This window comes from Marmota monax, unplaced genomic scaffold (genome assembly GCF_021218885.2).
Source record: "Marmota monax isolate L192 unplaced genomic scaffold, Marmota_monax_Labrador192_F-V1.1 WCK01_AAM20220418_F8-fsc00109, whole genome shotgun sequence".
Classification (NCBI taxonomy): Eukaryota; Metazoa; Chordata; class Mammalia; order Rodentia; family Sciuridae; genus Marmota; species Marmota monax.
This window is the reverse complement of record NW_026695229.1, coordinates 1,689,826-1,832,722: the sequence shown is the minus strand read 5'-3', so window position 1 is coordinate 1,832,722 and position 142,897 is coordinate 1,689,826. Positions and strand designations below refer to the sequence as shown.

The 142,897-nt window shown below is 43.6% G+C and overlaps 5 protein-coding genes and 2 non-coding genes across 19 annotated transcripts in view; 2 read left to right on the top strand and 5 right to left on the bottom strand.

Moving 5' to 3' along the window:
* The window catches only part of Ccm2 (CCM2 scaffold protein), a 60,499-nt gene extending 883 nt beyond the window's left edge, over window positions 1-59,616 (top strand). The window contains exons 1-11 of one of the 9 annotated variants that reach the window (XM_058576863.1): window positions 1,124-1,261; window positions 25,538-25,711; window positions 34,837-34,931; window positions 45,183-45,266; window positions 45,633-45,816; window positions 51,054-51,190; window positions 52,134-52,269; window positions 55,498-55,555; window positions 56,287-56,425; window positions 57,280-57,418; window positions 58,950-59,616. In XM_058576863.1, the coding sequence (XP_058432846.1) occupies window positions 34,878-34,931; window positions 45,183-45,266; window positions 45,633-45,816; window positions 51,054-51,190; window positions 52,134-52,269; window positions 55,498-55,555; window positions 56,287-56,425; window positions 57,280-57,418; window positions 58,950-59,230 (1,212 nt within the window). In that variant the 5' untranslated portion in view covers window positions 1,124-1,261; window positions 25,538-25,711; window positions 34,837-34,877 and the 3' untranslated portion in view covers window positions 59,231-59,616. Of the gene's footprint in view, window positions 1-1,123; window positions 1,262-17,261; window positions 17,537-25,537; window positions 25,712-34,836; window positions 34,932-45,182; window positions 45,267-45,632; window positions 45,817-51,053; window positions 51,191-52,133; window positions 52,270-55,497; window positions 55,556-56,286; window positions 56,426-57,279; window positions 57,419-58,949 lie in introns of those variants that run through there. The other 8 variants (XM_046437782.2, XM_058576861.1, XM_046437784.1 and 5 more) reach the window with 8 other exon arrangements.
* A 1,632-nt stretch (window positions 59,617-61,248) lies between these two features.
* Nacad (NAC alpha domain containing) lies at window positions 61,249-71,077 on the bottom strand. Its single transcript, XM_046437780.2, has 8 exons — window positions 70,874-71,077; window positions 62,904-68,201; window positions 62,596-62,708; window positions 62,442-62,513; window positions 61,944-62,090; window positions 61,686-61,835; window positions 61,445-61,567; window positions 61,249-61,335 (listed from the first exon to the last, which is right to left on the bottom strand). The coding sequence occupies exons 1-8, from the start codon at window positions 70,938-70,940 to the stop codon at window positions 61,321-61,323; spliced, it is 5,985 nt and encodes a 1,994-aa protein (XP_046293736.1). The 5' UTR covers window positions 70,941-71,077; the 3' UTR covers window positions 61,249-61,320.
* Window positions 71,078-83,460: 12,383 nt separating this feature from the next.
* Window positions 83,461-93,350, bottom strand: Tbrg4 (transforming growth factor beta regulator 4). Of its 5 annotated transcripts, none has more exons than XM_046437856.1 (11): window positions 93,284-93,350; window positions 91,036-91,500; window positions 88,290-88,613; window positions 87,437-87,608; window positions 87,026-87,183; window positions 86,345-86,455; window positions 85,607-85,751; window positions 85,067-85,312; window positions 84,747-84,858; window positions 84,509-84,623; window positions 83,461-83,747 (listed from the first exon to the last, which is right to left on the bottom strand). In XM_046437856.1, the coding sequence occupies exons 2-11, from the start codon at window positions 91,447-91,449 to the stop codon at window positions 83,646-83,648; spliced, it is 1,899 nt and encodes a 632-aa protein (XP_046293812.1). In that variant the 5' UTR covers window positions 91,450-91,500; window positions 93,284-93,350; the 3' UTR covers window positions 83,461-83,645. The 5 variants fall into 5 exon arrangements, 4 of the variants coding, with proteins under 4 accessions (XP_046293812.1, XP_046293814.1, XP_046293813.1 ...); XM_046437858.2 differs by having other exon boundaries at window positions 93,263-93,331; XM_046437857.2 differs by having other exon boundaries at window positions 93,193-93,309.
* LOC124088357 (small nucleolar RNA SNORA5) lies at window positions 87,269-87,402 on the bottom strand. The gene has a single exon (XR_006850341.1). It is a non-coding gene; the product is annotated as a small nucleolar RNA SNORA5 (small nucleolar RNA).
* Window positions 87,792-87,927, bottom strand: LOC124088352 (small nucleolar RNA SNORA5). The gene has a single exon (XR_006850338.1). It is a non-coding gene; the product is annotated as a small nucleolar RNA SNORA5 (small nucleolar RNA).
* Window positions 93,351-93,763: 413 nt separating the features above from the next.
* On the bottom strand, window positions 93,764-98,447 carry LOC124088304 (whey acidic protein-like). Its single transcript, XM_046437840.1, has 5 exons — window positions 98,366-98,447; window positions 97,689-97,826; window positions 97,134-97,289; window positions 95,320-95,347; window positions 93,764-93,821 (listed from the first exon to the last, which is right to left on the bottom strand). Exons 1-5 carry the CDS (start codon window positions 98,445-98,447, stop codon window positions 93,764-93,766), a joined length of 462 nt encoding a protein of 153 aa, XP_046293796.1.
* Window positions 98,448-113,003: 14,556 nt separating this feature from the next.
* LOC124088303 (thyroid receptor-interacting protein 11-like) lies at window positions 113,004-116,399 on the top strand. The gene is given in 1 exon segment (XM_046437839.1): window positions 113,004-116,399. A coding segment is annotated over 1 exon segment (3,396 nt).
* Window positions 116,400-142,897: the final 26,498 nt, after the last annotated feature.

The following is a 142,897-nucleotide window of genomic DNA, read 5'->3' as shown; positions in this document are numbered from 1 at the left end:
AACAGATCCTGATGTCCTATGTTACTACCTGCCATTCTGCAGTGTCCTTTAATTGACCGTATACTCATCACTTTGTTTTTAGAGGTGCCCCATTTTTAAAAAGTCTTTATTTGAAATGGATGTAGGCAGTGGCCTTTAGGGAGCCCTGTGGTGTTGCATCTTCACTTTCTCATTGTTTTGTGTTAGGGACGTGTGTGTGTCTAATTTAGATGCAATATCAATTACAGTTATCTGCAAAAGTTGTTTAAGGTTGGAAAATACCTTGAAATAGTGATTTGGCCTGCAAGTGTTAGACTACAGAAAAGCAGGAGCTATGATAAAAGGATTTAGCCAGAAAAGAGAGGTGTTAACCCAGTGACTGCCTAGATAGATACCAGGATGTCCAGTGTGGATGTTGCTCTTTGCTGGAACTGAACCAGCTATCCTGTGGAATGACAGCAGTTGGTTGAACATGCTGGGGGACCTGACTGTCAGTTACCTCTTTAATGTGCACCACTTACAGGGGCACCTGGCCCACCTACTGTGTCTGTGACAGGCAAGGATGGTTCTGTTTCCTTTGGAGCCTCTACCAGTTTGGGTGGAAACATTAAACCTTCAGCAAGATTGAGAGAGACAGAAGCAGTAAGGTATTCCTGAACTTTTGGAATGGGAATGGAAAACTATCAAGAATTTTACAGTTGAAAAACCTTAGGCATAGACAGGGTTAGTGATTAATTTTATTGCCTCTATTAGAGGGGATAATCATTTGTTAATGTTACCCAAGTCAGGAGTTGTATGTTTTCTCTCTGTTCTGACACTTTTTGTAGGCAGGTGAGACATTGAGGTTTGGGGCATTGATTCCTATCCAGGCCATGACTTAACACAGTTTACCAGATGTTCTCTACTAATCTCAAGCTGGCAGAACCTTCCTTTTCTACTGCTTCATTCAATGTGAGGTCATTACAACTTATGAACTTCAGAACTTAAATCAGAAATAAAACCTGTTTTAATTTGTTTTTCACAATTTAAATTTAATTAGTTTTACTTAATGTTTGGATGCTTTAAGTTCTTTTTTTAAGTTAGTTCATTCAAAAAAAATGCAGATTTAAACTTTTAAAAATGTGGATTGGCGGGCTTTTTCCAGGTCTCAGATACTTGTCTTGATGTCTTGTCAAGCAGTGATAGAGGCTTGCTCTACCATGCCCATTCTTCTTGGGACACAGGAATCAGTGAGCTGCCAGAGAACTGATGGACCAAGTGGATTTCATGGAAGTGGCCCCAGGTATAGCCCTGCCTTTCCTCAAGCTATTCCTGCACATGTGGTCATGGTAACTGTATACCACCAGCCAGTTATAGTTCATTCAATAAACATTTGTTGATCCCTGTTTTGTCCTATGAAGCCCCTGGGTGATGAGGATGTACAAGAGGAGACCTGGAGGAGCTTTTGGGGAGTTGGATCAGTTTTGGGTGCATATGGAAGAATGAGTGGATTGGCAGAGAAACACACTGGGTGCTAAAGTTGTAGGGGCCCTGAAGTTGAAGTGACCACTTGGAAGCTACTCTCCTATTTTGCTGTCTGCAGAGTGACTAGTACTTTTCATACTGAAATTTCCAATAATGGGGCTTGGAACATAAGGCCCGTATTTACACAATGAAGTCAAGTCTGCATTGTGGTACTGTACTATCAACATGTGATTCTTTTTTGCAAAAAAAACTTAGGTGTATACTTGAGTTGAGATGTGTGTGTTTCTATATTCAATTCAGATGAGGCTCACAGCCCCCCAAAATTGCCATTTGGCCTTAACCCTATTGCTAGTCCTAGCTTCTGCTGCCTCTGGCCTTAGGACTCACCACCCAATGGCCATGATTTCTAACTGAACAAAATTAGATATTTTTGTGTTGATTGAATTTATTTCTCTTGTTTAAATTTAAAAAGAGTTTCCTTAGAAATGCAAGACTGGGGGTCTGGGAATATAGCTCAGTTGGTAGAGTATTGCCTCGCATGCACAAGGCCTTGGGTTCAATCCTTGGCACCACCATTAAAAAAAAAAAAAAAAAAAAAAAAGTAGAATTGTAGGACTGGCTAGTAAATGATGATAGGGGATTATTGCTCATTTGGTTGGGTGTGATTTTTGCATTTTTTTATTAATATATTTTAATTAGGCATATATGACAACAGAATACATTTTGATTCATTGTACACAATTGCAGCACAACTTTTCTCTGGTTGTACAAGATGTGGGATGTGTTGTTGCACCATATGTGCACTCATACATGTACCTAGGATAATGATGGCCATCTCATTCCACCATCTTTCTTGCCCCCATACACCATCCCCTCATCTCTTCCCCTTTGCCCCAAGTTTGTATTATGCTTTATTAAGTTCTGATTTGACAGACATATTGAGGTGTTTTTTTTTTAAAAAAGAGAGAATTTTTTAATATTTATTTTTTAGTTTTTGGTGGACACAACATCTTTATTTTATTTTTTTATGTGGTGCTGAAGATTGAACCCAGCGCCCCGTGCATGCCAGGCAAGTGCACTACCGCTTGAGCCATATCCCCAGCCCGAGGTTTTTGTAGGTGAGGTAATAATTACTTTTTGAATTTGCTTCATTTAAACCAGAATTTAAAAAGAGGGAATAGCCACATGCTTTGTGTCTTAGTCTGTTTTGGGTTTCTATAACAATATTGGTACTGGGTAATTTCATAAAGAATAGATTTCTGGGGCTGGGGATGTGGCTCAAGCGGTAGCGCGCTCGCCTGTCATGCGTGCGGCCCGGGTTCGATCCTCAGCACCACATACAAACAAAGATGTTGTGTCCACCGAGAACTAAAAAAATAAATAAATATAAAAAAAATAAAATATCAGTTGTTTAAAAAAAAAAGAATAGATTTCTGACAGTTCTAGAGTCTGGGAGGTAGGTCCAAGAGCAAGGGGTTGGTATTTGGTGAGGACCTTCCTTTTGTTGTTTTGTTTGGTACCAGGGATTGAACCCAGGGGTGCTTAACCACTGAGTCACATCCCCAGTCCTTTTTAAATTTTTTTTGAGACAGGATCTCACTAAGTTGCTTAGGGCCTCGCTAAATTCAGTTACTGAGGCTACTTTGAATTTGAGATCTTCCTGCCTCATCCTCCCCAGTGCTGGGATTACAGGTGTATGCCAGCTGGTGAGGACTTTCTTGCTTCATTGTCCCTTGGTGGCAGGCAGAAGGCAAGAGGGTGAGAGCCCAAGAGGAGGAAAAACTCACTTTTTTTTTTTGTCTGGGGGATAGAACCCAGGACCTTGTTCATGCTAAGTAATTACTCTACTGCTTAGCTACTCCCCCAGCCTGAACTCACTCATCTTTTGATTTTGGTGCTGGAGATGGAACACAGGACCTCACACATGCTAAGTACATACTCTACTGCTGAGCTACTCCCTCAGCCTGAACTTGATGACCACTCCTGCTCCCACCCAGTGCTGGGCATTGAACCCTTCCATGTGCTAGACAAGTGCTATACTACTGAGCTACACAGTTAGCCCCTGAATTTACTTTTCAGCATCCCGAACTGCTGGGATTACAGGTGTGCGCCACTGCACCCAGCTTATGGTAACTGCATTTTTGTCAGCAGTGCCCCTTCTTTGTCACTTGATAGTATAATTAAACAGCTAAGATTAAATCTCATAAATCTGTCAGCATTTTACTCATCTTACTTGAGTGCCTATGGCACACTTAGTATTGTGAGAAGAAGGTTAGTAACATTGCACTTTGAAAGGCTAGCCACTTAGTCCTAAAATTAGAGATCATTAGAGAACAGATGCTACAGTGTTTTAGGAAAGACATGGAATAAGCATCAGCCAGTTCCAGGTGGGGACCAGGGAATGAAGTTCAGAAGCAAAGAAGGGGTGGAGACAGCCTTTAAGTACTGAGATTGGGGGAGTTTTGGTGTTGGGTCCATGTGCACTTGTTGCCACTGGAGGTGTCTGGCATCCACCTATTCACTCTTTTATCTATGAGATGAGTGTTGGTGCCAGGTAGAGACACTGGGGAAACCAACATGCATGGGACCAGCCTGCCGCCTCAGAGCATGAAGCTGAGCCAAGAATAGATGGAAGAAGCAGACTTTGATATAAGTGATCAGGAAAACTTTTTTGGTACCAGGGATTGAACCCCGGGATGCTTAACCACTGAGCCACATCCCATTTTTTATTTTTATTTAGAGACAGGATCTTGCTGAGGCTAGCTTTGAACTTGTGATGGTCCTACCTCAGCCTCCCGAGCCCCTGGGATTACAGGTGTGTGTCACCATGCCCAGCAAGGAAAACTTTTTTTTTTTTTTTTAATGAAACCTTCCAGTACAAATGAAGGACCCATGCCCAGCTAGTAACAGTGTGGATGTGTGTATAGTCTGTTTTATGTACACTTTCTCCTCATCCCTGCTCTCTGCCTGTATGGGCTAAAGCTTCAACCTCCAGGACCTCAGGAGATAACTGTATTTGGAGAGGGGGACTTATCTTTAAAGATGTGCTTACATTTAAATGAGGTCATGAGAATGGGCCCTGATCCAATCTGACTGGTATCATTTTAAGAAGTGGTGATCAATACATATACATACACAGAAGGACAGTCATGTGAGGACATAGAAGATGCCATCTGCAAGCCAAAGAGAGGCTTCAAGAGAAACCACCTCTGCCTATAGCTTGATCTTGGGATTCTAGTCTTTAGGCCTGTGAGAATAAGTTTCTGTGACTCTGTGACTGAAGTCCTGGGTTTGTGGTACTTCATCCTGACAGCTCTAGCAGGTTTTATTGTTTATTGTTGTTGTTTTTGGTACTGGGGATTGAACCCAGGGGCACTTTACCACTGAGCAACATTTTCCACATTTGCTTTTTATAAAAAGTTTTATTTTGAGGCAAGGTCTTGCTAAGTTGCTGAGGCTGGTCTTGAACTTTTGATCTTCCTGCCTCAGCCTCTTAAGTATCTGGGATTACAGGTGTGTACCACCACACCCAATCCTAGAAAGTTTTGAGGCAAACTTTTGAGATCACTTTGTAAATAGGAATGTCCTGGGCAGGTTTGGAGGACTAGGTCTGGGTTGTTGCCCTAGATAAGGCCATACCACATTCCATGTGGACCATAAATTGCAGCTTACTCTTTGTGGTCAGGAAAGCTCGTAGGGCATTTTGGGTCTAGGCACTGTGAAGGACAGGCTTTGTCTTCAGGGATCTATGGTGGAGGAGTGGGCCCAGCTGTGTCTTCTGCACAGACACCACATCATTGTCATGAAGGTGGATCTATGTCAGTGTACTTTCTACTGCTTGACTTTCTTATCCCTTAGATTGAGAGAAACAGCATTTCTTCAAATGATAATGCAAATGCAGGGAGTATGCATTTGGATTTGTCAGTTGAACCAATAGATATTTGGTTATACTGTTTTTTTTGGTGTTGAGGATTGAACCCAGGATCTCATGCATGCTAGGCAAATGCTCTACCACTGAGCTACACCCCCAGCACAGATTTTTCTTTTTAATTTAAATTTAAATTACTTTTTTTTTTTTTTGGTATAAGCAGGAAACTTTTTCCTAGCAGTGAGCCAAAAATGTGACACTTTTTCTTTTTTCCTCCCAAGTGTGCTTGGTTGGTAACAGTTTTCTGCTTGGATTGTACTAAGAATTAGGGCGTTTGATGGCAGGCATTAGATTTGTGCAATGAAAATAATCCTGTTTAATAAGCACAATAGGAAGTTGGAATTTGGCTTTGGTTTGCAGCTTAAGGTGGTATAATCTTGTAACCCAGGAAGGTGTAAATAATAGTTGAATTCTAAAAGTGAGCAAACTAGTCGGCCTAAGCCTGTGGTGTTACTGTTTTATTCTTTCTTTTCTCTCTCTCTCTCTCTCTTTTTGTGGTACTGGGGATTTAACTCAGTGACACTTTACCAGTTAGCTACACCCTCGGCCCTTTTTTATTTTGAGACAGTCTTGTTAAGTTGCCCTAGCTGGCTTTGAACTTACCATCCTCATGCCTCAGCCCTCAAAGTAGATAGAATAACATGTGCAACACTGTGACCAACATCGTTGGTATTGGCTTTTTAGGTGTGTCTCTTTTAGGGTTTAGAATATTCATGCATAAAATCATAGAATGCCATAAATTAAACGTTATGTCCTTTCTTTCTTATACAATGTAAGAACCTATAAGTAGTATCATTCTGTTTATACTCTCTTCTGTTCTTTATGAAATTTCTGACGTTTATTTTACTTCCGAAAACATTATAAATCCAACAGTACATTGTTATTTTTATTTAAATGATTGACTTTTGAAATATATATATTTGGTACTGGAGATTGAACCCAAGGACACTCAACCACTATCACCAGCCTTTTTTGTATTTTATTCAGAGACAGGGTTCTCACTGAGTTGAGTTCTCACTGAGTTGTTCTAGGCTGGCTTTGAACTTGTGATCCTCCTGCCTCAGCCTCCTGAGCCACTGGGATTACAGGCATGTACCACTGTGCCTGGCTGAAATATTTTATGGTACATTAAGTATTTTATGTAAATAAAAGTTCCATAGTACACCAAGCCTCCCAATATGGCTGGGGATGTGGCTTAGTGGTTGAGTCCCCTGAGTTCAATCCTCAGTACCAAAAAAAAAAAAAAAAATCTTTTTAAAAGTTTTTAAATTTTGAGAAAGAGTTTTGTTAAATTGTTTAGGGCTCAGCCTCCTGAGTTGCTGGGATTACAGGCATGTGCCACTGTGCTCAGCATGGTTCCACTTGTTATTGAAGCTCTGCTTGTTATTTAATGGGCTTTTTGTTTTTGTTTTTTTGGCAGTGCTAGGGATGGAATCCAGGGTCTTGCACCTGCTAGGCCAACTCTCACTGAGCTAAATCCCTCTGCAGGTTATTTAAGTGTTTTGTCAGTGTAATTCCATTTAGGTTATATGTATTGCTCTGTCTTCATGTTCTTTCTTTTCCTTTTTCGGGGGGGGGGGTGGTTGGGAGTCAGTGGGTATTAGGAATTTAACCAAGGGGCAGTTTACCACTGAGCTATATCTCCATCCCTTGTTTATTTATTTAATTTATTTTATTTTGAGACAGGATCTCACTAAGTTTCTTAGGGTCTTGCTAAATTGCTGAATTTAGCCTTGAACTTGTGATCCTCCTGCCTCAGCCTCCGAAGCTGCCGGGATTACAGGTGTGTTGCAATTGTGCCTGGCTCACTGGTTCTTTTTTATGTTATATGTAATTAGTCAATCTCAATTGTGAATTTAAAACTTGACAAATTTATTTATCATTCTTAGATTTATATTTAATTCTTCTTTTTGTGTTTTCTTGTGGTACTGAGGATTGAACCAGGAATGTTATACCTCTGAGCTAGACCTCTGTCCCTTTTTATTTTATTTTGAGACAGGGTCTTACTGTGTTGCCTGTGGTGGCCTTGAACTTGGGATCCTTCTGCCTCATCTTCCCAAGTTGCCAAGATTATAGGTGTGTACCGCCTGTTGTAATACCACACTTTCTGTGTGTATGTTTTTAAAGTTTCCACATCTCTCTTGAAATTCCTTGTGTCTTCTATCTTTTTTTATAGACCTTTTTCCCCCCCAGAGATGGAATCTTATTGTGTTGTCTAGGTTGCCCTCAAACTCCTGGCCTCAAGCAATCCTTTATTCAGTCTCACAAGTAGTTGGGACTATAGGTGAGTGCCCTCATGCTGACTTTCTATAGTTTCTTTAACAAATTTATCAAAATTATTTTTAAAGTTCTTGTCACATAATTTCAGCATCTGGGACATTTGTGAATCTCTTGCTGACTCATTTTTTTTTCTCTTGAATTTGGGCCAAATTTTTGTGTTTCTTCATATAACAGCTTTTTCGGGGGTGCGGGGAGCTGGCACAAGGGGTTGAACCCAAGGATGCTTGGTACTACTGAGCCACATCCCCAACCCTTATTTTTTATTTTTATTTTTTTTGTGGTGTTGGGGATCCAACCCAGGGCCTTATGCATGTAAGGCAAGCACTCTACCAACTGAGCTATATCCCCAGTCCTTATTTTTTGAGACAGGGTTTCGCTAATTTGCTTAGAGCTTTGCAAAGTTGCTGAGGCTGGCTGTGAATCTGTGATCCTTCTGCCTCGGCCTCCTGAGCCTCTGGGATTACAGACATGCACCACCATGCCCAGCTGTAGTGATTTTTTTTACTATGTGTTGGACATTGTGGATGATAGATTCTAAGGATTCTGACTTCTGAATAGTGTTGAATTAATTAAATTAGTGGTGGGCTGTTTTGTTGTTTGGAGGTACGGTTTTATAGTGCTTTGTTACATCAGCTTTTTTGTTGTTGTTGTTCTGGGGATTGAACCCAGGACCTGGAGTATAGTAGGCCAGTGCTTAACCACTGAGGTATATCCCCAGCATACTCCCTCCCCCTCCTATTTTTAGTGATGCTAGGGATGGAATCCAGCATGGAAACTCCTTGCTCCCCACTTTTTATTTTTATTTTTATTTTTGTGATAAGGTCTTACTGTGTTACTCAGGCTGGCCTGGAACTAGCAGTCCTCCCTTAGCCTCCCAAATAGCTGGAATGACAGGTGTGTACTACCATGCCTGGCTTAATACATCAGTTTTGATAGTTGATATATTTTTCTTAGGGTAAATCTCTTAGTCCTTGATGTACTTTTTTAGTTCAGTGACTCTTTTGGAGTTTCAGATGGACAGTTTGAGGTATTTATCAAGTCTGTCTGATTTGGCAGGATATGAACTCAACTCTGTCTACCCTGTTGGTGGGTGCAGCTAAAATCTCTGCTCAGCTTTATCAGCCTCCAAGCTCTTATGTTCTTTCTGGACTCTTTGGTATCCCACCCCTATTTGAACAGTTCGAAGTTTAGCCAAAGATTTGAGGGGAGCTTTATATTCAAACTGGGACCTCCTCTTTCTGTGGTTCTCTCCTTTCCTAGATTTCTTGCTTTTTGAGCAGTCTCCAATCCTCCCTTAATCCCTCAGGACAATAAAATTGCAGCTGTTTTGTTTGTTTGTTTAAAATTCCCTGAACCTCTTGACCAGGGAGCACCTTCATAGGTGAAACAGTGTAAAGGGTCTTGCTCAAGGATATTTTCTTCTTTCAAGGGTCAAGTTTTCTTTTTAATTTTATCTCCAGTGCTTTCAGAAGGTTGTTTCCATATTTCATCTAGGATCTGTAATATCACTCTGTAAGAAGGTTATTCTGATACAGCCTACTCCTCTATTATAGGAATAGGGACCTCTTTTGGTTATTTTTCTTGATGGTATATTTGGGAGAGCTTTCTTTTTTTTTTTTTTAATTATTTTTAGTTGTAAATGGACACAATACTTTTATTTATTTTTATGCGATGCTGAGGATCGAACCCAGTGCCTCACACATGCTAGGCAAGCACTCTGACACTGAGCTACAGCCCCAACCCCGTTTATCTGTGGATTACTATAATTTATTTAAATTGCAGCTGTTTTATGAACTTTTAGGTAGTCATTTTGCTCTAACAAATAATGAAGCAATTAACTTTCTACCAGACTTTTCTGTGTGTGTAGTGTATCTATAAGGCTAATTCCCCAAAATGCAATTGTTGGGAAAGCGTGTGTTTGCAATTTTAGAGATATTAACAAATTGTTGTCTGTTATAGGACTGATTTTTTTTTTTCAACACCTTTATTTTTATGTGGTGCTGAGACTAGAACCCAGTGCCTCACACATGCTAGGCAAGTGCTTTACCACTGATCACAACCCTGGCCCCTGATTTTTTTTAAAAGCAATTTATATTGAGTGTGTGTTTTTTTTCCTTCACATATCTTTGCCTGTGTAGCACATTACCAAACCTTTAAATGTTTCCCAACATGATGGGTGAAATGGTTTTTACTAAAATTTTTGAATATTTTCCAAAGTGGACTTAAAATTATTTTTTTGTACAAAAGAATACATCTATATCTCAGAAGAATAGCAAAATATATTCAATGAAAAAATCTTACCCACTAGAAACAAGTATTATTAAGAGCCTTTTAAGGCTGGGGATGTGGCTCAAGCGGTAGCGTGCTCGCCTGGCATGCGTGCGGCCCCGGTTCAATCCTCAGCACCACATATAAACAAAGATGTTGTGTCCGCCAAAAATTAAAAAATAAATATTAAAAATTCTCTCTCTCTCTTTCTCTCTCTGTCTCCTCTCTCTTTAAAAAAAAGAGCCTTTTAGATTGTGTTCATGTGTTTGCATATATGATCTTTTTGTGTGTATGTGTGCATAGTACTGAGAATTGAACCCAGGGGTTCTCTAAAACTGAGCTATATCCCCAACCCTTTTTTTTTTTTTATTTTGAGACAGGGTCTCACTAGGTTACCCAGGCTGGACTTGAACCCTCTGACCTTCCTGTGTCAACCTAGGGGTAGCTGGGATTTTATTAAGTGTGTGCCATTGCTCCTGGCTGCATATATGACCTCCTTACTTGGGTATCATTGGTTACAAAGGCTTGCTTAGTACCCACTGCTTGAAGAATTTTTTGGGGGAGCTGTTGCTGCCTTCTTGGATCTCCTCACTGTCTTGGGCTCTTAGTGCCCATGAGACTGAGAGCACTAAGTGCTGTGTCAGAGGGAAATGGGTTATGTAGGCTTATGCGGTGCACTTAGGCATCTTTTTTTTGTTCCATAGGTCTTTACAAGCTTGGGTTGCAGAATGGGTGAGCTGAGGGTTGAGGAGCAGGGGGAGGAAACTGAGGAGGAAGAGCAGTAGAGGAGGGAAAGGAAAGAAGGAAGGGTGGTTTCTCCTTTGGTCATCATGCATAGTGGTTATGCAGGTCACTGAAGATCACCAGCTGAAGCCACATCTTTGGGCAGTTTTTTAAACTGTAGGTCATGGCTCATTAGTAGGGCTGGAAATCAACCATGTAGGTAAAAAGATATGGGTAGAGGACTGGAGAGTGTTGGTCTGTGCTGTCTGGTGTTCAGAATTGGGCCACATTGTATGTTTCACATGGGGATTGTGATTTTTTTTTTTTTAAACAAATTTTTTCCCATAGAGTTTCTAATAAATTGCTTTTTTTTTTTTTTTCCCAAAAGAGATAAAAGAACTTGTGGGCTCTTAATCATGTAGTTTATATAATGGGATCTTCTTTAAGATTTTCTTTTATTGGCATGTTATACAACTGTCATTATCACTGGGATTTCTTTTCTCTGCCTCCTGGGTTGGAATAAGTACCCTTTTTTGTCTCTTATATCCTTTTTCTTTGGGAATATACCATCTAGTGAATTTTTCTCTCTTCCTTTTTTTTTTTTTTTTTTTGTTTTTTTTAGTAATGGGGATTGAATTCAGAGGCACTCAACCACTGAGCCACATCCCCAGCCCTATTTTGTATTTTATTTAGAGACAGGGTCTCACTGAGTTGTTAAGTGCCTCGCCATTGCTGAGGGTGGCTTTGAATTTGTGATCCTTCTGTCTCAACCTCCCAAGACTGGGATTACAGGTGTGCACCACAGCATCCGGCTTCTAGTGTATTTTTAAAAAAATTTTTTAGACATTGATGGACTTTTATTTTAGTCATATATTTGTATGTGGGTGCTGGGAATTGAACCCAGTGCCTCACACATACTAGGCAAGTGCTCTATCACTGAGCCACAACCCCAGCCCATAGTGTATCTTTTTTTAATCTTTATTTTTATTTATTTATTTATTTTATGTGGTGCTGAGGATTGAACCCAGGGACTCGCATTTAAGTTTTTAGGGTGTTAAGATCCCAAAGCAGGTGGGAAAATAACTATTTTGTATTCAACTTGGATGACACATTACCTTTACATTAAATTTCTATAGTTAGGGGTGTTGCTCAGTATTAAAGACTGCTTTTTATTTTTTGTAGTTTTTGATAGACCTTTATTTTATTTATTCATACATGGTGCTGAGAATCAAACCCAGTGCCTCACATAGGCCAGGCAAGTGTGCTATCGCTGACCCCCAGGCCCAGCCCCAAGGGTGCTTTTTTGACATGTGTGAGGCTCTGGATTCAATGCCCTGTACTGGAAAAAAAAAAAAAATTCTGAGTTTAAGTCATGCATCACTTAACAATGGGAATTATTCTGAGAAATGTGTTGTGAAGTGATTTTATTGTGTGACCATCATAGAGTGTTGTACTTACACAAACTAAGATGGCTAGATGTCACTAGGTTATATAATCTCCTGGGACCACTTTCCCATATATGGTCTGTCATTGATTGAAATAATTATATAGTATATAACTGTAATTTCCCCTCAGAATTTTAAGGGAATTACCACATTTCCTTCTACCGTGACCCATCTAATGCTGAAGTGTTCTTCCATTATAGGTAATCTTTTCATTTTTCTTACTGGAAACTTTGAGATCTCTTATTTTTATTTTTATTTTTTTTTAATACCAGGATTGAACCTAGGGCACTTAACCACTGAGCCACATCCCCAGCCCTTTTTTTGTATTTTATTTAGAGACAGGGTCTCACTGAGTTGTTTAAGGGCTCAGCCTCCCAAGCTGCTGGGATTATAGGCAAGCTCCACTGCGGCCACCAAGTTCTCTCTCTCTCTCTCTCTTTTTTTTAAAGAGAGAAAGAATTTTTTTATTATTTATTTTTTAGTTTTTGGTGGACACAAACAACATCCTTGTTTGTATGTGGTGCTGAGGATCGAACCCGGCCGCACGCATGCCAGGCGAGCGCGCTACCGCTTGAGCCACATCCCCAGCCCAACCACCAAGTTCTCTTAATTCTGTAGGCTTTTTTCTCCATTGGTGTGCTGGGGATTGAACCTAGGGCCTTGCAGATACCAGCTCTGTCACTGAGCTACATCTGCATCTTGATGTTCTATAATTTTCTGAGAACTAGTCTAAGTATCTAGGATTTGTCTTTTACATTAACCTACCTCTTATTGGGCTTTTTCTGTCCACAGAATGGTTCCTCATTGGTTTCTTCTGACATTTGTATTCTTGTTTTGTCTTTGCTCTTGTTTTCCCCCTGGATGAATGCTAGACTTACTCTTGACTCAACTCTTCTGTGTTCCTTACTTTTTCTCATACTTTCAATTTTTTTTATATTTTTGCTTTATGTTCTAGGATAGGATTGGTAAAACTTGTTTAAAAAGTCAGAGAGAAAATATTTTAGGCTTTTTGGGCCATGAGGCAAAATCAGTGTCATTAAGTTAGATACTTAGATTTAAGGCAACAAATTTCCACAAAGTTTTTATTGAATTTAGAATATAATAAAATTAAGTATAATTTGTTGTGATAAAGTTATAGTACAGGCCAGGCAAGTGTGCTACCGCTAAGCCCCAGCCCCAGGAATTCTTTTGGGGTCCTAACATTTTGCTTAATTAAGGTTCAAAGTTAGAACTCCTTCTCAAATTCATCACTAATGGGTTAGCCAATTAGTTACACCCATTTTATTATTCTAATTAACTTTTTATTTTGCCATTATATTTGTAATTTCTAAGATAACTTGTTCTTTCTTTTTTTAGCTGGCCTATTCTTGTTTTATGGATGGGGTTTCTTCTCAGATGTCTTTCCCTGCCCTGTCTCTCCCTATTCACTCTTTGGCCTTTCTCTTTTATGATGATCATGGAAATCATTTGTGTCTGTGAAGGATGGATGATGTCTATTAGTGAAGGAATGCTCTCAGCATGTATTTCCTTTTTAGTTGTATCTGTTTCTCCGGGAGGGGCCCCCTGTAGTAGCCACAGTGGGGTGGGATTACTGGGCCTAGTAGTGTCTGGGTTTCCTTTCTTGCCTGGGTTCAGGTCACCTGGTTCTACTCTGTAGAAGCAGCTTTTAGAAAGGAGGAACCTGATCCTGTGACTCTACTCTGGGTTTTAAAAAGATAAAAGTGATGGGGCTGGGGTTGTGGCTCAGTGGTAGAATGCTTGCCTAGCACGTACAAGGTGCTGGGTACGATTCTCAGCACCACGTAAAAATAAATAAATAAAATAAAGGTATTAAAAAAAAAAAAGGTAAAGTGACAGGGAGTTAATACCATGTATCTATTCTTACAAATCTCACTTTAGGACTATTTTTCCCATTTTACACTGCTTTCTACATTTGTGGCATATGTGATATGTGATAGTAACTGAAGAACAGAGTTATTCTGAGGCAACCAGTCTTTTTGGAACCAAGAAATAATAAACTTTATTGTTACATGTTAAAAAAGTTGAACCGGGCTGGGGATGTGGCTCAAGCGGTAGCGCACTCGCCTGGCATGTGTGCGGCCCGGGTTCGATCCTCAGCACCACATACAAACAAAGATGTTGTGTCTGCCGAGAACTAAAAAATAAATATTAAAAAAATTCTCTCTCTCTCTCTTTAAAAAAAAAAAAAAAAAAAAAACCAAGAACAACTTAGAGGAGAGAAAGTTTATAAAAAAAAAAAAAGTTGAACCATGTGAACTTGCTGTTTTTATAAGTAAAACACTGTTGAAAGCCAGCACTTTGATTTAGTATAATAAAATTGTACTGATGGTCCCTAACTACAGTGGTTTGACTCAATGAGTTTTTAACTTTATAATGGTGCACAGTTGTACCTGTATAACCATTCTGTTTTTTACTTTCAGTATAGTATTCAATAAATTACGTGAGAGGAAGGAAAGGAAGGGAAAAGGGAAGTGGGAGGGAAGGGAAGGTTGAGCCATTTGGGTTGGGGATGTAGCTCAGTGGTAGAGTGTTGCCTAGCTTGTGCAAAGCCCTGGGTTCAACTCCCAGCAGGGGGAGATTAAAAAAAAAAAAAGGTGGGGAAGGAAGGAATGGGGAAAAAAAAGGCAGACACGTGATAGCCTCTGAGGACATGACAACTGGTTTCTTTCTTTTTTTTTAAAATATTTTTTTAGTTGTAGCTGGGTACAATATCTTTATTTTATTTATTTATATGTTGTGCTGAGGATCAAACCCAGGGCCTCGCCTGTGCTAGGCGAGCGCTCTACCGCTGAGCCACAACCCCAGCCCAGACAACTGGTTTCTTAAGGCTTTTGGGTGTAGACTAAATTATACTACCAGCTTTCCTGGATCTCCAACTTGCAAATGGCAGGTGATGGGACTTTTCAACCTCCATAACCATGGAAACTGATTGAATTGTGTATTATGCAGATAGAAAAAGAATGAGGAAAATCTCTGTTGATATGGGTATGTTATTATTAGACTATGTTTTGCATAAAAAAGAAAACTTGAATGCATATATATGTAATATACATATTTACTTATAGGACCAAAAGGAAATGATGAAAAGATAAATAGATACTAATTAAAATGGTTAATATTGAGAGGGTATAGAAAAGGAATAGGGATGGAAGAGAAAATCTGTGAATGCATATTTTTTTAAAACATTCTTTTTTTAAAAAAAACCTTTATTTTATTTATTTTTATGTAGTGCTGAGGATCAAACCTAGTGCCTCATACATGCTAGGCAAGCGCTTTACCACTGAGCCACAACCCCAGCCCGAGTGCATATTTGTATGTACTTTTACTTTGAAACCTTGTGACGGTTTTATATAATTAGAAATTTAAAATTAAAAAGAAAAGGATAGTTATTAAAAATTAGATGAAGGGAGCTGGAGATGTAGGTCAGCGGTGGGACTATTTGCCTAGGATGAGATGTTCACCACTTTATTATAAAATAGGGTTTTTAAAAAATTCTAATTTGTTATATATGATAGCAGAATGCATTGCAATTCATATTACACATATAGAGCACAATTTTTCAAATCTTTGGTTGTATATAAAGTGTATTCACACCATTTGTGTCCTTATACATGTACTTAGGGTAATAATGTCCATCTCATTCCTCCATCTTTCCTACCCCTGTGCCCTCTCCCTTCTTCTCCCATTCCTTTTCCCTATCTAGAGTTCGTCTAACCCTCCCATGCTCCCCCTCCCAACCCCACTATGAATCAGCCTCCTTATATCAGAGAAAACATTCAGCATTTGGTTTTTTGGGATTGGCTAACTTCACTTAGCATTATATTCTCCAGCTACATCCATTTACTTGTGAATGCCATGATTTTATTCTCTTTTATTGCTGAGTAATATTCCATTGGGTATATATACCACATTTCTTTATCCATTCATCTACTGAAGGGTATATAGGTTGGTTCCACAGTTTAGCTGTTGTGAATTGTGCTGCTATAAACATTGATGTGGCTGTGTCCCTGTAGTATATAAAATAGGTTTTGTATTAGATAATTTTTCCTATTCTAGGCTGAGTTAAGTGTTCTGTTTTTTTTTAAAAAATTTTTTAGTTGATTTATTTATTTATATGCGGTGCTGAGAATTGAACCCAATGCTTCACACATGTGAGGCAAACACTCTGCCACTGAGTCACAACCCCAGCCCAAGTGTTCTGTTTTTTGATGTGTAAAGACTGAATCCAGGGCCTCACACATGTTAGGCTAATGATTTACTCCTGAGCTACATCCCCAGACTTTTTAAAATTTTATTTTTGAGACAGTGTCTATCTAAGTAGAGGAAATGGAGATCCTCCTGCTTCAGCCTCCTGTGTCGTTGGAATTTTAGGTGTGAGCCACTTTGCTTGGCTGATTTGAATGTTCTAAGCACGTTTAAGGTAGGCTAGGCTAAGCTAGGATGTTTATCAGGATAGGTGTATTAAATGCATTTTCAGCTTATGGTATTTTCAATTTGTGATGTGGGAGGAGCATCTGTATTTTAATTATTTGGTTTACATGTTGATCTGTGAGTTATCTGTAGTCACTCTAATTAACCAGAAGATTAATTAAGTAGTTTTTCTATTTGCAAGTCATTCTGAAATATTCCATAAGGAACCTCAGCACCAATAAGTCCAACTTCTCCTTTTCTATATTAGGAAATTTAAAGAACTGAAGGCAAAGTTGCTGGTGGACACACACTACTTAGTTTCAGATTGGTGACTCAACTTGCTAATACTGGAGGCAGGTAGAGGCATTTGCAGGCAGTCTTCTAGCCACATGTGCCTTGCCCAAGCCCCACTTGGAAATGCACCTTTCCCCAGAAAGGTCTTGCTTGCCTTAGAGCAAGTGGTGAAAAAAAGCATGTCTGAGACAGCCTTGTCCATGTCTCTACCCTTCCATGAGTTTAGGGCCCTGGGTTTTCACCAACAGCATGCAAGCCTAGCAGTGTTTTCTCTCTGAATTTTAACTTTAGCATTAGAACTTCTGAAAGGTCAGACGTCCAAAATAGCATCCCTTAGTTGACTGCATGGGATCCTACAGAAATGCAGGGGGTGCTGCTTGTGGGATTTGCGTGCTGTGAGTAGTGGGAAAATATTTATTTGTTCATTTTGTGTCTTTTTGTTCATGCAGCCCTCTTGAATTTTATCAACATTCTGGATGCTGCCCGCTTTTTAAGCTTTTTAAAAACTGTAAACAAGTGCAGTGGGCTTTGCAGAAGGAAGCTGTGGTTTCTGGTCTTCCTGCTTGCTCATGTTTTTTTTCAGAGGGAGGGCTAACATCTGACCATATTTTTCAACAAGTTCAAGAGAGAGTAGAGAATGCACCAGAAGGTGAGGAACCAGAATTCCTCCAAAGAAATTGCTCCTCAAACTGAGTCTCCAACGGGGTATTCCATGGAGAATGAGGTAGGTTCAAATCCAGTGTGGAAGGAGCCGCCTAGAACAATTGTGTGGGGCCCTTGTGGGTGGCATTTATGCCATTTCTCAGGGCTTGTTCAGGATGTCCTGTCCTCTGACCTCTACTGTGGGACATTGGGGTGGAGGGTTCATTTATCAGCTTCTTTGGTTGGAGGGCAGTCAACAGTGTGTGTGCCTGGAAATGAGGAGCCATCCCATCCAACTGGAGAGTAGAGGTTGTTACACTCATTCATTTTTACTCAGGAATGAGGCCATGGTTTTTCTGTCTTTGAGGGAAAAGTAATTTTCCTGTGGATTTGTAGTCAGTTGAGTCCCAAGATCTGAGTTGGACAATGGTAAAGGAAAAAGGTCAAGAAATTGATAGCATCCAAACCTGGAGAGACTCGTGCCTGGAATTTTGTCCATAGGCCCACAGTGGGACCATAGTTGTGTACTAGTGTGGATTTCAGTCCATTGGCTATGGCATCCTATGGGCATTAAGGTGCGTATGCATTTGCCACCAGAGCAAACTAGCAGCAGTGGGCAGAGATCTGATTCTCTAAACTTGGCCAAGTCCTGAGATGGGGACACATACAGGCAATGTTGTGCTCATTATTAGATATGTGTAGTACCAGGGAAAGGTCCTTTTTCCATCAGGCATCAGACTACTCAATTTTCTTAAAAGAAATTGAACCTATCTAGGGGCACTACAGTGAGTGCTGGGAGTTGTTTCCAGTTTAGATAGGCAGTTTTGCAGGGCAGGATTGGCAGAGGGAGCTCTCTGTTACAGAGTTTGCAAAAGAAAATTTGTCATAGCCTCCAATACACATAGGCCTAGGGCAGTGTATGATGTATGAGAAGTGCAGGCTTGGATGTATAAGGACATAGCCTCTCAATGTTCAGCCGGACATAATTGTGCTTCTGGTTTCTGTTGAAGCAGGGGTACCCTGAGCAGTTTTCTGACCCTACACACTGAGGTTGGTGCCTCTTCTAGTCACTCTCCCTCATCCTTTCCAGGCCTGGTCATTACTGGGTAGTTGGAATTTGTCTGCCTCTTAGACTGGGGGCATTCTGGGGAAAGGAATGATGGCTCCTTCACTGTTAATAGCAGTGTCTGGTGTGTGGCAAATCGTCGTGAGACTCTGCTTAAGGTTGGACTCTAGCAGATGCTGGGTCTTTTATTTTAATAATAAGTGTCTTTGTTCAGAGTCAGTCTTGTTTTATTAGCAAGGTAAGACCTATCTTATAGTTTATTGTGAGGATTAAATCAGATACACATGTGAAAATGTATGAGGTACCCCATGCATCTTGGTTTTCTTACTTTCTTCCTTCTTATATTTGTTAGCACTTTTCCCAGAATTACTTGCTGAGCTTACGTTTTGTACTGGGGATGCAAGTAGCATGTATGGCTGTACTGTTTACTTTGTTCCCAGAGCAGAGGCCACTGTCCCATAAGTCTAGGTATGCTAATTCTTTCGTTCATTCATTACAGGGGATTGAACCCAGGGGTGCTCTACGACTGAGCCACATCTCCAGCCCCTTTTATTTTTTATTTTGAGTCAGGGTCTTGCGGAGTTGCTTAGTGCCTTGCTAAATTGCTGAGGCTAGCCCAGAACTTGTAATTTTCTTGCCTCAGCCTGTGGAGTCACTGAGATTACTGATGTGTGACATCACACCTGGCTTTTGCTGGTTCTTTTACAGGATATATTTCTTATTGTACATGAATAAACAGATGCTCTGATTTAGAAGTTAATATCTGAGAAATTGTGTGGTAACCTCAGTCCTTCAGAATCTGTTCACCCAAGTGGACCATTAGATTGATCTTCCTACTTGATGAAACTCAAGACCCATAGTGGACACAGGCCGGCCTTGCTCAGAATCCAACCCTGGGCATCATGAGAGAGCATGTTCATTATGTAATGTTCTATACAGGCCAGAGGGAGTTTTAGTTTTGGTTTTTATTTTTATTATTTTTTAAAATTTTACTCATTTATTTTTATGTGGTGCTGAGGATAGAACCAAGGGCCTCGCATGTGCTAGGCGAGCGCTCTACCGCCGAGCCACAATCCCAGCCCTAGTTTGGAATCTGTAGAACATTTAAACTAAGAAATATACTTTGGGTTTCCAACTTTGTGTGTGTTGCTGGGGATCAAAAACAGGGTCTTGCACTTACCAGGAAAATACTCTACCACTGAGTAGTAGAGTATTCCCCAGCTCCAAGATTTCCAACTTTAAGAGCTGTTTTAAGTTTAACATGGCAAATAGTACAATATTGCAAGGATCTGGGGCCTTTTCAGAGTGAGCCTAGAAAGTTCCACATAGTTATCTGAGGTAGTGTATATTCCACATGGATGTCTATACGATGCTGCACAGAAACTCAGAGCTAGGTTCACTCCTCCCTGTTCTGTACCTTGGGCTCTGGCGGCCCTTTCAACCCTATAGCCTCCGTTTCTTCAGAAAAGACTTAGGCCAATAGTGTCATCCTGTGTTGGGACTCCACTCATGGAAGAGACACTCACTCAACCCCCTGCTCTTCTGGGGGCCCGTTGGGTCTTTTGATTTCTTGAGGTCAAAGATGATAGATCATTTTGGTGGTGATGAACATGCACACTCAATAAAACACTTGTTGAATGAAGGTTGATGGTTGCTAGACTTTTTAAACTTTGGATCTGTAGAACATTTCAGTGAGAAGGTGAATGTAATCCCAGTGACTTTGGAGGCTGAGGAAGGAAGATTGAAAGTTTGAGGCCAGCCTCAGAATTTAGCGAGGCCTTTAGCAACTTAGCAGGGCCCTGTCCCTGTCTCAAAATACAAAATTAAAAAAGGCCTGGGGGATGTGGCTCACTGGTAAAGTGCCCCTGGTTCAATCCCTTGTACCAAAAAAAAAAAAAAAGGGTGGGGGAACCCATAATAGGTTATTGGAATCTTGATTCTGTACATCAGAATATTCTAAATTATTTATCAGTTTAATTTTTAACCACAATTTTCATGTTCAAAAGCAGCTTTAGTTAAAAAATCTGAGAGGCCGTCTTGTTCTGTTTTGTTGCTGAAATAGCAGAGTACTCCCTTACAGTGCTTCTTGTTCCTCTTGCTGGTTCCCCATGGCTGAGAGAGAACTGGGCCAATGCAAAAGTGCTAATTCTCTTCCACCAGAGCAGCAGCTACCCTTCATTCTGTGCTAAAGACAGTGAAGTTGTGGCAGATGTGCTTGGTGTGTTTCATTACTAAATAGTTTCAACAGTCCACAATCTAGGAAGACTCATCTATCCAGTAAAACACAAAAACAGGGTGGTTTAGCATTATGGCACATATTTGGGGCCTGCTGTGTGTCTTCAGCATTTACTGGCTATTTTTGTCATGGATTTAAATTCTGTTACTCTGTTTTGGTAATATTTCTCCTGCCTAACTGTGATACCCTTGAGGGTAGGAACTATCCCTCTTCCATCTGTGGTGCCTCCCTGGTTGCCTAGCCTGGTATAAACACTAAATGAAGGGTCACCACCAGCATTTATTGTTCTCCAGTCCTGTGTAGGCTCTGGGGCAGAGATGAAAGTGCCAGGGGCAGTGGTGACAGAGCTGGGCTCAACTAGGGAAGAACAGACCCCTGGGCAGTAAGTCATTCATGGGGGCATCCATAGAGGGTATCTACAGGGGTTGTACATGGTTTTCTTGTCCTGCAGGGGTTCTGAAAGATGCTCCCAATGGTTGTATCACTGCCTAATTGCAGAGGGTCTTTCTTTAGTGTTGGGACTGCAGGACAGGGCCCTGGGGTCCTTCCTAGTGTAGATTAATTCTTTATGTAGATTCTAATTTTATGAACTGTATATTACTTTTATGATAACAGTATAAGTTGCCCGTGGTTTGAGAACCTGTAAGGTGTGGTGAGGGCTTCTTGGTTAGAGGGCTATCTTAGCAAGTCTTGATCTTAGAATGGGTTCCTCTTGTTCCCATGTGTGGATTAGTAATGAGTTTGATAGCAGGCAGCTTCTGGAGGACAGGCCCACCAAGCTGAACTGCTTGCCTGCTGGAGCCAGTGCTCAGCCGTGGTAAGCTACTGAGAGGAGGGAATTCTGTGGGGTCACAGGAGGAAATGTTTTAGGGATACCTATTTTCCACTGGCCAGTGTGAGACCATGAACTCTATATAGAGACACAGGTTTATGGGCCACAAGCCTTTGTATATCTGTAAACCTCAGGGCTAGGCTATGTACATCATAAGAACTAGAAGGAGAAACTAGTGATTAAGTGTAACACATGTGAAGAGTAATTCATGTGCCATCTGGTCACTGAGGATGGTGTCAGCAGTGAGGAAATCACAGTTGTTTTTGGTGGGGCTGATGAAACATGATTTTTGCATTGCTAAAATTACATCACCAAATGTGGGGGGTCATATCCAGCTTACAGTTTACCCTCAGTAAAAATCTGATTTGATAAATCACAGGTGACTGTTTCTCACCCTTCTCCCTTGAGAACCCCACATTGAGACTGCCTGGTCCAAATGCCACCTGCTCCCACTCACCACTTATCAAAACTCCTCCTGAGGCTCAAAGTACAAGCTTGTGAAGGGTCTGAAGAGAAAAGCCTGAAAGGTACCCCAGGGGCAGCTGTTGTAGAGTGTGAATATGGCAGCTCAGAACTAGCATCCTGCCAACTTTTCCAGAACCCTTTTCCATCTGTTCTGTTATTTGTCTTAGAGAGGGTTGTCTTCTAAGGATATTGGTTCTTTTAACTTTATATGCTTTTATATCTTGTTCCAGTTTACGTATAAACAGTGAGAGGCAGCAATCATATTCATCCTTTTCAAATATAAATATTTCAAAGGTGAAAACAGTACAGAGCAAAGAAAATGGAGCTCTGTACACACATCATCCAGCCCCAGCTGTTACCTGCTGTGGGGACCTTCTTTCTTTTTCTGGTACTAGGAATTGAATCCAGGGGTGCTTTACCACTGAGCTATATTCTGAGCCCTTTTAATTAAAAAATAAATAAATAAGTTTTGAGACAGGGTCTCACTAAGTTGCTTAGGGCCTCCCTGAGTTGCTAGGGCTGGTTTCAAAGTTGCAATCCTCCTGCCTCAGTAAGTCTCTGGGATTATAGGCATGTGCCACTGGTCTCGGCGCTGGGAACCTTCAGTTATCTTACTCTACCTTCTCCCCAATGCCAGCAAGAAATTTTAAGGGGCTACCTCTGGGGGAGCTACTGGTCAAGAAAGGGTGTCAAGGTCAACAATTGACTATTCCAGGTCAAGGAGGCAGATGCTGAGTGGGTCAAAATAGCTCACGCGAGAGGAAGTATTTTAGTGGATCAGAGGGCTCTGAACCTGCATCAGAGTCTTGTCCCATGGGGAGAGTGGATAAAGCACTCAGGTGGGTGCCAGGCCCAGTTTTATTTTCTAGTCTGGTCATGAGGTGTAGAAGACAGTCTGAGGCTTTGGCACTATTTTTATAATGATAGATGTTGAAGAAGAGATGAATTTATGTATGCATGAAGGTATATATTTGAATGGTACTGGGCATTGAATACAGCGATGCTTTTTCACCAAGCTACATACCAGCCCTTTTAATTTTTTAATTTTGAGATAGGGCTTCACTGAGTTGCTTAGGCTGGCCTCAAACTTGTGATCCTTCTGCCTTAGCCTCCCAAATCTCTGGGATAGGTGTGTACCACTGTACCTGTGAGATGAATTTATAATATATTGTCAAGAGTAAAAACAGTCATAAAATAACTTGACATATATTTTGCTTGTTCACAGTGTATCAGATGTGTGCTCAGTGGATTTTGTAAATTATTTCATAGTCTGCTCACAGACTGAGGATCATAAACTCATTTTAGAGATGGTGAAAGTTCACATAATCAGTTTGCTTAGGAAACTATGCAGCCAAGACCATCATGCCAGAGTGGAGGTCAAGCCTCCAGCCTGAGGAACTTGTCTATCTACTGGTAGCAAAGGGTCCTTGAGATGTAGGAAACCTTGGGGTGGGGGTGAGGATAGGCATGATAGCAGAGTGACTGGACAGCTCCAGCGCCAACTCTTCTCCCATCGTTTTATTTATTTATTTATTTTTAAATATTTATTTTTTAGTCTTAAGTGGACACAATATCTTTATTTTCTTAATTATTATTTTTTAGTTGTAGGTGGACACAGTACCTTTATTTTTATGTGGTGCTAAGGATAGAACTCAGTGCCTCAAGCATGCCAGGCAAGCACTCTACCACTGAGCCACAACCCCAGCCCCCATTGTTTTATTTTTGTTGAACAGGATTTCTGATTTCTGTTTCAATGAATGTAATAAAACCCAACATCAAAAGGCCGTGGATTTGAAGGGTCAGTAGTAAAGGTGAGGGACAGGAAAAGCTGTCTCCACTGTCAGAAGGTAGCAGAGTCAGGGAAGATTTTTGGGCCTATTATGTGAGGATGGGTGGACTTTGCTTGTTTATTGATTTTTTTTTTTCTTCTAATGCTAGAGAGCAGAGTGTGCTGGCAGGAGGTGGGAGGGTCCATGCCAGGTAGGGTCTGACCCCAGCCTGACTATGGGGGTAACTATGGGAAGCTGCTGGACCATAAAATTTTGCCTTTGTTGGAAGTGATCACAGAGTTCTACCCTCAGCTGTGATTGTCTATGAAATTGGTAGTTGACAAGGTGTTCTCTGGGACCACAGGTTCTGTGACACCACTCTGTGTTGGATTTTGTGTGTGGCTGGATTTCCCATATTGCAGGGGAGAGAAGTGAAAGCTTTTAAAGTATCTGATAACTCATATATTTTGTTTGTTACTGTATTTGGGAATAAGAGAAGGTCTAAGCTGGGCCTGCTGTGTGGACCCAGCTGCTGTCTGAGCACTGTCACCCCGTCTGGGTAGGCGAGCCGTAGAACCAGCTGAATCTCCTCGCTAAGATGTCCGTCAGAACACTGAGAAAAAGGCAGTGATGTCATTGTCTCTTGCAAAGGTCACTTGGTGTCTTGCCTGCATTTGTGACATTTTGCTGCTGAGGTAGCACTCAGTGTCTTATTTTCTCTGGGTTTATGTTCAGGGACTGCAGCGCCATCTCTTAACAGAACTTGGGATTGCTTCCTCATGGTGTCAATGATCAGGAGGTGCCAGGCCCTATCCTGGCGTTTCTTAGGCTAGGTTTGCTTTCATCCTCTTTCACTCTCTCTCTCTGAATTCACTTTGATTATAGGATTATTTTTCAGAACTTTCATGAGGTGCCTAACAGGGTGTGTGAGGTTGCTTAGTGAGGGACCAACCAGCATGATCAGGTGTCTAGTTGTCTGCACCTGAAGCCTGGAGGCCCTGCCAGAGGGAAGGGATTGCAGAAGCAGCACATGCTCCATTAAAAAATGAGCTTCAGCTGGGTGTGGTTGTGCATGCTTATAATCCCGGCAATTTGGGAAACTGAGATAGGAGGATCACAAGTTCAAGGCCAGTCTCAGCAATTTAGTGAGACCCTTAGCAACTTACTGAGATCCTATCTGGGAAAAAAAAAAGGGCTGGACATGTAATTCGGTGGTAGAGTGCTCCTGGGTTCAGTCCCAGCACCATGAAAGAAATGAACTTCTGTAGACTGCTCCACCTTGACTGCTGAGATGGTTCCTTGTTGCTCACACCTGGCCATCCTTCCTACTTGCCTACACAGAGTTCTCTGACATGAAGTTGCTCAGCAGAGTTTGGAGGAGTTGGAGCCATGTATGTTTTGTCTTCTGGGGAAACTCTTCCCTCTGTCTCTTCTTCTCAACATCCAAGGTTACTCGCCTTCTGTGTATTGTAGTGAACAGAGCCCTCCACGCAGCCCATGTGGCTTCTTGGCCCACCTGGGCCTGTGAGCTGGCCACGGAGCCCAATCCCTCAGGCTGTGTATTCTTTGTCCTTTCTCACTAGCCTGGCCATCATCAACCCCTGTTTGCATGGGGATAGTGGTAATGGTTTTGGCTACTTCTGTTTGTTAGCCACAGGTACAACACAAAGCATTTGTGAATAATGAACTCCAATCATTGCCATTTCTGCCTGCAGCCTGGAATTGTGTCGCCATTTAAACGAGTATTCCTAAAAGGTGAAAAGAGTAGAGATAAGAAAGCCCATGAGAAGGTGACAGAGAGGCGCCCTCTGCACACTGTGGTGCTGTCATTACCCGAGCGCGTCGAGCCAGACAGACTGCTGAGCGACTATATTGAGAAGGAGGTAAAGGTAAGTCGCCATGGGCCACAGGGCACACGGTGCCAAACACTGAGATGATGAGGCGTCTACCTCTACATAGTGCCTTAGCCCACACCCCACTCACTGCCCTTCCTGTGCTGATGTGTCTAATAAGAAAACCCAAAACCCAAATTCTTGTCCCTGACCAAAGTTTGTTTTTTTATGCAGTAGTATGATATGTCCTCTCTCTTGAAGGCCCAGCCATATGGGCAGCTTGACCTGCTCCACCAGAAGAGGGTTGAAGAGCTGGGAGAAATTCCACATCTCCTCTAGTTTGCAGATGACAAGAGTTATTTGATTGAGTGCTGGACATGATGGCATATACCTGTAATCCCAGCTACTCATGAGGCTGAGGCAGGAGGATTGCAAGTTTGAGGCCCAAATGGGCAATTTAGTGAGATCCTGCCTCAAAATTTAAAAAGAGGGGAAGGGGCTAGGGATAGTCTAGCATGCTGGAGGCCCGGGGGTTAATCCCCATTACTGCAAAAAAAGGTGGGTGGGGAAGGCACTCTAATCATGTGCTTGAGCCCATCACTGTGTCTCAAAGGCCTGTGCTCAACAGACTGTTTCTAAGCCATGTGATGTCCCCTAACATGAAAGTAAATGAATAAAAAGGTATTAAGCCACAAGGTCGGAGAGAAAGAGAAGGAGACAACAGGTTGAGGGGGCCCATAAATAGGAGAAGGAAGCTAATGAGGTGAGATTTTGGGGTCAGAAGTTATGCTGCTGGACCTGAGCACCCACAGAAGAAAGAATCCAGGTGCTTAGAAGGGGCCTGTCTGGATGCCTGTGAGAGGGATTCCTGCCTTCACCTGGCCCAGCCAGGGGATTAGCTTCTCCCTTCCCCACTGGGAGATGGGACTTTGGACCTGCAGATATCTGGCACAATGGAGGGTGGGAGAGACCCAGGTCAAAGCCTGCTATGGATGGTGAGAATTCCCAGCCCCTTTCTCTATCAAGCATCTAGAATGCCTGTAACCAGATCTTTTCCATTAGAGGATTCATGGAAAGAAGCTAAATGGGGAAGCTGAGCAGCCCCATACTGACCATGAGTGTTAAGAAGCTGGCAACCTGAAACACCAGCAAGGGTAGAATCTGCTCCCCTCTGCCAGAGGACCAGGAAAAGGGCAGCCTCACAAGGCAGCATGTTCAGAGAAGTACTGCTTAGCTCCAGCCAAACGTGATAGAAACAACTGTGTCCCTAACCTCTATTCCACCAGCAAAGGCCAAGTAGGGGCCACCTTGTCCCCCAGAGCTGGCCAAGCAGGGAACAGGGAACTTTATCTCTGCTGAGCAGTAACAACTTCTTAAAGAACCTTGAATGGTGCTGGGTGTCAGTGGAAATCATGTGGGAGGCAGTCACTCCCCCAACCAGGGAAGTATCATTGAGGGCCACATGGGAAGCCAGAACTGCCACCAGGCCCAGCTCTAAGAAGAGCATCTCCCCCCACCCAGGGAGGCCAGGCAGAGAATGTGACATTCCACTCTGCCTAATGATAGAAAGGTGTTATTTCCTCCTCCTCTGGGGACCAGAGCAGATTTCTAAGAGATGTGTCACTGGAATTCTGGAGAGAGGATAAAGGGCAGGGATGAAGAACTTTTCAAAGATAATGTTTTAGACAGCTTTTGCATCATTGTGACCAAAATACCAGACAAGAATAATTTAGAGGAGGGAAAGTTTATTTGGGGCTCATGGTTTCAGAGGTCTTAGTCTATAGATGACTAACCTCATTGCTTAGGACCCAAGGTAAGGCAGCACATCATAGCGGAAGGGCCCAGCAGAGGAACACTGCTCAGCTCACAGCAAGGTCAGGAAGCAAGGACGTGGACACAGAGAAGATGCACCCTTTCAGGATATGTTCCTAGTGATCTATCTCCTCCAGCCGTATTCTACCTGCTCACAGTTACCATCAAGTCATTCACACCAGGATGGACTGGTTAGATTACAGCTCTCAATCCAATAACTCTACCTCTGACGATTTTTGCATTGACACTGGACTTTCTCAGGGGATACCTTACATCCAAACCATAACAGATATAATGGCTAAAGCAGCTCCAATTGGCAAAAGACAAACTTAGAGAGCAGTTAAAACAGCAGATTACTCGTCAGAAACATGAGGACCAGGAGAAAGTGGCCCAGCATTCTTCAAGGGCCCAGAGACCCTGCAGAATCAAAAGGATAAGGAAAGAATACAACAAGCAACTCTACTGCAGAAACAGTAGATCAAAAGACGGGATGGACCAATTCCTTGAAATGTGCAAACTACTGCACATCCTCTGAAATAAATAATTGGAAATGTTTTGTAATTATTAAAGAAATTCAATATCTAATTTTCCAACTTTTTTTTTTTTTATAAAAGAAGTCTTCAGTCTCTGATGGTTTCACTGGAGATTTCTACCAACCATTTGAAGAATTAACACCAGGTCTACAGTCTCTTCTAGAGAAATGGAAGGGGAGGGACACTTTCTCACTCATTCTGGGAGGGTAGTATTGTCTGATACCAAAATCGGACAAAAACAGAACAAAAGATATATAGCCACAAAACTTCTAAGCAAAATATTAACTAATTGAATTCAGCATATGTAAAAAAAAATTATATACCATAATCAAGTGGGGTTTATTCGAAGGTTGCAAGATTGGCTTTGTATTTGAAAATGTAATTCATCTTATCGGTCAGTGCAGAAATTGACAAAATCCAACACCCATTCTTGATAAAAACTCAAGAAAACAAAATTATGTATGTGAGCAATGAATGTATAGACACCAAACTAAAAATACAGAATCATTTACAACTGCTTAAAATAATGAAACACTTAAGTATAAATCTTACAAAACATGTATAGCATTTGTATGCTAAAAACTAAAAAGATCAGAGAAGCACTAAATTTAGTGGAGAAATTTGAAATAAATCAGAGGCCTAAATGAAGAGACATGTTTGTAGACTGGTATGTTAACATGTCAGTTCTCCCCAAATTCATATAAATGGACCAATGCTTTGAAAATCAAACTACCACAGGGTACCCAATATGTAATCAATATTATTTTTTTCTTTTTGTGGTACTGGGAATCAGACTTAGGGCCTCACACACACTAGAAAAGTGCTCTGCAACTGAACTATATACTGAGCCCTGAAGTAGGTAATTCAAACAACTTTATAACTATTAGAAGTGAATTATACAATTTTTGTCAAAATCCCAGCAAGATATTTTTTGTAGATCCAAATAAGATATTCTGATCTATATGGGAAGGAAAAAGAAGTAGAATTAGCTAAAACAAATGTGGAAATATGAAATAAGGAGAATTAGATCTCAAAAAGTATCAGATTGCTATAAAATTGTGAACCTAGGAGCAGACCTACATGCTGATTGTTGTCAGAGGTGCAGAACCTGTTCAGCAAATTGGATAGAAAATTGGATGCCATAGGCTAATAGTGAATCTCATCCTAAACTTCACTTAATACAAAAATTAATTCAAAATAGATCATGGGCTTAAATGTAAAACTTCTGGGAAAAATCTCAGAAAGTCTTCATGATGTAGGGCTAGGCAAAGAGGTCTTAGATGTGACACCAAAAACATAATCAATAAAAGGAAAAACTGATAAGCTAGACTTCACCAAAGTATAAAAATTTTTCTCTGCAAGAGAGGATGAAAAGACACAATACAGGACTGGGGTTGTGGCTCAGCGGTTGAGCGCTTGCCTAGCATGTGCGAAGCCCTGGGTTTGATCCTTAGCACTACATAAAATAAATTAATAAAATAAAGTATTAAAAAGAAAGAAAGAAAGAAAAGACACTCTGCAGATGGAGAGGAAGTATTTGCAAACCACATATGTGATGGAGGGTTAGTATCTAGAAAATATAAAGAACTCTCAAAACTCTCAACAGGAGAAAAAGCAAACAATACAAGTAGAATTTGGGCAAGAGACGAGACATTTCACTAAAGGGGATATATAGGTGACAATATAAATACATGAGAAGATGCTCAACACCACTAGCCATCAGGGAAAGGCAAATTAAAACCACAATAGTTATCACTATATACCTAACAGAATACCTAAAGTAAAGAAATAGTGGCAACATCCAGTGCTGGTGAGCATGCAAGGAGCTGGGTCTTTGCACACTGCTGGTAGAATGTAAAATGGTGCTGCTGCTCTGGAGAACGGTTTGATAGTTTCTTAAAAACTCACCATGCAACTACTATATGATCTTGCAATTGTGCTCCTAGGCACTTTATTCTAGGGAAGTGGAAATTTGTGTTCACATGAAAACCTGTGTATGCATATTCAAAGCAGTTTTATTTATAATAGCCCTAAACTGGAAACAACCCGAGTGTCCTTTGGTAGGTAAATGGTAAAACAAGTTGAGGTTTCTTCATACCATGCAAGACTTCTCAGCACTAAAAAGGGATGAACTGCTAATACATATAATAACCTGGGTGGATTGTCAAAGTTACTGCTAAGTGGAACAAGCCATCCCACAAATGATTCCCTTTATATAACATTCTTAAACAATGCAGTTACTGATATGGAGAACACAGTAGGATTTGCTGTGATACAGATGGGGGAAATAGTTAAGCCTATCAAAAGGTAGTAGGAGGGAACTGGGCATGGTGGCATACATCCATAATCCCAGAGACTCAGGAGGCTGAGTCAGGAGGATCACAAGTTTGAAGCCAGCCTTAGCAATTTTAGTGAGACCTTGTCTCAAAAAAAAAAAAAAAGACTGGTGTCAGGAGTGTACCCCTGTAATTTCAGCAACTAGTGAGGCTGAGTGAGGTAGGAGGATTGCAAGTTCAGAACTCGCCTCAGCAATTTAGCAAGACCCTCAGCAACTTAGTGAAATCCTTTCTCAAAATAAAAAGGGCTGAGACTTAGCCTAGTGGTAAAGTGCCCTGGTTTCAATCCCTAGTAACCCCCAAGAAAAGGTAACAGGAGGGGACCTTAAGGTGATGGGTGTTTTGAATCTTTAATGTCATTGTCTGTTTCCTATGTACTTTTTTTGGTGTACTTCTGTAAGAAGTCACCACCAGGATGAATGGATGAAAAGGCACAATAGACCTCCCTCTATTATTTCTTGCAGTACTATGTAAACTTAAAATTATCTTAAACTTTTAATTATTAAGAGATAAAAGATTGTGCATAGCCAGGTGCAGTGGCATGTTCCTGTAGTTGGAGCTGCTCAGGAGGCTGAGGTAGGAGGATCTCTTGAGCCTAGGAGTTCAAGATCAGCCTGGGGAACACCCCTCCAACCTGAACCTCCTCCAGCAAACTGTAGTTTTATGACTTTGCATAGAAGTGAGGTGGAATATATGTGACAAAGTGATATAAGCAGTAAGTTAATGATTAAGTAAAAAATCATATTCTAAGAAAAAAGAAAGGGTAAGTGGGAGTAGTGATTTATGTGTGTATATATATATATATATATATATATATATGTATTTTTTTTTAAGTTGTTAGACCTTTATTTATTTCTTTATATGTGGTGCTGAGAATCGAACCCAGTGCCTCACACATGCCAGGCAAGTGCGCTACCGCTGAGCCATAGCTCCAGCCTGGGGGAATAGTGATTTAATTGGAAGTTGAGATATAATGTCTTAAAACAAGAAACCAAACAATTGCAATATAAACCCATCATTTAGAAAAATGACCCTAGATGCCTGAAGAAACAGATCCTAGCACGGCTATCTCTTGAAAGTAATTTATAGGATTTTCCTGGTTGGAACCAGAGATTTTCATTTTTTATTATATGTTTCTTTGGAGTATCTGACTTTTTAAAACGTATACTTTATTACTTTGATAAAATAAAAATAGTGATAACAGAATCTTCAAGTGGCAAGGAAACATTTATTCCCACATATTCCAATGTGGTTCTTTATGGAAAGTATTTTGTGTTTAGAATGAGCATTAAAAATAAAGTTGACAGAAACTTGATAATGGTTCCTATTTTTGGAATGCTTACTGTGTGCAGCAATACTGTTTAACTTTTTACATTCATTAATCCTCACAAAACCTTCGAAAAGTTGAAACATTCTCCTTATTTTTCATCACATGCTGGCATTTGCCTCAGTATGCTCAATGCTATGTTAGCTTGAAGCCTGGTGACTGAGTGAGGTAACACACACCAGGCCTACTGTGTCTTCATTCTGGGAGAGACAGTAGGTAATTACTTCTGTGATATCAAACCCAAGAAACTTCTTGGTTAGATTTATTTTTTTAATTAAAAAAATTATTTATTGAATATGTAACCTTTGGAAGGAACCCTGACTCCATTTTCTTGAATTCTTACACATATAATTTAGATATCTATATATAAACATGTATGCATTTGTTTCTGAAATGATTACATGGTGTATACTGCATCTTCTGTTTTAAAATTTCAATTAAAAAAAACATTTTTCTATGTGTGTGTGGTACTGGGGATTGAACCCAGCGTCTTTCTCATGCTATGCAAGTTTTCCACCACTGAGCTACATCCCTAGCTCCCAACTTTTCATTCATTCATTTGGTCAGTCAGCCAGCTGCGCATTCATTTTGTGGTGCTGGGGATTGGACCCAGGGCCTTGTGCATGCTGGCAAGCACTCTACCACTGAGCTACATGCACACCCCTAAACTTTATTTAAAAAAAAAAAAAAAGTTGTTTTGGGTTTTATGTGTGTTGTGTGTGTGGTGCTGGAGATTGAATCCAGGGACACTTACCATTGAATTTTATCCTTAGCTCTTTATTTTTTATTTATTTATTTTTTTTTTGGTACTAGAGGTTGAACTCAGAGGTGCTTAACCACTGAGTCACATCCACAGCCCTTTTTTGTATTTTATTTAGAGAGACAGGGTCTCACTGAGTTGCTTTAGGACCTTGCTAAATTGCTAAGGCTAGCTTTGAACTCAAGATCCTCCTATCTCAGCCTCTTGAGCTACGATTACAGGCAAGCATATGGCTCTTGTTTTTTATTTTTGAGGCAGGGTCTCACTAAATTGCCTGGACTGACCTGAACTTGTAATTCTCCTGTGTTAGCCTCCAGAGTAGCTGGGATTATAGGTGTGTTCCACCACACTCAGCTTAAAAATGTGTAAAGCTGGGTGCACATGCCTATAATCCCAGTGGTTTAGGAGGCTGAGGCAGGAGGATGGCAAGATGAAAGCCAGATGCAGCAATTAAGTGAGGTCCTAAGCAATTTAGTGAAGCTCTCAGCAGCTTAGTGAGACCCTGTCTCAAAATATTAAAAAGGGGCTGGAGGTGTTGGGGATATAGCTCAGTTGATAGAGTGCTTGCCTTGCATACACAAGGCCCTGGGTTCAATCCCCAGCACCATAATTAAAAGTGGGGGGGAGGTGCTAGGTAAGTGGCTCAGTGGTTAAACACTCCTAGGTTCAATCTCTGGTGCCCCCCCCAAAAAAAGTTTTAAAATTATTTTACTTGATGTAATAATTGTATATACTTATGGGTCTAATGTGATATTTCAGTACATGTTTGCAGTGTATAATGATTAAGTCAGGGCAGTTAAAATCTGTCATCTTGAACATTTATCATTTCTTTGTGTTGGAAACATTCAAAAATCGTTTCTTACAGCTGCTTTGCAATATACAATAAATTATTAACTATTTGTAACCATCTAACTGTATTTTTGTACCCAATAACCATCTTCTGTCTTCCCTATTCTCTCTTTCCTTTCTATCCTCTGATAACCCCTGTTCTATTCTGTACTTCTGACTTACTTCCACATATCAGTGAGATTTATGGTGTCTTTCTGTGAGCAAATGGCAAGATATCTTTCTTTTTTTATAGAAAAATATTTTATTGTGTATACACATCACATTTTCTTTTTCCTTTTGCCATACTGGGGAATGAACCTAGAGGTACCCTACCACTGAGCTATATCCCTGGCCCTTTTTTATTTTATTTTGAGACATGGTCTCACTAAGTTGTCAAGACTGGTCTCTGTCTTGCAATTGAGCCTCCTGCTCAGCCTCCCAAGTTACAGAGATTACAGTTGTTTTCCACTCTACCTGGCTCTAGCCTTTTTATTTTTTATTTTGAGCAAGTCCCTCTAAATTGCCAAGGCCAACCTTGAACTTGGAAGCCTCCTGGCTTAGTTTCCTGAGTCTCTGGGATTACAGGCGTGTGCCATCACTCTTGGGTCACATCTTCTTTATGCAATTATCCATTGATGGCTACTTAGGTTGATATCTTGGCTATTGTGAGTAGTGCTGCAGTAAGCATAATAGTGCAGGCATCTCTTTAACATACTAATGTCATTTTCTTTAGATATATATACTTAATAATGGGATTGCTGAATCATAAGGTAGTTCTACTTTTAGTTTCTCAAGGAACCTCCATACTGCTTTCCATAACTGTGGAAAATTACTGTGCTAAATTATATTCCTCCCAGGAGTGTATAAGTGTTCCTTTTTCTCCATATCCTTGCCAGCAGCATTTGTTATCTTTTAACTGTCTGATAATTAGCCATTCTAACTGGGGTAAGATGATCTCTAATTGTGGATTTGACTTCAGTTTGCATTTCCCTAATGATTAGCAATGTTGAACCTTTTTTTTCATAGACTTGTTGACCATTTGTATATCTTCTTTTGAGAAATGTTGTTTGAGATCATTTGTCCATTTGTTAACAGGCCTTTTTTTTTTCTATTGAATTTTTTTTTTAGTTCCTCAGATATTCTGGATATTAACCCCTTAGTGGATAGAATTTGCAAATATTTCCTACTATTCTGCAGATTATCTCTTTATTCTCTTGGTTATTTCTTTTGCTGTACAGAAACTTTTTAGTTTGATATAATCCCATTTGTCAATTTTTGCTTTTGTTACCTCTGCTGTGGGGGTTTATTTAAAAAATCATTGCCTGTACCTTGTTTTTTGTACTCCACTATGTATTTCTTTATATATCAGAATGTCACACTGACATGTAAAGCTGCTTCACTTGTTTTAATGACTGCATAGTGTTCCTTTATATTGCTGTACCATATTTTATTTAACCAGTGACCTATTAATGCATATTTAATTTGTTATCTACAATTACACACATTTTACTCTAGATACATATTGGATAAATTTCAGAAATGGAATTTCTGGATCTGTAAGTCTAGGTTACTTTTTAATTTGACAGAGAATTCCAGATTGCTCTTCATAGAGAAGTTAAGCCTGTGCATGCCTTCAGCAGTCTTTGAGAGTGCCTGTCTCCACCCTCTGAGGAACAACACAGTGTGTATGCAACCTTTTTGATATTTGCTAATCAATAGAAGTAACTATAATGTTTCCTCATTATAGTTTTACTTACAAGTGAGGTTGAGAGTCTTTCCAAATAGTCAAGAGTCAAATTTCTTTCATACTGTCTTTCTAGATCCACTGCCCCTTTTTTCCTTTGGTTATTTGTGCCTATTTTCTTTGTATTTTCAGTAGCTGTCAGTATGTCAGGTAACTTAGCCCTTTGCTGTAAAATTAATGGCAAATGTCTCTTGCTGGTTTATCATTTGTCTTTGTATTTGTTTCCAATGATTCTCCAGCAGCAGAATCTGAAATGAGATTATGTTCAGTTGAACTGTTAGGGGCCTGTTGGGGAGGAGGGGAGGCTGGGGAGGGTGGAGGAAAAAGTATGTGAAAATTGTCTGTTCGATCCCAGTTCTGCCACCTTTATTGATGGGAGGGATGCAGGGGATGGAATCAGGGAGTTTTATCAACACTCAGAATGGTGGGGACCCTGGGTGGGATGTCTACCACATGTGCTGCTTTCTGCCTTCTGCTTGTTGATATTGTGTTTCTCACTAAGTTCACTCCATCCAGACCCTGCTTCTCCAGCATCAATTGGTCTTATTTGCTGGAAACCTTTCCCCAATGAAGTGCAGTCCCCACTGCATCAATGACTCTGAGCACACCTTGTTATCCTCCTCCACTGCCTGTGCAATAAGAGTTTCCTCGCCTGCCTGGTGAATCTGCTAGTCTCAGTTGTTTGCGCCAGGGTCTAGATACATATTGGATAAATTTCAATACCTATGAACTATAACTAATCATCCTATCCTTACCAGGTGGCCTTTTCCAAATAGTGTTTTCTACTTCAGTAGCTTCTATTCTATAGGTCATGGTTGCCAATTTGCCTGCTGATGGGTGGGGGAATATCCAGAGATATTTAAGGCGTACTCTGGACTGTCCCTACTTCCTTATGTCCCCACCTCCTCATGGTGATCTGGGTCAACTCCCCTGTAGAACAGTTGTTATTTTCTTTGCTTGCATATGCATGAACATGAGGAACCCAAAGTGACCAGCTAGCCACTATTTCTTGCTGTGTCTCCTTTTTTTTTTTAATATTTATTTTTAAGGTGAAGATGGACACAACACAATGCCTTTATTTTTATGTGGTGCTGAGGATCGAACCCGGTCCCACCCGAGCTAGGCGAGCGCTCTACCGTTGAGCCACAATCCCAGCCCCTGTGTCGCCTGATAGAAGTATTTTGTCCCTGGGATCTAGACCCTCAAAACCTGCAGAGCCTAAAGTGAAGAGGTCAGCAAGTACCAGTTTCCCCAAGCAGTCACTTGAGCTGATGGTGATTAGAGCCACTCCTGCTTCCATACCTTGGATCCTAGACCCCTGCATTTTTCCCAGTGGAGACCTAGTACCATGTAGTGACTATGGTTTAGATGCATAATGCCTCTGAAAGGAGAGAAAGCATTCTTTTGGGATGTCATACAGGTAGCCCTTCAGCTATACCCTCAAGAGACCATTCCACAACTCCGTTGGACAGTTTTGACAATTCTGGACAATCAGGCATTATATAGGACCATTGATTCCTACAATCTTGTGCCTACTTTTATATCTCTTTAGTACAAAGTGAATGCCCTAGTCCAAGGTAATGTCACATGCTGTCCCACATCAGAAATCAGGTATTCTATGAGCCCCGGGAGAATGGAGCTGACTGATGCCACAGGCAGGAGAGGCAGAACTATAACTGTGTTATGCGCTCATTCTTACTAGGAAAGGATTCCTATTGTAGGGTTGAAGGAGTCCCGATGTACCTACTGATTAGTTGGTCTCCTGGAGGGATGACACATCATCAGGTCCACAGGTCTGAGCCTGTTTTTGACTTACCACTTTGGCTCAGAGTAGGGGGCTGGAATCAGTTTGAGATGGTCTTTTCTGTTTCAGTAGCTCTTTTGTCTATAGGTCCAAGGGTCATCATGAGGATTCTGCACCCTACTAAGTGTGTCTTCTCCTTTTATATATTATATATGTTACTCAGGAAATGGCAGGTGACTACCAGCTGAGTATTGACCCAGTGGACACTTAGATATAGACCTGGAATCCACTGATTACCTTATAGCCCCACCCCATACAGGGTTGTTGGCAGTGTGGGTTCCCAAGTAGTGGCATCACCTCTGAATCTCCAAAAACTTTCACAGATTTCCAGTTCCCAGGAACCTTGTACCTGGGCCATTTAAATCTCTTTGGAGATTTAATGCTGGTAAAATCACCATGGGGCATACTTGCCTTGGTGTTAAGTTCCTTCCCACACAGATGTGTCCTCTCCTTCCATCAGTGTTTGGGTCTAAGAGCTGCTTCAGGTCTGGAAACTGAGTCAGGGTTAGATACTTTTATTGCAGAAGCTTACCTCAACTTTCTGCCCCCCCCCTTTTTTAACACAGGGGTACTCAATCACTGAGCCACATTCCCAGCCCTATTTTGTATTTTATTTAGAGATAGGATCTCACTGAGTTGCTTAGTGCTTCACAGTTGCTGAGGATGGCTTTGAACTCAAGATCCTCGTGCCTCAGCCTCCTGAGCCCCTGGGATTACAGGTGTGTGCCACCATGCCCAGCTGTTGTCTATTGTTTTGATCTCCTTCTTTGTATATATTGAACAGTCTTGCCTCTAGGAACGCTGTGTTCTATGAGTCATATCAACAGGTGCCCCATCACCATTTTGACTTTACTCCCTGTTATTAATTCAGGCCTCCCTTCCCCTGTTGGTTAAGTGCTACTACCTGGCTTTTGCTGTTCCAGGACCCTGTTGCCCTCTTGCTTCTGGGGATCCCAGTTCTGTGAGAGCATATCTCACCATTAGCTGCGTCTGCAAAAGCTGGCCAGCTCATGCTTCTTCTCCACCTACTTTGTAGTACCATGGTGGATGGGCTCTGGTGGGATTTCCTGTCATTTTATGGGTCTATCCCAGCATACCTCCTTCCCTGAGCCTTCAAATGCTGAGATCCCCAGTACTGAGACCCATAGTCTTCCATAGCACCTCTGTGATCTCTACTTTGGTCAGTATCAGCTTTTACTTGGACTGAGCTCCTAAGAACCACAACTGTAAGTTAAAATGACCCCTGAACCTCATCAGGTTATTAAATGCTGTGGCATGTGGTGTGCCTTAGTGGGGACAAACTTATCCAGCTTAATATTGTACTACCAGGACCTAGCACCATGCATCGCCTGCTTTTCAGTGCCTACCAGCACATGATAGGCAAGTCCTGGAGCCAAGAGAGGCAGTTACAAGCTCATTGGAGGATTGTGCATTGTTTTCTAGCAAGGGGGTTTGAGGAACTCTTGTCTTCCACCAAAAGGGTGTGTGCCGTCATCAATATTTTTTTACTCATTTGAGTGAAAACACAAAATAATATTTTTGGATGATACAAAGCTAGAAATGATATCTAATGTACAGTGTAGCATTGATCATTGAAAAAGTTTTTAATAAAATTAAAAAAAAATTTTTTGTACCATGGATTGATCCAGGGTTGTTTTACAATTGTGTCACATTCCAAGTCCTTTTTATGTTTTGTTTGGGACAGGGTCTTGCTAAGTTGCTTTGGGCCTTACTAAATTGCTGAGGCTGGCTTTGAACTTGCAATCCTCCTGCCTCAGCCTCTCGAGCCTCTGGGATTACAGGTGTGTGTTACCACGCCTGGTTGCAAAATAAATTTTTGAATAAAACTAATAAGATAAAGTTTTTATTGTTGTAAAATATACATAACATATATTAGTTGTCAGTAGACTATAAAGTTTGCCATCTTTGTTGGGCATGGTGGTATACGCATGTAATCCCAGCAACTTGAGAGACTAAGGCAGGAGGATCACCAGTTTGAGGCCAGCCTAAGCAACTTAGCCAGATCCTGTCTGTGTTAGTTGGCTTTTCACTGCTGTCACCAAAAGACCCAACAGGAACAATTTTAGAGGAAGAAAAGTTTATTTAGGGCTCATGGTTTCAGAGGTCTCAGTCCATAGATGACTGACTTGGGAACTTTGAGCCCGAGGTAAGGCAAGAACATCATGGTGTAAAGGTATGAAGGAAAAAAGCAGCTCAGGACATGGCCACCAGGAAGCAGAGAGAGAGAGAGAGCTCTCCTCAACAAGAACACATTTTAAGCCCCAAAGACATACCCTCAGTGACCTACCTCCTCCAGCCATACCCTGCCTGCCGATAGTTACTACCCAGTTAATCATCAGTTAATCAGTGTGAATCAACACACTGATTAGATTAAGACTCTCAAAACCCATCACCTCTGAACTTACTTTTTTTTTAGTTGTCAATAGACTATTTATTATATGCTGTGCAGAGACTCAAACCCAGTGCCTCATACATGCTAGGCAAGCACTCTACCACTGAGCCACAACCCCAGTCCTCACCTCTAAATTTTCTTGGATTGTCTTATGCATGAGCTTTTGGGGGACACCGAATATCTAAACCATAACACTGTCTCAAGAAAAAAGGGGGGGTGGCTGGGGATGTAGCTCAGTGGTAGAGGGCGTGCCTAGCATGTGCAAGGCCCTGGGTTCAATCTATAATACAGCTCACACCCTGCATATTGCCTTCTCAACTATTTTCAAGTATACAGTTCAGTAGCGTTAAGTACTCTGTTGTATAACCATCACCACCATCCATGTCCAGAATGTTTCGTCGGCCCATATTGAAATCATTGCTATTTATTAGTTCTAGATGGACACAATAGCTTCATTTTGTTTGTTTGTTTGTTTATTTATTTAATTTGGTACTGGGGATCGAACCCAGTGCCTCACATATGCTAGGCAAGCGCTCTACCACTGAGCCACAACCCCAGCCCGAAACCGAAATCATCGTTATTAACAATGACTGCCCATTCCCTTTCTTTGCAGCCCCTGGCCACCACCATTCTTCTCTCTTTGTGAATATGACTACTCTAGGCACCTTGTATAAGTGGAATAATGCAGTATTTGTGCATCTATGACTGTTTAATTTCACTTAGGACAACATCTTCAAGGTTCATCAGTATCATGGCAGGTGTCAGAATTTTCTTCCTCTTTGAGGAAATTCTTCCACTGTATGGATATATCACACTTTATTCATTAGTGAACATTTGGGTTGTTTCTACCGTTTGTTGATTATAAATGTCAATGTGTTTAAAGTCTCTGCTTTGATTTTTTAAAAAATGTATATTCATCCAGAAGTGGAATTGTTGGATCATATGCTAATTCTTGGTTTAATTTCTTGCGGAACCACAATATTGTTTTCTACAGCAGCTGCTCCATTTTACATTGCCACCAGCAGTGTATAAAGGTTCCAGTTTCTCCATAATTTCACTAAAAGGTGTTATCCCTCCAATTTTTATATTTTAATAATAGCCATCTTCATGGCTGTGAGTTAGTATCTCATTGCAATTTTGATTTTCATTTCCCTAATAATTAGTGATATTGAAGACCTTTCATGTGCTTATTAGTCATGTATATATCTTTTTTAGAAAAAATGTCTATTCAAGTTGTTTCCCCTTTTTTGAATTAGGTTTGTTTGTTTGTTTTTTGTTGTTGTTGTTGACTTACAGCAGTTCTTTTTTTTAATATTTATTTTTTAGTTGTAGTTGGACACAATATCTTTATTTATTTTTATGTGGTGCTGAGGATTGAACTCAGGGTCTTGCATATGTGAGGCGAGCACTCTAGGTCCAAACTTGTATTTTTGGAGTGCCCTGAATGTGCTTTAGCCAGTTATTCTTTTCTCTGTTTCCTTTTCTGTCTAGTGAGCAGACTGCATTGTGCAGCATTAGATGATTGGTTTTGTGTCATATTTTCTCTCTTTGGATTTCCAGAGCAACCTCCCTACATGGTTCTCTGGTTCAGAGGTCATCTGTGAACAAAGACAATTTTATTTTTTCCTTCCCAACCTGTGTATCCTTTGTTTCTTATTCTTGTTGCATTGCATTAGCTAGGACATCTAGCCAGAAGTTAAATAATAGTGATGAGAATGTGTATGAACAAATGTAACAGTGAATCCCACCGTTATGTATAATTATAATGTGCCAATAAAAAATATGGAGGGGATGGGGTTGTAGCTCAGTGGTAGGGCATTTGCCTCGCATGCATGAGGTCCTAGGTTCTATCCTCATCACCACATAAAAATAAAATAAAGGTATTGTGTTCACCTACAATTAAAAAAAAATAAATACTTTTTAAAAATATGGGAAAAAAGAAGAATGATGAAAGAGGACATCCCTGGGCTGGGGATGTGGCTCAAGCGGTAGCGCGCTCGCCTGGCATGCGTGCGGCCCGGGTTCGATCCTCAGCACCACATACAAACAAAGATGTTGTGTCTGCCGAAAACTAAAAAATAAATATTAAAAAAAATTATCTCAAAAAAAAAAAAAAAGAAAGAAAGAAAGAAAGAGGACATCCTTGCCTTGTTCTCATCTTAGGGGAAAAGTATCTAGTTTCTTACACTTAAGTATGATGTGAGTTGTATTTTTTTTTTTTTTCGAATTACTGTTGATTGAATTGTGAGCCTCACTCATGCTAGGTAAGTAATCACCACTGAGCTACATCCCCAGCCCTTTTTATTTTGAGACAGATTGTCACTGAGTTTGCATAGGCTGGTCTCCAATTTGCCAGCCTCCCAAGTATCTATGATTACAGGTACGCACCACCATGTCATGTGTTTTTGACATGAGTAGGGTTTAGATTTTGTCAGAAGCTTTTGCTCTACCTGTTGATATGATTCTTTCTTTAGCCTGTTGATGAGATGGATTACATTAATTGAGTTTCAAATGTTGAACCATGTGGGATAAATCCCACTTGGTCATGGTACATAATTCTTTTTATATGTGGTTCAGCTCAATTTTCTGATATTTTGTTTAGAACTTTTACATGGATATTGATGAGAAATGTTGGTCTATATGTTTTTTTTCTTTTTTTTTTTAATGTCTTTGTCTTGGGTTTTTTTTTTTTTTTTTTTTAATAAAATGGTAATGCTGGCCTCATAGAATAGGTTCTGAAGTGTTTTCCCTGTTCCTATTTTCTGGAGAAGATTGTAGAGAATTGGTGTAATTTTTTTTCCTTAAATGTTTGGTAGAATTTACCAGTGAGCCCATCTGTGCCTTCTGCTTTCTTTTTTTGGAAGGCTATTCATAGCTGATTTGGTTTCTTTAATAGATCATAGGACCATTCACATTGCCTATTTCCCCTTCTGGGAATTTTGATAGAATTTGGTAGAACACCTTTCAAGGTGTTCCCCTGTGGGCTGAGAGCAGACATCATATGGTTTCTATTTTTTTTAAATGTAAGTATGGGGCTGGGATTGTAGCTTAGCAGTAGAGTGCTTGCCTAGCACATGGGAGGCCTTGGGTTCAATCCTCAGCACCACATATAAATAAATAAATAAAAATAAAAGTGTTGTGTCCAACTATAACTAGAAAAAAAACCAAAAAATAAAAAATAAGGATACACTGAAGGTTTAAAAAAATAAAATTAAATATAAGGTGTGTTTATGGAAGTGGTCTATGTTGGTGAATGTTGCATGTGAGCAACCCAGTACTAAAAAACAAAAAGTATTTTGGTGCTGTTGAGTTCCGCTATGTCCATCTGTCCATCCTTCCTTCCTTCTTTCCTTGTCCTCCTCCTTCTCCCCTTCCTCTCCCCTTCTCCTCCCCTTCCTCTCCCCTTCTCCCTTATCACCCCTGCTTTCCTCCCCCTCCTTCCCTTATTCCTCCTCCCTCCCTTTCTTCTCCTCCTCCTCTTTTTTGCTGCACTGGGGATTGAACCCCAGGCTGTTATAACACTGAACTACACTCTCAACCATTATTATTATTATTATTATTATTTTTAATTTTGAGACAGCATCTCACTGTTTCCCAGGCTATTCTCAAACTTGTGATCCTCCTGCCTTAGTCTTCTACGTAGCTAGGATTACTGGAGCAATTTATCACTGAGCTAAATCCCCAGCCCTTTGAATCATTTATTTTGAGGCAGGATGTTGTTAAGTTGCTTAGGTATTCACTTAGTTGGTGAGGCTGGTCTCAAACTTATGATCCCTGAGTCACTGGAATTACAGGTGTGCACCACTGTGCCCTACTGATCCATCTGTTTTTGCCTCATTTTTTTTTAAGGTTTGTTTTTTAAATATTTTTTAGTTGTTGATAGACCTTTATTATTTATTTATTTGTCTGAGGTGCTGAGAATCGAACTCAATACTTCACACATGCAAGGCAAGTGCACTACTGCTGAGCCCCAGCCCCAGCCTCTTTTGCCTCATATTTTGATACTCTGTTTTTATTTATTTATTTGTTTATTTGAGAGAGAGAGAGAAAGAATTTTTAAAATATTTATTTGTTAGTTTTCGGTGGACACAACATCTCTATTTTTATATGGTGCTGAGGATCGAACCCAGTGCCCTGCGCATGCCAGGTGAGCACGCTACCGCTTGAGCCACATCCCCAGCCCCAGATACTCTGTTTTTAGACACAGTAAGGGATAATAGAATTCTCTGGTTGTATTTTAAAATTGTTTCTTTGACTGTTATGGTGGCACACACTTATAATTCCAGCTATTCGGGTGAATGAGGCAGGAGGGTTTCAAGTTTGAGGCCAGCTTGGGCAACTTAGAGACCCTCTTCACAAAACAAAAATTTAGAAAGGGATGGAGATGTAGCTCAATGGTAGAGTCCCTTTTGATTGAGCCCCCAAGCTGGTCCATGCTTAGTCTTCAGTACTTGTCATCACCCCCTTCTGCTTCTACCAGTGCAAGCTCCAGGGTTTCTCCTCCTGGTAAGCTGTGATTCTCATCATCCTTCAGTCTGTCTCTCCAGTTTAGGGGGTAGTGGTTTTCCCTGGGACCTTAGTTATTTGATAAATCTAAGAACAGTTGTTGATTTTCAGTCAGCGTTCTTGTTGTAAGTATGGAAGTGCCAGCTTCCAAGCTCTTAAATGCTAGACCAGAAACTGGAAGTCCCACTTAATCCTTTTTAAATATAAAACCAAAATTATGAGTTGATGAATCAAGACAAATGTTGAGTACAAGAAGTCTGTTCTTATCCTAATTAGAATTAAGTTATACTCTATGTATATATAATATGTTAAAATACATTCTACTATTATGTATATCTAAAAAGAACAAATAAAAAATATATAAAAATTATAATAGTGAAAAGAAGAAGTTGTCTCTTCTTGGGAAGAAATCAGTGATCCATTTAAAAAAACAAACCATTAAAAATATTGTGTTAGTTCATAAGACCCAGACACGAACACAGCAGACTCAGAGCTGCCATTCAGAGCCTCCATGCTCCGATGTTCTTCATCATGGTACTTTGCTGAGCCAAGTGCCTCATTGCCACATGTTACAAAATAACTTATTTACATCATATCTTTATCTGTTTTGTGTTGCTTTAATAGAATGCCACAGACTGGGGACTGGGGATGTAGCTCAGCAGTAGAGCACTTGCTTAGCATGTACAAGGTCCTAGTTTGATTCACAGCACTGCAAAAAATAAAGATAAAAAAGAATGCCACAGACTGGATAATTTTATAAATAATAGAATGTATTTTGCATGGTTCTAGAAACTGAGAAATCCAAGATAAAGGGGCTGGCATCTAGTGAGAACCTTCTTGTGTCATCCCATGGCAGAAGGTGGAAGGAGAAGAAAGTGAGAGAGCAAAAAGGGAGTTGAACTTATAAGGACACTACTCCTAAGGATGAACCTATTCCTGCCATAACAGCATTATTAACCCATTCCTGAGGGTAGAGCCTTTATGACCGAATCACCTCCTAAAAGTTGCACCTCAACATGGTTGCATCAGGGAGTTACGTTTCCAACACATGAACTTTGAGGGACACATTTAAACCATGGCACTTCATTTCTCTATTTGTGTTCATTTTTCTCAGCTGTGTTGACCTTTGCAACTTAGGGTTTATTTTTAGTGGGGACTATTGCATGGTGCCCTTGTTTTCAGTTCTTCCAGAAGTGCAAGGAAACACCTGCCATCACTGGTTAGCTACGAAACCTAGTTTTAAAATGCCTTTTGTAGGACTTTTGATGATGATCTTGAATATAGGAAATGTGGGAGGGTTGTCCTGAGCTCTAGGAAACTTGTGTGAGAATTCAGTACTCACCTCGTAGAACTGGTGGCCTGAGTATGAGACACTAGAACTGTGCTCAGTTGATCTTGCTATGGTGGTGTTGGCTCATTTCCCAATTCCCATTTCTCATGACTGTTTTTCTTCACTTTCTTTCAGTATTTAGGTCAGTTAACATCTATACCAGGATACCTGAATCCCTCCAGTAGGACTGAAATCCTGCATTTCATAGACAATGCAAAGGTAACCCCATCCTCTCATCTGTGTGCTCTGTCGCTTGGCCAACACCAGCCCTTAATCCATTCACTTTTGATATCATGGCCAAGAGGGATGACCCAGTTCCATTACGTTATGGGTGCACTTGGCTCTTGGCCATAAAGACTGTTCCTCAGTCTGAACATTAACTTCATTCTCCAGATTTGCTTTATGTGGTTTTGGGCTATTTTCCAAAATTTGTAATTTCAAAATATCTCAATTATATACCATAATTTTGAATCTAAAGGCACACTGGTCACATGTGTGATATCAGCCAGTATAGTGCTCCTGGAGAAGAGCCCAGGACAGGCCTCGGCACACCTGGCATTTCTGATGCCCTGTGGTTCTTTCTAGCGAGCCCACCTGCTTCCTGGACACCTGACCCAGGAACACGATGCTGTGCTCAGCCTGTCTGCCTACAATGTCAAGCTGGCCTGGAGGGATGGGGAGGACATCATCCTCAGGGTGCCCATCCACGACATTGCTGCTGTCTCCTATGTCCGAGATGATGCCGCACACCTGGTGGTCTTAAAGACAGGTATGGACCTGGATGACTAGGGGTCAGAAGGATCCTTGTCCTGAGGAGTGTTCTTGACTTTCATGAAACTCTAGAGACAGCTTCTGCAGCTCTGTGTTGGGCACTCTTATCTGTTGTGGCTAAGAATTGGACCTCCTATCCCAGAGGTCAGCCAGAGGAGGGCTAGCAGTCAGCTGCTGTGACCCTGGAGTCCCTGTCAAATCAGAGCCTTGGGGACCAGTATCCAAAGAAGCAGTGTCCTGTCCCTCTTCCTGGTGGGGCTCAGCCTCCCCTATACTGGTGTTGCTTCCACTGGCCAGGTGGGAGAGAAGGGCAGTAATGAAGGCTATGGTGGGAATCTCCCCTCAGCCCAACTTCCATATATATATATGTTTTTTGTTTTTGTTTGTGCTGGGGATTGAACCCAGGAGTAATTTGAGTAATATCCCCAACGTTTTATTTTGCATTTTGAGACAGTGTCTTGCTGAGTTGCTGAGACTGTCTCAAACTTGTGATCCTCCTGCTTCAGCCTCCCAAGTTGCTGGGATTACAGACATGCAGTACCATACAAGCTCCAGCCCACATTTTGAGCTCCCCACAATGTTCCCAAAGCTGGGACAACAAAAAGGAGACTCTGTCCAGGGGCTCTTGTCACTGCTTTTACATGCAGGTGGAATTGTGAAGAATGTCATTTTCTGCTCACTCTCTTACCCTATTGCTCTACGCAGTGCCTGCCCTCCTGGATGCTGGGGTAGGAGCTACCTGTCAGCTTCTGGAGGTCTCCATTCTGGCATTCAAGTCATTAAGAAATGAGGGAGAAATTTTGGTTCATCCTCCATATTTATTGTGACCTCTGAGGCTGGCATTGCCACAAAAACACTGGTTTGATCTCATTGGGCCACTGTAGGCATCTTGGTTACCCTGAAGTCCTTCATTTCCAGAGGAGTAGTGGCAAGGCATGAGGGACTGGAGTGGTTCTGCCTGGAACAAACACTATTTAGGTAGTAAAGAGGGAAATCTCAGTCCACTTGAGGTCAGCAGTACCTGGGAATCTAGGAAGCAGTCTTGTTGTCTCAGAATTGTGAAGTTACATGTTTGGGTAAACTCTCAAAAACAGGCCACAGGAAGTTCTGGCTTAGGAATCTGATCTGCATTCTTTTGGTCACAAACCTACTCAAGTAATGGAAAGGTTAGGAAGGTGATTGCTGGGAGTCACAGCTGTTCTACCTTGTCTGTGTAGCAGTAGCTCATGCCCTCCCCAGCATACTTAACATATCACATGGACATGAAATGACACACATTACATATGTGGACTTGTACACAAAACACACAAACACACACACACATTCACTCACATGCACACAGCTGCCTTTGTCACACAGACACATACATATACTCATACACTTAGACACACACACATGCATATCCCTTCTGCCCTATTACCAAGCATGTCTTAGCAAGGTCCCTTCCTATTTGCTTTTCTGTGAATGTGTTAGTCAATTTTTCATTGCTATAAAAAAATGCCTGAGATCATTAACTTACCCAAGGGAAAAGGTTTATTTTCACTTATGGTTTTATTTTTTATTTTTATTTTTTTAAAATATTTTTTAGTGTTGAAGGACCTTTATTTTATTCATTTATTTATATGTGGTGCTGAGAATTGAACCCAGTGCCTCACACATGTGAGGCAAGCACTCTACCACTGAGCCACAACCCCAGCCCCATCACTTATGGTTTTAGAGGTTCCGGTCCATGATTAGTTGACCCATTGCTTGTAGGCCTGTAATGCCAGGGTGGTACTAGCAGGGAATGTGTAGTAGACCAAACTGTTTATCTCATGTCCAGGAAGCAAAACAAAGGAAGAAAAAAGGACTGGGGTTCCATAATGCTGTTTGAGGGCACACCTCAATGACATAAGATCATCCTGTCTCCTAAAGCTTCTGCCACCTCCCAACAGTGCCCGCCTGGGGACCACGCCTTCCATACATCAGCCTTTGGAGAATATTTAATATTCAAGGCATGGTGCTTATTTTCCTTCACAGTGATGAATGAGTATTGACTGTTAATGCCAGGCATTGAACTAAGTTGAATAATATGAAACTGTCCGTATTTAAACATTTTAATCAATAAAAGTGGCAATTTAATGTGACTCATATTAGTACAAAGCATTTGATATGATTATCTCATTTAACCTCTATAATAAATCTTTTTTTTTCTAGTTATAGATGGACACAATACCTTTATTTTATTTATTTATTTTTATGTGGTGCTGGGATCTAACCCAATGTCTCACATATGCTAGGCAAGCACTCTACCACTGAACCACAACCCCAGCCCTCTATAATAAATCTTTTTAAAAAATTTTTTTAGTTTTAGGTGGACACGATATCTTTATTTTATTTTTATGTGGTGCTAGGGATCGAACCCAGTGCCTCATGCATGCCAGGCAAGTGCGCTACCACTTGAGCCACAACCCCAGCCCCTATAATAAATCTTTAAGGAAGATTTCATTGATTCCCATCTTACAGATGGACAGAAGGGAGTTTAAGTACTGTCATGAAGATCATGCTTGGTGAAGATGGGACATTTGGTTAAGAAGGGTTAAACTGTTCCTTCTGGCCTTAGAAGGTTCTGTGGCTGCTTCTAAGCACTCTGTCCAGCACCATGGTAACCCTCTGTTTCCTCTGCCTTGTATCTACAGGAGGTATCCTTTAGGGGACAGGGAGTGAGGAGACCAGCTCCTGAACCGGTCCTTGCAGGTGGGGAGGGAAGGTCCTCCCATTTCTGTTCCTTATGCGGCAAGATAATTTCTTAGCTTTAATCATTAAAACAATTTGGATAATGGAAAAATTTTGAAACAACAACAAAAAACAAAGAAATAATAGAAAATAACTTTCATCACTTTAAAAAAAAAGAAAAGAAGGTAGATAATAGTTTTGTACTGGGGATTGAACACAGAGACACTCAACTACTGAGCCACATCCTCAGTCCTATTTTGTTTTATTTAGAGACAGGGTCTCACTGAGTTGCTTAGCGCCTTGCTGTTGTTAAGGCTGGCTTTGAACCCACAAAACTCCTGTCTCAGCCTCCTGTGCTACTGGGATTATAGACATGCGCCACCACACCCAGCAAATAATACATTTTTTTGAGAGAGAAAACACATTCCATTGGAGAAACTTTTTTATAAAAACATAAGCAGCAGGACTCATCTTTGAGAGAACTTATGATTCACAGGAAGGGAATAAATCCCTGTGTCCCAGGGACTGTTCTCAGCAGGATAGTTTCCATTCATCAGAATTGGGATGCAAAGTGCCCCATACAGAGCCTGGCAGACTGGTATCTAAAGTCTGCTCTGTGTGTCTACTGTGTGTGGTTTAGCTGTATGCATCTTTCAGGCCAAGGGTCACTGGTATTTGGGACAGTATAGTATGAGGGAACTAGGGAGCCACGTCTGCTCAGAGGGTGACTTTAGCTAAGGCTAGATAAATACAGGGTCATCTATGTATCTGCTTAAGCAGTTTGTGTGTGATGCAGGAAAGAGGCAAATTGTAGTTTTGAAGTAGGGCTTACAGGCTGCATCCATTAACAGGAGGGTAGATGTGGAGTCCTTAGAGATAGCACATGAATGCTATCTGAACTTCCCAGCTGCCTACCCTGCTCAAGAACCATCCCAGGCACAGCCAGGCAGCCAATTAAAAATATTAAAAAAGTAAAGACAGCTGGGAATGATGGTGCACACCCCTAATCCCAGTGGTTCAGAAGGCTAAGGCAGAAGGATTGTTCAAAGCCAGCCTCAGTAACTTAGTGACATCCTAAGCAGTTTAACAAGACCCTGTCTCAAAATAAAAAATGAGAAAGGCTGGAGATGTGGCTCAGTGGTTAAGCACCCATGGGTTCAATTCCTGGTACAAAAAAAAGAGAGAGACAACACGTGCTGTGGCACATGCCTGTAATTCTAACCTCTTGGAGTTAAGGCAGGAAGATCACAAGTTCAAGGCCAATCTCAGCAATTTATCAAGACCCTGCCTCAAAAAATAAAAAGGCTGGGGATGTAGCTCAGTGGTAGAACACCCCTGGGTCCAATCCCCAATACTGCAAAGAAGGATACAAGTGAAATTAGTTTTAATAGTATATTTTATTTAGTTCTCTGTATACAAAGTATTATCATAACAGCATATAATCAATATAAAAATTATTGAGCTAGTTAATATACTGTTTGTTTCAACTCTGGAGCCCTGTGTGTATGTTTTACACTTATTACATCTTGGCATGGACTCATCATGGTCCACATACTCAGTAGTTCTGTGGTGACTGCTCTGGGGACAGTGCAGGCCTTTGGTCTCACTGAAGGATTTATGGAGCAACCCCTTATAGCCTTTGTCTGCATATACTTCTCCTGCATGTGACCTGGGCCTCTCCCCATCTTTCTCTACCAGACTGTGTTTGAGCCTTAGGTTTTCCCATTTTTATCTTCCCTCCTTCCTAAGGTGAGCTTGCCTTCTAATACTTAGGCAACAGGGGATGTATAGGATTTGTTTTCAGTCATTCCAATTTGGTCTGTTGGATGTTCCTGCTGTCAGAGCCTGGCTCCTGGGTGGTCCTAGAAATCACACAAGATGTTGGGGGAGGTGGTGGGTAGTATTAAAAACATGACACTGAGATGTGACTTTCTAGACTGGCACCTGGACTCTGCTATTTACATACTTTCAGTCCCAGCCCTTTGCCCTTGTGCTTTAGTTTACCCTTCTGTATAAAGAGAGTTTATTGGGCCATAAACTTTTCTGGAGGTAAACTTCTTTCAGGATTGTGTTCAGAATCTATCATATGATAACTTGAACCTTGTGAAATTATCATCTTTTGTGTGGATCAAAAGCATTGAATATGGGATATCACATGTCTCCTCCATCTTTAGCAAGGATGCTAGGAGGTCATGTGGGGTGATATGCATGTGGAGTGTCCATTCTCAGTGATGACATGCAGTGAAGTATGAAGATGGCGGGGGTGGGGGAGCTGTGTGCTCTGGTACCCTGGAGCTCAGGGCTCATCTGTTCCCATACTTGTTAGGAGGAGGCTAGAAGAGGGAACTTTCCCAGAGAGTACACATGGCATAGGCCAGTCACCCAGGTCATTTGGTAGACACCTGAGCCAAGTAAAGAGCTCCTGAACCATATTTTAGGAGTAGCCCAACTCGTGCCCTGACTGCTCTCAGGCCTGCCCTCTTTCCACTGAGCTAACCTGATAGGGTGTTCATTTATTAGCCCAGGATCCGGGTATCTCCCCAAGCCAGAGTCTGTGTGCGGAAAGTTCCAGAGGCCTCAGTTCAGGCTCCCTGTCGGAGAGTGCAGTGGGGCCAGTGGAAGCATGCTGCCTGGTCATCCTGGCTGCAGAGAGCAAGGTGAGATCTCTATCCTGTTCATAGCCCAGGCCTTTCCCTCAGCCCAACTTGTAACTAGGCCCTGCCAATGGCCTCTTCTACCTCCGGCTCTTCCATAGCCTGATCCAACCCATGACTAGTCATTCCATGGCCCTACCCACAGCCCAGCCCTACTTAATGACCAGGTTTTACCCACAACTCTACCTAGGGCTCAGCCCCTCCTCTTCCCCTGCCTGACCCCACCCAACCCTAACCCTTCTGCCTACCCTGAACATGTCTCATGTTCAGTTTCTTAAGTCCTTGCCCACAACCCAGACCCCAGACTCCTGTACCCTACGCTGACCACCCCCATCCCCACCCACTTCTGCCTAGTCTGGCCTTACCCTCCTGCCGTTACCTGACCTGGCCTTTTTACCCCTCCTCCAGTCCTTCTCTGACATGGACAGCTAGGTTTTTATTCAAAGATTCTCCTGCTTCCTCTACTAGTCCACTACCCCCGCATTCCTTATTGATGGGCATGCAGTGACCTGCACCCCAGACCTGCCTGGTGCTAAGGACTGTGCTTGCAGATTCCACAGAAATCTGTTTGTGGTTGTGGGTTTGGCTTTGGGCTCATAGCCACCCAACAGCCACAGGGCCTTGGGGAGACCTTTCTGTTTAATTTCTGCATCTGTAAAATAGATAATAGCTACTGCCTACCTTAAATATCTTCTAGATAGCATTTCTCAGCACAGTCCCCAGATACCTTCAAGGCACACCTGGGCCACAGTCTGTTCAGAAAGAATCCTGAGGTGGTTCTCAGCTTCTCTGCTTTGGCACCTTGTGGGCTGTGAAAGGTGTAGGGGCCCTTAGTTATTCTGGTGTCTGCTTTTGGTTCATATTTATGAAGTGTCTGAGGCCTCCAGGTACCCTGGAAGCTTCTTGGGCACTGGCTACATCAGCTGCTGCTCTGTTCCCACTGCAGGTTGCCGCTGAAGAGCTATGCTCCCTGCTTGGTCAGGTCTTCCAGATTGTTTACACGGAGTCCACCATCGACTTTCTGGACCGAGCAATATTTGATGGGGCCTCTACACCCACCCACCACTTATCCCTGCACAGCGGTACGTTGAGTAAAAGCAGGCAGAGAATATGGGGGCCATGAACATTTCTGGAACCACAGGCTTCCAGTAGAGGCATGCTGTGGATCTGGGGGCTGAGCATGGGTCTGGGGAATAACCCTTTTAGTATGACCAAGCGTAGGCAGCTCTCAGTATGGTGGCTCATTCCGGGACCATGCCAAATGTGTTCAGGTGAAGCTCAGGCTTCTCCTGAAGCCAAGGCTTGGAGATGGGTTGTTGTTGGTGGGAAGAACCAAAGGTACCTAAAAGGCTTTGTCGCTGGACCAACATATGGGAGTCAGCATCTCTGCACATTCCACCAAGACCGGTTGCAGAGCACGTTCAGGCTTCTTGTTAGTCCATACTAGATACTTCCTTTATGTACAAGCTCACTAGAGCTAAGTCTCCTGAACACCAACAGCATTAATTTTCAGATTTATCATTTATAAAAGATTAATGGTTTATATAAATCAGAGGCATAAAAAGCAAAGATTCTGGAAACAGTGCTGTTTGTTGCCTGCAGTTTTTTTCTTTTTATGATGATGAGTCTCAGCCCCCTATCCTATCCCTAGTAATTCACAAGTGGGGAGAGCCCTATGTGTTCACAAAGCTGGGAGGGAATTCTTTGAACAGGTGTATACCTCATTTTAAGGGTCTATCATGGTATGGTCTATTTCTTTTTTGTTTGTTTCAAGTCAGTTGTTCAATGGATGCAGTTCAAAGTAAATGTGTCTTGAATATAATGGGCAGAGGAGTACATTAATGAGGGGAGGAGCTGTGAGAAGAACTTGGACTGCAATCACTTCACATCTGCTGTTGAATTAGAATTTTTTTAAATACATGACAGTAAGAGTATATTTTGAAATATTTATACAAACATGAAGTATGTTTTACTCTAATTAGGATCCCAGTCTTGTGGATGTACATAATGTGGAGATTCATTGTGCTTTATTCATATATGTACATAAGCAGTTCATGTTAGATTAATTCCATTGTCTTTCCTATTCCTATCCCCCCACCCTTTCCTTCATTCCCCTTTGTCTAATCCACTGAACTTCTATTCTTCTATGGCACTCCCTGGGTGCCCTTCAACAGATGAATGGATAAAGAAAATGTGGTATATATACATAATGGTGTGGTCTCTTTCTTATTGCTGGTGCTAAAGCCCCTTTTTCCCAATGTGGGCCTCACTGCTGCTTGTAGTGATGAACACTGAGGCACATGCTGCATCTTATTTAGTCCTCCAAAGCCAAGTGAGGTAGGAACATCATTTAGCCCTGTCCTTGAGATGGGGAATTGAGGCTTGGAAGTCAACAGCTTGTTCAAAGTAACTGCATGAGGAACAGTTCAGTTTGATTGTGATTGGTTCAGACCTGTGCATTAAAATTCCCAGTAGGGACTTGCTTGCTTTATTTATTCATTAACTTATACATTCATTCATTCATTTTTGTGGTACTGGGGATTGAACCCAGGGGCACTATAGCATTGAGCTATGTCCCCATCCCTTTTTATTTTTTTTATTTTTTTGAGACAGGGTCTCACTAAGTTGTCAAAACTATCCTCAAATTTATGATTGTCCAGCCTCAGCTTCCTGAGTATTTGGGATTATAGGTGTGCTCCACCACACCCAGTCCTAATAATTGAAAAGTACACAGACCCTAAGTGTACATCTGAATGAGTTTTCCCAAAGCAAGCGTGCATACAGCACTACTATCAGGCTGAGTAGGTTTTATCCCCTGCCAGCCTTTTGGAACCTACCTCTGGGATGTGCACACACACATAGAAACACGTGCATGCATCCACTGCTTATTTCTGCTTCAGCGCCTTGCGTGCTATGTTCATTCTCCCCTGCCAGGACAGATCATCAAAGCTTAGCAGCTTAACAGCACAAATGCATCCTCTTAAGGGACTTAAGATTCTATCACAGGCCTCACAGGGCTAAAGTTAAGGTGTCGGCTCTGCTGGTTACTCTGAAACCTCTAGAAGACCATTTCCTTGCCCTTCCCAGCTCCTAGAGACTTCTGTGTGTCTTGGCACATAACCCTTTCCTCCATCTTGATGGCATCTCTGTTCCTTTCTTTGGCTATGCTTGGAACCCTTGTGGTCTCATTGAGCCCATTCACATAATCCAGGGTCATTTCCTTATCCTAAGGTCAGCTGATAAGCAACCTTAACTCCCCTTTGCTGTGGAACGGAATATTTGTAGTCCTGGGATTGGGGGTGTGGATTCTTTGGGGCCATTATTCTGCCCTCCATCCTCACCTGAGACCAGAAATATCCCCTTTTGCCAGGTGTATTGGCACATTCCTGTAATCCCAGTGGTTTAGGAGGCTGAGGCAGGAGGATCATGAGTTCAAAGCCAACCTCAGCAAAAAGCAAGGCGCTAAGCAACTCAGTGAGACCTTGTCTCTAAACAAAATACAAAATAGGGCTGAAGATGTAGCTCAGTGGTTGAGTGCCCCTGGTTCAATCCCCAGTACGCACACACACAAAAAAGTCCCTTTTCCTGCCACCCTCTTCTTGTGCTCCCATTTAAAGACTTGCCTGCTCATAAAACTTTTACTTGCTGCTTGGCTCAGTATTGGAATGCTCCTTTCCTTACATTTGGAACAGCCAACTATATAATCTTTGTCACAAGCTGTCATTTGTTGAGCATTATCCAGGCAATTGCTGTATGCAGACTATTTGCAGAGATGAGGGTCTCAGGGATTCTGAGGCCCGGCTTTGTCTAGGCAGGGGTTGGAATACCCAGCTCTTTGGCTTCTGCTATGTGACCTGGGACAAATAGCATAATTTCTTTCATTTAGTTTAACACATAGTTGACATCCCCAAAGACAGCTGTCATAACCTTAGCTGTGGGTAAGTTGAGTCCTCTGTAGATTCCCTCCCAACCTGCAGCAGGATGTGCATTTGATGGAATGGAGGGCTGTGGACTCAAGTCTAGGAGTCCTACCCTTGGCACACAGCACATTCTGGGGCATGGTGGTTACGTGATGAAGGACTTTAGGGTTCCCCAAAGGGCAGGGCAGCCACTGTCTCTTGTAAAACATAGCTGGGCAGGCTGGACCTGAAAGTTGTGGGGTTTTGTTTGTTTATTTTTTTTTAATTATTATTATTTTTTTTTTGGTAGTGCTAGGGATTAAACCCAGGACTTTGTGTATGCACGGCAAGCATTCTATCAACTGAGCTGTATCCCCAGCCCTGTATTTTTTTTTTTTTATCTTCCTACAGATGACTCTTCCACAAAAGTAGATATTAAGGAGACCTACGATGCAGAAGCCAGCACCTTGTGAGTGCACGTGCCCCAAACCCTGGAGTAGACAAGCTTCGGACATTGCCCAACATCATCTGGGCTCCAGCTAGTCACCCACCACCTCCAGCTCATCACAGCCTCACCGGTCCCAAAACTCCAGACCCATTGTCTACACTGCATCCCCCATGTCTGCTTTTAGAGTCCTTACCTCCCTCTGGTCTCTCCTGCCCTGCCAACTCTGTGACCTCCAGAGAGTGACCTTTAAAAGGCACATTGGGTGCTCTTGTTCTTTTGTACTTTTCAGCCTCTCCCTGCCACCACCTACAGCTTCTGTGGCAGCTCAGTCCACATGTTCTGCTGTCCTGATGCTCACCCCCATCTATACCTCTCCTTCTGTGCCCCCTCAACTCTGGGCACTGCCTGAGGAGACTGTCCCCTGGGTTTTCCTATTAGCCTCTCTTCCCTCCACGACGCTGTCCATTTACTGGTCCCATGAATTCCCTCCCTTTGCTCAGAGGCCATCAAGAGCCACACCTCTGAGGAGCCTCAGGACCAGGCCAAGCTGACTACCTCTGCTGGTTGGTGCACGTGGCCATGCTCAGCCAACTTTCTTCTTGTCATTTCATCCATCATCCCTGTTACTATCATTTGCATACACTTCTGCTCAAGGATGGGGACTGGTGCACACTTCATCCTGACTGGGTCCCTGAAATGTGTAGTATGCAGGGATGGCAAGCTGCTTGCCCACACACCATGTTCCTTTGCAGCTGCTTCTCTGACTCTGTGGATGCTAGTGGCCTGCCGCCCTTGTCCTTCTGCATGCAGGCATCACCCCACGGCAAGACTGTCAGTGAGAGTGAGTTGAGTACCAGTGCCACAGAGCTGCTACAGGACTACATGCAGACGGTAGGCCATACCTGTAAGGGAGTGCCTGAGAGGGGCCAGGCTTTCTTCCCTCGTAGAGCATAGGCATGTGAGTGGGCACTTGTGTACACTTGCCTCATCATTTTTGCTGACATTGCTGCCTTTTCCCAGGGACAGTATGGGACCCTGTGTTGGTGGGTCTGAGCCATAAGGACTGGACCATGCTGGTACCAAGTCCTGAGAGGAAATAGTGGCTCCTACAGGGCTTGGGGCTAGATGCTTTCCCTCTACATCTCTCATAGTTTTGTCACTAAAACCTCAAGACTTCCTCATTGCATGCATTTGTGCCCTGAGGGCATCAGCCCTGACCCTGACAGGTGCCAGCTTCCTTTCCTACCCTGTTGATTTTTTAAAAAAATATTTATTTTCCAATACCTTTATTTTATTTATTTTTATGTGATGCTAAGGATCGAACCCATGGCCTCGCACGTGCTAGGTGAGCGCTCTACTGCTGAGCCACAACCCCAGCCCTTCCCTGTTGATTTGTTTCATTGATGCTCTATGAAGAACTGGCACTGCCCTCCCTCCTTGCCCCAATGAGGGTACTCAGGTTCAGGAAAGTGGAGCTGCCAGGGCACCTCATTTTTCCTCTGGAGGCTACCATGCCTGGGATGATGGGATAGGGATTCACTGTGGGCATTCTGACCCCACAGGGAGTGAAGATGTTAACCTAGACGTGACTGGTCCTCAGCATGGGCCTGGCCCCCAGGTTCCCAGCCCTGTTTGCTGCAGGTGATCCACCCAAGTCCATGGCTGTGACAGGGTGAGGGCCCAGCTGCCATGCCCTCCTACCCACCCATATCTGTTCTCACACCTGTTCTTCTCTGTTCCTACAGCTGCGCACTAAGCTGTCGTCGCAGGAGATCCAGCAATTTGCTGCGCTGCTGCATGAGTACCGCAATGGGGCCTCCATTCATGAGTTTTGTATTAGCCTACGGCAGCTCTATGGAGACAGTCGCAAGTTCCTGCTGCTTGGTGAGTGGGGAGCCCCAGAGGGCGTCTGGTTCCCTCTGGAAATGTATACCTATACCTTGAAGTAAAGGTGCAGGTTCCATTAACAATGACGGTTGGCAGAAGAGCACCCTGAGGTCTCAGGATCTGCCACAATTAGTTGGAAGATCTCTTTCTAGAGCTTTCTGGGGGCCCACCCACAGCTCTCCATCTCCTGAGAACCCTGAGCTGAGCTGAGCTGAGCTGAGTGGGCCCTTCCAGGAAGCAGGAGAGGTTGCCCTGGGACTGGGACTAGTACTGAATAGAATTCTACAGTTCAAGAGAGGAGTCAGGGTTGTTCTTCAAGGAGGTGACACTTGAGTAATTGATGGGTATGTGGGAGTTTGCCAAGTAAAGAGGTGAAGATGCCATCCCAGGTGAAGATCACCCTTTTACAAGACTCTGAAGAGTTCAGCATGTTAGATTTGAGTGACTGGCAGGCTTGGTAGTCAGACCTACCTTGGATACCTGAGACGCAGACCTTGAGGGATCAATGATTCAGCTGTGGTTTTCCCTCTGCCAACACTCTGAACACAGTCAGTGGTTGCTTGTTAAGGGCTACTAAGTCCTGGACCTGTGCTCCCAGTAAACTAAAGAGGTAGATTTATTTCCCTTTCTAACAGCCTGGCCGACATTGGCTGTCCCCCCAGGGCTCCCTGCTTATGGGAGACTGGGCCCGCTGGAATCTAGTCTGAGCTCCTGCTTCCTGCTGAGGCCTCCCTGGGTCAGTTCCCCAGCAGGGCTCAGATGGGCCCATGTGTAACTCAGGATGTTCCTTTAGAGGCTGCCCTTAGGTAGGCACCTCTTTTCAAATGGATTAGGAGCTGAGCCATGGTGGCATGCTGCTTGGAGCCCACTGGGAGGGCAATTTCCCATCCTCCAGGCCTCCCCTCTGCCACCTCACTTGCCTTCTTTGGGAAGCCTTAATTATAGGGACTTCACAGCACAGTAGTTAGAGCTCTAGGAGCTCCAGCTCTGGAAGGTGGGGGTGGCAGCTGTCTGTATGACAAGCTGGTGCAGCAGCACCTTACCCCTGTGTGTGTGGGACTCTTGTCCTCTCTGGATGGGCCCAGCCTGCTCAAAACAGAGGAGTTCAGGGGATTCTTGATTAGGAAGACAGACTGCTGAGTTGGGGCAGTCACCTTGGGCTGGGCCTTTGGCTTTAACATCATGGTTTTGGCCTCTGTTGCCAGTGCCAGCAGAGCAGAAGACTGACTACTCTGGGTTTCATTTTCTTACTTGTGAAATAGGGGCTCTGAGGACCCATAGAGAATGAGAGGAGGTCGTGGGCCCCTGGCCTGTGCTGTTCCTCAAGGCCAGGGAGGGCAGATGTGACAGATGGCAAGTTTCTACAGCTGGGGTGCTTTTCAGAAGTGGGATTTTAGCCAAACCATCTGGATCCAGGGAACGGTTTGTGTGGTATCAGGGTCCTCGGGCCATGGACGAGGGGCAGCTGTGTTCCTGTTTGGACCCTGAGCCTTACTGTGGGTATGGTGTTGGGGTTATGTGTTGGCAGGTCTGAGGCCCTTCATCCCAGAGAAGGACAGCCAGCACTTCGAGAACTTCCTAGAGACCATTGGTGTGAAAGACGGCCGTGGCATCATCACTGACAGCTTTGGCAGGCACCGGCGGGCCCTGAGCACCACATCCACCTCTACCACCAATGGGAACAGGGCCACAGGCAGTCCCGATGACCGGTCAGCACCCTCAGAGGGGGATGAATGGGACCGCATGATCTCAGACATCAGTAGTGACATCGAGGCGTTGGGCTGCAGCATGGACCAGGATTCAGTGTGATGGGCAGTGGAGCACCCATCCCTACCATCCCAGGCCTCCCCAGGAGTTGACCTGAGTATTAGCCCTTCCTGCTGGCTAGGAGCTGGGGAGCGGCTGCAGGCACAGGTGGCCCTGGGCGGCCAGGTCCTCTACTGTGAAAGAGCACAGAGCTGCCGCAGGACATGCCCTGATCCAGGGCGGAAGGCTCTGTGCCTCATCCTCTGGGGCTCAGCCATACCCTGCACCTCCTGCTCTGGGAGGGCCAGGCCAAGCTGGCAAGGAGAGCCAGTCCTGATAGCCTGGCCCTGGACAGCTGTCAATTTTGCACATGATGTTCCTGTTGTTAACTCTCAGAGACCTTAAAAATGTTTACTGCAATGTGAATAATTTAATCTCTGGTTACCAAACATGTTTCTGATCCAGTTGGGTGAAAACCATGTTGCTAGGAGGGGGGTCCATTCTGGCCTCTGTCCCTTTGCCCACGTCTGCCCATAATACCCAGAGATGGGCACAGTGGTGTCAGGGCTGGGGCAGTGGAGGCAGCAGGCACTTGTGATTTGGGTTTTGCTTTGTGGGTGTGAGGCCAGAAGATCTACTGGGTTCTCTTATGGGTGTCAGGGGCAGTGACCATGGGCAGCAGAAGCAATGTGCATTGTATGATCAGCAAAGGTGCTTTGATCTTTTCATCACTCGCATAGATTCCTCAAGGAACTGACTTCTCTGGCTGCTTGCCCTGGCACCTTGCTGATCAGAAGTGCTATCTGGGAGTGCTGGGAGCTTCAGATAAGCTATCACGGGCCCTTTACGCACCTACCCTCTCCATGTTCATCATGTCCATCCCCAGTGTGATCTTCTCCCAGTTTGTATTGGCATTAGTCTGACCTCTGCCCTTTACGCCACTTCAAACCTTCCTTAGAATCCAGGGAGGGGAGAGAGGTGACGTGAAGTCAGGTTGTTCTGGGTCTCTCCCTCCATCAAAGCCTCGATTCTGCTGAGAACCCTCAGGACACATCCAGAAAGTTCCTGGGATGAGGAGGTGTGATATTTCCCCACTGCCCACTGTAGGGAGTGGTGTGCCCTGCTGGGCAGAAGGGTTGCATATCAGGCCTCTGAGGTATCCATAAATGGAGCTCCATGGATATCCCACTTGTGTCCAGGCCTAGCCAGAGAGTCTGGAGGGTCTTATAGGTGCCTTCCGGAGTAAGGCAGACAGGTCCATGTGGTATTGTCTCTTCAGGAGAGAACAACCCTGGATAGTGTTTTATAGGGAGAATTTTCCCTCTACCATGGCTGTTCCAGAGCTGGTCATGGGACCACAGTCCAGGCTGGGAAAACCAGAGGGTATTGGAGCTGTCTCTAGCTTTGAATGCAAATAATCCTGCTCTGGAATAATGAGGGGAGGCTGAAAACGCAGACTTTGTCCTCTACCTCCTATCTGCCTTCCACAGCCCACCCTGTGCCCCAGTGAGTGTCAGTGTCCCCCATGTACACATAGAGCATGGCCTTGCAGAGTCTTTGATGTGGAGTCACAAGAACCACATGCTTGCCTCTCCAGGGCACACATTCCAGAAATGGCCAACACTGAGTCACTGATCTCTTAGCAGAGAATGGAGAATGTGGAGCAGATGGCCACTCTTACCCCTAGCTGGATCTGAGGGAATGCCAAAGGACAGTGAGGGGACATGAGAGTGATGAAAGGATGCTGAGGGACATTTAGGTGATGCCAGAGAGCATTGGGGGTTACCAGAGGGTATTGATGGAATGCCAGAGGGTATTGAGACTACACCAGAGAACACTGAGGAGGTCCCAGATGGCAGTTAGGTGATGCCAGGGTTTGAGAGGATTTCAGAGGGCAGTAGGGGCACTGAGAGGATTCCATAATGATAGGACACCAGAGGGTCTTCTGAGGACACTAAAGGACAGTGAGGTGGCATGGTGGTGAGGTGACATCAAAGGATGATGAGATGGCAGGGCAATGTGGGGACTTCAGAGGATATTGAGAAGTTGCCAGAGGGTATTGAGGGGACACCAGAGGGTGATGATGGGACACCAATTTATTGGACAGCAGAGCTGGGGGATGGGGCAGGATGTACCCAGCTTCTGGTCAGCAGCTACATTGTCAGTTCCTGTGGAAAAATGTGGAAGGAGAGGGTCATGATGTAGAGCCAAATCAGGACCTCACCCGAGGCCTCCAGGGACAGCTGGGAGGTGGGGGTGGGGCCAATGCTTACTCACCATGATGGCATTGACGATGTCACTGTGGTTGTCCCTTAGGGCCCGCACAGCCTTGGCCCTGGACACATTGGCCTGGGCCATCACCAGCTCAATGTCACGTAGCTCTAAGCCTGCCTCGTCCACCTGGTGGGGTGAAGTAGGGAGATGATAAGCTGCTTGAGGCCTCTGGGCCAGGGCTCTCCTGACACAAGGCCTTAGGCAGAAGCCCTCCACACAGAGTCTTGGAGCCCTTTAGCCTCACCTCCTCCTCGTCCTCCTCTTCTTCCTCTTCCTCACACTCTGGCCTCACCCGGGGTCCAGGTGCCGACTCAGGGACCAGGGCTGAGGACTCCGAGGGCACCTTGAACTTCTCTGCTGCAGCTTTGTGCACTTGCTGGGATAGGTCCTCAATCTGTAGCATGGAACAGCTGTGTCAGTAGGGCCTGCACACTCCCTGTCTATCTGCCTCATCCCTGTTTCCCTGGTCATCACCACTGCCACAGCCACAGCTAGGACAAACCTTGGCCTCGCCAAAGACCACATAGGTGTCTGAGGCGGGGCTCTTGAAGACATCAGGCTTGGCGATGACAAAGAGGATGTTCTTGGACTTCTGGATAGTGATCCTGGTGACTCCCTGAATCTGCCGCAAGCCCAGTTTCGACATTGCCTGAGGCAGAGGGTAAAGATGGTTCAGACCTGCTATAGGCCCAACCAGAAAAGGCAGGTAGCACAGTGCCTGGCAGGCAAACACCTCACCCCAACTTCCCCATGACCCTGAGTGACCAGTCCTTCCCTGTGTGTACTAGCCTCTGGAGGAGGCTGACCTTCATCCATATGACCACCATGCCATTCCAGCCCAAACTCTTTAGGGGAAGGTGCATGGGTTATTAGATTTGACCCACAGGTCTTTCCTATGGATACTATTTCATTAGTTATGGGGTATGACCCATCTTGGTAAAGATGTCCCCCTGTGCAGATGGTGCTAGTACTGGGGTCAGAAGGGGAGCTCCCAGCCTACTTTTCGAGCCTTCTTTTCACTGCGACTCTGCTTGGCTTTGGCGATGGTCTCCTCACTGCTGCCTGTTGGGGCCTGTGGAAAGGTGAGGGCTGAGCACCTGTGGGTGGGAGTGTAGGGCCCACCTAAGGGCCAACCTCTCCCCCAGACTGGGCACCTGGGATGGGCACTGCACCATCTGAGGCGCTGAGATGTCCTGCTCGTCCAACTCTGCTGACGACTCCCCGTGACTATCCGAGTGCTGGCCTGAGCCCAGGGCCCGAGGTGAGTCTGGGGAAGGGAAGAGAGGTGTGAGAATGACTCCCCTAGATGGGCCCCTGGCCCTACTTCATCATGAATTGGAGCTGGGGGTCTGGACATATCATCACACCACTGCAGAGGTCCTCTAGCCTAGGACGGCAGTGCTTACCCTGGAGAGGACTAACTGCCCAAGCCTGGGGCTCCCACCCCTACATTCCCCCTCACCTTCTTCCAGGCTGTCCTCGTCCTCTTGCTGTTCTAGGGCTGGGAGTCCTTGAGGGCTCAATGGGCTCTGGGTCCCAGAGGGAGGAGGCACTTGGCTGGGTGGCAAGATCTGAGAGGCCAGGTCTTTGGCCAGATCTTTGGCATCCGTGGGGGCCGCCTTGGGGATGAGGAGTGGGTGGTGGCTGGAGAGGCTGATCTGCTGCCCTGTCCCCAGAGGCTGGGTGTTTCCTGAGGCAGCAGCAGCAGCAGTGGCCCCCTGGGCTACTGCCCGAGACATGTGAAGGCCCCGAGAGGTTGGTGGCTCCTCACCCTCCACAGAGTCTTCCTGCAGGTTCTGGCACAAGCGAGAGTTAGGGGGTCCCAGGGCCAGTGGGGCTTCCCCAGCAAGAACACCAGGATCAGAGGGGTCAGGGTCTGAGAGCCTGTCTTGAGGTGTACTAGGCCGGCCCCTGGCAGGGTTTTCTGGGAGTTGTAGTGGGGAGGATTTGAGCATACCAGGTGCTCTCTGGGGCTGCTTTCCATTGCCTAGGCCTAGCGAAGGCTCCAACCACTGGGAAGGTGATACAGAAGGGGTAAGCTCTTTAGGGAAGTCCCTGACCAGCCTGGATGCAGCCTTTGCTGGGGACTTTGGGCCTGAACTTAGCCTGGCCTCTTTGGCCACAGCTAAGGGAAGTCTGGGTTCCAGGGTGGCCTTGCTGCTTAGACCCCTTCCTTTCTTGGCTGGGCTCAGGGTCTGTGCCTGTGTGACCTCCGGGCAGGCAGTAGGACATGCCTTGGGAGCCTCTCTCACACCTTGGGGCACTGATGCAGGCCCACCTTCCTGTGCTGGTGGCTTGGGGCCTACACCCCTCTTGCTCTTAGCCCCCAGGGCCTCCTTTGGAGGCGAATAGGTCTTGGCCCCATCACCCACGTACACACAGGCTTCAAGACATATTTCCCCCTCAGGTGCCGAAAGGTCCACAGCTACTTCTTTTCCAGTGCCAGAGGCAGGTTCAGGGGGACCAGGGGCCTCCATGCCTAAGGTGGGACCTGCCTCTTCCCTTGGGGCCCAAGGAGTTCCAGTCTTTGCAGTTGGTTCTGGGCCATCCTTTTGGGTCTGGTTCAAGGCTGAAGGCTCTGGGTCTCCATCAGGGCCTGCATCATGCTCCCCAGGCTCTGGCCTTAGTTCTAAGGCCAGACCTAATTCCTGCTGGGTCACAGAAGCCATGAGCTTATTCCCTGGGGCCCCATGGGTGTCTCCAGCCATGGGCTCCGAGGCTAAGGTGAGTCCTGCATCTTGCAAGGGTGGAAGTGCTCTCTCAGGGGAGCTCTGTGGTATGGTGATACTCTCTTCAGCTTGTTGGGGCTCTGGTTTGGCCCCAGCCATAAGCTCCAGACCTGAGGTGGGATCTGCATCTTGCCCAGGTGGAAGTGCTGCCTCAGGGGAGTCTTGGGGTATGGTGACATTCTCTTCAGCCTGCTGAGGCCCTGGTGTGGCTGCAGCCTCGAGCTCTAGGCTTGAGGTGGGATCTGCATCTTGCAGGGGTGGAAATTTTGTCTCAGGGGAGTCCTGGAGTATGGTGACACTCTCTTCAGCCTGCTGGGGCCCTGGTGTGGCTGTAGCCACAGGCTCTAGGCCTGAGGTGGGATCTGCATCTTGCAGGGGTGGAAGTGCTGTCTCAAGGGAGTCCTGGGATATGGTGACACACTCTTCAGCCTGCTCGGGCTCTGTTATGGCCCCAGCCACAAACTCCAGGCCTGAGGTGGGACCTGCATCTTGCAGGGGTGGAAGTTCTGTCTCAGGGGAGTCCTGGGGTATGGTGACACTCTTTTCAGCCTGCTGGGGCCCTGGTGTGGCTATAGCCACAGGCTCTAGGCCTGAGGTGGGATCTGCATCTTGCAGGGGTGGAAGTTCTGTCTCAGGCGAGTCCTGGAATATGGTGATACTCTCTTCAGCCTGCTGGGGCCCTGGTGTAGCTATAGCCACAGGCTCTAGGCCTGAGGTGGGACCTGCATCTTGCAGGGGTGGAAGTTCTGTCTCAGGGGAGTCCTGGAGTATGGTGACACACTCTTCAGCCTGCTGGGGCCCTGGTGTGGCTATAGCCACAGGCTCTAGGCCTGAGGTGGGATCTGCATCTTGCAGGGGTGGAAGTTCTGTCTCAGGAGAGTCCTGGGATATGGTAACATTCTCTTCAGCCTGCTGAAGCCCTGGTGTGACTTCAGCCAGAGGTTCTAGGCCTGAGGTGGGATCTGCATCTTGCAGGGGTGGAAGTTCTGTCTCATGGGAGTCCTGGAGTATGGTGACACACTCTTCAGCCTGCTGAAGCCCTTGTGTGGCTTCAGCCAGAGGTTCTAGGCCTGAGGTGGGATCTGTATCTTGCAGGGGTGGAAATGCTGTCTCAGGGGAGTCCTGGGGTACGGTGACACTCTCTTCAACCTGCTGGGGCTCTATTGTGGCCCCAGCCACAGACTCCAGTCCTGAGGTGGGACCTGCATGTTGCAGGGATGGAAGTTCTGTCTCAGGGGAGTCCTGGAGTATGGTGACACACTCTTCAGCCTGCTGAAGCCCTTGTGTGGCTTCAGCCAGAGGTTCTAGGCCCAAGGTGGGATCTGTATCTTGCAGGGGTGGAAATGCTGTCTCAGGGGAGTCCTGGGGTACGGTGACACTCTCTTCAACCTGCTGGGGCTCTATTATGGCCCCAGCCACAGACTCCAGTCCTGAGGTGGGACCTGCATGTTGCAGGGGTGGAAGTTCTGTCTCAGGGGAGTCCTGGAGTATGGTGACACACTCTTCAGCCTGCTGAAGCCCTGGTGTGGCTTCAGTCAGAGGTTCTAGGCCCAAGGTGGGATCTGTATCTTGCAGGGGTGGAAATGCTGTCTCAGTGGAGTCCTGGGGTACAGTGACACTCTCTTCAGCCTGCTGGGGCCCTGGTGTGGTTGCAGCCACAGGCTCTAGGCCCGAGGTGGGACCTGCATCTTGCAGGGGTGGAAGTTCTGTCTCAGGGGAGTCCTGGGGTATGGTGACACACTCTTCAGTCTGTTGGGGCTCTGTTATGGCCCCAGCCACAGATTCCAGGCCTGAGGTGGCATCTGCATCTTGCCCAGGTGGAAGTTCTGTCTCAGTGTAGTTCTGGGGTACGGTGACACACTCTTCAGCCTGTTGGGGCTCTATTATGGCCCCAGCCACAGATTCCAGGCCTAAGGTGGTATCCGCATGTTGCAGGGGTGGAAGTTCTGTTTCAGGGGAGTCCTGGGGTATAGTGATACTCTCTTCAGCCTGCTGAGGCCCTGGTGTGGCTGCCGCTATAGGCTCTAGGCCCAAGGTAGGATCTGCATCTTGCAGTGGTGGAAGTTCTGTCTCAGGGGGGTCCTGGGGTATGGTGACCCTCCCTTCAGCCTGCTGGGGCTCTGTTATGGCCCCAGCCACGGTCTCTAAGCCCCATGTGGAATCTGCATCTTGCAGGGGTGGAGGCATTTGGGGTACGGTGACAATCTCTTCAGGCTGCTGGGGCTCTGGTGTGGCCCCAGCCATAGGCTCTAGGCCTAAAGTGGGATCTGCTTCCTGAAGGGGTGAAAGTGCTGCCTCAGGAGAGTCCTCGAGTAGAATGCCACCCCCTTCAGCCTGCTGGAGCCCCTGTGTGGCTGCAACTACAGTCTCCAGGCCTGAGGGGAGACCTCGGTCCTCTTCCTTTGAGTTCTCAGGAGGCTCTGTGTACAAGGTGGGACTTGCTGCTTCTTGAAGAACTGGTTGTGGTTCTACAATGATGGGCTCCTGACCTAAGGTAGCACTCATCACCTCCTTGGAAAGCTGAAGCAGTGCCCTAGTGGCAGGTGCTTGTCCAGTGGTAGAGTCAGCTTCTTCTTCACCAACCTGAGGGGGCACCCTGGAAGCCGCCTCCATCTGAAGGCCTAGGGCTGCCTGCAGAGCATGAGGGGTCACAGTAGTTTCAGACTCTTGGCTTAAAGCAAGGCCTTCTTCCATTTCTGAAGTTGATTCCTGGCTGTGGGCGAGATGAGCCTCTCCCTCTGAGACCTGAGGGTTGGTTACTGTTCTGATGGCCTCTGGGCTCCAGAAAGCAGTCCCCCTTCTATGCTCCTGCTCTGTCTTCTGGGCACTGTCCTGCAGCAGGGCACTGGGCTGGGCATGGGGTTCCCCACTATACAGCCTATCATCATCTGCCCCTGCATAGGAGGCTGAGTCCGAGTCAGAGGAGGCTGCAGAGGTGTCATCCCGGAAGGCAAAGGCCTCATCCATGCCCTCAATGATGGACAGGTCAGATAGTGACTGCAGGAAGGAGGCAGATGTGCTATCCTCCTCACCCTCTCCGGCCAGGTCCCCATCTGGAGCAGGAACATTAGCTGCCACCTCCTCCTCTTCTGGGGGCAGTGGTGTCACCTCCACTGCCTCCACCTGGAAGATGAGGCTGCCCTGAAAGGGCAGGAGGGCTGCAGGGATCATTGGGTCATTGGCTAGGAAGTCCAGGTCGAAGAAGTGGCCCTCCTGGTCCCAGGAAGAGCTACTGTCTGCTGAAAGACTAGACTCAGAAGATAGGGATTCGGGAGGCACAGTGGGATGGGGCTCTTGTTCATCTGCTACAGACCCCTGTGGGGAGAGGCCCCAGTCTGAGGGGAAGTCCAGCCCTTCAGCTGGGGCCAGCAGGCTGAGGGAACAGGATGGTGATGAGGTCCAGCTGTCCCCATCTGCCGTGATGTATGAGCCTGAGGGCGAGGCAGGTGGAGAGTCCAACAGCTCATCCTCTGGGTCCCAGGTGTCCCTATGGGGCCCATGGCTGGGAAGCAGGATGTAGGTTGTCTTGGTGGGAGTGGAGGGAGGGGTGAAGTAGGAATCAGGGTCTGGGGGAGGGGAAGGCACAGGAGGATCACCCTGAGAATACAGCTCGGAAGGTGGGTACAGGTCGGTGAGCCCACCCTCCTGATCCCTGAGCACTGGTAGGCCTGCCCTGGGTGACTGGGGTGCCTGGCATGTCTCCTCGCCCATCACAATCCGGGGCTCCAGGGTGGCAGGGAGAGGGCCCTTAGTGAGCAGAGCCTCAGGGGGCTGACCCTCATCAGGCAAAGCCTGTGGGAGGGGGCCCTCGGAGAGGAGTGTTGGGTTTGGGCTGCCTTCCGCTGGGTCTGCCCAGGCTGAAGGGGCCCCACCAGGCACTGCATCCCAGCTGGCTCCCTCAGGCTGGGGCCGGGCACCTGGCTTGCTGGGCAGGAACGTGAGGGTCAGGGAGCTGGGCTCTGGGATCAGGGCATGGGGCTCCCGCCGGTCCTCTCTCAGGATGGTGGCAGCAGCTGCATCACAAGAGAGCTCTGTGGAGACAGAGAAGAACGTGAAGCACCCAGACACATCTCCAGACCAAGTGAGGTGAAGAGCTGAGCATGGGACGGGAAACAGATGTCCATTGAAAGAGGCCCAGTGGAGAGCTGGTTGGGGAAGACAGGAGGGAGAAGAGAATGGTGGTGTGGGTTGCATTTAAGGGAAAATTTCCAGGGGTTTTGACAGAGAACAGAACTGCTGACAGTAGCTTTGCAGAATGGGGGCTTGCAGGCAGTGTTGCTGTGTGTGTTATAAACTCATGATTTTCTTGGGGACACTTTAGCAAAGATGCAACTAGCATTTCCATCTTTTTTTTTTTTTTTTTTTTTTTTGAGACTAGATTGCTGATTCCTTTCTAGTTAATCAGTATGATTTAGCTGGGCTTAGCTGGAGTGGATAGCAATCAGAATCTGCTGGACAGTGCCTTCCCATGGCAGGAGCGTGGGCCCTCCCACACTGCACAGCTCTGGAACATTACAGGTCTCACATATGCCTACTGTAAAATACGGGCTTTGCCTCTTTGGCCCATCTCTCTCCTATATTGCTGCCAACACTTGAGATCAACCTGTCCCCTCAGGGCCCTGTGCCTGGGCTGCTCCCTGTGGCATATGGGAGGAGGGAAACCAGGGGCTCTGAATGCAGTCAAGTTTCTGAAGAATGGAGACAGGTGTTTACCACAGAAATTGAATTGGAGCATCCATCTAGAAAGGCAGTGGTGGGAAATAATGGTGATCATGCAACTCAGTGGGAGCAGGACAGCTACAGGAGGGCTAATGGAGCCCCTGGTCCAGTGCTCCCCAGAGTAGCAGCCATTCCATGATGAGTGCCAAATTCTCCCTTGGGACTGGGAGCTAGGTCCTGCCCTGTAGCCCTTCTCTGGGTCCCAAGGAGCCCCCATGAGGAGGCTACAGGTGCTCAGGAAACCTCCATGGGCTGACACACCTCCAGCTGAAAAGTCCCTTCACATATACACCATGAAGTAACATGGATCAGAAAGCACTTAGGGCACTCAGCAAAGTGAAAGAACACCCCTGGCAAGACTTACCACAACACTCTGCTGGTTTGCTACCTCCTGGTCTCTTGCTGACTGGCATTTTATCATCACTGAGGTCACTCTGCATATGCACTTCTGAATCTTGCGGTTTTCACCAGATATTATCTCATAAGCATTTTTCCCATGTGTGCCAAGTGCTCATAAGCCTCATTTTTTAATGGCCTTGTAACATTCCCTTTTTCACCTCCACCAAAGCCAAAGATGCTTCTATTTGAAGCATCTGCTGAAGGCCCTCCTAGTCCCCCACCCCAGTCCAGGCCAGGTCCTGCTCAAGAGGGGGAGGGGCTGCTTATAGAGGCTGGGCTCCAAGGCTGATGCTTGCCGAGGGATGACTGCTCTACCATGCTCACTGGTGACAGGACAACACTGCCTGCACCTCGGCTTTCTCTCCTACAAAGTGGAGATCAAATAGGATTAGTGGTGAAGTCTAAGAAGGTGCAGCTGCTTTGCCAGGCTGCCGGATTTGCCCTCAGCAGCCTCAGGGCATTGAGAGCTCATCAACTGAGGGCTGAGCTGCTGGATAAGCCAGGGGGTCCTGAGAGAACAGGGAGCTCCTTCAGGTCCCTTGTGGCACACCTGATATCCAACAGTGGGAGTGGGTGTGGCTGGTGGGCATAATTGGGTGCTCTAAAACTGCACTGCACTGACCCCCTGATATGCCTCCAGGGTAGGAGAAGGGCTGAATTGGCCAAGGTTAGAATGGAAGGAAAAGAAAAGGCCAAAGTTTTTTGTGACTCATTCAAGGTCACCAAACAAGCCAGAACAGAGCCAGCACATGATCCTGTTTCTGTGGAGTCTCATCCTGGACTGCCTGTTTCCCAAGAGCAGAGGTGATAACTGTGTCACCTCATAGCCATGCCATTGACCCTACACTGTCGACAGCCCAGGTGACTTCTTGTTCACAGCAAGGTGCCCTTGGCCCTGCCCAAGCCACACATGGCCAACCTCCCAGCAGAAACCATCCAGGCTCTGACTGCCCAGGCCAAGTGGACCGACCTATAGTCTAAACCAACATTTGTTGACCCAGCCTTTCCAGGGATCCGGTGGTCTGCACAATGGGGCGTTGCTGGTGAGGCCACCTCCCCAGGGCCTCCCACCTTCCAGACCCAGATCTGCTGTTTCTCCCCCAAGTTGCTCTCCCTCTGGCCTTCCTATATCTCCAGCCAGTTCTGCTCCTCTCTCCTGTGCCTGGCCAGTCCCCAGCCCTTGGAAGCCCAGGCTGCAGTTGAGGACTGTCTGGGTGGGCGCCGGATCAGCCTGCAGGGACCCCATAGGCCTCCCGCCTCCGAACCCGAACCCGTAGCCTTCAGACCTGGAGGCTGGTAGCTCTGCACGGACAATGGGACGCCAGCGGGGCGCGGCTGCCAGAACAGGCGGGAGGAGCCCAAAGACCCCAGGGTCAGAGGCCAAGGGCGCTTCTGGCTCGCAGGAGCACTCCCTGAGTCCCATCCCGCTCTTGCCCTAAGTCCTGAGTTGGGGGCAGGGTTCGAGTGTAGGGAAGGGCAGAGCTTGGAAATGACTAGGACTGGCCGGCGAGCGAGGCAGAGGGACGAAGGAGGGAATAGGCCGGATAGAGAATTGGGCCTGAGAGGAGAGGGGCCGCGGTCTCACCTGTGCGGGGCCCAGGCCCACTAGCCTCAGGCAGCGGTAACTCGGCGCAGGCAGCCTCCCCGGGCATGGCCTCGACGTGCGCCCGCCTGTCCCTCTGTCCCTCGGTCCGTCTGTCCGTACAGTCGCCCGGCGTAGCCTGAGCGGCCACCGCCCCTCAGCTGGCGGGGAGGGGGAGCGGAGTGTGGATGACGTCAGCGCAGCCCCGCCCGCCCAGCGGCCTGAGTGAGCGTGCGCGGGCGAGCCAGGCACTGCGGAGCGCGATGTCGCGGGTGGGGGGTGCTCCCTCCCTACCCAACCGGTTGAGGTCTTCCTCCTGTGGTGTACGAATCCGAGCAGGCGTGGGGCGCCTGCGCCCCGCCCAGCCTTTCCCGCAGCATCCCCCTCCCTTTACCAGGGAGGGATTCGAAGACATTCGGGGTCTGGACACCTCCCCGGTGGCATCACCCCTTAGCTGGGAATAGGCGGAGGCGTCTCTAGAACCAAGGTTTCAGGGTCCGGGGAGGAGCCTCAGGGAGATACTGTCAGAGACAGCCCACCCTTCTCTGACTAGGCGAAGGGCACAGGAGGCCCGGAGTGGGGAGGGAACCCCGCCCAGCTTGATGCCTGCATCCAAAAGATGAGTTGGAGCCGCAGCTTTGGAGTGATTGGTTGGTCCTTGCAGTCGTCGGTCTCCATGGCAACCGCCTCCAGTCTCTGTGGCAACCAGAGATGGAGCTTAAGAGAGCGCAGCGGGGAAGGTGGATCCAGACGAGCTCCTGGGCCAAGCTGGGTCTCTGGGTTTCCTGGCAGCGTGATGATCTGCTCCCACCCCTTCACCCCTCAGTTCTCTAGGCATGGGGAGGAAAAGAAAAGAAAAACTCCTCCTTCCATTCCTGGCAGCTGCCCCTGCCACACCTCCAAGGATGAAGCCCGCCCCGCCCCTTGGTTTTTCTGAAATGCGCGATTGCTTCCACTCAGGCCGCTGCACCGCCTAGATTCACCACCCCACTTCCCCGCACGGTGCCAGGCACTGAGAGACCGATGAATGACACATTGTCATTTCTGAACTGGGGTAGAAAAAAATCAAGAGCAGCCATTGTGGCAAGCAGGGAGGGAGCCTCCAACTTCCTCATTCTTCTGATTCTATCACAAAGCTCAGGAAGTCAGGTCTATCCCCGACTCCTCAGAACCTGCCTCAAGGCCCAGCGTTGCACATCTACCCTGCATTCCTCTTAGTTGCTGTCAGTCCATCCATTTTTCCCGCTGGTGTGCAACTTTCTTCCGCCTTTCCTTTACATCTTTTACGTAAGGACCTTCATTTCCATCTCCTCCTCCTGTGAATGCTCTCCTGTTTTCTTAGCTGAATTCTAAGCTTGCTGCTCTGACACATGCCTATCATGAAAATATCATGGATTCTTAGAAATCAAATTCCCTATAAATGCCCTGGAAAACTATAAATCCAGGGCATAAAAGAGAAAGCCAAAGTAGAATCCTTAAAGATGAAATGAAGGGGAGCGGGTGAGGGATCAGGTGAACAGCATAGCTAGTAGAGCGTCTTCCCAGTAGACGACCTAGGCCTGGCATTTCCTTACCTCAATCTACCAACAGGAGAACCAGGTAGATTTCTTCATTCCCATACAGAGTGAAGGCCTGCTGACACCACCAGCTGAGCATGGCAAGGAGGCATGTTGGAAAACATGCTGCTTTCCTCCCCAACTCTACCCAGAGGCTCCTGGCACAGGGAGAGGGGGTAGGGAACTAGTAAGGGAGATCCCACAACAAAAAGAAACTATCACTAGGTGTGCTGGACATTCCCAGTGATACAAGAGACTGAGGCCAGATGATCACAAGTTCAAGGCCAGCCTCAGAAATTTAGCCAGACCCTGCCTCTATATAAAAACAATACAAAGGGCCAGGGATGTAGCTCAGTGGTAGAGTATCCTTAGTACTGCAAAGACCAAAAACCCAACCTAAACAAACAAAATGGAGCATATACTTGTACCAGTGAACTCAAACTTGAAATCAACTAAGAGAAAGACAACAGGAAGATCCCTAAACACTTGAGAATTCAATAACACACTTCTAAATAATTCATGGGCCAGAGGAATTATTCAAGGAAAAAAAAATTTTTTTGGCATGGAACTAAATGAAAATAAAACCACAAAATATCAAAATATGTGCTATGAAGCCAAAGCAGTGCAGGGAAGAATATTTGCAGCAATTATAAGAGAAGAAATGTCTCATGCCAACAATTTGATTTCCTATATCAAGAAATCAGGAAAAGGGGGGCTAAGGATGTAGCTCAGTGGTAATGCAATTGTCTAGTGTGCACAAGGCCTTGGGTTCAATCTCCAAAACTGCCAAAAAAACCAAACCAAACAAAAAATAGAAAAAAGAAAGTAGGAAAGAAGAGCAAAATAAACCAACACAGCAGAAGGAAGGGAAATAGTAAAATAAAGACAGAAATCAATGAATATAAAACAGGAAGATGATAAAAGGAATCAATGAAATAAAAACATGGTTCTTTGAAAAAATATAAAATTGGTTAAAACTCTTGCAAGACAAACAAAAATAAAGACACAAATGACCAATATCAGGAGTGAAATGGGGCTAGTGCTATGAAACCTACAAACATTTTAAGGATACCAAGGGGAATGCTACAAACAATTTGATGTATATAAATTCAACAATTTGTAAGTAATGAACTGATTATTTGAAAATCACAAATTCCCAAAACTCAAAATAGATGAGATAGGTAGCTAATGTCCCATAACTATCAAATAATTGAATTTGTAATTTCAAATCTCCTCAAAATAAATCAACATGCATAAGTCCCTGGGTTCAAACCCCTGCCCTGAAAAAAAAGGGGGGGGGCATGTAATTGGGTCGGAGGAGCTAGGTTGTTTCCACTAGAAAATTATACCAAAAATTTAAATTGGAATTAAAACCAATTTAAACAATCTCTTTCAGAAAACAGAAGAGGAGGAAACAATTCCTAATTCATTTTTTTAAGGCAAACAATAGCCCAGCATAATTATTCATGCCTATAATCCCAGCTGTTCAGGAGGGTAAGGCAGGAGAATTTTAAGTTCAAAGCCAGCCTGGGCAACTTAGAGAAAACCAGTCCCAACATATACTAAAAAGGGCTGTTTAAAAAAAAAAAAAAAGAGGATGTAGCTCAGGGGTACAGCACCCCTGGGTTCAATCCCAGTACCAAAAACAAACAAGGCAAGCAGTATCCTGACATGTACCCCTCAAAAACTCTAGACCAGAATCTCACAAATTTAGGAACAAAAATTCTCAATGGATTACTAGCAAATCAAATTTAGCAATGAATAAAAAGAATATACACCATGACCAAGTAGAATTTATTCCAGGTATGCAAGGCTGGTTCAACACTTGAAAATCCATCAAGTTAATTCATAACACCAATATGGTAAATGAGAAAAATTGGACATGGGAGTGTAGCTCAATGACAGAATGTTTACCTAGCATGTAGAAGGCCCTGGGATGGAGCCCAGCTAGTGGGGTGGTGGTTACATTCCAGTAGAGACTGCTGCCTCCTTCACTGAGAACTCAGCTCCTAGAGTAGGTGTCATGCAGAAGTTTGCCACTGAGCTTAAAGATTCTCTCTGGGGGAAAAGAAGCAGGTTGTATGACAGCTTCTGATCTCTTCCCAAATGCACTGACTTCACTTGTAACAGAGGATGGGGAATCACTCTCAAGAGCAGCAGAGGTTGTGGTGAAAGACCATTGAAAGGTGATTTGTGGATCCATTGAAAACAGCCTGGACTACAGGATGACAGTTCACTGGAGAAAACTGAGGAATAAGAAAACTGAGTGCCCTGGGGTTAGAGAAAATATCAAACACTGACCTCAGAAATTATCCCATCTAACAAGACAGTGTGGATTAGCTTGTAGAGGAACTTAGGCCTCAGAGGATTGTTGAAAGCATTAAAACAATCAGTGGTGTGTGTCAGTGGCAATTAGTGGAGTTTAATAGCTAGGTGTGGTCAGACAAAAAGGAAGAGAGTCCTACCAGTACTGGTCATCCTAGGGTGACTGTGGGCATACATAAAGCTGCACTCCCCTGAGAAGGAGTATCAGAGACTTAAAGTATGGGGAAGTGGGGATAGAATTAAAAATAATTGGGCAGGCTGGGTAGTGCACGCCTGTAACCCCAGGAGGCTGAGGTAGGAGGATTGCATGTTCAACACCAGCCTCAGCAAAAGCTAGGTGCTAAGCAACTCAGTGAGACCCTGTTTCCAGATAAAATACAAAATAGGGCTGAGGATGTGGCTCAGTGATTGAGTGCTCCTGAGTTCAATCCCCAGTACCTCCCCAAACAAAACAAAACAAAATGGACACAACCTAATAAGTTCATTGGGGTTGCAAGATTCAGGACCAATATGCAAAAATCAATTATACTGTATACCAACTTGCAATGAGAAATCCAAAATTGAAATTAAGAAAACAATTCCATTTGCAACAGCATTATAAAATAACAAATGCATGAGGTCCTGGGTTTGATCCCCAGCAATGCAAAAAACCAAGCCAAAACAAAAAGATAAAAATCATAAAATACTTAGGAATAAATTTAAAAGTAGTTCAAAACGTGTACTCTGGAAACTTTAAAATACTGTTGAAAAATTAAAGACTAGATAAGTGGGAAAACATTCCATGTTCATGAATCAGAAGATTTAACATTGTTAAGATGGTAACAATATCCAAGATCTAAAGATTCAGAACAATCCTTATCAGAATTCCAACTAACTTCTTTGTACAAACTGACAAACTCATTCTAAAGTTCTCATGAATTGCAAGAGACCCAGAAGAGCCAACCAAAATAATCCATGGAGAAAAATTCAAAATATAACTATGAAACAGTAGTAATCAAAAGACAATATACCATTGGCAAGAGGATATATAGATCAACGGAAGAAAACTGACATTCCAGAAATAAACCTATATATCCATGGTCAACTGATTTTTGACAAGGATGCTAAGACCATTTAGCAAGGGAAAGAATAACAACACTTGGTTCTGGGACAACTAAGTAATTTCATCCAAAAAAATGAAGTTGACAATTTATATCATATATAAAATTAACTCAAAATCATAAAGGAACAAAAGATAAGAGTGAAAATTATAAAACTCTTAGAAAAAAAGCACAAGGGTAAGTATTTGTGACTTTGGATTCACTAAGGAATTCTTAAAAATGACAAAGTACAAGCAGCCCAAGAAAAAAGACAAGTTGGACTATTTCAAAATTCAAAACTTTTGGGGTTGGGGATATGATATGGCTGAGCACTTGCCTAGTATGCATAGGCTCTGGGTTCCAGCCTTGGCACCAACCTCCCTGCCCCAACAACAAGAAAAACAACAAAAATAACAAACACCCAACCAAATGAAAACAATTCAAAACAATGACAAAATTTAAAACTTTTGAGTCTCAAAGGGTATCATCAAGAAAGTGAAAATTATAAACTCAAAGAATGGGAGAAAATATCTGGAACTCATATATATATATATATATATATATATATATATATATATATATTTTTTTTTTTTCTTTTGTATATATACATGGATTAACACATGCACGCAAGTGCGCGCACATGCACATACACACACACACACACACAAGCACTGGGGACATAACCCAGGAGTGCTTTACCACTGAGCCACATCCCAAACCTTTTTTATTTTTTTACTTTGAGACAGAGTCTCGATAACTTGCTTATGGCCTCATTAAATTGCTGAGGCTGGCTTTGAACATGCCATCTTCCTGCCTCAGTCTCCTGAGCTGCTGAGATTATGGGCATGTGCCACTGCTCCCAGATTTTTTGTTATTTGAGACAGAATCTCACCAAGTTGTTTAGGTCTTTGCTAAATTGCTAAGGTTGGCCTTGAATTTGCAATCCTCCCACCTTAGCTTCCATAATTTCTGGGATTACAGGTGTGGCTACTGCAGCCAGCAGAATTCATATGTTTGATAAAGAATTTAACAACAAAAAAAACTAAAAGACAAACTAACATTAAAAATGGGAAAATAACCTGAATAGGTATTTCTCTAAAAAAGATATGCAAGCCGGGTGCGGTGGTACATGCCTGTAATTCCAGCGGAAACAGGAGAATCATGAGTTCAAAGACAACCTCAGGGACCTGGGGGTGTGGCTCAGCAGTAGAGCACTCACCTAGCATGTGCGAGGCCCTGGGTTCAATCCCCTGGTACAAAAAAAAAAAAAAAAGTCAAAATGAACATGGCTAGAATAAAGTCAGGTTACCAGTGTTGCGACTATGGAGAAACTTGAATCTCATACATTGTTAGTGGGAATGTAAAATGGGTGCTGCTCCTTCAGAGAACAGATTGGCATTTTCTTAAAAGATTAAACATAGTTACCATAAACTCAACAATTCCACTCCTAAGTATATCTGCAGTAAAGAGGAAGACACATCCACACACAAACTTGCACACAAATACAGCACCAACAGGTGGACACAACCCAAAGGTCCATCAGTGGATGAATGGGTAAGCAAAATGTCTTACAGTTGTCCCTGCATCAGGGGATTAGTTTCAGTGTAACAGGGGTTCACTTGATGCTTTGACTATATCCCTTGTGGCTTTGAAATGTACATTTTTTTTCTTTTTCTCAACCTTCTCTCTGACCTTCTCATTGATCTTCTTTTCCATAACCTACTCCTTCCTGATCTTCTCTTTCCTGATCTCTCCTCCTTAATCTCATTTTCTTTGAATTACCTCTTTAAAAACCCTCTTTTCCTGCTAATGGGCAGAATCAGTCTTTGGCACTGGAGTCCCCTGTGTTTCTCCTTTGCTGGGAAAGCAATAAGCCTTATTTTTCCTTTTTCTCAAAACCATGTCCTCATTATTGTATTGGCATTGGGAACAAGGACCAAGCTTTCGGCAACACAGGACTGAGAATACCACATTTTTGAATGCTCGTATCCCTTGCTTAAAATGGTAATATTTGCATATGTAACCTGTGTGCATCCTCCCATATACTTTAAATCATCTCTTGATCACTTATAACATCTAATACAAAGTTAATGTATGTAAATAGTTGTTATATGTTTTTGGGCGAATATATAATGACAAGAAAAAGTCTATATATGTGCAGTACAAATGCAATGCTTTTCTAATTCATTTTGTGGTTAGTTGAATCTATAGATGCAGAACCCACAGATACAAAAAGCTAAGTGTAAAAACTATAAATGGACTATTATTTGGTTATAAAATAAATGAATGCTGCTATATGTTAAAACACCAAACTATGTAAATAAACATTATGCTAAATGAAAGAAGTCAGTCACAAAATGCCACATCCTGTAAGATTCCATTCATATTAAAGTTCAGGAGAGGGAAATCTAGAGTCAAAAAGATTAGTGTTGGCTTAAGGCTGTAGGTAGCAGGTGAGCATATAGGGAAGTAAGTTAAAAGGTACACAGTTTCTTTATGAAGTGACAAAAATATTCAAAAATTGATTGTGGTGAGAGTTGTACATATTTGTGAAGAGACTGAAAAACATTGAATTATTCATTTGAAGTAGGCAAGTGAATGAGAACATTAATCACTAATATTTAACATTCATTATTATTATATAATTTAGCAAAAAACAAATATTATTTAATAAAGTTGTTAAAATAAAAGGTATATAGAAGACATAATATCCTTATTTGCAAAAGATATGACTTTATACATAGGAAATATGAATGATACCACTGGTTACTGGTGACGAATTCTGCTCCCTCACATGTTGAACATTAGGGAAGCATATAAAGCAGGGTTCATTTAAAAAGAGGTAGGTAACAAGGTACAATTCCTGGGTCAGGTTACTTTAGCAACAGGTTGGAGCAGGGGCAGTTTATCTTTTTTTTTTTTTTTTTATTTGTAGATGGGCACAATACCTTTATTTTATTTATGTGGTGCTGAGGATCAAACCCAGAGCCTCACTGCATGGGAGACAAGTGCTCTAACACTGAGCCACAACCCCAGCCCAAGGGGCAGGTTATCTTGATAGGGTGGAGGAAAGGCTCAAGGAAGGAATTAACATTTCAATTCCTCCATTCTCTGGATGACCCTTGCCTATCTGCCTGTCTAATTCTGGCTTCCTAAGGAAATAAAAAATGCGTAGGACTGGGAATATAGCTCAGAGGTAGAGCAATTCCCTACCATATACAAGGCCCTGAGATCTGCAGCACCAAAAATAAAAATTCATAAAATCAGGAAGTTCACATAAAAATCAATCCAATTTCTACACTAATAGTGAACATAAGAACAAATAAACAAGAACACAATAGCATTTACAATCACTCTAAAAAACATGCAGTACTTAAGTATGCTTTTTTTTTTTTTTTTTTTTGTACTGGGGATTGAACTCAGGGGTACTTTACTACAGAGCTATATCCTCAGCCCTTTCTATGTTTTATCTTGGGATTTAAGTTATTGAGACTGTTTTTGAACTTGGGATCCTCCTGCCATAGGCTCCCGTCACAGACATTATAGACCTGCCCCAACATACCAGGCTTAGGTATACATTTAACAAAACAAAAACTGAATGATATTGATAAAATGAATCAAAGACTTAAATAAAGAGACACAAGATGTTCAGTAGTCAAGATGTTGCGTCTTCCCAAATTGATCTATAGGTTTAATGCAATTTCTATTAAAATCCCAGTACAGTATTTTTTTCAGGGGGAGGTACTGGGTATTGAACTTAGAGGCATTGGATTACTGAGCCACATCGCCAGCCCATTTGTATTTTATTTAGAGACAGGGTCTCACTGAGTTGCTTAGTACCTTGCTTTTGCTGAGGCTGGCTTTGAACTCCTGATCCTCCTGCCTCAGCCTTCCAATCCACTTAGATTACAGACATGTGCCACCATTCCTGGCCTTTTTTATTCACTTATTTATTCTGTGGACATAGACAAACTTATTCAAAAACTTGAAGGACTGGGGTTGGAGATGTGGCTTGGTGGCAGAGTACTTGTCTAGCATAAGTAAGGCTTGTGTAAGGCTTGGATTTGATCTCCAGCACTGTAAAACAGAACAAAAACTTGATAGAAAGGCTTAGGATATAGTAGGGCTAAAACAAGCTTTAAAAATGTAATCAAAGGGCTCATTCACTCTACCCAATCAAGGCCTATTTTACAGCTACAGTAATCAAGAACACGTGATGATGCAGGTAACAGATCAACAGCACAAAAAGTCAGCAATAAACATACACAAATGTGCCAAATTGACTCCCCCCCCCCGCCCCCCAGTACTAGGGATTGAGCCAAGGGGCATTCTACCACTGAACTACATCCTTCACTCTCATTTTTTTTTTTACCTCAAACAAGGTCTGGCTAAGTTGCTGAGGCTGGCCTCAAACTTGCAATCCTCCTGCCTTAACCTCCCTAGTTGCTGATATTACAGGTGTGCACCACATTCCTGGTCCCAATTGACTTTTTTTTTTTTTTTAATAGAAAGAAAGATTTATTTTAAGGATAGAACAGAAATAGATTTCTCTTAAGGGGCCCCAGAGCTATATGTCTGAGGAAGTGGGGCTATCTTGCCCTTTTTACACATTTTAGATTTCCTTTGTTCTCACACTTTCTCCTCCCTCCAACCTGCCTACTTGACTAGTGACCAAAAGGTGGGCCAAAAGGTGGAGTGATCTAAGGGCAGGAATATGTAGCCGCCAAGAGGGTACCCGCAGGAAAAGAGCAACCCAGGGGGCATTCTTTAGCAATCCCTTGCAGGGAGGAACGATTTCTTGGAGGCAGGTAACTTCATAATAGGCTGCAGGAGGGAATTAACATTAGCATTTATTACCTCTTGAATCAGCAACACACTCTTTTCTGACCCAATCATTCATTATGTACACTGACTGTCCTCCCACCCACAGAAGGGAACCCTTACTGCTGGTAAGGGAAAATGGATGATGACTACCCTGGTTGCTTTGAGCTGAGAAGGGGTGATGTGGAGCAAGCAGTTTGGGTTACCCTTTTAGGAATGTTTTGGATCAGTAGACAGGTTCATAGCAAGTCGTATTTGGAAGTAACAGGTTGTAAAGCCATCTGAGAGGTGGGTGCTTCTCAATGATGATCTCGGTGGGACTGGAGATGAGAATGAGGGCCAAATCCCATTTCCCTGATGGGAAGATTGAACACCTGAGAAACGCTGAGGCAAGTGTAGAAAGCGAGTTTTATTTATTTAAAGGATAGAACAGAGATGGACTTCTCCAAAACGAAGGGGCCCCAGAGCTGTGTCCTTCAGTTGACTTTTTTGGGGGGTTACCAGGGATTGAACTCAGGGGCACTCAAACACTGAGCCATATCCCTAGCCCTATTTTGTTTTTTATTTAGAGATAAGGTCTCACTTAGTTGCTTAGTGCCTCGTTTTTTTGCTGTGGCTGGCTTTGAACTCACTGCCCGCTTTGCCGGACGCCCAAATGACTTTTTTTTTTTAAATTAAACTTTATTTAGGTGCTGATAGAGCTTTACTTTTGCTTATTAAATGTGGTGCTGAGACTCAAACCCAGTGCCTCACACATGCTAGGCAAGCACTCTACCACTGAGCCACCACCCCAACTGACTTTTTGAAGTGGAAAAACATGTCAATGGGAGAGGATAGTCTTTTTTTTTTTTTTTTTTTTTTGTGGTACTAGGGGTTGAACTCAGGAATTACACATGGTAGGCAAGTGCTCTATAACTGAGCTACATACATTCCCAGCCCTTCACTAAACTTTGACACAGGGTCTTGCAAGTTGTCTACATTAGCTTCAAACTTGTGATCCTCCTGCCTCAACCCCACCCCCCCAGCTGCTGTGATTACAGGTATACACCACCATGCCTAGATGGCTTTTTCAACAAATGGTCCTGAGTAGTTGGAAATCGAGAGGTAACAAAAACTTCTCAATTTGGGAGCTGAGTTAGGAGGTTTGCGAGTTCAAAGTCAGCCTCTGCAAAAGTGAGGCGCTAAGCAACTTGGTGAGACTGTCTCTAAATAACATACAAAATAGGGCTGGGGATGTGGCTCAGTGGTTGAGTGACCCTCGAATTCCATCCCTGATACCAAATCGACAACAACAAAACAATTTAAGACTCACAAAAATTGTGCAAATTAAGTTTCTCCATTTGGAGAAAACTTCAGTACATCCTCAAAACGGATCATGGAATTAAAAGTAAAATATAAACTATTAACACTCTTAGGAAAATAACTGAAAAAGTTTCCAAGACCTATATGGGTATGTGAGTAAATGTTGTGGTCAAGCCATATCATGGGATATACAGCTACACAGCTCTGAGGCTGGGGTTGTGGTCAGTGGAAGAGTGTTTGCCTAGCACATGTTGAGACACTGGGTTCAAACTTCAACACCACATAAAAATAAATAAAGGTATTGTGTTCATCTAACAACAACAGAAAAAAAAAAAAAAAAAAAAAGAGCTGCACAGCTCTAAGCAACACAAAGAAATGAGTTATCAGCATATGCAATGATATGAATGAAATCTTGAGAATTCATATTTCTCTAAATCTAAGTCAAAATTGTGTGATCCCCTTTAGGGGATGGCTTTGTGATCCTCCTGCCTCAGCCTCTCCAATCCACTGGGATTACAGGTGTGTGCCATCTCACCTGGCTAGGGGTAGCATTCTTAGGATGACAAAAGAGTAGTAATAAAGGCTCATGGTTGCAGATGGGTTGAGGACAAGAGTTGTCCTATGGCCAACGTGATGATGAGAACAGCTAGCCTGACTTCTGCTTATGTCAGTATTACAGTAGGCCCTTGTCATCCAGTTCTATTAGAGGGAAACATCTGAGTGTTTCTTAATAACTATATGGTGCCCCAATTACCTCAAAATAAAAACCAGTGGCCCCAAGTGGTGGACAGGACAAATACTTATTTTCTTTGATGGAATGGGTTGAGGTGGGGAGAGGTGGTGAGTGGGTTCACCCAATGGCTAGAGGAGACCCACACCACCCACACCCTCTTCAGGTTGGCTCTGCCAATGGGAGTTTCTATTGTTAGTAGAAAGGTACACACCCTAGTGCTTCTCAGCATAAAGGGGGATGCCTCAGGACCCCATCTGGGCAGATGGTTTCCAAAACGGTAGCATAAGGCTTCAGTCAGGGCCTCCCACGTATCTACCCAGCCCTCACATCACCTGTCACCACAAGCCATCACAAGTGGACCTTCCACTTATCTAAGTGTGTAACAAGGGGTGACAGGGAGCCTCCCAGGTAGTCAGGCTGGGTCAAAAGCCCAGCTATGCACTAAAAACTCAATTGACTTCCTCTGGGAAGCTTCTTATCCCTGGAAATTCTTAATTCTAGGACTCTACCTGTTCACAGGGGTTGGTCACAGGCCCCCAGGCAGTAATAAGCAGGCACATGTGGATGCACACACACTACAGTAAGGGTCCCCAAAAAGAAGCTGGGACAGGCAGCAGGCAAAGACACCTGAGATCTGAGCCCTAGGTGTTCTGTCTTTCAAGTCAACTCTCCTTTGCTGGGCTCTATGCCAAGCCCCGAAGAGCCATTTCTTGCCTTCCAAAGCAGGCAGGTAGCGGAGGAGAGGAGAGGGACAAAGCCTGGAAAACCACCTGGTTCTGAACACCAAATTTAAAATTTATTAGCCATGAGATTCCTGGGAGCTACAGGCCACTCCCCAAAAGTCATACACTGAGACAGTTCATCCTCAACGGTGCCAATTCTTGCCTACCCAGCATTCACTGCCGGGCCTCTGGGCAGTCAGCCTGTGTGCATGTAGTGTCCAGACTGATGGGGACAGGTCACTTAGCCAGTTCCTCTGCTACTGCTTTGCGCATCTTGTCCTTGAGGTAGGCACCTTTCTGCCATTCAGACTTGAGTTCCACCCATTCATAGTATGGGACCTGGAGGGAAGCAGAAGGAACAGGTCATAAGGGCTGGAGGACCATTCATGTCTCTTGGTTCTACCTGCTGCCTTCATACTGACCCCTTACCCTTGGGTTAGTATTGGTGAATGACATCTCTGCATACATACTCCTCAGCCCCCAAGGCCTTAGGGAAGAGGCCAAAGAGCTACAGGTTGTGAATGAAGAGAGCCCTATGAGTTTCTGAATTTTAAAGGGTTATTTGAAAAACCAAATGACCTGCCCAAAGAAGAAAACATGATAGAACCCGTAGGCAGTCCTTAAAAGCACGCATTTACTCTCTGGCTCTTTATCAGCATCTTCTAGTTTCAGTCAAGATTTTTCAGTACTCTAGCCAGGCCTGGGCCTGTGTTTTCCTGTTCTGACTGCAGTGGAACTCTATGTAGTCACATAATAACATCATTGGACAGGTCTGCGGGTCTTACCTTTTCTGAGCACCAACCCTGACAAGAGAGGCAGACAGCAGCTCCAGTACCCACTCTGATTCTCAATAGTTGTGTAGCCTTCTGAGCTTCACTTCCTCATCTGTAAATGAGATGCCCAGCCCTACCCACCTCCAAAGCTAAAATGGGAGGCTTGATGGCATTCCAGATGTACCCTAGGGGCCAAGCTCTAGCTTCTAAGACTTGGCAGGGATAGGGGAGAGAGGTTGGTGGCCTAGGCATCTGTCTATATCCTTCCAGCTGTAGGCTGGCTCTTCTCCTTGTACAGAAGGGACCACACTCCCAATCAGTACTCACATCCACCAACAGGAAGCCTGCAGCCAGCATGTGGCGGCGAGCCAGGACAAAGCGGCCCAGCAAATCCTTGCTTCGGCTATTGAAGTTGGGAAATTCCCAGCGCAGGAAAGCAACCCTGGCAGGAAGAAGGATGACTGATAAGGGCTGCTCTCAACTCCTTGGAGGAAAGAGCGAGACCAGTCCGTGTATATAGCCCAAGAGCTGTGGATGTATTTACTGGAGATTCCTGGCCACCTACCTTTTAGCCCCCAGTGGCAGTGGCTGGCTCCCAACTGGCTGGGCAAGGTGAGGTGCAACAAAGTCCCTCAGGGGCAGAAACTGGCCATCAGCATCCAATAGTACCTCAGCATCTGGTAAGAAGTGTGGATGAGAGTCTGCTGGGACTGTCACCTCCTCAGAGACCACCCCCTCAGAAACCATCCCTACAATGTGGAAACAGGGGAGTAGGGGGCACTGCAATTCTGTGGGATGCTCCTTGCAGCAGAGAAGGGTTAGAACAATTTTAACTGCTAAGAGTTGGGAAGAGTCAGGCTCTTTGCCAGCTGAGAGAGCCCTTACCCAGCACCCAGCCGTATCGAGTGGCCACCTCAAGGCAGCCCCGCTCAGAGCTTCCCAGCAGCACCTTCAGTGTTTCCTGTAGTTCCTTTTGTAAGGGGGTCATCTTCTTGTCAGGGGCAGAAGGCTTGGAGGCCAAGGCTGAAGCTGGCAGGAGGGGGCCCTTGTAATCGGGGTGCTCCAGCAGGGCGGTGGCATTGATGTGGAGCAGCTTCTGGAGGGTGCTCTGGTCCTTTAGACACTTGCCCTCTGGGGGATGAGAAGCAGGTAGGTTAGGGCCAGGAGGAACAGATATGGAGGTTGAGAGAGAACCTAAATGGGAGGGTAGTGGCTCCCTACCCAGCCTTGGACCTAGTGCTCTGGGTTGGGGCCAGCAGAGTTAAGGTCTTTGGGTCACCTGCAGGGAATGATGGAGAAGCCCTGGAGGTGTGCTCTGGCTTCCTCCTATCATTACTGCAATTTCTTACCTAGCTCTAGGTAGGCAAATCAGGCAGCCTCCCAGCTGCAGCAGTGCAGTAGGTTATGGGTGGGGAAATATCTCACCTAGAAATCTTGTGTGAAATCCAGGATTGAGAACAGCTTGTAGCTCCACCTCCTGCACCTGCCGCAGCACACAGAGTGCCCACACTAGGTCCACCTGTAGGGTTGGCTCCAGGCTTGCAAGTGCAGATTCTAGCCTCTCATGTACCTGGATGAGGACAGGGTGTGGCAGGGAAAGTTGGCCTTGCCTAGGGACTGCTACATGCAAGTGCAGACAGCAGCCAATGACCTTGTCTTGACCTATAACACTGTAGCCAGGGAAGGCCACTGGGAGCAAGAGCTGGACCCTGGCCAGAGGTACCAGAGCTTATCAGACAGTCCCCAGTAGTGTCCCAGGAAGCCTGGGGTCAAACTTGGTCTGGTGGTTTCTGTGACGTCTCAGGTCTTTCTAAAAAGTCCTTTGCCCAATAGCGGGTGCACTTAGTCCACATAGGACACTCCCCACCCCCAACTTTCCAATGCCAAGCCTTCTCAGAATCTCTGTATAGGACTACTGAAGCCCCGGAGGGCATCAGCAGCAGTGTGTTGAAAGGTGGTACACTGAGAAAGAAGTGAGGGAGTCATCATAGGACAACATGAGATTTTGTGTCTATTTTCAAAAGGTCCCTGGAATGCCATTCCTCTTCTAACCCACCCAGTGTCAGGGGTCATGGTCCCTCCCCTTTCACCCAGTGGTAGTTCAGAACCAATAGCTAGGAGATGGCAGGGAGAGGTTAATGGGTAGTGAGTAGAAGCCCATACCAGGTTGAAGAATTGATCCTCTTTTTCTGGGTGGAAGTTCAAACGGGCAAAAGCCAGAAGCATGCTGCACAGGTGAGGCAGGGTAACATTCTGGGCTCTGTCCAAGATGTGCTGAACCATGCAGAGACAGCAGAAGGACAGGATGAAGTCTGAGTGAAGACTAATCCTCCAGAGGCAGCTGGAGGACCCTATCCCAGGCTAACGAACTCTCACCACTCACACAGGGCCAGACCCTTCTCCAACCAGCAGCAGCTGTCCATAGAGGATAGGGACATCTAGAAACTACCTCCCTGATGATGGCTTTAGAAATACTCTATCGGAACACTTGGTTTAGACTGGCTGCATCTTTCCCTGTAATTCCATCTGGGGCAGTGAGTAACTAGGAAGAGTTAAGGATTCTCAGCCTCGCCCTCTGCTTTCCTTGCTACTGCTGCCTCAAGATGAATGCAACCACAACAATCAACAACAGTTAACAGCTCTCAAATACATATACTTTTTTTTATCACTACACATCTAGTTCCAGATTTGCTAAAAAGTAATAAATCTGAATTTACCACCTAAAAATGAATGTTTTGGATTAGCTTTGTTTCACTAATTAAAACAATGTCTCCCAACAGAGGCCTAAGGAGCCAGTTTCTAAATTGGGTCAGACTTTGGGCCCTGAAGTCGGCCCCAGCTCACCTGGGCAAAGGCTTCAAACAGGGGCAGGTTGAGCCACTTGAGGAAGGCGAAGGACTTGGTGCAGTGGGCTACCTCACCAGATGTCAGGTTGGGCATGAGTGACAGGAGGTCAGCAGCCAGGCGCTGGGACACTTGTGTCTGGTGGAAGCTGAGTTTGCCTGAGTTTGCAGATCACAAGGCTTAGCTGGGGAAACCAGCAACTACCCACTCTGCCACTTTGTTCACACTTGAGGTCTAGGGGTTTGTTGTCTGTGACCAAATTTATCCCTGAGCCTAGTCAAAGGGAACAGGGCCCATGAGTCACAATGTTTCTGTGGCAGCCTTCTGGGCCAGTGCCTATCATGGGTAGAATAAGCACTGAATTTGACAAAGCTGCAGGTGGCTCCTTGCCAGGGCTCCTACCCTCCTCACCGTAGGCATAAGCCAGGTCCAGAAGCATGCCTTTCGTCAGCGGGAGGGGCTTCTGTACCAAGTGGTAGGAGATGGCCCGCAGCAAGGGCACCGACCGCCGGCTCTGAGCTGCCAGCGTCATTAGCACCTTCCGCAACTCGTCAGGGCCAAACTGCTCCACCAGCTCCAGGCACTGTCAACCACAGTCGCGCAGGGGTCAGCTTGATGGCCTGAGGTGGCAGGGATGAGCTGGGGGCAGGGGTCCCATCCAGTGCAGTCCCTGTGAGACAGCAACTGGGCCTGAGCTACTCAACACAGGCCCATCTAGGCAGGGCCTGCCTCCTCCCCTGCCTCAGGGACTCCTGGACCCAGAGTATCATGTCCGCAGCCAAACTTATCCCCATGTCCCAGAGCAGGGGACACAGGGCCCATGAACAGCGTGACTTGCTGTAGCAGCCATCTGGGCCAGCCCCCACCATGAGAAGATGGGAGCTGAATTTGACTTGACTGCAAGGAGAGAGTGGGTGGGGGACACAGCACCTCTGGGAGAGTTCTTCCAGAAGCTGGGCTATTGTGCAAGGGCTGGCCCAGGACACCCGTGTTAACTTCTGGAACTATCTCTCATGCCTTTCAATATCATGTAGGTGGGAGAAATAGGAGAAAGACAGATGCAATCAAAGGAAGTAGCTTATATTAGGAGTAGTGTATGGGTGGTGCTGAATTAATGTCATAGAGTAACTACCTGCTCTCTGGAACCCTCTGGTCCTTCCTTGTGAGACATCTGAGACAGAAGTTTCTAGGGCTCCTGTCCCACTGCACAAGTCCAAAGTCCCCAGGGAGGCAGGCCAGGGGCAGCATGCTCTCATTCCCATACCTTGTCTTCCAGGCGGTTCATCAATGACTCTGAAAGGTGCCCTGCCTTCATCATGATGGCCACAACTGTGCGGCCATCTTCAATCTCTGTCCAGCGCCTCTCTAGGTGCACCAGCAACTCAGCCAGCAGCTCTTTGGAATGCTGCTCTTGCATGGAGGCAGCGCATGACTCAGCCAGGAAGACCAGGTGCTTGTATTTGAGCCTCCGCAGGCGCCAGCGCACCTCTTGCTCCACTGACTGCAGTTCCTTAGAGGTCCCGGGGAGTGCCAAAATGTATAAGCTCCGCAGCAGCTTCACAAGAGTCCCATGCCAGACTGTGGCTATCTGGACAGAGAAAGGAAAAGGGCAATCACATATGTCACCCCAGAGATTCTGCGTCTGGGGTGGTAGCTGCCATTCCAGGAATATTTACTAAAACTCTTCAGAGAACAGCACCTGTCCTGCTCTAACAGGGCCTGGCACCTATCCCTTTTGGGCTTGCTTCCTGAAACTAATAAATCAAGAGTTTCTGTTCAAGATAGGTAATGTAGTTTGCATGCAAGAACTCTTTGAGTGGTAAGAGAAATTCTCTAAGTTTCCCTAACATAGAGCTGACCTGATGTGGCTGATTCAATAGAAACCATGTTCCACCTCCCCTGTTGTGTACTGTGCAGACTTGTAGATCCAAACTGTAAGCAGAGCATGTCAAGAACAAGGTCAGAGCTGGGCATGGCGGCACATGCCTCTAATCCCAGTGGCTCGGAAGGCTGACAGGAGGATCATGAGTTCAAAGCCAGCCTCAGCAACAGTGAGGAGCTAAGCAACTCAGTGAGACCCAGTCTCTAAATAAAATACAAAATGGGCTTGGGACATGACTCAGTGATCAAGTGCCTGAGTTCAATCCCTAGTATGGGGAAGTGTGGGGGGGGGGGAGAGACTAAGGTTAGAAAGTATGGGTCTGATTTGATAGCAAAGAAGGCAGCACTTTAGACTTTCTAATGTCAGTCTTGTCCACAACTCATTACTTTTACTTACAATGCCAAACTTCAACCCTTAAAACTTCACTTCAACATAGTAATCACTTGTTTCTAATTAATGTAATAAGTGGAAGAAATGACATCCTGAAAAACAACAGGGATAGGGCTCAAGTGTATCATTACCCCATATCCTCTAGTAGAGTGACTTAAGCCTGGGAGCCTCTTGATTACCTCAGAGGCAGGTATTCCCTGATACATGAAGGTTCACAGGAAAAGTCTTAAGACAGGTGAGTTAAACAAACCAAACCCCTCCAATCCCAGTAACCACTATGCCTTGACAACTCTCAAATGTCGAGGTATCCTAGGAAAGATAAGCTGACCCGATCACCAGCAGAAAACGGGCTCCCTCTGCCTCTGTTGCTGGTGCCCATCTCATTTCTGAAGAGGCCAACTCTGCCCCATGCAAGAAGTGACTCAAGGTCTCACAGAGTTAAGGAGTCAAAAGGTCAATGAGGTCCAGACCTCATCCTCATGGAAGATGGTAAAACAAGCATGGCTACCATTTCCTGTGCTCAGTGTCTTCACATCAACTCCTTAGCTCATTTCTTTACCTGTGAAAGGGTTACATAAACCACCTATGAAATGAAGTAAGCTAGGAACAGAATAGCTGCAATCTGAAAGGTTGGGGAAGAAGAACAAAGTACTTCATTATAGTCTCACATAAGGTCCAGGTATCTGCATCTTTCTGGTATCCTGTGGAAAATTTTCTGAAAGCAAGCATTGTTACTATTTACAGTACAAACAATCTATTTCCATGTTGTTACTGCCTTACAATTTTTCCAATGTTTAGTTTGTTAAAAGATTTGTTTCAATCAAGTGTGTGAAAAACATTCAATAAGTAACAATTAAAACTACAGAACAAGAAAGGACCTATGGAATTAATCTTATGACTGTGTGCTTGTACCTGAACTCAGTACACACAGTGCAAGCACACTGTACATAACTAATTAAAACAAAAGTGCTAATTAGTTATACTGTCCTAATTCATGGGAAAACCAGCTATACTGCATTATAATGATTTAAAAACCTTCAGCTTCATATATTCAATATTCAGCACAACCCTTTCCTCATCATGTATGACAACTGGGTACACGGTTTCAGTGCCTGAGTACCTCCTTTCCAGCAGATTATGTATGGCCAGTTTGGAGAAGATAGGAATTATATTTCTTTTTTTTGCTATGGAGCCCAGGGAAGCACTATGTGAAGGGCCCTTTCCTTATATAGAGCAGAAACTGGTTTTCTGAAATAAGGTGCTACTCCTGAGAGTCACATAAATGGGCCTTGTCTCTTCTCTGTGCTCATCCTTTCAAAGTATGAATGTGGCTAGGTTACACTGAGGCCCAGCTTAAACTTTAGGGCCATCCATTGGTCATACTGCATCTCCTCCAGCCTCAACAGTAGTGTCCAGTCAGCACCCAGACACTGGGAATTGAATTGGGAATGTAAATCAATGTAATATGTGAAGGGAGAAAGTACTAAAGGAAATGAGAAGAATCAGACTTGTTTACTATACTTGTTTCTGTGTGTTTGGTTGCCTGTCTATAAAATGATGATAGAAATATATACCTACCAAGGTTATTATAAGGATAAATGCAGAAAGCACATAAAAGTACTTGAAATTTAGAAAAAGAACCACCACAAGATGCTTGGGGGGGGGGGGGCTGTCTATCACTGGTGCCTCTGGCTACTGTCCCTTCCTCTAAGCCCTCAAACAACATGTTTGCACCCACCTGACTACTGACTAGATGAAGAAGTTGCTGAAAGCGAATATCCTGTATGAGCAAGGCCTTGTCTTCTGGCTTCTCGGATAGCAGATGAGAAAGGCGGATAAGTATGAGGGCCGCATGATTGTGGTGCAGGCTCTGATCACCACCAACCAGCTCTAAGAGCTCCTGTGGACTGGTGGCCTTCTCGATGAGCCGGTCTATCTCTTGGCGCTCTGGGTAAGGAGTAAACACTTGATCCTTTTCTACCAACTCTGTCAAGGAACCTGGAGAGTGGGAACTGTGTGAGATGGCTGAGAAGGTCAAAGTCTTATGGGCTGTCCTGGCAAGTCTCAGTCGACTAACTGGAGCCATAGCAGGGGATAAGCGAGTGGCTTCTCTCAGGAGGTATGTGCATTGTTTCACTAGGCGGGCTGCCATTATGGCCTGGGAGTACAGGAGATAAGACTCCTAGCAAATGATTCCAAAGCCCTGAGGAAAAAAAAAAAGAGAAGACGGTCCTAGAGTAGCAGATCCTGACCCATAAATTCAGGAGAAAAACATGACAAATGACATGAAATCACACTTACCCTCTCCCTAAAACCAGCCTTAATCTTTCTCCTTTTCGACTATCCATGTGTGAGATAGTTTTCTTTCTCTCTGTAGCACTGGGGATTGAACCCAGGGGCACTTTATCATGAGCTAAATTCTCAAACTTTTTTTGGATTTTGAGGTAGGGACTTGCTAACTTGCCCAAGATGCTCTTAAACTTGTGATCCTCTTCCTGAGCCTCCTAAGTAGCTGGGAGTACAGGCACTTGCCACAATGCCCAGCTCTGAGACAGTACTTTCTGAAGTAACACCTCAGAGGGCTTTTGTTTCAGTACATAATGTCATCAAATATCAAAACTCAGAAGCCTGTAAAGCACTGGTTGTGCTTCAAAGTTACCTGCGTGGTTAACAATTCAGACTACCAGGTCCTGCCCAATACTTCCTGATTGGGAATCTCTACAGGTAAGGCTGAGAGAGCATTAATCCCCCCATCTCCCATCACAAGGTTACCAGGATTAAGAATTACTGGTTTGGAGAATGATCCTGGAAAACTCACTTTCCTAAAGCTTTTGTGGATATATTTTAACAATCCAGACAAGGGAGTGAGTTCCCCCAAACCAAGGGAGACTGGAGTTCCCTTCCCTCAATTTCTAAGAACAAAACTTCTGAATCACAAAAATCATTCCTAACATGGCCCCAAATTATCTTCCTAGCTTTATCTCATCTCCCCATTACCCAAGGCCTTATTCTAATCAGGCTTTGCACTTGCATTCTACCCTGCAGGCTTGCTATTCCTCATCATAGGGCCCATCAAAAAACACTTCATTTTTCCAAGCCCCACAAAATGTCAACTTCTTTCAAGAACCTGTTTCATACCCTTATGATGTTACTTTTAACAATTCTGCCAGTCTTGCTCCCTAGGGTGACTGAATAACCTGGCTAAGATATGTAATGGGAGCCTTGCTTCTGCCCAAACAGAAAGCACCTTTTATTTTCTTCTACTTCCTGGACTTCAGTATATGGCTGTAAAATTTTATTTTCACACGAGCAATTATTGCAGATGTAAAAAGCTTAACTTAACTCTACATAAGGGGAAAAAATATCAGGTACAGAAAAGAGCGTCTGCTCAAGCCCCACTTTTACCACTTTTAATCCAGGCACTGTGAGGGAGGCGCTGGAAAATCTTTCCAATTTTTAAGATAATTCTAAAAGCTGTTTGGAGAAGGGAAATAAGACCAGAAGCCGCACTTAGGCTTAGGCAAATATCAACTCGGAAGTCTGCTGCTCAAATATAGCCATACGAAAATCGACTCGTTGGGGACACCAAGGGTCAACGCAGGAAGGAAGCACCTTCCAGGCCCGGCCTCGTGGACGCCACAGGCAGAAGGGGCGCATGCGCACTCGCCAGCTTGTACCAAGCAGGCAGCCGTCGAGCCCACCGCGTTCAGCCCCCTGCCAGCCTCCTTCGCCAGCACCCGCACCCCCACAGTTCAGCGTCCCCGCTGGCTTCCTCCTCCGGGTCTCTAGGATCCCAACACCCTCGCTGAGCCCTTCCCCGGATCGACCGCGTGTAGCTCCCCTACCGGCCCCCTCTCCGAGGTCGCCGCCCCCACCCACTCCAGGCCCACCACACCTCTGCATTCAAGCCTTCAGTATCCACGCTCAGTAGCCCTTTCCCCCACCCACGATGGCGCCGGACCTACGCCGCGAACACTCTTGCTGACCTCCATCCGCCGCCCGTACTGTCCCCAGGCCCATGAGGCAGACGCGCTCATTACGTCATTAGGAGCGCCACCGGAAACGTAGTTCACCGGAAGTCGCCCCGGTGGAAGCCATCCCTCTAGGAGCCACGCCTACCGCCTTTTTTGGGTTTGCTCGTGGGGTCTGAGGATACACGCAACGTAGCGCGATATGTAGTGATGGGAGACGCAGAGAAAAGGGGAGGAGAAGGGCTGGGGATATAGCTCAGTTGGTAGAGTGTTTGCCTCCATGCACAAGGCCCTGGGTTCAATCTCCAGCACCACAAAAAAAAAAAAAAAAAAAAAAAAGGGCGGGGGTTGGGAGCAGAACTGGTTTAAGATATGCAGGCTCAAACCAAAGATCAGACGCACGTACCGTGTTTTCTTTTTACGGAAAACGTACCACGTACCGTGTTTCTTCCGTGTGAGAAGGTGGACGCGAGGGCTTGAGCTGATGAAGCACCCTTAGGTCTTGAGGTTCCTTGAAGCCGCCGGGCCACCGCCTACGCCTGGCTTCAGTTTTCTGCAACCAGAGGGAACTGTCAGGTGCCAAGCTCCCGTGGGCTCACCAGCCTGCTTGGTACCAGCTCGGTCTCCTCAGTTCTAACATCCTTCTTTAAAAGAGGACACAGAGCTCAGTGCCTTGGTGGGGCTATGACCATCTCCCATGGATCCATGTAGAGTGACTGAACCCACCTCTCAAGTTCCATCTCAGGAATGGTCAGATTTGGCCCAACTTCAGAAGGAGGCCGATCATCTCCAGCAAGTTCCACTAAAGCATCGCTGCCCATTAGCACTCATCCCTTGCTTGGGAAACTTCATTCTTCTTGCCTTACTTTGGGGATCAAGATCCAGAAGAGAAACACTGACTCAGTTCTTAGTTTGCTTGAAGTAGAGCTTGAGCCGGGCTCAAGTCTGTAAAGCAAAATGAGTTAAAGATTATAGGTAAGGGCTTGGGGTGTAGCTTAGTGGTAGAGCACATACCTACTATGCATGAGGCCTTGGGTTCCATCCCCAGCATGGGGGAGGGTGTGAAAATTAAAGGCAAATTTTTCCAGTTGAAAATGGGGGAGAGGGCTGAGGTTGTGGCTCAGCGGTAGAGCGTTTGCCTAGCACGTGGGAGGCTCTGGGTTCGATCCTCTGCACCATATAAAAATAAATAAATAATATAAAATAAAGGTATTGTGTTCAACTACAACTAAAAAATAAAAATTTTAAAAAATGGGGGGGGGAGTTCCCCCATTCTTTCTTCAGAGCATTTATCTTGTGATGGTATGTACTTTCTTTGATATGTATACATCAAGAAATTCAGTGCCCCTATCACTTAGTTTCTGTGGGAGGATGGGAACTTTAACTCTGTGGAAAGTGTGTGTGTGTGTGTGTGTGTCTCACCCCAAGATGCAAAATTGCTTCCTGTTTTAGATACCTGAAAAATTTGTTTCTCTATGAATAAAGCCAAATAACAAACCCAGCTGGCCACCTCAATTGCCAAGTGAGTTTAGGGAGTACTCTGTTTTAGAAGCTCCATGTCAAGAACCAGGGACAGGACTGGGTTTGTGGCTCAGTGGTAGAGCGCTCACCTGGCATGTGTGAAGCACTGGGTTCAATCCTCAGCACCACATAAATATAAATTTAAAAAAAGGTATTGTGTTCATCTACAACGTGTGTGTGTGTGTGTGTGTGTGTGTGTATTTATTTAAAAATGCACCAGGGACAAAGACTGGAGGATATTTGTAATCATATCACAGTGTATGGCTTGGTGTTTGCCACCTACAGTCCACAGAGCACCTCTCCATTTCAGGCCCCTGCTCTGCTCTTTGAGAGAGCTGGAGGCCACTGCAGCCTCAACTTTCCAATCTGGTGGATTACTGAATCATGTGGGGTACATGAAAAACCTACTTCAGCTCGATAGACTTGCAGTCAAATTTGAGAGCCAGAAGTTTAGGGTGGATCCCAGATGGTGGTCTCCACCACAACATTTTTAGTGGTAGTAGGGTCTTTGCTAAAGAGGTGATTCTCACCTCTTTAGCTTTAGATGGGGTATGGTCTCTAGAAAGACCAGCCACAGGATAAGAAGGTTGGAAATTCCAGCACTACCTCTGACCTCCAGGGAGAGAATGGCTGGAGATTGACTTCAATGAGCAATGGCCAATTATCGAATCAGTCATGCCTATGTAATGAAACCTCCATAAAAGATCTGGATGTCGAAGCTCAGGCTAGCTTGTGGGTTGATGAACACACTGATGTGCAGGGAGGGTGGCACACCCAGATCCTATGGGGAAAGACTCTCCTGCATCCTCCCACCCCTTGACCTCACACTGTGTGTCCCTTTATTTGGCTCCTCTTGATCTGTATCTTTTATGATAGAAGAACAATAATAAAGTTAGTGACTTCTGCCATCATTCTAGTGAACCACTGAAGCTGAAGGGATCACAGAAACCTTCAAATTTTCAGTCTTATTAGTTGGAAGTGAAGAAAGCCCTGGGACTGTGGCTGGCATGTGGAGTGGGTGCAGGCTTATGGGACTCAGCCCCTAAATTGTGAGACCTGATGTGAACCCAGGCTGCCAGTATCAGGATTGGCATGGGTTTTAGGATGCCTAACTGGTGTTGGAGCGGGGCAGATACACTTTGTTAGAGACTTTACAGAAGGCTGACCTAGCGTGGTGTCAACACATGCCCCATCTCCCCTCTGATTCCTTTTATGCTTTTGCTTTCTCTCCATGCTGCCCAGACTGGCCAAGTCCCCAGTACCCTCTGGGCCCCAAGACTTCCACAGTCTCAGCTCCTGGTGGTCATACTTCAGAAGGGGTCAGTAACAGGGTAACTGGCTGGATAACACCAGGGCTGGGTAGGATGACTTCTTTCCCAGCCCAGAGATCCACCATAGTTTTTCTGGAGTTAGCCCAAACTCAGTGAACCTGACTGAACTCCCAGCTCTCCCCCACACACTTATCCCCATGGGGGGAGTTGCCTGCTCCCATACAGCCACCCCAGCCACCCCAGAGATCCCAGGGATAAGTTCTGTGTTTGCTTTGTCCATTCTTTGGGTGCCTAGAACAGACGGATAGATAGACAGAGAGACTTAAAGCCAAATGGATTTTTTATTAGCAGCAGATAGGAGACATCATATGGTCACTGGATCCAAGAGAGAAGATTCTTGCTGGGGTTCAGACTGGACATGGCCTCTCCTGGCAGTCAGGGGATTCGGGTGGGCTCCTTACTGGAGAGGGCTCTCTACAGTGGAGAATGGATAGGAGTATAGGGAGAGGAGGTTTGGTCATCTATGCTGTGGTTCATGTGCTAGCTTGTTCACCTCTACTTTTTCAGAGATGTGGTGAACAGGTGCCTTTCCTGAGAAAGCACAGCTCTCACACCACTGCCCCTGCCCTCAGTATTGCCTTTGGGCAGGTAGGTAAGGCCACCATTCTCCTCAGTGAAGGATGTGGAGGTCACAGGTAGGTATGAAGAGTTAGCTCTGAACCCATGTCTCACTGAAGCTCCTAACCTCAAGCTCTTTACTCCCCTTCAGATTAAGTGCCAAAGGCACAGGCCCCCCAAGACCAAGTCCCACCAGCTGCCTGATCTGAGTTCTGGACTGTTTCTCTAAGCTCCCTTTTCTACTGATAGCCACTCCTGACCTGAGTGGCACATCAAGTGCCCAAGGAAACCTGCAGTGTCACAGTGAGTTGGCAAAGAGAACCTCTGTGGAACCTGGGATCTACCTCCTGGCCTGTTTCTGATTTACCCCCACCCTTTGCCCCCTGAGGATGAGGTGCTAACCAGAGAAAGCCAAGGGAGAAAGGGACCCAAGGGGCGATATTGAGGCTGCATACCTTGGATAGGGTCCAGACACCTCCTAGCACAATTGCTCATGCAGCATTTCTTGTCACCATAACACTCGCTGTCACGGGAGCACTCGTCCTCCTCCTGACACAGCTGGGAGATCTGGTTGTTCACCCAGGGGCAGCTACCAGCTTTGGGGGCAGCTTCTGGAGAGAGATGGGCTAGCCCTTTAGCACCCAAAGCGCTCTCATGCTCACAGCCTTCCTTGCTGGGCCCATCTCACTGCACCCCTGAACTGAAAAACCCTATTTTATGAATAGGGAAATTTAATGTCTGTGGAACCCTGAGGTCAAATGTGTCCCAGGGGCCTCCATCTTGTTTGTCTCAGGGCAGGATCCCCCATAGCACCCTTGGTGGCTTGGAGACCTTAGAAACCAAACTAGTGGGAGATCACAAGGCTGCTTGTGGGGCGGAGGCACTCACAGATGGGTTGCAGGTACAGGGCTGGTTTGTGGGCTCTAAAAGAGGTTTGTGGTGCCCCACTCAAGGCAGAATCTTGCCATTGCTGGTTCCTCCCTCCCCACCAGGGCTAGGCAGGACATTACCGATGATTGGGGTTCTGCAGGAGCGGCCACAGGCACTAGGACAACATTTGGTGTTGCCGAGACAGTCCTCATCGGTGAGGCAGGCTGGGGTACAGGACATCTCCTCGGAGGAGCTGGGCTCAGGGCACATGACCTGAACTACACAGGAGACAGGCAGGTGAGTGGGGGCCTAGACCCTCTTCCCACCCTTGAAGTTCCTCGGGGGAAGGCAAGATGGAGACAAAGATGGAAACTACCAGGGATCCCAGCCCCCAACTCTCAAGATTCCATTTCTTAGAGGGGAAAACAAACAAACAAACAAAAAACACCTCCCCCAATCTACCAAAACTGTGATACAGCTTCTCCTGAAAAGTAGAAGTCAGCTGTGAAAATCAGGAAACAAAGCTGCAAGACCTACTGTGGGAGGTGGAAAGCTAATGGCCTCACCTGATGTAACAGGGCCTGAGAACCACTTTCCGTTCCCATCACCCCATCTCCCAGCTGGGCACTTCTCATCTAGGGACCATGGCCTCAGCCCTGGGGTATGAAGCCTTCACCATGGGGGGATAGAACCCTGTTTTTCTGCCTTTTTGTTCCTCTCCTTCTTGTCCCTTTATCAAACCACCAGTGCTACCAGTGTGTTAGCTTATATTGGAATTAGAGATTCTGGAGTAAGGTGTGTGGTGGCTTAGGCCTACCTGGTGAGATGAAAGTTGGGTCCAGAGCAAGGACTGCCTTCAGGGCGAGAAGGCCGAGGGCCAGGCTGATGAGACAGCGCATGGTGTTGGTAGTAGGCAGGTGACTGGTGGCAGGTAGGTGATCAGTGGTAAGGCAGGTGACGGATGGTGGCCTGAGTGTTTGGGGTGCATTTAAAGGATCAGCAGGAGGAAGACTGTGGAGTGAGGTGGGTGCAGCCTGGCATGGCCCCAGCTGGGCGGAGGTACTTCCTTTTTGGACACATGGACAGGCCAGGCTCAGATGGGGAGAAACAAATGTCACAATTGGGGTCATGCCTTAAAAAAAAGTCCTTTGTAAGGTTGATCAGTTTTTCCTTTTTATTTCTTTTGCAATGCTGGGAATTGAACCTAGGGCCTTGTGCATATTAGGCAAGTATTCTACCACTGAACTACATCCCTAAACCTTTTTTTTCCACTCTAAAAGTAAAACTATTTATTATGAGAATGAAGAAAACTATATGGGCTGAAGAAGGAAGAAATAGCATCCATAACATGTGACACAGTTGTCCTCTTGAGTCAAATAGGAACAATGAAAATGACATGTCTAAAATTTGTAGAAAGACACATGGGAAACAAAACAGGAGGTGGACAGCAATTACCAGCATGCTATTTCTCTGTTGGTGCTTTTTTGTAGTTTTCCGAAATTTCTATAACAACGAGCTACTTGATCCTTGCAGAGAATGTAGGACATCCAAAGGAGGGAGGGGTTGTCTGTTCAGAGGATACCAGGTAGACCTCTTCCTAGAAGCTCCCTTCCTGTGCCAAGTGAGCAGGTGCCAAGAGGCAGGAACAGGTTGGGCTGCTGGGTAACATGCCCCCTCCAACCTGAGGGCATTTCCTTGATTTCCTGTTTAGAGAACTGGGCAGGGAATGGAGGGACCCCAGGGTGAGCATATGCTTATTGATGGCCAGTGCCCTGTTCCTGGTCCAGGCTGGACTTTGGTCTGGTCAAGGACCTTAACTGCCAGCCTGTGACCTCAGGCTGTGCTATCAGAATATTCTTTGTTGAACTGCACTTCTTCCATGTGCCCAGGACTTTGTGTGGCTTTGTCATGGCCTTTGAATCTCCTCTACAGAATTCTGGGGCTCAGTCCAGGCCCCTTTGGGGTGGCCAGCATAAATTCCCCAGGAGTAGGTCTGGAGATACTGGCTGTGGTGACTTGCCACCTCTCTAAGCCTCCTTGTGGCTTGAAGTTTACAAAATGCTTCCCCATTGTCAGTTTGACCTTCCAAGGAAGGTTCTGGACATTTTTTGGGGGTACTGGAGATTGAACTGAGGGGTACTCGAACACTGAGCCACATCCCCAGCCTTATTTTGTATTTTATTAAGAGACAGGGTCTCACTGAGTAGCTTAGTATCTCACCTTTGCTGAGGCTGGCTTTGAACTGGTGATCCTCTGCTTAGCCTCTCAAGTGGCTGGGATTATAGGCATGCACCACCGTGCTTGGTGGTTCTGGATATTTCATGTGGATAAAATCATATAGTATGTGGCTTGTTGTGTGTGACTTCTCACCTAGCTGATGTTTTCAAGGTTCATCTACCTTGTAGCAGGTGTCACTATTTTGTTCCCATTTATGGGCTGATTCTATTCCATAGCAGGTATTTACATACACACTTTATTCTTCCATTCTCCATCACCTTGGGGGTCATTTCAATTTTTAAGCCACCATGAAGACTCTACAGTGCATGCATTATTCTACTTCTTCACACACACACACACACACACACGTTCTGCCAAGGCTCACTGGCAAGTAAGGAAGTCTCTCCTCTTCCTCTTTCTGTCTTCCAATTTTTGCCGTCATTTTCATTATAACTGGTTTCTGGCACTGGAGAAGGGCCATCAGGAAAGGGCTGCCCAGGGCTCCTCGGCTGCTTGAGTTTCTCAGAAAGCCATGGTGTCTTGCTGTGGTTCACATCTGATGGGAGTTCATATCAGCCAAGACTGTGCTCGATCTGTGTCTCCTTAGGGATCTGTGCACACAGTGCAACCAGACCCAGTGGACATTTGTGTTACACATGTGTTTGTTGCTGGCATGAAAATAGAAACTTATGTAGTCATGGGGACTTAAGATTCTGCTGTGGCCATCTTGAAATTCTCAATAATTTCATTGTATGTGTGTGTGTATGTGTGTGTGTGTGTGTGTGTGTGTGTGTGTATGAATGTGTGGTGTTGCTGGGGATTGAACCCAGGGCCTTATACACACTAAGCAAGTTCTTTAACACTGAACCACACCCCCAATCTAAGAATTTCATCTCAGAACATGTGTTTGTAAGTGAAGTTGGGTGGGACAATGGAACATAGTGGGAGAAAGCAGCAACAAGCACATGTGTGATACAAATGTCCATTGTTTTCATTTCTAAAGGTTTGTTTTGTATCCTTTTCAGAGATCATCAAGGCATGTTTAAATATGGATGTTCCCATCTGTTCTCTTTAAAAATATAGCTTACAGATACACTGTTTCCCTCATCCTTCTCTAATGGCACACAGATGTGATTTGGATGGCTGGTTGGTTGCCCCCAGCATGGATGTGCCATGTATTTGCTGGTCTCCTATCAATGGACATATGTTCCTGACTCTTTGCTGTCATGGATGATCAGGCTTTGTGCACATGGGTGGGGACCTCTGCAGTATATAAATACAAAGAGAGGTGAACTGGTGGGTCAAAAGATCTGGCTATTGTTCACATGGTGACTCCTATTCAATGTGCTTTCCAAGAGTCTGTCCCAATTCCCAATCCCTGCTGGTACAGTTGGGTACAAGGGATCATCCCCCAAACCTCCCAATCAAGTACTCTCATTCTGCCTACTGGGTGGATAGATTGACAGTTAGTGATGGAGTTTTCATTTTTACTTTTTATTATGACGATTTTAAACATGCAGCAGGGTATAAAAAAGTAGTCCAATAAGCACCCACATACCAACTGCCTAGAGTAATAATGATTGTAAACATCTTGCCAGATTTGCTTCACCATTCTTTTCATTTCTGTTGAAGTTCTTTAAATCTCAAACATCATGTCATTCCATTCCTAAATATTTTCAGATGTCATGTGAGGTTGGAAAACCCAGCTGCCTATGTATATTCTCCTGAATGTAAAATGGCTGCAGACCTGCTGCCTTTGCTCATATATGAGGCATGGGGTTGGCCTGGTCTCCTCACTATACATTTTCCCATGGAGGCTCTGGCCTCCATGGAAAAATGTATAGTCTGTCATGAGCTGTCTGTGGGCTGTGAGTGGACTGTTGCACATAGTAGCCACGTGAGAGGATAAGTCTGGCATTGGGAACTTCTCATGGCACCCCCCATAGGGATTGACCGCCTGATTCAGGTGAACTTCCCTCTCAAGCTCTGCCAAAGATCCCACACGGCACCTGAGATGGGTGTGACCTGCCAAGATGTCAGTCAACCTGCTGATTGCAAGACATCACAGAGCAAGATTCTGCCCTTGAAAACTTACCCTTGCCTTTGATGTACCTCCTTAAATAAACCACTGGAGCCATTTTTCCTTTGTCTAGTTCTAGAACCCATGTGGAACTAGATCTATCAGGGGCTTCGCTTTCTGTAAATATATCTCTGAGTATTTGTACTCTGTTATTTACTAATTATTTGAGAATGTAAGTTTTAGAGTGGGCAGGATTATCCTCAGCAGGAAGAAAAATCCCTTAATGAGACACTGGCCATCGTCCCCCTCTCCCAGCCCCCATAGTAGTCTCTCCCGCAAATGCACTGCTCCCCTAAGTCCTGCTGCCCTGGCCAGATTCTCCTTTTCTCCATCCACTCCTTCAGAATCTGATTAATGCACCCCTAGCATATGGGCCATTACCTTTTACTTGTTATGGAGGAGCAGGAAGGAAGAATGAAAGGAAGAGAAAATGGGAGGAAGAAGTGAATGATGGGAAAAAGGAGCCAAGAAAATAAGGGAGGAGGGGGAATAAAGATGGGAGAGATAGAGGCAGAGAGGGAGGAAAGAGGGAGAAGGGAAGACTCAGGGTGAAGGAAGCCTGATTATGTTCTGTCTGGAATTATTTTCCCCATGGGAGCACAACCCCATCACTCCCCCATCTGAAGCTCTTTTGGTTTCCTGTAACCTATGGGACAGAGTCCAAATGCTGAGTGTGGCATTGATGCCCTCATGAGGATGGGTAAAGTGACTCAGAGGAAGAGTCTGGATCCACAGCTGTTTGAGTCCTATCTGGCTCTGCAGGTTGAGCAGCTTACCTTTTCCTTACCTGTAAGATGGGGGGTGATAATGAAATCTACTGGATTGGGCTGTTATGAGGGTTAATTGAGATACTTCATGCAAGCACTTGGTGCCTGGTACACAGAATGTTAGCACCCATTATTGTTGTTCTTGTATCTCCATGGTCCGGGTTTGGATTTATGGGGTGGTGAGGGTATTATCATACACAGTTCCAGAAAGTTTTGTTTTCTGTTTGTTTATGTATTCATTTTTTTTTTTTTTGAGATGGTGTCTTGCTATGTAGCCCAGGCCCGTCTTGGACTCCTGAGCTCAATTGATCCTCCTGTGTTAGCCTCCTAAGGAACTGGGGATATAGGCCGCTGTGCCTCGTTATCAGATAGTACTTCCTTGATCAGTACAAATGCACTGGCTGGGCTTGAAACTTGCCTAGGATTTAAAGGCTCAGGCTCCACTAGTCCCCTGTGAGCTGCAATCTGGAAGAGCCCTTCTTTGGGAATTAGGTTTTGTCCTCACTTAACCTTGTATAAGCCATTTCCTTCTATGTACTCTCAGTTCTTCCACCTATAAAATAGAAGCAGCAATGACATCTCTCACTCTGGCTGATATGAAGATTAAATGAGGTAGGTGATGAATAATGAAGGTGCCTCCTAAACCATTTTTTGTAGGTTGCATTTTTTGTGTGTGTGTGTGGTGCTGGGGATTGAAACCAGGGCTTTGTGCATGCAAGGCAAGCACTCTACCAATTGAGCTAGATCCCCAGCCCCAAGTTGCATTTTTTATTATTTAGAAGATAATCTCTGGGCTGGATGTGTATATCTCAGTGGTGAAACACTTGTCTAGCATGATTGAGGCCCTGGGTTCAATACCTATCATCACAAAAGAAAAAAAAATTCTAGTTTTTCTAATTAGAAAAATAACATATACACATGATGAAAACTTGGGCAACTCAGAAAAGCATAAAGAGGAGAACAAATGAACAAAAAACCCACCATGATCCATATTCTAGAAACATCTTGTAACATTTTGGTTCCTTTCCATATACTCCTTTCTGTATAAACATATACACACTGTATATATGGAGTAGATCCCCTGTGTGCAGGCTGACCCACTGTGCACACTTGGACAACCTGTTGTAGGTGGAGCTGGGCTGCGGTCCTGGCTAGAGTCAAGTTATATTCTGAGCACTTCTTGTGCCATAGAGATTTCTGGAAAGCATCATTGTTAGCAGTTGTGGAACAGCTAGTTCATGGGCAAACCACTGCCATTTTAACCATTTCCTTAGCTTCTTTAAGAATTGATTTTAGGCATTAACAATGGGACATTGCCCAGAACTCCTCTGGTCAGGGCTCTGTTTCAAAAGAGGGGAGAATGGAGGCCTGTTCTAACTGTTGGAGGGAACTAAGCCCCCAGGGTCCAGAGGACTAAGTTCCCTGAGGCTGGGGCTGTTGGGGGAGGGACCAGAGGTGTTGGTGGTACAAGGAGTTCAGGGCAGAAACTCAGCTGCCCTCACCTGCAGCTGAGGTGGAGACACCAGAGGTTTCCAGGAATGAAGATTCTCCTCTAGGCTCGCCAGGCCCAGGGGCAAGGAACACAGGATTGTAATTGGGAGGAGGTTTGTTGGCCCCTGGCTTGCCTCGAGGCTGAATCAAGTTTGATTCAGTCCCTGTTCTTCCAAGATGTAAATGCTCTTTCTAACCCATTGTCAGCTCTGGGTCTGGGTTGAATGGGGAGAATGAGGCCCAGGACTGTAGTCATTGGGAGCACTCTCTCTGCACAAAGGTCCTGGGGCATCAGCTGGGCTGAAGTTTCCTCCAAAACTCAGATGAGAGACAGGGATGGAGGAGGCCAGGCTAGTCTACGTGCTTTTCCTTCTGTCATGTGACCACTATGGTTTCTGGGTATACATCTGCCCTCATCTGTGGTCTCTGGGGTCATGATCCTGAGTGTGGGCCTTTCCTTGTCACTGAGATCACAGCTCCAGCATGCAGGTCCTACCCTCAGCCCTCATCTGTCTGCTTTGAGGCCCTCCCCACGTCCCCTATCTCACTGATTATATCCCTGTACACAGCACTGCATTTCTTGCTCCAGAGCTTGGATATGACCCTGCCTTGGCCTCTGCTCCTCTTCTCCTGCCTAACAGCCACAAAACACCCAGGCCTTGGGTGTTTTGTGAGTGGGTTGGACACACTGGCCAGCACTGTCTGTTCTGGGTCACAGAAAAGGATGCTGAATGGAGCCCTATGCTTTCAGCTTGTTCCCTTATGGTTTAGTGACCAATACTGGTCTGTGTTGGGGGCATAGATGAATAAGGTATAGACCCCAGGTATGAGCCCACAGCAGCCCCTCACCATCAGCGAATCTTCCAAGAGGAAGTTTCCCTTGAACATTCAAGAGAGACAACTGGCTGCACAGGGACTGAGGAATGCAGATGGCTCAAGAGGTGCATGCTGCCAGGCACAAAGAATTGGGGTATTTGGGAGAGTCAATAGTCAACATTGCAGTAGGAGAGGTTTGGGCTGCTAGGGAGTAGGGAGGTATAAGTAGGGAGCCTGTTCAGGGAATCTGTTGCTGCAAGAAGGGGAGGCAGAGATGGCCTAAGAGGAAGGAATGTGGCAGCCAGGGCCTGGGTCTCCTGGGGCTGAATCAGGATGGTCAGAGGGACAGGGGTTCCAAGCTGCAGGGGTGGGCTGGGGGAAACCGGGGGAAGGAGTCTGATGTCTCCATAATCAGTCCATTCCACGCTGCTGCCCCATCCTTCAGAAATCTGCCCCTGGGTCTTTGCGGCTCATATCAGTGCCTTGGGTAGAGAATTAGCGAATTATAAAGGAGTATCTTTTAAACAATCCCAGGGAACATGGGAGACCTCTCTTTTACATATGGGGGCCTTGAAACTCATATTGGGGAGGGACTTGCCCAGTTTCACACTGTCATTAGGGGTAGACCTGGGGTGCTGTGAGCCAATCATCAGCCGGCAGCTGATGATTCCAGAGAGATTAACCAAGGTCCTGACCCAGTGATTGTCTGGAGTCGGGGGTCTGTTTATGTGTTTCCACAGGGAGAACAGCAGCCGATTTGGATTCCAGAAAGATTAACTAAAGAGATATCATTAGACCATGGAAACATGAAGATTTAAACACATATATTAAATTATGTAGAGACATTAATGAACAAGAGCAAGTTGTGGCAGCTGCAGTAAAACAGGCTTTAGATGCCAGAGACATTAATGAACAAGGGCAAATTGTGGCAGCTGCAGTAAAACAGGCTTTAGATGCCAGGCCAAGAACATGCTACAATTGTGAACAAACAGGACATTTTAAAAGGAATTGCCCCATTGGAAGAGGGTTTAACAAAACTAGGTATCAAAGGAGTAGAATACCAGGTATTTGCCCACGGTGCCATAGAGGGAGACATTGGGCTAATGAATGCTGTTCTCAAACCACCATAGAGGGTACTCCATTATCAAAAAACGAACAAGGACCAGGTGTTTATCCATGATATCGTGGAGAAAGGCATCAGGCTCCATTGCCAAAAAATGGACAGGGGGGCCCAATGCTCCGGGGCCCAAAACCACAAATATACGGAGCACTGGAGGAACCCAGCAACCCCATCAGGGTAGTGCCCAGGACACATTGTCCATCAGATCCCTCATCAGACAAACCAGAGGGAGCGCAGGGTTGGACATCTGCGCCTCCGCCAGAGCAGTACTAACTCCAGAGATGGGAGTTCAAATCATTCCCACAGGGGTGAAAGGACCTCTTCCCAAAGGAACAGTAGGCTTATTATTGGGACGCAGCTCTTCTACTCTAAAAGGACTTATGATAAGTCCTGGGGTAATTGATCCCGATTATGAAGGTGAAATAAAAATTATAGCCAGTTCTCCAAAGGGTATATCAGTAATTTCACCAGGAGATAGAATAGCACAGTTACTAATAATACACAGCCTACATGATAAATTTTCCAGTCGTACTGTAGAAAGAGGTTCCAAGGGATTAGGCTCCACAGGTGTAGATTGGGCTATGCTTTCTTTAAATTTAGATTCTCGCCCCATGCTAAAACTAAATATTCAAGGACATGAATTTAATGGGATACTGGATACAGGTGCAGACCTTAGCATCATCTCTCGTCAAGAATGGCCAAAACATTGGCCATTACAACAAGCCACTCAAACGCTTCGAGGCCTAGGAGTGCAACTAATCCCCATAGAAGTGCAATGGTATTAGATTGGAAGGATCCTGAAGGATGTGAAGGAACTATACAGCCATATGTATTGGATCATCTTCCTATAAATTTATGGGGACGAGATGTCCTAGATCAATTAGGTTTGACATTAACAAATAACATCAACCAAAATGCACCCACTATTATGACTAGACAAGGTTTTAGGAAAGGAAAAAGATTAGAAAAACAAGAACAAGGTATAGCAGCACCAATACAAATAGATCAAGGAACAGAAAGACATGGGTTGGATTTTCAGAAAGGGCCACTGAGACAATAAAAATTACTTGGAAATCAGAAAGACCAGTATGGGTTCCTCAGTGGCCCCTGACTAAAGAAAAGATACAAGCAGCCCATGACCTGGTCAAACAACAATTAGCAGAAGGACATATACAACCTTCTGTATCCCCGTACGGGCCACCAAATGCCGCAGTCTGGCTGGGCACAATCAGGAGCCACTTGTCAAAAGAAACTAACTTTATTTTTAGAACCACACACGCCAAACAAAATAGCCTCTCAGGAAAAACCCTCAGAGCCTCAACTGCCACCACCGGCTTTCCACAAACCTCTCTCTCCCACACAAGCTTCTCTCCACCTCCCACCTTGGCCCCAGCAACACTGGGGTAAGCTCTCAGGCCTGCAGATCCTCAGGGATAGGCCTCATCTTAGAAAAGGGGCCCAAACCTTTTTCCCCCACACCTCTTATGCCACATAGGGTCAGAGATTCAGGGAGCTCACCTTTTGACAGAGCCCTGGCACTAGGATGAGGTATCTGATCTCTAGGAGAGATTAAACTGGGTGTTACAACCTGCTAAAAACACATTTCAGTGGCTTTCATTAATTCTCCACAGATGGTACAATTTTTAGTCAAGTTACTGTCCATGACACTTTAAAATCTTATTTGCTGACATTACAAGAATTGGGAGATTTTCCATTGAAACCTAATGTTTGGGTGTGGGAATCAACAAACACCAGCCACATGAGAATAGGCAGGTTATTTAGCCTGAGCTGCTATTGCAAAGAAGCTGGACACCATCACCGCATGTGGCTGAGGTTCCTGGGCAGACGGGGAAGCAGTTCAGCTTCTAAGGGGAAAGGGAGACTCTGGTGAACCCTAATGGTGGCTGGAGAAGGTAGAGGTGGGGCCTCCTATGTGACTGGTTAGGGAATATATTTGGATTTCTCTGGTTGGTCCTAAATTAGAAGTGGGATCAAAACTAGGGAAGCTGTCAGTTACTAAACAAATTCTGGTGATTTCGGCTTATTTGTTGTTTGGCTTCCTGGATTACTGCTAGAGGGAGTCTTCTGACTTCCTGTCTTGGGCTGGTGGCTGCAGATTTCGGCTCAGAGATCTATTCTTGTGTGTGGTCTGGATGCTGCCTGTGTGTGACATATAGTTTCTCCCTGGATCTCTTGATAATCAGAGGACGGACCTTCAATGTTGGTGGGAAGTGAGCCTTTAGGGGATTGTGGGACCCCTGTCTCTTCCTTTTTTTTTTTTTTTTTCCTGTTCTGGCTCTGAGGGGAGAACGTGGCTCTACCATGCACCCTAGACTACAGGCCTAAATGCAATTGGACCAACTGATTGTGGACTGAAATCTCCAAAAACTGTGAGCCAAAATAAAGCTTTTCTCTTGGTAACTTTTCTCCTGTGGATGACTCAGGAAGCTGAAAATCTTGCAAGATCAGGAAGCCAACAGGAACCTAGAGTGGTAAGCCCCCACAGCATCTCCTGGTCCAAGGACTTAGCCTGAAGGTATGCTATGCCTCTGACCTCTTCCTTGCATAGGAGGGATGCAGATTAAAACCCATCAAGATGTGGGAGGAAGGCACCTCAGCTTATCACACAGCCATGCCAGCTTTCTTTAGTAACATGTCTCATTACTGGTGATATTAACCTTGATTAACTTTTGTTGGTGTCTCTGTCTCCACTGCTGAGAAAGAGACAAGCAACCCTGACATGTGAGCCAAGCCTTGGGGGTTCCTTTGAACATACATCTGGATCTCAGAGGGGATGTCTTCACCATCATGTCAGAAAACTATGATCCAAATCACAAAATGGCTGATAGCCCCCTCTCCTGGCTTATGTGAGTCATTACCGCTCTACCAATCACAGCTCTAGCCTCCTGCTGTGGACCTAAAATTGTTAGATATCCATAGAGTTACTCTCTCTGCCTGGGTGGTGGCACATTACTGTAATTCCAGCTACTTGGGAGACTGAGGCAGGAGAGTCTCAAGTTCGAGTTCAGTCTGGGCAACTCTGTGAGACTCTGTCCTATAAAGGACTGGGAGTGGGCTGAGATTGTGGCTCAGTGGCAGAGTGCTTCCTTTGCAAGTATGAGGCACTGGGTTTGATCCTCAGCACCACATGAAAATAAATAAATAAAATAAAGGTACATCTACAACAAATATATATATATATATATATATATATATATATATAAAAGGACAACTAAATATGTATATATATAAAAAGACTGGGAGTGTAGCTCAGTGGTAGAATATCCTTGGGTTCAACCCTCAGTACCAGGAGTTTGCAGGGTAGAGGATTTTTTTTTCCCTCTTGCTGACTGACAGATTCCCAATCTAGAGCAAAGTTCTGTTTTCTTAAATCCTCTCCCAAGCCAAGGCCACATCTTATGAAGCCTTTCTAATTTCCCTTCCCGAGGCACCCTGTGCTTCTCTAGGGTGTCTTCTCCCTCTCTACTGCTATACATTATCAACCCAACTTCTTCAGCCACAAGTGTGTTCTGGCTGCCCTCTCCTGGAGGTCCTGGACAAAGCTGGGATGGATGATGACAAAACCAGGCCTGGATGTAAAATAAACTATAAGAACACTGTGCCAGGGGAAAGGACAAATTTCCCTCCCCTTTCAACCCTTCTTTAGGAAACTAATTAACAGCACAGACCCCTACATTTTGGATTGTAAATAACTACTTCTGGGAAACTAAGTACTCCCCTTTGAAGTGTAAAGGCCCCTGTTGAAACTTTGGGATCAAGACTAGAGATTATTAAAGGCCATGTGAGAGGAGCCAGTTTTTACCATTATTGCACCAATATCTAACAAAATGAAATTAAACATCTCTCACCATGCACAAAATTCAACTCAAAGTGGATCAAGGACCTAGGAATTAAACCAGATACTTTGCACCTAATGGAAGAAAACAGTAGGCCCAAATCTCCATCATGTAGGATTAGACCCCAACTTCCTTAATAAGGCTCCTATAGCACAAGAATTAAAAAAAAAGCATTAATAAATGAGATGGATTCAATCCAAAAGGCTTCTTCTCAGCAAAAGAAACAATCAGTGAGGTGAACAGAGAGCCTACAGAATGAAAGCAAATCTTTAAAATAAGCACATCAGATAGAGCACTAATCTGTAGGATATATAAAGCCCTCAAAAACCTTAATACCAAAAAATCAAATAACCCAATCAATAAATAGGCCAAGGAACTGAACAGACACTTCTCAGAAGAGGATATATAAGCAATCAACAATATATGAAAAAATGTTCAACATATCTAGCAATTAGAGAAATACAAATCAAAACTACTCTAAGACTTTATCTCACTGCAGTCAGAATGGCAGCTATCAAGAATACAAACAACAATAAGTGTTGGCAAAGATGTGGGGGGAAAGGCACACTCTTACATTGCTGGTGGGACTGCAAATTGGTGCAGCCAATCTGGAAAGCAGTATGGAGATTCCTTGGAAAACTTGGAATGGAACAACCATTTGACCCAGCTATCCCACTCCTCGGTCTATACCCAAAGGACTTAAAATCAGCATACTACAGGGACACAGCCACATCAATGTTTATAGCAGCTCAATTCACAATAACTAAACTGTGGAACCAATGCAGATGCCCTTTGATAGATGAATGGATGAAGACATAGTGGTGTATATACACAATGGAATATTACTCAGCATCAAAAGAGAATAAAATTATGGCAATTGCAGGTAAATGGATAGAGTTGGAGAATATCATGCTAAGCAAAGTAAGCCAATCCTGAAAAACCAAAGGCCAAATGTTCTCTCTGATAAGTGGATGCTGATCCATAATGGGGGTTGGAGGGGTGAGAGTGGAGGTACTTTGATTGGGAAAAGGGGGAGGAAGAGAAGGGAAGAAGAGATGCAGGTAGGAAAGATGGTGGAATGGGATGGACATCATTACCCTAGGTACATGTATGACTGCACATGTGGTGCTACTCTATATCATGTACAACAGGAAAAACATAAAGTTGTGTTCCACTTGTGTAGAATGATTCAAAAAGCTTTCTACTGTCATGTGTAACTGAGTAGAATTAATAAAAAATCAACTAAAAAAACCACTCTCTTCTTTATAAATTATCCTGTGGTAATTTATAAAGTCTGTGGTCTTCCACTGTAGCAATAAAAAACAGAGAAAGACAGGGCTCCTGAGAGAAGCAGAGATTAGGAGCTCAGGGTTGAGCACCAGAGCCAGACACACTATCTCCCATGGAGAGCTTGCTTCCCTCCAGACCCACGGAGAGAACAAACCAAGGCAATTCCTCCTGATGGCTGTTGGAAAGCAGGTCACTGGGAGGAACTACTGCTGGTACACTATCCTCTGGGTAACAGGTTCTTTATCTCCCATCTTGTTCCTTTCATTCCTTTATTATTAATAATCATATCTTACTTTTCAAATCCCAAACCTAGCTCAGAATGTTATTCCAACAGAAGCTGCCATGAAGCTGCAGTATGAAGAAATGCATGACCTGATTCACTAGAGTAGTTGAGTAGGATCCAGGCTGTCCTGCCCAGGCTTCAGGTACTACCCAGGGGGACCCAGGTAAGGAGGACCTAGCCCCAGCAAGGAAGGGTATGTTTAGAAAAAAAATTACTTGCTGCCCCTAGGTTTCAACTCTGGATGGACCAGCTCTATATGCCAGGGCAGTGCCATGCCACTGGACACTAGAGTACACACTATATGCTGCCTATAACCACAGGATGCACAGGACAGAGAAGAGAGCATTAGCACTCCTATGACTTTCCTAAGTTAGCAGGTAAAGCAGACAGCCTGATATTTCAGAAAAAATAGTAAAGCAACATTTCCTGTATACATCTGCTTTAAAATTATAGCTTAAAAGCTATGCTTCAAGAGTAAGTAAATAAACAAGATTAGGACTTATTTATAAGAAAAAAATTAGAAGTCCCACTCTCATAAATAAGTCTGGGTCATGTAGGTCCTAATCTTATAAATAAGTCTATATTACAGCAAGAACATTTCATTATACAAATCACAAAAGTACATTATGTTTACAAGGTATGCATGTGGAAAGGAGTCTCTGATCTTCAGTTTCACTCTCCTCAGCCCAGATGTAATGAGCCCTTCCCCTGGTAATTGGTGATGGCTTGATTGGGAACCTGCATTCACATTCTTGCCTTCAGTGTGGTTTAGATTAATAGTATCCAATACATTTCATAATTTATGTATAATCTATATATAATGGCTGATACTATCTTGATGAAATCTTTCTTTCTAAAAAAATCATCTTGTTTGGTGTTGGGGATAAAATCTAGGACTGCATACCTGGTAGGCAAATGCTCTACCCCCAAGATGAACTCCCAACTCATTAAAAAAACATCAGTTTTATGGTTGGGGCTGGGGCTCAGTGGTAAGGCACTCACCTGGCACACAGGAGGCATTAGCTAGGAAGTCAGTAAAATGTTAAAAAGGAGTAGTAGGAGAGAATACCCTTGATTGTTCCTGATCTTAGTGGGAAAGTTTCAAGTTTATTATCTTTAAGAATGAGGTAGGGGTGATATGGCAGCTAGCGCCCAGGTAGCAGGGGTAGCCAGCTGTGGCAAGTTGCTAACACTCGGCTAGAAGTCACCCAAGCCCGAGGGTGGAAAGTGGTGAGAAGGAGCCCAGGCACTGCGGGGGTGACTGTGCCACTGGTGGCAAGTCCCTGGTGCAAGCCCAGGCCAGGCCTCTGCATTTCTAGGCAGATAGCAATGGTTGGCACGAGCCCCGCCCTTCGTGGAATTCTGAGTGTTTGGGTCATAATTGACCCCCCAGCATTCCAGGAGTTTCAGAGCAGAGGTGGATAGAGACGGAGGTGGTTTTCAGAGGTGGATAGAGACAGAGGTGGTTTTCAGAGGTGGATAGAGACAGAGGTGGTTTTCAGAGTGGGTCTGATGGCTCACTGAAATTGGGGAGATGTCATCCTGGTTTAGAGGCCTAGGCTCCAGCTTGGGCCACTCCTTGGGTCAGGTGGGGGACAGCTTGTCTTCCCTCACTGGCCATACGTCCAATGTCACCAAGGACGCGGTTCTCGATGAATTCGAGGAGGTAGAAGCAGGTTTACCTAGTTATTGGAGAAAGAACATTGAAGATACCAAATGGATGATCAGATATGACAATGAAAGACTTAAAAACTATTGTTCTGACCTGGAAGAAAGGTATGCAGCATCCGAGCTACGCATCCAACATCAATCTGCAAATCACCGAAATGAACTGGCACAGAAAGAAGTCGAAATCTGGCAACTGAAAGCAAGACAGTTTGTACTAGAAGATGAGTTGTTGCAACTGAAGTCAGCTGCCCAACCACTGCATTCAGGAGCTGGTGGTGTACCGTCAACCACTGCCCTGTCTTCATTCGGTCATGACATCAGTCATGGTTCAGCTTTTCCCGGTGATGACATGGACTTCAGTGACATCATTTCAGCACAACAAGAAATCAACAGACTGTCAATTGAAGTTTCAAGACTCGAATTCGAAGTTGGCCGTTGGAGCGCTGTTGCTCAGGCACAGGCAACACATAATTCAGATCAAAGTGAAATCTGCCAACTACAAAATACTATTAAGCTACTTGAACAAAACCGAAATCAAGACCTTGATAATCACCAAGGTGAAATTGCAGTTTTGCAGAATGTACATCAACAGAAACTGGCAGAGATGAGTCGCCAGTATCGAGAGGAACTAAATGACTCTGAAGAAAGAATTAGAAAACTTGAAAATCAGTTACAGCAAGGTGACTCGGGAGTAACAGTAACTGATGAGTCTAAAATCTGTGACTTGCAAAAAACGATTCAGGTTCTACAAACTGAAAAACTAGAGTCTGCCAGGAAGATCGAAGAACTTGAGGATCAACTAAAAGACATAAATGAACAATTATCTTTGGCACAAAATGATACAGAGGTCTTGAAGAGAGAAAAAGAGCAGCTCAGTATGGAAAAGCACCAAATAATGGAACAGTGTGAAACCTTGAAGCTGGAATGGAGTCAATTGCAGCCTTCTGTGATGGAGCAGAAAGATGAGGAAATTGGGAATGTGCAGAAAACCAGTGAACAAATAAAAGCCCAGTTGCAGGAAGACACACACAACACTCCAGCAGACAATTCTGATAGTTTCCAAATAATAAAAGTTAAAAGTCTTCGTATAGAAAACGGAAGTGAAAAACACAACCTGTGTAACCATGAAACTGTAAAAGGAGGGAAAGGAATCCAACAACATGAACTTGAAATTCAACTTGTAAATGAAAAGAGTAGATTTTTAACCAACCAGATTGATCAGCTGTCTGAAGATGAAGTTGGTCAACTCACTCAAGCTATCCAGCAACAAGCTCTTCAGGCTAAAACTTATTCAGGAAAACTTGATATGATTCCACTCCAGCTCTTGGCTGCGTTATCACGTACCTCCCAGTCAGCAGAGGTCCAAGAGCTGAGACAGTCACTGCAAGAAAAGGAGGCTACCATTAGGATGCTCCAGGAAAATAACCACAGGTTGTCTGATGCAATTGCTGCTGCCACAGACAGAGAAAACAAAGAACATGAAGAAATGGATTCCGAAATTAAACAGCTCAAGGAAGAACAAGATGTGTTAAACACTTTACTGAAGGAAAAAGACCTCTTCATCCAAGCCAAAAGTGATCAGTTTCTTTCTTCCAATGAAAAGCTCACTGACAAAGTGAATGAAAATGAGTTGTTGAGGCAAGCAATAACCAACCTAAAAGAGAGAACATTAATTTTAGAAATGGTCATTTCTCAACTCAAAAGGGAAAATTAAAAAATGACAGAAACATCTCAAGAAAAGGAAATGGAGTATCAAGCATTACAAGAGACCAACTTGAAGTTCTCTGTGATCCTGCTAGAACAAGAGTATGAGTGCCAGTCCATGAAGGAGCAAGCTCTTGCCTTTGAGCAGCTGTTACTAGAGAAAGAAGATGGCAAGGCTGGGGACTTAAGTCAACTTTTAAAAGCACTTGAATCCATGCAGGAGAAGACCATCCTATTTCAGCAGGAGAGAAACCAAGTCACCTTGTCTCTAAAGCACCAACAGATGGCAAACCGGACCTTAGAGCAAGAGGTTCAACACTTACATGACAAAGAATTACACTTGAAGCAGGAGGTACAAAGCCTGAGGAGCCATCTTCTAGAATCAGAAGATTCTTACAGCCGGGAAATTGGGGCTGCAGAGAAGAGAGAGAGGAACCTAAGAGAGAAAGTCACACTATTGGAGGAAAAGCTGCTCTCCTCTTCTAATGCAAGTCATCAAGCCAGTGTGCAGGTAGAGTCCCTGCAGAAACAGGTGCGTTTACTCTCCCAAGAGAGGGATGAGAACGCCCTGCAGCTTTCGCTCTACCAGGAACAAGGAAAGCAGTATGCCATGTTACTCACTAACCTGCAAAAGGTTCTAGAGAGTTCCCAAGAAGAAGAAAAAGCTATGTATTCCGCTGAATTAGAAAAGGTAAGACAACGTACCACTGAATGGAAGGAAAAGGCAGAAAATCTAGAAAGAGAGGCATTGTTATTACAGGAACGCTTGGATGAAGCCAACCGTATGTTGGATTCAGCAACCAGACCTACACAACAGTTACATCAAAAGGAAGAACAGATTGAACAAAGTGAGCTCCCAGGAGAAATATTGGACGATGCCCAAAAGGAATGGATGAACTCGGAAAATGGCACAGAAGGAAAAGTGGACAAAGCCCTAATGAGAAACCTGTTCATCGGGCATTTCCAGACACCGAAAAATCAGCGTCCCAAAGTGTTAAGGTTAATGGGAAGCATCCTGGGCATTCAAAAGGAGGAAATGGAGCAGTTGTTGAGTGGATATGATGGTGGTGTTACTAAGTGGATGATGGGATGGCTTGCAGGAGGATCCCAATGTGTCCCCAACCCACATTTGACACCAAATGAGCAACCTGGGCTGAAGAGTTCTTTTTCAGAACTTTTTGTCCAATTTCTGGAAACAGAATCTCATTCATCCATTTCATCACCAAAACTTTCTGCTCGTGCCATGAAGTGTCTAGACTCCAGAGGAAGGAGAAGGGAACGTGCAAAAATACCAAGAAGTGTGACAGACACAGCAGAATTCAGAGCTGGTAAAAGAGAGGCTGTGAATCCATTCTTGGCACCGCGTTCTGTGGCTGTGCCACTGATTAGCCTAGATGGACTTGGACCTGGTGGACCTGGGAATCTCCTTTTGAATCCCATCGCAGACTTCATGCCCACCTTTACACCATTGCCAGTGTCGCCAGACAATAGCGCCAGGGTTGTACTAAAGGACCTTTGAAAGCAATTCAAAGTGATTCTCAAGCCAGAGATGAGTTAGCACTTTAAAGAAGAAATAAACATTTTGTTCTTTTTATAAAGTGGCCTTTTCAAAAAGAAGTGGTGTATTTGTAGGGACAAAGAAAAAAGTTGATCCATAGAAGTTCCAGGTCTTTTGTCTCCCCCTCCCCATTTTTAGTGTGTGTGTGTTTGCTGTGGCACAGTTTTAAAATAAATTTTTCTTTTTTTTTATTTTTTATTGTGGGTTGTTCAAAACATTACAAATTTCTTGACATATCATATTCCACACTTTGATTCAAGTGGGTTATGAACTCCCACCTTCACCCCATACACAGATTGCAGAATCACATCAGTTACACATCCATTGATTTACATATTGCCATACTAAATTTTTCTTTGTTTACCGCAGTCCTCGTTTTCATGTGATATTTTGCTCTGATGCTATCAGGTAATCAACAGCAATAATAACCATAGCTCCAACCCCCTTTTTTTTAAGGATTATATTTGTTACATTTAATTATATTAAGATAAAAATGATACATTTATATAGCAGACAGAATAGAAGAAAAATCCAACCCATATGAAACCCATATGAAAAAGATACATACCTCAGAATTTGGGCTAGATGAAAACAAAATATGAAGTACCAAAATATTGTAAATTCTTTAGTTCATAAAAGAAAACACTGTATAACTACTAAAAGAAAATTACAGTGGGAGGGCCTGAACATGAAGTTTAGTGGATAAATTCTAAGATTCTTTTAACCCAAATACTATGACACCTATCCATTTAACTTCATTCTATAAAAAGTCACTTGACGTTCATTTCGTTTTCTAGATGTTACATATGTCCAGAAGGAAGATGACATTTGTCAGTCAGACCCAAAGTATAATCACATGCATCCTTTTTAATTTGTAAGAATGTATCATTAAGTATCTGGACTGTTTACATACTTTGCTCTGGGCCCTTCAGTAATGCTTACAAACACATTTTTAAAAACATTTGATCAAGGAAAAAAGTGGGATAGAGAAATAAAACATTACAAAGTTTTGAAAGATGAAAAAGTTAACAAAGAAGTAGATAAGTCCTTTCTTATTTTGGTAAATTAAGGTAAAAGATAAATCAAAAGTTTCTAGCTTAAGTCAGGTGATATCAGAGAAGTGAGAAAGCAGATTATGTAGCAAATGCTTCTCTGACACCTGTAATTTCTAAAACCATTAAGAAAATTTTGATGAAAATTGATTGAAATAAAATTTAATATAAATGAAATTATTTAAAATAAATCATTATAATTTATTAAGAATTAGTTTCACTAATTTAATTTATTTTATTAATTTAATTATGAATTTAATTAATTTCATTAATTAATTTTATTTATGAATTAAAATAAATTTAATGATTTATGTTTAAAATTTTCTTGAATTTTTTAGACTGGTTTAAAAATTAATTTAAATAAATTTTAATAGAAATCAAATTATTTAATATTCATTATATAATTTAATATAAATTTTAATAAAATTAATTTGGTAAAATGTTCTCAATGGTTTTAGAAATGGCAGGTGTCGGAGAACTATTTGCTATATAATCTACTTTTTTCTCTTCTTTGATTTCACCTAACTTGAGCTGGAAACTTTTGATTCATCTTTTATCTTAATTTAAAAAAATAAAAAGCGAAGACAAAATACCTAAGTGGCTATATAGATCAGACAAGAAAGTGGGAAGACAGTGGAGTATATAAAACAAACACACATATATATCAAGAAAAATAAAAAATGTTAAAATAGCAGAAATTGGTGGGAGAAAAGAGAAAGAAAAAAATTAAAAATAAAAAAAGAATAAAAAGAATGTACAACACAACTCAAATATACTATTCAGACATCCCAGTCTTCAAAATCCTAATTCATGCAATGTACTTGGCTTGACACATGTTGGGGATGTGAGGGCAGGAGACAGGAGAGGGAGAAGGGAAAAAAAAAGGGAAAAAAATCTTGAATGAAGACACAGGGCTTGTTTTGCTTGGTGATTGGTATCTTTCCTGCTTCCCTTCTCATCTGATAGGTGGTGTCCTCTGTTGTCAGCTGGTATCTTCACCCTCAGGGTGGTGAGGGTAATTAGAGTGTCACTGTGCCAGGTTAGTGGCTGCTGTAGAGGGGGGGAGTTAGAAACTGGGTACGTGGAGGATGGTGATGAAGGTGGCCCAAGATGGAGGCTCCTGCTTTCAGAGTTGAGGTGTTGATTGGCTGGGGGGAGCCAGGTGATGATTTTGGATATGTGCGCTGACTTCAGAGGCTGTGTGAAATTCCTGGGTGCAGGCAGGCTACTGCACATAGGAGGCTGTGTCCACTGCTGCAGAATCCCAAGACAGAAGTGACCAGGGGAGCCCCACATAGATAGATGCGGATCCACACGGGGGTGGCGGTCTGAGTTCCTACTGGTGGGAAGCTGCCAGGTGTCCTCCATGGGAGCGGCATCAATGCTTTCTGCTTGAGTGTGTGGCTGAAAGTTCTTCACGGGTGCTGCTGCCACCTCTGATGGTCTCCCTGGGGTACCCAGTAGTCCTGTGTGAGCAAGTAGTTGGGAGACCTACTCTGATGCTGAGGCCTGGAGCCCTGGATGAGTGCAGGGGGGCAGGAAGATTGCTTGCAGAGAAGCAGTATTCTCACTACTTGCATCCCAGGTCAGGGAGCAACACAGAATGCTTCCTCTCTCTGGCCCGCCATCCTGGATCCAGAAATAGAAACATTTATATAGCAAGAAAAGGTGAAAACAGCCTAGTCCAAATATGTAAAGAGGTCTGGCTCCAACTAAAGCAAAATTTGATTGTCAATTTTGCTGTCATTACTGTATATTTCTAATGTATTTGGGAGACTGAAGTTTTGATTATATGTTGATGGTTAAAATTTGTTTTTCCAAAAAATTAACAGGTGACACTGTGTGAAACAGCATCACCTCTCTTCTTAACTAACTTATTTATATAGCCATTCTTCTGTACATTGTAAAGGAAGTTCCCATAGTAGTTCATATGAGAAATATTCACCTGCTTCCTGAGCTATGCCCAGTTGGCATCATAGATGCTCCTGTACTTAACCCCACCATACACAATTTAAAAATATCAATTTCAGGCAAGGAAATAGAGGATGCCATCAGTAGCCTACCAACCAAGAAAAGCCCAGGATTGGAGGGATGCCCAGCTGAGTTCTAAAATACATTTAAAGAAGAACTAACATCAATGCTTCTCAAACTATTTCATGAAATATAAAAAGAGGGAACACTTCCAAACACATTCTATGAGGCCAATATTACCCTGGCTCCAAAACCAGACAAAGACACAGCAAAGAAACAGAATTTCAGACCAATATCTCTAATAAACATAGATACAAAAATTTTCAATAAAATTCTGGCAAATTGAATACAAAAACATATCAAAAAGATAGTGCACCATGATCAAGCAAGGTTTATCCCAGGAATGCAAGATTGGTTCAACATACAGAAATCAATAAATCATATCAGTAGACTTAAAGATAAGAATAATAGGATCATCTCAATAGACACAGAAAAAGCATTCGAAAAAAATGCACCCCTTCATGTTCAAAATGCTAGAAAAACTAGGGATATCAGGAACATACCCCAACATTGTAAAGACTATCTATGCTAAGCCCCAGGCCAACATCATTCTAAATGGAGAAAAATTGAAAGCATTCCCTCTAATAACTGGAACAAGACAGGGATGTTCTCTTTCACTACTTTTATTTATTTAACATAGTCCTTGAAATTAGCCATAGCATTTAGAGAGATGAAAGAAATTAAAGGGATACAGATAGAAAAAAAAGAACTCAAATTATCACTATTTGCAGATGATATGATTTTTTACCTAGAAGACCCAAAACATTCCACCAGAAATCTTCTAGAACTAATAAATTCAGCAAAGTAGCTAGATATAAAATCAACACCATAAATAAAAGGCATTTATTTCTGTACATCAGTGACAAATCCTCAGAAAGAGAAACTAGGAAAAACCACCCCATTTACAATAGCCTCAAAAACAAAAAACAAAAAGCAAAAAACAAAACAAAACAAAAACTTGGGAATCAACTTGAAAGAGGTGAAAGACCTCTACAATGAAAACTACAGTATGCCAAAGAACAAAAGAAGAGACTACAATGGGAGGTCAAGTTAGGCGGCCCAGATACACCTACACCGGCTGCATGGAATCCAGGCTCACAGTAGGGCCAGCTCCACCCCTCCATTGGCAGGCACCCACTGGAGCCCAGCCTCTGTCACAGGACCACCTCTTCAGACCAGCAGACTACTGTGGAAGCCCAGGCCTGGCCCAGATCCACCCATGCCAACTTACACAGAACTCAGATCCAGAATAGGTCTGAGTTTGCCCCACCACACACCTAGGAACCTAAACCTAACCCACTTCCATCTTGGGACACTGCAGTCATCTCCATAGCCTTCCCCATGCAGTAGCCCCTAACTTTTTGACAACAGACAGGGCCTAGAGTCAGCTGCATCTCAGAGCAGGCATCCCAAACAGAGTGTGGGGCCCACCCTTTCAGCCCCATTTCTGTAAGACATTACTTCCATCTTGGGGCACCTCAATTATTATCTCAAGTTACCTCGGTTATTGCTGCCACCACTTTTAGATGCAGTAGCATACATTGAGGGACACCAGCAGGGTGTGGAAGCCCAACATCAAGATGAGGTGCAGACAATCTGCACGGGTACTATAAGATTATAGGGTAGAAACTGTAATATCCCAGATCCACGATGCAAGAAAGGAAGACACATAGACAACATAAAAAAACAAGAGAGGAAAGTGTCCCAAACAAATCAGGATACTACTATAACAGAACCTATGGACAGTGAAGTTGATGAAATGTCAGAGAAGGAGATCAGAGGGTTCATAATTAAAATGATCTATGAATTAAAGAATGAACTAAGAGAGCAAATACAGGCAAAATTTGTTTACTCCAACCAAGAGATAAGAGAGCAAATACAGGTAGCAAAAGATTACTTCAAGAAAGAGATAGAGACTCTGAAGAAAAAACTAGTCAGAAATCCTTGAAATGAAGGATACAATAATTCAAATAAAAAATTCAATATAAAGCATAACAACAGACTAGATCACTTAGAAGAAAGAACATCAGAAAATGAAGTCAAAGTATATATCTGGAAAATAAACTTGATTACACAGTGAAGATAGTAAGAAACCATGAACAGTACATCCAAGAATTATGGGACAGCATCAAAAGACCAAATCTAAGAGTTATTGGGATAGAGGAAGGCATAGAGTTTCAAACCAAAGGAATGCACAATCTCTCCTATGAGATAATATCAGAAAATTTCCCAAGCATGAAGAATGAATTGGAAAACCAAATACAATAGGCTTACAGGACACCAAATGTACAAAATTACAACAGATCTACACCAAGGCACATTCTAATGAAAATGCCTAGCATACAAAATAAGAATAGAATCTTAAAAGCCACAAGAGAGAGGAATCAGATCACTTACAGAGGGAGACCAATTTGTATCTCAGCAGATTTTTCAACCCAGACCCTCAAAGCCAGGAAATCATGGAACAACATATACCAAGCTCTGAAAGAAAATGGATGCCAACCAAGAATCTTATATCCAGCAAAACTAAGCTTTAGATTTGATGATGAAATAAAAACCTTCCATGATAAACAAAAGCTAAAAGAATTTACAACTAGAAAGCCTGCACTAAAGAACATCCTCAGCAAAATATTCCAAGAAGAGAAAATGAAAAACAATGATGAAAATCAGCAGAGGGCGGTATTACATTAAAGGAAAATCTAATCAGAGGAGCAACCAAGTCATGTTAAATACCAAAAATAAACAAAAATGGTTGGGAAAACAAATCATGTCACAATAATAATCCTGAATGTTAATAGCCTAAAATCACTAATATCACTAATCAAAAGACTTAGATTAGCAGATTGGATTAAAAAAAAAAAAGACCCAACAATATACTGCCTCCACGAGACTCATCTCATAGCAAAAGACATCCACAGACTGAAGATGAAAGGTGGGAAAAATTATATCACTCACATGGACTGTGGAAGCAAGCAGGGATTTCCATCCTCATATCAAATAACATAGACTTCAAGCTAAAGTCAATCAAAAAAGATAAAGAAGAACACGACAAACTGTTCAAGGGAAACATACACCAACAAGACTTAACAATTATAAATATATATGTCCCAAAACAATGGAGCATCTACATTCATCAAACAAACTCTTTTCAAGTTCAAGTGTCAAATACACCACAACACAATAATTTTGAGTGACTTTAATACATCTCTTTCATCACTAGGTAGATCTTCCAAACAAAAGCTGAACAAATAAATTATATAATTTAATAATACAATCAATAACTCAGACTTAACTCACATATATAGAATATTTCATACTTCACAAAAGAATACACTTTCTTCTTACAGGGCATGGATCCTTCTCTACAATAGACCATATATTATGCCACAAAGCAACTCTTAGCAAATATTAAAAAAAGAGATACTACCCTGTATTCTATCATATCATGATGGAATAAAATTAGAAATCAATGATAAAATAAGAAATTAAAGCTACTTCAACACCTGGAGACTAAATAATATGCTACTAAATGAACAATGGGTTATAGAAGACATCTAGGAGCAGACTAAAAAATTTTAGAGGTGAACACAGATACAACAAATCAAAATCTCTGGGACACTATGAAAGCAATTCTTAGAGGAAAGTTCATTGCATGGAGTTCATTCCTTAAAGGAAGAAAAAGTCAACAAATAAATGACTTAACATTACATCTCAACGCCCTAGAAAAAGAAGAACAAATAAACACCCAAAGCAGTAGAAGACAGGAAATAATTAAAATCAGAGCTTAAATCAATAAAAATTGAAACAAACAAAAAAACAATTGAAAAAATTGTCAAAACAAAAAGTTGGTTCTTTAAAAAATTAATAGAATTTATAGACTCTTAGCCATGCTAATGTAGAGGAGAAAAACTCAAATTACTAACATACGTGATGAAAAAGGAAATATCACAACTGACACTACAGAAATACAGAAGATAATTAGAAATTATCTTGAAAACTTGTACTCTAATAAAATAGAAAATATTGAAGGCATCACAAATTTCTAGAGTCATATAATCTGCTCAAATTGAATGAAGATGATATACACAATTTAAACAGATCAATTTCAAGAGACGAAATAGAAGATGTCATCAGAAGTCTACTAACCAAGAAAAGCCCAGGACCAGATGCATACACAGCCAAATTCTACAAGACCTTTAAGTAAGAACTAATACCAATACTCTTCAGTTTATTTCAGAAAATAGAAAAAGAGGGAGCACTTCCAAACTCGTTCTATGAGGCCCAATATCACCCTGATTCCAAAAGCAGGCGAAAACACATCAAAAAGACACATCAGACCAATATCTCTAATGAACATACATGCAAAAATTCTCAATAAAATTCTGGCAAATTGAATACAAAAACATATCAAAAAGACCATGCACCACGATCAAGGGATTCATCCCAGGGCTGTATACAGAAATCAATAAAGAATAGACTTAAGATAAGAATCATATGATCATCTCAATAGACACAGAAAAAGTGTTTGACAAAATACAGCACCCTTCGTGTTCAAAACACGAAAAACTAGGGATAATAGGAACATATCTCAATGTCATAAAGGCTATCTATGCTAAGCCTCAGGCCAACATCATTCTAAATGGAGAAATATTGAAGGCATTCCTTCTAAAAACTGGAACAAGACAGGGATGCCCTCTTTGACCACTTCTATTTAACATAGGTCTTGAAACACTGGCCAGAGCAATTAGACAGATGAAAAAAATTAAAGAGATCCGTATAGGAAAAGAAGAACTTAAATTGGCGCTATTTGCTGATGATATAATTCTATACCTAGAAGACCCTAAAAGTTCTACCAGAAAACTTATAGAACTAGTAAATGAATTCAGCGAAGTACCAGGATATAAAATCAATAACCATAAATCAAATGCCTTTCAGTATATCAGTGACAAATCCTCAGAAAGGGAAATGCAGAAAACTACCCCATTTACAATAGCCTCAAAAAAATAAAATACTTAGAAATCTACTTAACGAAAGAGGTGAAAGATTTATATAACAAAAATTACAGAACCATAAAGAAAGATAGAGAGAAGACATTAGAAGTTGAAAAGGTGTACCTTGCTCTTGGACAGGCAGAATTAATATTATCAAAATGACCATACTACCAAAAGCACTATACAGATTCAATGCAATCCCAATCAAAATCCCAATAACATTCCTCATAGAAATAGAAAAAGCAGTCATGAAATTCATCTGGCAAAATAAAAGACCCAGAATAGCTAAAGCAAATAAACTATAAGAACACTGTACAGGGTGGGGGGTGGTGGTGTCAAATTCCCCCCTCCCTTTCAACCCTTCTTTAGGAAACCTAATTAACACCACAGACCCCTACATTTTGGATTGTAAAAAACTACTTCTGGGAAACTAAGTACTCCCCTTTGAAGTGTAAAGGCCCCTGTTGAGACTTTGGGCTCAAAACTAGAGATTATCAAAGGCATTGTAAGAGGAGTCAATTTTTCCCATTATTGCACTCTGTTTCTGTAAACCTGTTTCCTGGTAGAAACCCCTGTGCACAGCCTTCTATTGTGTAGACTAGATTTTTTTTTTTTTAAGTACCAGGGATTGAACTCAATGGCACTAAACCACTGAGCTACATCCCCAGCCCTATTTTGTATTTTATTTAGAGACAGGGTCTGGCTGAGTTGCTTAGTGCCTCATCATTGCTGAGTCTGGCTTGAATCTGCTATCCCCCTGCCTCAGCCTCCCGAGCCAATGAAATTTACAGATGTGTTGCCACTGTGCTGCCTAGAAATTTGATGGCACCAGATAGCCTATAAATGTTGTGAGAAACTGGAGATGGGGGTATAGAATTTGGGATTTGATCACCTTTGGGCTAGCTGGTGTGAAATAAAATGAGTTCTTCCACTCTCAGAGTGTTGTTTGTGGCTTCTTGACTGGTCTGATTTCTGCAACAAACTGAATATCTTTTCCTTTGTGGTTAACAAATATTGGGGGTATAGTTGACATTATACAAATATCCTTGTTCTTAAATGTATGCTCACTGATGTTTTTCTATTTCTTTTCTTCTATTTTTATTGACATGAATTCTTCTGTAAGGAAGAGCTGTTCTTTCCCCCATCATTTTATTTATTTCTTTATTTTTTTTGGTGCTGGGAATGGAACCCAGGGCCTTGTGCATGCAAGACAAGCACTCTACCAACTGAGCTATATCCCCAGCCCACCCCCCATCATTTTTTATGTTATTTCTGTAGTCTGGATCTGGAATGTTCTCTAAAGGCCCATGTATTAGAGACTTGGTTCCCAAATGGTGGTGCCATTGGGAAATGGTAGAGCCCTTGAGAGGCTCAACTGATCGTGGACCAAAACCTCCAAAAGTTTGAACCAGGCTGGGGATGTACAGCACTTGCCTGGTATGCCCAAGGCCCTGAGTTTACTAACACCACATAAACCAAACCAAAACAAACAACAAAATATCAACCAACCAACCAAAAACAAAATAGCAACAACAAAAAATTGTGAGCCCCAAATAACTCTTTTAACTATAGGTTGATTGTCTCAGTAATCACTGAGACAATCAGTGATTGATACAGTAACAGAAACCTGAATAACAAAAAAATTAACAAATATTTCTTGTTTTGGTCACTGAGAGTTCTTTAAAATTGGTTTCTGTGTTCTTTTGACAAGCACTAATGTGACAAATCCCTTTAGCTTCTTGTTTATCTGCATTTCTTTTATACAAATGAGCAGGTACATGTATATTTCATCATATCTTTTTCTTTCCTAACCTGAAAGATAGTATTTTATAGATATTCACTTGTGTTTTACATTTTTTTCACTTAACACAGTATGTCTTAAAACATTCCCTCCCATAACTCTTCCCTCTCCTCCTCCTCCTCCTCCTCCTCCTCCTCCTTCTCCTTTTTTTTTTTTTTTTCAGTGCTGGGATTGAAACCAGAGCCTCATACATGCTAGACAAACAGTATCACTGAGCTACACCATCAGCCTTATATTTTCTGTTTTAACAGCTAAAGAAATATATTCCTACTTCAAATGAACCATGGGCAAAATAAGAAATAAAAATGTAAATCATAAAATATTTAAATTAAAAATGAATGAAATTCATTTTTAAACTTGTGGATTACTGTTAAAGCAGGTACTAGAGGGAAATTTATAGTCTTAAACATACACTAGAAAAGAAAAGGGAAAGAATGAATAGCAAAGAGCTATGCATCTGAGAAGCTAGAACAATAACAACAAAAAAGCAGTCAAAATGCATTATGCTGTTATGTATAACTAATTAGAATAAATAAAAAATTATTAAAAAAGTTAATTACCATGCCAGGAAAAAAAATTATCAAAAGAAAAGAAAGCAGAATAAAGGAAATATGGTGTTTAAGAACAAGCAAAACAACACTATGTTTACCCTGAGGGTAAAATCATAAATATGTCTGAACCATGATTGTGTCTCATGGACTTTGCTGTATGGTATTGTATTTCCAGTTAAAATGGTGAAGAAGAAATCAATTCAAGGATCTGAGAGAGCCAACCACTTCCCATATTGTGGCAGCCTTTACCAAGCAAGCATCCTCTAGCTTTCAGAACAGCCTTGTGCTGTGGCTTTCCATGTATAGGACCAGGGACCAGGCTGTCCCCAGTAAGGCCTGTGGTATGCCTTGCCCTCTCTGCCTGCCCCACCTCAGCAGATCCGTATCTTCTGACCTCTTGGCCTGGTTGGGTTGCTCTCTTCTGGACACAAGCCAATAATTATGGTCTGCATCAGGGAGGTCAGTCCCACTTGTGGAGGTGACCAAGGAGAGTAAGATGGCTCTGGGCTGGGAGGCCTAGCCCCCACACCTCCCCAGGTCTCACTCATGCCAATTGGGTGACTTTGGGGACATGCAAACTTGCTGCTATAGTTTAGATCTTAAATGTCCTCCAAAAGCCATGTGTTAGAGGCTAATTCTCCAGTTTGGTGCTGTTGGGAGGTGGGGTCTTTTAAGGGACGGGGCCTAGTGGGAGGCCTTCAGGTCATTGGGGGGATGCCCTCAGAAGGAGTTGTGGGACCCTGAACTCCTCTTTCTCCCTCTCCTGGCCATTGGCTCTACTTCACTCTCCTGCCACAATGTACTGCCACAGGCCCAAGGCTATGGGGCCAAATGATCACGGACTGAAACCTCTAAAACTGTGAGCCAAAATAACCATTTTTTTTCTTTATAAGTTGATTATATCAGGCGTTTGTTATAGCGATGGAAAGATAACTAAAACACCTGCACTGCCTCCCACGTCCAGAGGTGAAGGAGGAGGGCCTTTCTACAGTGACCATCTCTGGAGCCCCATTTTCTTGGGCCTAGCATCTCAGCATCCATGTGGGATTCCTTTCATATTCATCTCACAGGGAAGGAGCCTGGGTATAGAGGCAAGGGTATTGGGAGCTTCCCCAACCCATCGCATCTTCGCACATCCTATTGAGTCTTTGGAGTCCACCTATGACCCTGTTAGGAGGATGGTGCTGCCTGTAACCAACATCTCCAGGACAGTGCCTATCACAAGTTGTGTGTTCTCACTGCTTTTCTGACATGACAGGTTGCTTGTTGCTTTTTTGCCTACCTAAGGATGCAGGGTAGAGGGACACATTCCCTGCCTCAGGAGGAACCCTTTAACTTATTGTCCAGGGTCCAACATCTTTGTTTTCAAGAAAGGCTGACATGGGTGGTGGACTTGGTCATCTAGCCTATGAGCAAGAGGGCTACTCTCAAGGCCAGAACTAATTCTAGTCCTGGTGGTCTCCAAGGTGTGTGTGACTGGAACCAGGGCTGGCAGCTGGCTCTGAGAAGGTCCTGCTATTGGCTTAATGCCACCAATTAGTACTCAGGGACACTGTGACTGACACAATTCCTTGGACCTTGAAATTACATCATAAAAATTGTGCCTATGAGCCCCTTGCCTTGCTCTGGTGACAGAGAACCAAGATAGAAAAGTGACTCCAGGTGTGGTCAGTTCAGAGTAACCAGGGACAAGAGGAAGCAAACCATTGGCATATAGGTGGCAGGACATCTGGACCACATAGGTGGTCCTCTAACAGACTGCAGATGGTGGTCAATGTTCGTGCTAGGGACCCTTCAAATAGTTTTTGCTCCAGTGTCTTCTGAATGTTAGCAGTGGTTCTAGTTTCATGCCTGGTGAGGAATTTGAGTGGCTGGGCTATGGTCCACATGGAACTGATTCTGTTTCCCAATGTGATTTCTTGAGCTGTCAGCTCAGTACTATTTCACCAGCTCATGTGGTTCTCCAGCAATTGAGAAGTGCAGCTGAGGAGCTTTTAATTATATTTCATTTTAATTAATTTAAATTAAAAAGATGTTAATTCAATTATTAGAAAACCCCTAAGTATGTTTGAACAACTTGGGTATGTGGGTCTACTTTTTCAACTGTAAATGTTGAAAGACCTAAAGATAGATCCCAGATTTCCATTTGAATTGAGGTGAGTTTTAAGAATGCTTAATACAGTGAAGAATGTAAAATACCTCTGATAATTGTATTAATTTTGTGTTGAAATGATTCTTCAGGAATAATGGGTTAGATGTCTTGTTAAATTTGAAATTTCTTGACTTGGAGTATGTTTCAGGGGTACAACCCTTTCTTGGCATGCTTGAGACTCCAGGTTTGGTCCCCAGGACCACAAAAGAGAATGGAACCTAAAATTCCACCTGTGTCACTTTATTTTATTTATTTTTTAGTTGACGATAGGATTGACAATGATATACACAATGGCCAATATCATGGTTCTACTGGATCACCCTGCTCTAGGTAGTGACCCCTTGGAGTGTGTGCAGAGGGGAGTGAAGAAGCCAGGAAGGCTGAGGGAGTGCTTCTGAGTGGTCCGATGATACCAGGCTGCTTGGGTGTGACTTATGGATGTGGTGAGACACCTTCTGGTGTCATCACGAGCTTTGCTACACTCTGTCTATAGCCCTGAAGCTGAAACTCATTCCTATGGGATGCAAGGGAAAGCAGAGAACCTGGTGTGGTAAAGACAGTGGTCATTTAGTTGGTACCAAGTACTTTAAGTAACTGACATACTAGAAAGACCCTGAATGAACCAGGTGTGGTGGCACATGCTTGTAATCCCAGTGGCTGGGGAGGCTGAGGCAGGAGAATTGCAGGTTTGAAGCCAGTCTCAGCAATATAGTGAGAAATACAATACAAGCAACTTAGCAAGATTCTGTCTCAAAAAAAAAAAAAAAAGGGGGGGGGCTGGGGATAGCTCAGTGGTTAAGCACCCCTAGGTTCAATCCTTGGTCCAAAACAAAAACAAAAACAACAAAAACAACCCCGAATGAGGTAATGAAGTGATGAAGTGCCTGGAAAACAAGCTCACTACAGAACAGAACATCCATTCAAGAACATGCAGTGTGTGGTTCCACCTAAGTTTCCCCTAAGTCCCAGTCAGCCCTCTTACCCAGAGTCCAGAGTCTCAGAGTAGCCACCGTCACAGGCATGGGCAGCACCTTGCCACCCTCCAGGCCCCCTACTCTTGATCTTAAAGTATAAGATCCCATCTTTGAATACCTTACATGCTTAGAAATACAGTCATGAATATAAGTGTGAACCCACGCCCTCTGGGCGCCTTGGCTTCCTTGACTAATCTGTCCTCCATGCCGCCCTGAGCATGGCTATTTTTTGGTCTTGTCTGTCTTGCTCACTGCACAGGTGATTCATGAGCTATTTTAGGTGATATTTGAGTCAAGGGAACACATGGTGTAGGAGAAGTCTGGGGACAGCTGTGCTGTGAAACACAAAGGCAGCAACTACATAAGCCAACCAACGGTCTGTGCATGGATGCTTTTTAGCCTGCAGCCATTTTGTTCTAGGAATGTGTACTGAGCCTCAAGCACTGTGCCAGGATGTCACTGGGAAAGTTACATTGTTGTTTGTTACATAGGAAATCTAACACCAGGGGCTCATGAAACCCACAGTGATATGAACAGAAGAATGTTGTTTAGCCACCAGAGATTAACTTAAGGTTTGAAATGGGGAGCAGAAATGAAGTTTCACTTTACACATTGTTATGTGGCAGAGCTTTGTGTATTTCAGTCTTCTTTGTTGCCATCACCATGTACTTCTTTAATTTTTAAAAACGGTCTTACAATTGCCAAGTGGTAAAATGATAATCATAATCGAAGTAAAAAAAAAAAAAAAAAAGAAAGTAGGCCCAAATCTTCACCATGTAGGTCTAGGGTTTGACTTCCTTAACAAGACTCCTAAAAGTAAAATCAAGAATCAATAAATGGGATGATTAAAATTAAAAAGTTTGTTCTCAGCAAAGGAAACAATCAATAATGTGAGGAGAGAACCTATATATTGGGAGAAAACCTTTGCCACATGCACCTCTGATAAAGCATTAATCTCTAGGATATATAAAGAACTCAAAAAACTTAATACCAAAAAACCCCCCAAATAATCCAATCAATAAATGGGCTAAGGAATTGAACAGACACTTCACAGAAGAAGAAATACAATCGATCAACAAATACATGAAAAAGTGCTCAACATCTCTAGCAATTAGAGAAATGCAAATCAAAACTACACTGAGATTTCATCTCACTCCTGTCAGAATGGCAATCATCAAGAATATAGGCAACAATAAATATTGGCGAGGATGTGGGGAAAAAGGTATGCTCATACATTGCTGGTGGGACTGCAAATTGGTGCAACCACTATGAAAAGCAGTATGGAGATTCCTCAGAAAACTGGGAGTGAAACCATCATTTGATATCCCACTGCTTGGTTTATACCCAAAGGACTAAAAAGCATACTCTAGTGATGCAGCCACATCAGAGTTTACAGCAGCTCAATTCACAATAGCTATACTATGGAACCAACCTAAGTGTTCCTCAAAAGATGAATGGATAAAGAAACTGTGGTAAATATACTCAATGGAATATTACTCAGCTTTAAAGAAGAATGAAATTATGGCATTTGCCAGCAAATGGATGGTGTTGGTGAATATTATGTTAAGCGAAATAAGCCAATCCCACAAAACCAAAGGCCGAATGTTTTCTCTAATATGAGGATGCTAATTCACAATAAGTTGGAGGGCACTATAGAAGAATAGCGCTACCTTGGGTTAGGTAGAGGGAAGTGAAGGGAGAGGAAGGGAGGGGATGTGGGGATAGGAAAGACAGTAGAATGAAATAGACATTATTACTTTATGTATATATGTAATTGCATGACCAATATGATTCTACAACATGTACACAGAAAAATGAGAAATTATATCCCATCTATGTATGATACATCAAAATTCATAAATGCATTCTACTGTCATGAATAACTAATTAAAACAAATTAAAAAAATTGGATGATGGGCCAGGTGTAGTGGCGCATGCCTGTGATCCCAGTGGCTTGGGAGGTAGAGGCAGGAGGATCACGAGTTCAAAGCCAGACTTAGCAACTGCAAGGCACTAAGCAACTCAGTGAGAACCTGTCTTTAAACAAAATACAAAATAGAATTGGGGTTGTGGCTCAGTGTGAGAGTGACCCTGAGTTCAATCCCCAGTAGTCCTCCTTCCACCCACCCCAAAAATTAATCGGAAGATGCCCAAGGAGACTGCAGACTGGCCAGAGTTGGTGCACATTTACCTATCTGCCAGGTGGAGGGATTAAAGGGGTAGGGATGTATCTGTGGTTTCTTGACTTGGAGCTGGCCTCTGGCCCTCCAGGGCTGCCTAACTCCAGTCCCCTGCTCCTTGGCTCCACCACTTCCAGCCTCCCAAGTCCCTGGCCCCCAGAGTACTCAGGTGCCCTTGTCCCTGGCTCCCTCCCCCTGAACTCCCAGAGTTTGCACATCCTTGGTCCTTGTATGCCCTCTCTCTAGTTCTGCCTTCTTTCCAAGTCTGTTGCCTCTATTTCTTTTACTTCCTTACTCTCTTTCTTTCATTTTTTTAATACTGGGGATTAAACTCAGGGATGTTCTACCACTGAGCTACATCCCCAATCCCATTGATTGATTGATTGATGATTGATTGATTGAAACAGCATCTCACTAAGTTGCTAAGGCTGGCCTAGAACTTGAAATCCTCTTGCTTCAGGCTCCTAGGTAGCTGGGATTACTGGGATTACTGGTGTGTGACACTTCCATTAGGCTCCACCTCTTAAAAGTTGTGACTACCTCCCAATATCACCACATCGGGGAACAAGCTTTTAGGACATGGGCCTTTGGTGGACATTGCAGATCCAAACCATAGTATCCAGCCTACAGAGCTGAGCCAAGAGAATGAGTAGTACAGCTTCCCCAGGAAGACCTTGGGCACAATGGCAAAAGGACCTCCTGGTTCCCCTTTGATATTCAGACCTGTGAATCTACACGCAGCACCATGGAAAATGCACATTGTATTCTGGAGGAGGTCCTTTGCCCCTGAGAGTCACCCTAAAATGGGTTCTTCAGCAGAAAAAGAACCAGAGATTAGTTCATGCAATGACAGACTGGCAAGTTCAAAGTCTGTGGGATGTGTCAGAAGGCTGGAGACTCAGGAAGAGCCCATGTTCCAGCTCAAGGTTGAGGGTTGTGTGCTGAAGGATTCTTTCCTTCTTGTGGGGGTCAAATTTTTGTTCTATTCAGCCTTCCAACTAATTGGGTGAGGTCTGCCCATGTCATGGGAAGAAATTTGCTTTATTCAAAGACCACTGATTTATTTTTGGTGCTGGGAATAAAACCCAGGGTCTCACACCTGCTAGGCAAGTGCTCTATCACTGAGCCACATCCCTAGCCTAGTCCAGCAATTTAAGTGTTAATCTCATCTCAAAACCTTACTGCAGAAAGAATAAGAGCTAGAGATAACTTAGTGATATTATGCTTGCCTAGCATGCACGAGGCTCTGGATTTGAAACTCAGCATCTCAAAAAATAAGGAAATTAAAAAAAAAAAAGGTTAACAGAGGCATTCACAGTAATGTTTGACCACATATCTGAACATTGTGACACAGCCAAGGTGACACATGTAATTAGTTATCCCATGCACAAATTCCCTTACCATATAAGGTGATATTTTCAGACTCTAAGGATTAGGTATGAACATCCTTGAGGCCATTATTTTGTTCCCCACACTGGTTTTCTCTTCCTCTTTTTCATTAAAATCCAAATATTCATCTTTTCCTTCAGCATCGGTGACAACAAAATCAACAGTGAGTACAGCACTGTTGCAAGTTTCCATAGGTCTCTTCCTTTAGATAGTCTTTCTGGGGCACATAGACAGCACCTGGGAGCCCCACAGTCTTAATAAAACAGTTTTTTGCTCCAATGTCACGTGGGAAGGGGTTTCCTGCTTGCCTCCCGAAGTCCCCACTAGTCTTTTAGCTAAGTGCTCTGTTTTCTTTCAGCAGAAGGAAAACACTTTCTTGAAAGGACACCTCCAAACTCCCATTGTACTAATCAGATTCCAAAGTACTTGTCTTTCTTTGTAGACCTGGGTGGGGCCAGGCATATGATGTCTTTATTGCCATACTCAGGCATAAAACACATACTTCCCAGACGCTTATAGCAGGTGTGTGTGTGTGTGTGTGTGTTTTCAAATACCAGGGATTGAACCTAGGGGCTCTTAATCACCAAGTCACATCCCTAGCCCTTTTTTATATTTTATTAGAGACAATCTTTCTGAGTTCTTAGGGCCTTGCTAAATTGCTGAAGCTGGCTTTGAACTTGAGATCCTCCTGCCTCAGCCTCCCAATTTGCTGGGATTACAGGTATGTACCACTGTGCTCCACATACCAGGTGTTTTTATTGTTGCATTTGGCCTCACTAAAGATTTAAGAAATAAAGAATGTGTTTAGGGCCACAAACTGGCCCTGGTGCTATTACCGACCCTTTACACATGTCACCTGGTTGGAGTAGGGTCAGCAAAGTTAGGGTCAGGTTTCATGTAGTGAAAATGAGGTTATGCTCTGGGAAATAGCTGTGCTAATTTTGTCCACCTGGGGTCAATGAGTTTCTGCCTGAACATACAATCACACATGCCTCATATTTGTGCACTCTCACATGACATACCACATTTACAGACATTCTCCCTACATACATATCACAATCACACACTCCACATACAACACACACAAACATCCACTCATTCACCCATACCTATACACCATACACACACATCATAGACTTTTAACATGTGCACACAAATCACATGTATGTAGCACACATGTAAGAAGCACACAACACCCACATGTATGCACACACATAAAACATACACACTCAAACTGTTATCACACACACATGTACAGAAATGACAACAGCAGAAAGAACATAAATTAAAGATTAACTTAAGTCTTTCCAGATACAATACCCAAAGGACTTAAAATCAGCATACTCTAGTGATGCTGCCACACCAACATTTACAGCAGTTCAATTTACAATAGCTAAACTATGGAACCAGCTTAGATGCCCTTCAACAGGTAAATGGATAAAGAAAATGTGGCATGTATACACAATTGAATATTACTCAGACATAAAGAGAAACTAATTATGGCATTTGCCACTAAATGAATGGGACTGGAGAATATCACACTAAGTGAAATAAGCCAATTCCAAAAAGCCAAAGGCTGAATGTTCTCTCTGATATGCAGATGCTAACTCTCAATAAGGTGGGGAGGTAGGGAAGAATAGAAGTACTCTGGATTACACAAAGGGGAGTGAAGGGAAGGGAGAGGGAATGGGAATAGAAAAGATAGTAGAATGAATTGGACATTATTTCCTATGTACATATATGAATACATGACCAATGTAATTTCACATGGTGCACAACAAGAAGAATGGGAAGTTGTTCTCCATGTATGTATAATATGTCAAAATACATTATACTGGCATATATAACTAAAAATGACAAATAAAAATATCTTTCCAGATCCATAAAGGACCACAGATGACATTTTGGTGTATCTATCTAAAAACATTTTTCTGAGATTTTATAAAAATTAAATCAAGTGAAAGTAAACTTGCCTTGTTCACTTTAAAAGGAATGAATAAGCAGAATGTGGAATATATGAACAATGGATTATTATTCAGGTTAGTCCCAGGAGGTCCCATACAGTCATTCATACTGTACTTGGACACTGAGTAGGTGCCCCATTTGGACCCACAGCTGTGGTTGACCTCCCTACAGCTTTCAGACATTGATAGGCACTCCCCCACTACTAGGCATGCTGTCCCAAGCCAAGAGAAAAAGGTCAAGTCAAATATAAGGGAATATCCATTGAATCAACAGCAGACTTCTCAGTAGTAGAAACTTTAAGGGCCAGGAGAGAATGGGATGTCCTGAAAGATAAAAACCCCTGCAAACTAAGAATTCAATACCAGAATATCCTTCAGAAATTAAGAAGAAATGAAGACTTCTCAAAACAAACAAAAATGGAGAGAATTATTTGTTGAGAGCCACAGCTGAAGGGGCTGCCAGCTGATGATTGGCTCACAGCGGCCCCAGCAAACTTCTAGCTGCCAACTGATTGGCTCCTCTGCAGTGATGCTCATTGGGTTGTTTCCCCGCCCTTTCAGACCAGGAGCTGCTCACTGGGGGGAATTTTTTTGGCTCCACCCACACAACCCAGCCAATCGGCCTCAAGAGCAGGAGGAGTGGGGGAGGTTGAGAGGCTTGTGGGAAGCCAGTGGTGGCAGTTGGGCTCTGAAGGTTTTCCTGAAGAGCTGTGTGGTTTGGCGTGTGTGCTCTGAAAATGAAGTTCGTTTCTTTTGACAAGTGGCTCCTGAATTGTGCCCAGCCAGACTGCGGCAATTATTCTCTACCAGGTTGGCCCTACAAGAAATGATTAAGGGAGTCCTATACTAGAAACAAAAGAATATAAGTACCATCATGAAAACACAGGAAAGCATACAACTCAACAACAGCAAGATGTATGAAAGAGAATGAGAAGAGAATCAAAACTTACTTTTACAGAAAATCATCATGCAAATTTCATCCATGAAGTTGAATAAAAGAGGAAGAAAGAAAGGATGTACAAGGCAACTAGAAAAAAATGAAATGATAGGAGTAACAGTTAACAGTAATAACCTCAAATACAAAGAGATTAAATTGCCCAGTCAAAAGACATAGATTGAATTGAGTGTAGTGGCACACACCTGTTATTCCAGTAATTCAGAAGACTGAGGCAGAAGGATTGCAAGTTCAAGGCCAGCTTGGGCAACTTAATGGGACCCTTTCTGCAAATAAGAAAGGAGAAGGACTGGGGGATACCTCAGTGAGAACACATGCCTAGTATGCAGGAAGTCCTGGTTTGATTTTGAGAAACACACATATACACACATACATACACACAAATATAGATTGGCTGAATGGACAAACAAACTAGACCTGGAGATATGCTGCCTTCAAGAATCTCTGTTGACCAGTAAAGGTATGCATAGATTGAAAGTGAAAAGATGAAAAAAGACGATCATGCCAACAGAAAATGAAAATCAGCAGAAGTAGTTACACTTACTCCAGATGAAATAAATAAAATACACAAAGAGACAAAAAGATTATTTTTTAATGATTAAAGGATAAATTCAGCTAGAGTTGAATAGTTGCAATACACATGCACTCAATGCTAGAGCACCCAATTAAATAAATCAAACATTATTAGGAGAGATAGACTTAATACAATAATATATATTATTGTATTAAAAAATATATATTTTTTGGTACTGGGTAATGAACCCATGGCTTTGCATTTGCAGAGCAAGTGTCCTACCACTGAGCTACATCCCCAGTTCTTATTATTTCATTTTGAGACAGGGTCTCACTAAATTGTGCAGGCTGGTCTCAAACTTTCGATCTTCTTGTTTCAGCCCTCCAAGTGGCTGGGATTACAGGTGTGCACTACCACATTTACCTAGAATTTAATACAGTAAAGTTTGGGGACTTCAACACCTCACTTTTGTCAATGAACAGATCATCCAGACCAACGGAAACAAAACAAAACAAAACAACAACACAAAACAAAGAACCATTGGAATTATACTATAGTCCAAATGGAATTTACAGAACATTTCATCCAACAGCTGCAGAATATGCATTCTTTTCATCAGCATATGTAATAGTCTCTAGAATAGAACATACAGTATGGCATAAAATAAGTCTCAATGAATTAAAAATGAATTTTTTTCTCATCACAATTGAATAAAACTAGAAAGCAACAAGAGGAATTTTAGAAATTGTACAAATACATGGAAATTTAAAAATTTCTTTTTAATGACAAATGAATTGGTGAAGAAATCAAAAGGAAAATAAAAAATATTCTTGACACAAATAAAATGAAACACAACATGCCACAACCTATGAGATACAACAAAAGCAGTACTAAGGGGAAAGTTTATAAACTTACAAAAGATTACAAATAAGGAGACAAATGATGTAACTCAGGGACCTAGAAAAGAAATAACAAACCAAACCAAAATTAGTAGAAGAAAAGGAATAACAAAGATTAGAACAGAAAACAAAACAAAAACAAAATAGAGATTAAAAAATACAAAAGATCAATGAAACAGAGTTGTTTTTTTAAAAAGATAAACAATAGAGAAGTTTTTAGTTAGACTAACAAGAAAAAAGGGAAGACCCCAATAAATAAAATCAGAGATGAGAAAGGAGGCATTACAACAGATACTGCAGTGCATGCCTGTAATTTTGGCTGCTTGGGAGGCTGAGGTGGGAGGATTGCAAGGTAGAGGCCAGTCTGGGTAACTTTGTGAGATATTTTTTCAAAATAAAATTAAAAAAGAAGGGCTGGAAACGTAGCTCAGAGGTAGAATGCCCCTGAGTTCAATTCCCAGTACCGCAAACCCAACAAACAACCAAAAGATCATTAGGGACTACTATGAACAGCCATACACCAACAGATTAGAAAACCTAGAAGAAATAGTTAAATTTATGAGCCCATCTAACCTACTAAAATTGAAGCATGATATCAGAAAACCTGGACAGATCAGTAACAAGTAATGAGATTGAATCAATAGAAGAAAGTCTCCTAACAAAGCAGAGCCTAGGACTGGATGGTTTCACTGCTGAATTTTACCAAACTTTGAAAGAAGAACTAATACCAATTTTTCTCAAACTATTTCCAAATATTGAAAAGGAGGGAACCCTTCTAAAATTATTTTATGGGGCCAGTATTACCTGGATAGTAAAACCAGACAAGGGCACAACAATCACACAAAAAACTACAGACCAGTATCCCTGATGAATGTAGATGCAAAAATTCTTAAGATACTAAAAAAATTGAATTCAATAGCACATTGAAAATATTATATACCAGGATCAAGTAGAATATAGACACCTATATCACATCAACAGAACAAAAGATCAAAACCATAGGATCACTTCAAAAGATGCAGAAAAGGCATTTGCTAATATTTTTTAGCTTCATGCTAAAAAAACCTTGAGAAATTAGTTATAGAAGAAATATACCACAACACAATAAGGGATACATTTGATGACCCATAGCCTGTATCACATGGAATGGAAAGATATCATTTTCTTTTCTTTTTTAAAAAATATTTCTTAGTTGTAGGTGGACACAATACCTTCTTTATTTTATTTTATTTTTATGTGGTGCTGAGGATCGAACCCAGTGCCTCACGCATGCCAGGTGAGCACTTTCCCTCTGAGCCACAACCCCAGCCTTGAAATAATTTTCTTTAAGATAAGGGACAAGATAAGGATGTCCACTTCACCACTCTTATTCAATATAATATTGAAAGTTTTAGCCAGAGCAATGAGACAAGAGAAAGAAATAAAATACTCTTTAGGAGGAAGTCAAATTATTCCTATTTGCAAATGGCAACTTTATGCACAGAAAAATGTTAAGATGAATTCATTAGGGTTGCAGGATACAAAACCAATATAGAGAAATCAGAAACATTTTTATAATCAATTACAAACTTTCTGAGAAAGAAATCATGAAATTAAACCAACTCATGATATCTCCAAAAAATACCTGGGAATAAATTTAACCAAGAAAATGAATGACAATTACAAAATATGAATGAAAGGAATTGAAGAGGACACACACACACTCAAAATGTTCAATGTTCATGGAATGGAAGTGGTCTACAAACTCAATGCAATTCCTATTAAATACCAAAAACATTCTTTACAGAAATAGAAAAACACTCTTAATATTTGTAAAAAACTACAAAAGTCCCTAAATACAAAGTTGGAGGCACTACAATACCCAGCTTTCAAACATATAACAAAGTGGTAGTAAGCAAAACAGCAAGGCACTGGCACAAAAACAGACACACAGACCAATAGAATAGAATTGAGAACCCAGAAATAAATCCACTTAATTACAGCCAACTGATTTTCAACAAAGGCAGCAAGACTATAGAAAAGTCAGTCTTCTCAAGTAAATAGTGCTGGGAAAACTAGATTTCTATATGCAGAAGAAAGAAACTAGATCTTTATCTCTCATATATAAAAATCAACTAAAAATAGATGGAAAACTTAAATGTAAGAACTGAAACTATGAAACTATATAGAACAAATATAGGGGAAAATGCTCTGGACATTGGGCAAATTATTTTTTGGCTATGACTCTGAAAGCACAGGAAACAAAAAGCACCAGAAGAGATTACATCAAGGGCTGGGACTGTGGCTCAGTGGTAGTGCACTTGCCTTGCATGTGTGATATGGGTTTGAGTCTCAGCACCAAGTATAAATAAATAAAATAAAGATCTACCAACAACTAAGGGGAAAATATTTAAAAAATAGATTACATCAAACTAAAAAACTTCTATAGAGCAAAGGAAACACTCAGTAGAGTGAAGAGACAACCTACAGAATAGAAAAAAAAATGTTTGCAAACTATTCATCTGATAAGGGATTAATTTCCAGACATTTAAGGTACTTAAATAAATCAACATCAAAAAGTAAATAATCCAGTCAAAAGTAGGCTAATGACCTACATACACATTTCTCAAAAGAAGATATACAAATGGCCAATAAGTAGGTGAAAAAATGCTCAACACCACTAATCTTCAGTAAAACGTAGATCAAAACCACAATGAGATATTGTCTCACTCCAATCAGAATAACTATAATCAAAAAGATGAAAAATAAAAAGTCCTGGTGAGGATGCAGAGAAAGGGGAACTCTTGTGCACTGTTGATGAAAATGGAAATTAGTACAGGCATTATGAAAAAAATGGAGGTCCCCTAAAACTAAAAATAGAACTACTGTATGATCTAGCAATCCCTTTACTGAGGATATGTCCAAAAGGAATTAATTAAAATCAGTGTGTTGAAGAGACATCTATACTCATAATGTTTATTGCAGCACTATTTGCAATAGTCAAGATATGGAATCAATCTAATTGTACATGGATGTATGAATGTATAAAGAAAATGTGGAATACATACACAATGAAATATTATTTAACCATAAAATTCTATCATTTGTAGCAAAATGGATGGAACTGAAGGACATTATGCTAAGTGAAATATGTTAGGCATAGAAAGGTAGAAGTTAAAAAGTTGACCTCAAAGTAGAGAAAAGAGCAATGGTTACAAGAGTCTGGGAAAGATGCTGGGCAGGAAGAGATTGAAAGAGGAGAGTTAACAAGTACAGGGGTGCAGTTGCATAGGAGGGCTAACTTCTAATGTTCTTTGGCACAGGAGGATAACTATGGTTGACAACAACTAGTAAAGAGAATTTTGAATGTTCCCAACACAAAGAAATGATATATGTCTTAGGTGACAGAGACTCTAATTACCATGCTTTGATTACTGCACATTACATACATGTATTGAAATACTACAATGTACCCCATAAACATGCACAATTACTATACGTCAATTAAAAATTAAAATGTGCTGGGCATGGTGGTGCATGCTCTTTGGGAGAATGAGGCAAGAAGATGGCAAATTTAAGGTCAGCCTGGGGAACTCAGTGGAGACCCTGTTTCAAAATAAAAATTTTAAAAAATGAATGGGAATGTAGTTCAGTGGTAGAGTGCTTGCTCAGTATGTGGGAAGCCCTGGGTTCATTCCCAGTACTGAGGGGAAAAAAGTGTACACACACACACACACACACACACACACACATATATATATATATATATATATATATATATATATATATATATATAATGGAAAGTTATGTATTAAATTGGGAGCAAGTGAGAAACATCTGGGGGCCAATGGTACTTCTCCCAAAATCTTCCCCTATCACCCCTTCTTTGGAGACAGGACCTCTGCTGTGTACCATCTGAGGGACACAGGCACCTCATAATGGAGATAGAGGATGCACTGTCATTTGAAAGTCTTTCCAGCAGAGGGAGCCAAGCATCTGGGAATAGTTCCTCTATTCAACATCAAGCCAAATCCTCTTAAATTCTAATACTCAGAATAAGCAAAAGGTTGGAGACCTCAACTGGCTGTTGCAGCAGGGACAAGTGGGCATACAGCAGAAGTGTATTATCCAGAAATAATACAGGCTGAGATGCCATGCATTTCTCCCATTTGGTAGAAGTATCATGTTATTTGATCACAAGGTCCTCATTTAGAGTCTACTTGATTGTCAATGAAAACTTCTTTTAAAACAATTTAAGAGAAAGAATTTCAGAATACATATAATAGTGTATTAGTTAGGGTTTGATCAAGAGAGACGCCACATAGTCATTTGGATAGGAAACTTTGGTATAAAGAATTATGGATTATGATAGGTTAGAGAGGAGCCTAAAGAACACAAGATGGCAGAAATGGGGCCCTGCCCCACCTAGCCTGGGGAGGCAGGAGCTGACCCAGCACATGGGAAAAGAGTGCAGAGTAGGGGCTGAAGGTAACAGAGGTGACCCGTCCTATGACTAAATGACCTGCGGCTAGAGGAAAAGGCCCTCCCAGTCCTCAGGGTCCCTGATGCTCTTGAGAGGCCAGGGCTTTGTGGGTGCCAGTTGCTGAAATACCCCCAAGTTTGTTCCTGGCTTAACCATTTGTGTGTGCTCCTGCCACACACACACTCACCCCCTCTTATACACAGTCTCACATGTGCACACAAATTCACACATTGCCTCAGGCTCGAAAGCTCACATGTGTCATTCCCCCCTCCCCAATCCCAGTTGCATAGCAACCTTCTTCATACCCTTTCCTGTTCCTTGGAGACTTGACTTCCCAATCTGTCTCTGCACAAACGCTCTTCCCTACCAAGTTCCCACCCAGGATTCTGTCCTCCTCTTTGCCAGGCTGCACTCCAGGTCCTCCCAAGTCTATCCACCACCCAGTCTACCCCTGGTGGTTTCCCAGTCTGACCCCACCAGCCTGTCCCCCAATTCTCCATCAGTCCACACTCCATCCTTATCCCATCTTCACCCCAGCCCTTTGCCCAGGCTGTCCCTGAAGTCTGTCCCCACTTTGTACGGC

Coding starts and splice junctions, on each gene's coding strand:
- Tbrg4 (XM_046437856.1), bottom strand. CDS start 91,449: ATGGCAGCCCGCCTAGTGAAACAATGCACATACCTCCTGAGAGAAGCC. Junction 88,614..91,035: donor TTCATCTAGTCAGTAGTCAG/GTGGGTGCAAAC, acceptor TTCTCTGTCCAG/ATAGCCACAGTCTGGCATGG. Junction 85,313..85,606: donor ATTTCACACAAGATTTCTAG/GTGAGATATTTC, acceptor CTCATCCCCCAG/AGGGCAAGTGTCTAAAGGAC.
- LOC124088304 (XM_046437840.1), bottom strand. CDS start 98,447: ATGCGCTGTCTCATCAGCCTGGCCCTCGGCCTTCTCGCCCTGAAGGCA. Junction 95,348..97,133: donor GTGTCTGGACCCTATCCAAG/GTATGCAGCCTC, acceptor TGGTCTTTCTAG/AGACCATACCCCATCTAAAG. Junction 93,822..95,319: donor CCCCATCTAAAGCTAAAGAG/GTGAGAATCACC, acceptor CTCTGGTTGCAG/AAAACTGAAGCCAGGCGTAG.
- Nacad (XM_046437780.2), bottom strand. CDS start 70,940: ATGCCCGGGGAGGCTGCCTGCGCCGAGTTACCGCTGCCTGAGGCTAGT. Junction 62,091..62,441: donor GTGAAAAGAAGGCTCGAAAA/GTAGGCTGGGAG, acceptor CCTCTGCCTCAG/GCAATGTCGAAACTGGGCTT. Junction 61,568..61,685: donor AAGAGGAGGACGAGGAGGAG/GTGAGGCTAAAG, acceptor TCACCCCACCAG/GTGGACGAGGCAGGCTTAGA.